Below are 144,179 nucleotides of genomic sequence, written 5' to 3' on the forward strand. Positions count from 1 at the left end.
GGGTGGTATCACTGTACTCAGGAGATGTTGTTGAACACATATTGAGTTTTTTTTTGGCAGTAACACATAACAGGAACTGAGAATCCATGCCTAAATTACAATGTGTGTGAAAAATAACACAAAATAATGACTACCCAAAAGTTTGACAAAGACTGGTGGTTGAATTAGTGCATGGAAAGTGTTAAAATACAAGCATTTGAAATACCCTAGGGTATCTACTTTTCAAAAATATATGGTTTGATGGGGGTAAATTCCATTGACCAGCTTCAGAAATGTCCCAAATAGGATATGGGTGCATGATGACCGATGTGAAAATTCCAAGTTGAAAAACTGGAATGCGCTTCCTAAAATTAAGGCCTTTTAGCCCCCAGAGAACCCGACACACCTATACATGGGTGGTATCACTGTACTCAGGAGATGTTGTTGAACACATATTGAGGTTTTTTTTGGTAGTAACACATAACAGGAACTGAGAATCCATGCCTAAAGTACAATGTGTGTGAAAAATAACACAAAATAATGACTACCCAAAAGTTTGACAAAGACTGGTGGTTGAATTAGTGCATGGAAAGTGTTAAAATACAAGCATTTGAAATACCCTAGGGTGTCTACTTTTCAAAAATATATGGTTTGATGGGGGTAAATTCCATTGACCAGCTTCAGAAATGTCCCAAATAGGACATGGGTGCATGATGACCGATGTGAAAAGTCCAAGTTGAAAAACTGGAATGCGCTCCCTAAAAATAAGAGCTTTTAGCCCCCCGAGAACCCAACATACCTATACATGGGTGGTATCACTGTACCCAGGAGATGCTGCTGAAGACATATGAGGGTGTTATTTGGCAGTAACCCTTAATATTATCAGTAAATGTATTCTTAAATTGCTATTTTGTAAAAAAATCAAATTATTTTTTTTTCCCCCCCAAACTTTGGCATAGATTGGTGGTAAAATGGTTGCATGAAAAAAGTCAAAATACCCCAAGTTTAATACCTTAGGTTGTCTTCTTTTAAAAAATATATACATTTGAAGGGTTATTCAGGGATTCATGACAGATATTGGTGTTACAATGTAACTATCGCCAATTTTGAAAAAACATGGTTTTGAAATAGCAAAGTGCTACTTGTACTTATTGCCCTATAACTTGCAAAAAAAGCAAAGAACATGTAAACATTGGGTATTTATAAACTCAGGACAAAATTTAGAAACTGTTTAGCATTGGTATTTTATGGTGGTTGTAGATGTGTAAGAGATTTTGGGGCTCAAAGTTAGAAAAAGTGCATTTTTTTTCATTTTTTCCTCATATTTTATATTTTTTTTTATAGTAAATTATAAGATATGATGAAAATAATCATATCTTTAGAAAGTCCATTTAATGGCGAGAAAAACAGTATATAATATGTGTGGGTACAGTAAATGAGTAAGAGGAAAATTACAGTTAAATACAAACATCGCAGAAATGCAAAAATAGCCTTGGTCCTAGATGGTCAACAAATTGAAAAGTGGTCTGGTCACTAAGGGGTTAAAGCAGACATAATACAAACGCATTAATTTACAACTAAAATAAACAGAAACTATTGTTTAAAAAAAGGCAATGTAATTCACAAAATGCAATTAGTAGACTCCACTGTCATAAAACTTTTATACTTTATTGGGGTAACCTGATATAAGAAACCGTTTATGTACAATATAGTTGCAGAAACTATCCTATGTTGTGCTTAAAACTAAACATATTAATTCAGAAACAGTGTAGTATGATTAATACAATAAACATACTTAATCCTTTAACATTTCTTTCTATACATTATAAATTAATTTGTTTGACAGTATGCCATAGTTGACGGTCTCTTCATGTCTATGCATATCAATAACACAGGCAAGATTAAGGGTACATTAAACACTTTGAGATGGTAATATAAAATTATACTATATAAAAAAGCTCTGCAATATACTTTCATTCTTTATTTTGTCCCCTTTTCCTGTAATTCCACTCTGAAACTGTGATATTTTCGGTTCTTGGTAGAAATGGAAGTACAGAACATTATATTCCACGCAGCCATTAGATGCACACTCTAGTAACCTACTTATAACTGTCCCTAATTGGCCACAGCAGAGAAGGTAATCTAAGTTACAACATGGCAGCTCCCATTGTTTTATAGACACTAAAACTTTACACTTATTTTGTTAATATTTAAACAGCTAATGAGACTTTAAAAAATAATTCTACATGTTATTCTCAGACTGATCTTTTCTTTAAATGCATCATTCTATTAAGCATTCATTTAGTGTTTAATGTCCCTTTAAGAGAAGCCCTAAGTATGTAGGTGGTAGATGACCAATCTTCTACCAAGAAAGACAGATGGTGTTAGGTCTGATAAACCTTACAAATGTATATACTTTCACAGGATATCAAAATCTACAATATCATAATTTGCTATCAGGAACTTTAGGAACAGAAAACATATACAATATTTATGTCTATATATGGTCTTATAATTCAATTAGTGATTAATATTCGGTACAAAAACAGTAAGCTGCCAAGCCAAGAAATGCTACTATTGTTCCCAGGTGAAAAGGCCGCAAAATGTGTTGATTTCCATAACAAAATTGTGTTATAAAGTTCTAATATAGATAAAAAAATATATATATCAACTTTGACTTTTATGTTTCACTTGCAGAATAAATTCTACATTTTCATTATCTACAGAAATTTTACATGGCAGGGAGAAAAAAAAACCCAAAAGATTAAAAAAATGGGACCATAATAATATCAATGAAGACCAAGAAATCATTTAGCGCGGAGATTACAAGTTGTGCGCTGACTGCATCGTGCGTGCAATGCGTTCTTTCTTTAGGCTTTCTAGAGCGTCTTTAGCCTCACCAGTCCTTATGTTATTAAATAGTATTTAATAACATAAGGACTGGTGAGGCTGAAGACTCTCGAGGGAGCCTAAAGAAAAAACATATCACACGGCGCACATGCGCTGCATCAGCGTCCGACTTGTAATCTAGCCGTATGTATGTTCTATAATAATTGCCATTTTACTCTAGTGACCGTATGGTATCTAGATGGTTATGAAAAAGAAGAGACTTTTAATTAGAAGTTTTTTTTTTTTTTTAATGTTTCTGTGCTCATTCTATTTGTTTTAATGAACTTGAAATTAGCTTTATTAAATATTGACAAATTGTCATCAACTTTTGGAAAACGTAGTATCTTTTATCTTTTTAATCAGTATATAATGGTTTACATCTACTCTTTTACATCTAGAGGTTCATGTGACCCCTTAATTTCAAAGAGGATAACATCCTCTTTCCAATGATGGGTCATATATAGAGACATGGATTTATTTTTGATAATAAAAAGACATAGTTTTAGAGGCCTACCTTATTTATTGTATAAATCCAGTTGTCTGATATGGTAGTATTCGATCATCTCATATGAGAAATTAATTTTCTTGAAAGAAAGATCTTAAATGACCAGCAAATACAGTAGATTTGCATAATCAACAAATAACGAGACAATGCAATAGCACTTAGGGGCCGATTTATTAAAGTGCGGACGGACATGATACAATGTAGTGTATCATGTCCGCCGCACATCGATAAATGCCGACAGCGTATGGGGGTCAATCAGAGCAGGCGGACAAGTTATGGAACAGTGGCATCAAGCTTGATAATTCGGCCCCTTAGTCTGAACTTCAAATGCGTAGTAGATTTTGTTTGAAAAATGTGTTATGTCTATTTCCACTCCCACTGCATCATGTGACAGCCATCAGCCAATCACACATGCATATACGTATATTCTGTGAATTCTTGCACATGCTCAGTAGTAGCTGGTGACTCCAAAAGTGTAAATATAAAAAGACTATACACATTTTGTTAATGGAATTAAATTGGAAAGTTGTTTAAAATTGCACGCTCTATCTGTATAATGAGTTTAATTTTCACTTGAGTGTCCCTTTAAGCACCTTTAGGTGTAATGGGGCTGAGTAATGGGCTTTTCTTACTGTTTACCCCCAGGAATCAGAGCTCCAGATATATTTATTTATATTTAAAAGCAAGGGACATTTTCCCCCATTTGACCCCAATGACTTTCCCATTTATATTTTTTTTTTTTGCTGTAATTTTTACATTTTATCATTTATAGGATGAAAGTGACAACTCTGATAAAAAAAAATCAATAAATACTATACAGTTCCATGAAATAACTCAAAAATAGGAAGATAGGACAAAGAAATTGAGAACCACAAGGAAACATGGGGAATATAATTTTCTGGAACTATCAGAGTTAATTTGATGTGTGCTTCATATATGATGTTTTTACTATTTACATATGAGTTTCTTTATCATCATTTTTGTTTGTGTAAGATTTTTCATTAGAATTATATCCAGGTATAGGTTTCAGTGACTGGTCCTTTTCAAATCCATTTTCAATTTGTTTCTCTATCACAGGTATAATTGCAACATCTTTTTGGAGATCTTCTTTATGATCCTTTAAAAATATTAAAAGTATTAAGATTAGATATTTTTATGGGTTAATCTTAAACTAACAAAGTTGTCCACTACAAAACCAGTTTTCCAAAGAAGGCTACAAAGCATTATTATGCAATTAAACAAGAATCAATTTGTACTTGCTTCTGTAGTGCTGTAGTACTACCACATTAAAACTCACACTCTGTATACAGGTCCATTCATTTTCATCAGAAGCATTTCTCAGAGACCTCCATGGAGTGCTAGTTCTGCTTTGATAGATGGAGATACTCTACTCCCCCATTTGTCTAGCTAATGTTGTTGTCCCTTCATGCCTGCAATACCTAGCCAGGACCCAAACTGCCTAGCCACAACCCATGCATGTAACTCCACCACAGCTCTGCCCAAGGGCCTCCCTAACTTAGTCCCCAGCCTCCTGGCCCATGCATAGGTACTTACAAAGTCTTCATCGTCAACACGGTCATGCTGAACACCACACCAGCACAACTTTTTATACTTGTCTGACCAAAAGCAGAATAGATTGCAGATGGGTCTGACCAAAAGTGGATCAATATTTCTTCCATGTTCACGTCCTTCAAAAACAGATCACAACATTAAATACATTTTATGTTTCCCATAAGCAAAACATATTTTATATAATTGAATACATTTTTATTGCACTTAGTCAAATAAACACTAGATGGCCCGTGTTTTTTTTTGTTTTGTTTTTTTTAACAGTAGAAATGCAAGTCTGAAACAACCACAACAGAAGTCAAGGTAGACATTAGAACTTAAAATGATTGTAGAATACATAGAATAAAGTATACATTTAAAGAACAATTATATAATTTATATGTAAACATGCTAACAGAAGATATTGATAGTAAAAACAAGAAACCCAAAGATAAGTCTGGCTATTTGAATAATAAAATGCAAGACATATCTGGAAAAACAATATTATTTTGACCAACATTCATTATTTAGAAACACTGACATCAAACAACAGATAAAAGCAAACAAATGTTTTCTCCCACCTGTTACAAAACTTATCAGGAGCCCAGCTATGATACATCCAATGCACCCCACTGCGCTGTAATATAGGTATGATATGCCGTACCAGTTATCGACCAGCACTGATCTGCATAAAAAAAAAGAAGTTTTCATTTGCATACAAGAGTAATTAATATTTACAAATTAGCTTGTATTTAAAGGCACAGTAAACATCTTGTAATTAAAACATTTTAATTACTGTCTGCAGTCTTCCAATAAACTAAAATTTCAAAAAAGTCTGAACCTTCCTTAATAGAACAGGTTAACTCCTTGTTTGCTGCAATCATTTTCTAATGGTCAAATTTCATCCAATGCTTTAAATTTTTGTAGGAGCCAATCTAAACTTATGTCCAGAGAAGACTTATCATTGTTTTGCAATTTGTTGTCCTATCTGTCCTGCTGAAGCCAATGAGGGACAGTTACAGTATGTGTTTTTTTTATGTTCCTTTTCTAGATAAATTTTGTCTTGAAGAAGGCTCATATAGGAGCCGAAACGTCGACAATGATCTTCTGCAAATGACATTTTGATATTGTCAGAATAAATATATACATATAAATATATACATAGTCTAAATATAAATCCTGAGAATGCCCTTCTTTATATACATTTATATATATATATATATATATATATATATATATATATATATATACACACATACATATATAAACATATATATAAGTTAATTTGAGCCCTTTGCCGTTAAGTAGATGAAAACATGAAAAAGCATATTTATTCAATATTCATATTTAATAAAGTCTTATACTGTGTATTTACTGTAAATATTTCACATTCCAATGTTCATCAAATAGCAAACTATGTTCAAAGTATTTATAAATAGATATTAGATATATGTAGAAAAATGTATTTATGAATAAATAGAACGTATTCTGCTATGTGAAGAACATTGGAATGTGATATATTCATATATTCATGTCGGGTTAGCGCATTGAGAATAGGTTTGCGCGCGAGTAGGGTGTTAGTTTTTTTCCCAGTTTTCTTGCTCCATTTACTTCTATAGGGGGATATGCTAATGCAATTGAGATATTCGTAGTTCAATTTTTTTTGCGCACATCGAGTTATCGTGTGAGTGTAAACTTTTTACTTTCAACTTGTAACACGAGCACTACCTGACTTCTAGTGAAGTTAGTATGCGAGCGGCAGCAATAAATATTGTTCCACTTGTAATATGGCCCTAAATGATTTAAAAGCATTTATACTTTTATTCCTTACCAAAAAATTGCATAGTTTTGTTGCAGTACCATTTTAAAAGCCATTATGTTCTCTGCTGAAGCCAAATAGGGACAGATATGAATTAGCTACTAAAAACATTATATACAATTCAACATGTGAAGGTTTATGAATTTCACTTTCAATTCTCACATAAATAGAGCTAAATTACAGGAAAAGGGCGCAAAATATATAATAAATGTAAATTGCAAGGGTTTTTATGTTTACACCTAATTACATTTTTTGCGTACCTTTAAGTAAAAAAGTTTAGAAGTGTGATGTGATATTTTATTTATTTCATAAAGATAATAGGAAAATGATGTTGTGACGCCATATATGGATCTTTCAAAATATAATGGAAGTCTTTTTTTCTGCTGCAATTGCTTTGATGATTTAGGTAGGGCATGCAATTTTAAACAACTTTCCAATTTACTTTTATCATCAAATTTGCTTTGTTCTCTTGGTATTTTTTGTTGAAAGCTAAACTTAGGTAGGCTCATATGCTAATTGTCAGCCGCTCTGGAATCAATCCGGGATGTAACCCAACTGCTAGCGTGAATTGAAAAGCACACGCTAGCACACTGAGAAATATCCAGGACGTGACCCACTCAGGAAGCAGATTAGAAGATAACAAAAATGAATATTGTTCCAGAATGCAGGAAAGCCACAAAGGATAAAACGTCCCTTTAAGTAGTAAAAAGAACAAAAAGGAAATGCTCTTACTTGAAGCTTCTGAAACAGGTCCTCTTTAACAGGCTTGTAAAACAAAGGAAAAGTTCTCTTTTGCAGCTTGTAAAAGTAAAAGTTCCTTTTAAGCAGGTGTATAACAAACAGAAAGGTAAAGTTCTCTTTTGCAGCTTGTAAAAGTAAATGTCCCTTTTAAGCAGGTGTATAACAAACAGAAAGGCAAAGTTCTCTTTTGCAGCTTGTAAAAGTAAAATGTCCCTTTAAGCAGGTTTATAACAAACAGAAAGGCAAAGTTCTCTTTTGCAGCTTGTAAAAGTAGAATGTCCCTTTAAGCAGGTTTTGTTTATCAAAGATAAGGTTTAAAGGTAAAGGCAAAAGCAAGGTCAGGCAGGCAGAAGTCGGCATCCAAATATCAGCAAAAGGTATAGGCAAAAGACAAGGTCAGGCAAGCAGAAGTCGGCATCCAAGTATCAGCAAAAGGGTAAAAGCTACAGGCAAGGTCAGGCAGGCAGAAGTCTATGTCCAAATATCAGCAAGTAGGGATTAGGCAAGAGGCTTGGTCAGGCAGGCAGAAAATCGGTACACAAAAGATCAGAAAGATACGGTACTCACAATCCAAAGGTAGCAAACAAACGGGCCCAGATTCAGATCTCCCGCCGTTGTTTAAAGGGCAGGAGCGTAACCGTCATCAGAGGGGTGTGTTGAGAAAGCGTCATGTTGCTAAGCAACATGACGTCAGACACACAGAGCAGTTCCGGGAGCCGCGGCGACACGGCGATGAACGGATGCAAACATGACAGCACCCCCCTCCTCAAGGACCCCTCCGGGGGACAGGACCAGGTCTATCAGGATGAGTCTTGTGGAAGGTCTTGACCAAAACAGGAGCATTTACTTGATGAGCAGGTTCCCAAGAACGTTCCGTGACTGGATAACCCTTCCAATGAATGAGATAATACAATTTCTTGCCCCGCAACTTGGAATCTAGAATATGGCTGATTTCAAACTCAGGATGTCCATGCACCAATAACGGTGGAGGTTTAGAAAAAGGCTTAGAATACCTGTTAACCATCACAGGTTTTAAAAGAGAAACATGGAATACCGGATGGACTTTGAGAGACTTGGGTAAAGCTACCCGATAAGCAGTGGAACACACCTGACCCAGTATTCGGAAAGGACCCACATATCGTGGTCCCAATTTGTTAGAAGGTTGTTTCAAGCGAAGAAATCGAGAGGAAATCCAAACTTTATCACCAGGGCGATATTTGGGAGCCTTCTTCCGTCGAAGATCTGAAAAGAACTTGTAACGTCTAGAAGTTACAGAAAGAATACGATGTATCTTCTGCCAATGTCGAGTTAATCTTCGGGCTGTAAGATCAGAAGCAGGATTCACTGTGGAGGAAGTATGCAAAGGGAATGTCCTAGGCTGATATCCGTAAGCTGCATAAAAAGGAGAAGTCTGAAGGGAGGAATTGTACCGGGCATTATGAGCCAGTTCAGCCAAAGGAAGGTAAGAAGTCCAGTTAGAGTGATAATGATCCACATAATGTCTAAGATATGTTTCAAGACACTGGTTTACTCTTTCAGTCTGACCATTCGATTGTGGGTGGTGAGAAGTAGAGAGAGATATAGTAGTACCAAAATGTTTACAAAGTGACCTCCAAAATCGAGAAACGAATTGTACCCCTCTATCTGACACAATATCTAGAGGAAATCCATGGATTCTTACAATATGTAGAATAAAAAGTTCAGAGAGTCTTTTGGCAGATGGTAATCCTGGCAAGGGTACAAAATGAGCCGTCTTAGTGAACCTGTCGACCACCACCCAGATAGTATTGTTCCCAGTGGACAAGGGAAGATCAGTAATAAAGTCCATGGATACATGAGTCCAAGGCTGGTGAGGTATAGGCAATGGTTGGAGTAATCCTGAAGGAAGTTGGCGTGGAGTTTTGTTCATGGCACATTGTGTGCATACTGAGACGTAATCCTTCACATCTTGAGAGAGTGTAGGCCACCAGACATGTTGTTTGAGGTTTCGAGTGGTAATACTGATGCCAGGATGTCCAGAAAGGGGACTATCATGAGCCCAAAATAAAATCTTGGAACGAAGGCGTTCAGGAACAAAGAGTAAACCATCGGGAGGTTTACAGGACAAAGGAAGATGCTTTTGAGCGGACTGTAATTCTTGTAACCAAGAAGTTGTTAACTGGGCAATGACTTCATGAGGTTGGAGAATGGTACCAGACTCAGGAACTGGGGTATCTTGAAATTGTCTGGAAAGTGCGTCTGCTTTAATATTTTTTGAACCAGGTATGTAAGACAAATTATAGTGAAACCGAGAGAAGAATAATGACCAGCGTGCTTGCCTGGAATTTAATCGTTTGGCTGTTTGGAGATACAGAAGGTTCTTATGATCAGTAAGTATAGTAAATGGCAAAGAAGTACCTTCCAGCCAATGTCTCCATTCATCCAATGCCATTTTGATGGCAAGCAGCTCTTTATTCCCTACGTCATAGTTAAATTCGGAAGGAGTGAATTTTTTAGAGAAAAAAGCAACAGGATGAATCCTTCCAGTCTCTGGTATTCGTTGAGACAGAACAGCTCCAGCAGCAACAGAGGAAGCATCTACCTCCAGAATAAATTGAAACTCAGGATTTGGATGACGAAGGATAGGAGCTGAGGAAAAAGCTTCTTTGAGAGATTCAAAAGCTTCTATAGCCTCAGACGGCCATACTTTACAGTTTTGTCCTTTTCTAGTGAGAGAAGTAAGAGGAGAAGTAATAGTAGCAAAATTCTTGATGAACTTTCTGTAATAATTGGCGAAGCCTAGGAAACGTTGTAAAGCCTTCAAAGAATCAGGTCTAGGCCAATCCAATATGGCAGAAAGTTTAGTAGGGTCCATTTCGAATCCAGATGCCGATATTACATAACCCAGAAAGGGTATGGATTTTTGATGGAAGGAACATTTCTCCAGTTTAGCAAACAGATGGAATTCTCTTAGACGTTGAAGTACTTTCTTGACGTGGTGCACATGATCTTGGAGGTTCTGAGAAAAAATTAAGATGTCGTCCAGGTATATGATAACAAATATATTCAAAAAATCACGAAAGATCTCGTTTACAAAATGCTGGAAAACCGCCGGAGCATTGCATAGCCCGAAGGGCATGACCAAATATTCATAATGCCCAAATCGAGTGTTAAAGGCAGTCTTCCACTCATCTCCTTCGCGTATACGGATCAAGTTGTATGCACCACGTAGGTCGAGTTTGGTGAAAATGGTGGCTCCCTGAAGATAAGTAAAAAGTTCAGGAATAAGGGGCAGAGGATAACTGTTCTTGATGGTAATCTGATTCAATCCACGATAATCAATACAGGGTCTTAATCCGCCATCCTTTTTTCCCACAAAAAAGAAACCAGCCCCTACGGGGGAAGAAGAGGGTCGAATAAATCCTCTAGCCAGATTGTCTTTTATATATTCTTCCAGAGCCATGTTTTCTGGTTTAGAAAGTGGATATGTCTTGCCACGAGGATAGGCAGCCCCAGGAAGGAGATCAATGGGACAATCAAAAGGGCGATGAGGAGGAAGACGTTCAGCTTCTTTTTTGGAGAAAACATCCACAAAGTCATGGTAATGCATAGGTAAGGATTCCGGAGTTTCAACTGTGAGAGCAATAGTGAGTGGTAACTTAGTAATCTTTTGAAGACATTTAGTCTGGCATGTAGATCCCCAGGAAGTGAGTTCACCGAAAGTCCAAGAAAAAATGGGATTGTGAATCTGGAGCCAGGGTAATCCCAAGATAATGGGAAATTGTGGAGTGGGAATGACATCGAAACAAATTGTCTCGGAATGAAGTATTCCTACGGTGAAGAGTAAGGGTTGAGTAGAAAACTGAATGTATCCAGAACCCAAAGGATCTCCACTGACCGTAGAAACTGAAATGGAATACTCCTTCTTTAGTAAGGGTATAGAATGAGTAGAAACAAATGTAGAGTCAATGAACACACCTCCAGCACCAGAATCAATTAGAGCTTGGGTATAGATCTTCTTATGTCCAATTAGAAGAGTTACTGGAACAAAGAGTTTCTTGTATAGGGAATGACCACTATTTTGGCTTAACTCAGTTCCCTGGACTAGAGTTAAGCCCTGGCTTTTACTGGCCTAGTAGGACAATCCCTTAATAAATGCCCTTTAAGGCCACAGTACAGACATAAGCCAAGAGTCCGTCTTCTCAAGCGTTCAGTCTCAGTTAATTTTATACTTCCTACTTCCATGGGTTCAGCCTGATCAGTAGTAGGAGAGGCTGGAGTGACTGGATTAGAAAAACGAGGAGCCAAACGAAAAGGAGTTCGAGTTGAAGTCCTCTGTGTTCTATCCTTTTCTTGTTGGCGTTCACGAAACCTGGCGTCGAGACTGATACAGAGATTTATTAAGGCTTCTAAGGACTCTGGAAGTTCACGATACACCAATTCATCCTTGAGACGCTCAGAAAGTCCTTTACGGAAAGCGGCTCTGAGTGCTCCCTGATTCCAAGTGGTTTCAGAGGCAAGGGTGCGGAACTCAATAGCATATTGAGAGACTGGTTGATTTCCTTGACGTAAATCCAGGAGAGTAGCTTCAGCAGCGGATGACCTTCCAGGTTTATCGAATACGTTTGAGAATGTAGATAAAAATGTATCAACATCCAACAGTATAGGATCATTCTTTTCTAGCAAAGGTGATACCCAAGCCAAGGCTTTTCCTTTCATTAAGGAAATAAGAAATGTGATTCTAGAAGAGGCAGTAGCAAAGAGAGTAGGGCTATTTCGGAAATGAAGACGGCATTGATTCAGAAAGCCTCTACATTCTTCAGGATTCCCATCATATTTATCCGGAAGAGGTATCCTGGGACTTAGTTGTACCTGAGACTGATTGTTAGGAATCGGAGGAGGTAATGCCTCAATCGGATTTGGATTGGGAGGTGCGGTAGCAACCAAATTTTGTAATAGAGCAGTAATTTGATCAAGTTTAGTGTCCAAAGACTGCAAGTGAGTGGCATGAGAACCCAAGAGCTGTCCCTGGTGAGCCACGGCCATAGATAATTCAGTGGGGTCCATTTTAATGGCCCGTTTGTAATGTCAGCCGCTCTGGAATCAATCCGGGATGTAACCCAACTGCTAGCGTGAATTGAAAAGCACACGCTAGCACACTGAGAAATATCCAGGACGTGACCCACTCAGGAAGCAGATTAGAAGATAACAAAAATGAATATTGTTCCAGAATGCAGGAAAGCCACAAAGGATAAAACGTCCCTTTAAGTAGTAAAAAGAACAAAAAGGAAATGCTCTTACTTGAAGCTTCTGAAACAGGTCCTCTTTAACAGGCTTGTAAAACAAAGGAAAAGTTCTCTTTTGCAGCTTGTAAAAGTAAAAGTTCCTTTTAAGCAGGTGTATAACAAACAGAAAGGTAAAGTTCTCTTTTGCAGCTTGTAAAAGTAAATGTCCCTTTTAAGCAGGTGTATAACAAACAGAAAGGCAAAGTTCTCTTTTGCAGCTTGTAAAAGTAAAATGTCCCTTTAAGCAGGTTTATAACAAACAGAAAGGCAAAGTTCTCTTTTGCAGCTTGTAAAAGTAGAATGTCCCTTTAAGCAGGTTTTGTTTATCAAAGATAAGGTTTAAAGGTAAAGGCAAAAGCAAGGTCAGGCAGGCAGAAGTCGGCATCCAAATATCAGCAAAAGGTATAGGCAAAAGACAAGGTCAGGCAAGCAGAAGTCGGCATCCAAGTATCAGCAAAAGGGTAAAAGCTACAGGCAAGGTCAGGCAGGCAGAAGTCTATGTCCAAATATCAGCAAGTAGGGATTAGGCAAGAGGCTTGGTCAGGCAGGCAGAAAATCGGTACACAAAAGATCAGAAAGATACGGTACTCACAATCCAAAGGTAGCAAACAAACGGGCCCAGATTCAGATCTCCCGCCGTTGTTTAAAGGGCAGGAGCGTAACCGTCATCAGAGGGGTGTGTTGAGAAAGCGTCATGTTGCTAAGCAACATGACGTCAGACACACAGAGCAGTTCCGGGAGCCGCGGCGACACGGCGATGAACGGATGCAAACATGACACTAATTCCTAATCCCTTGAAGGCCGCCTCTTATCTCAGTGCATTTTGACAGTTTTTCACAGCTAGTTCACATGTGCCTTATAGCTAACATGGTGCTAATGCCCATGGAGTTATTTATGAGTCAGCACTGATTGGCTAAAATGCAAGTCTGTTAACAGAACTGAAATAAGGGGGCAGAGGCTTAGATACAAGATAATCATAGAGGTAAAAAGTATATTAATATAATTGTGTTGGTTATGCAAATCTGGGCAATGGGTAATAAAGGAATTGCCAATCTTTTTAAACAATAACAATTCTGGAGTAAACTGTCCCTTGAAATTCAGCTCTAGAGCAGCAATGCATCACTAGAACCTAGCTAAACACATCTGTAAGCCAATGACAAGTGGCTTATGTTAGTAGCCACCAGCTAGCTCCCTGTAGTTACAGTGCTGCTCCTCAGCCTATCTGGAAGTTCGTTTCAACAAACAATATCAAGAGAACAAAGTATATTTGATAACAGTTAATACATTAATTCAATAGTCTCTTGAAATTGCATGATCTTTCTGAATCATGAAAGTTTAATTTTGACTTTCATGTCCTATTAAATAAGCTTAAAAAATAATGTATTTTCTCTGCAAGCCGGCGTTAGCCTCAGAAAAGTGAGCGTTGAGCAAAATTTAGCTCCACATCTCACTGTAATACCAGCGCTGGTTAAGTCAGCGGTAAGCTGGCAAAACGTGCTCATGCACGATTTCCCCATAGGAAACAATGGGGCTGAGCGGCCTGAAAAAAAACTAACACCTGCAAAAAAAGCAGCGTTCAGCTCCTAACGCAACCCCATTGTTTCCTATGGGGAAATAAAATTTACGTCTGCACCTAACACCCTAACATGAACCCCGAGTCTAAACACCCATAACCTTACACTTATTAACCCCTAATCTTTACGCCCCCGCTATCGCTGACACCTACATTATATTATTAACCCCTAATCTTCCACTCCGAACACTGCCACCACCTACATTATACTTATGAACCTCTAATCTACTTCCCCCAACATCGCCGACACCTACATCATAGTTATTAACACCTAATCTGCCACCCCCAACATCGCCGCAACTATATTAAATGTATTAACCCCTAATCTTCTGACCCCAACGTCGCCACTACTATAATAAATTTATTAACCCCTAAACCTAAGTCTAACCCTAAGTCTAACCCCCCCTAACTTAAATATAATTTAAATTAAACGAAATAAATTTAACATAATTAAATAAATTAATCCTATTTAAAACTAAATACTTACCGATAAAATAAACCCTAAGCTAGCTACAATATAACTAATAGTTACATTGCAGCTAGCTTAGGGTTTATATTTATTTTACAGGCAACTTTGTATTTATTTTAACTAGGTAGAATAGTTATTAAATAGTTATTAACTATTTAATAACTACCTAGCTAAAATAAGTACAAAATTACCTGTAAAATAAATCCTAACCTAAGTTACAATTACACCTAACACTACACTACAGGGAGTGCAGAATTATTAGGCAAATGAGTATTTTGACCACATCATCCTCTTTATGCATGTTGTCTTACTCCAAGCTGTATAGGCTCGAAAGCCTACTACCAATTAAGCATATTAGGTGATGTGCATCTCTGTAATGAGAAGTGGTGTGGTCTAATGACATCAACACCCTATATCAGGTGTGCATAATTATTAGGCAACTTCCTTGCCTTTGGCAAAATGGGTCAAAAGAAGGACTTGACAGGCTCAGAAAAGTAAAAAATAGTGAGATATCTTGCAGAGGGATGCAGCACTCTTAAAATTGCAAAGCTTCTGAAGCGTGATCATCGAACAATCAAGCGTTTCATTCAAAATAGTCAACAGGGTCGCAAGAAGCGTGTGGAAAAACCAAGGCGCAAAATAACTGCCCATGAACTGAGAAAAGTCAAGCGTGCAGCTGCCAAGATGCCACTTGCCACCAGTTTGGCCATATTTCAGAGCTGCAACATCACTGGAGTGCCCAAAAGCACAAGGTGTGCAATATTCAGAGACATGGCCAAGGTAAGAAAGACTGAAAGACGACCACCACTGAACAAGACACACAAGCTGAAACGTCAAGACTGGGCCAAGAAATATCTCAAGACTGATTTTTCTAAGGTTTTATGGACTGATGAAATGAGAGTGAGTCTTGATGGGCCAGATGGATGGGCCCGTGGCTGGATTAGTAAAGGGCAGAGAGCTCCAGTCCGACTCAGACGCCAGCAAGGTGGAGGTGGAGTACTGGTTTGGGCTGGTATCATCAAAGATGAGCTTGTGGGGCCTTTTCGGGTTGAGGATGGAGTCAAGCTCAACTCCCAGTCCTACTGCCAGTTTCTGGAAGACACCTTCTTCAAGCAGTGGTACAGGAAGAAGTCTGCATCCTTCAAGAAAAACATGATTTTCATGCAGGACAATGCGCCATCACACGCGTCCAAGTACTCCACAGCGTGGCTGGCAAGAAAGGGTATAAAAGAAGAAAATCTAATGACATGGCCTCCTTGTTCACCTGATCTGAACCCCATTGAGAACCTGTGGTCCATCATCAAATGTGAGATTTACAAGGAGGGAAAACAGTACACCTCTCTGAACAGTGTCTGGGAGGCTGTGGTTGCTGCTGCACGCAATGTTGATGGTGAACAGATCAAAACACTGACAGAATCCATGGATGGCAGGCTTTTGAGTGTCCTTGCAAAGAAAGGTGGCTATATTGGTCACTGATTTGTTTTTGTTTTGTTTTTGAATGTCAGAAATGTATATTTGTGAATGTTGAGATGTTATATTGGTTTCACTGGTAAAAATAAATAATTGAAATGGGTATATATTTGTTTTTTGTTAAGTTGCCTAATAATTATGCACAGTAATAGTCACCTGCACACACAGATATCCCCCTAAAATAGCTAAAACTAAAAACAAACTAAAAACTACTTGGGTTCATTGAGAACATGGTTGTTGTTCAATAATAAAATTAATCCTCAAAAATACAACTTCTTAAAAAAAAATACAACTTAATTCTGCACTCCCTGTATCATTAAACTAATTACCTAAACTACCTAAAATTAATAACAATTAAATTAAATAAACTAAATTACGAGAAAAAAAACTAAGTTACAGAAAATAAAAAAAGAATTACAAGAATTTTAAACTAATTACACCTAATCTAATTCCCCTAATAAAATAAAAAAGCCCCCCAAAATAATAAAATTCTCTACCCTATACTAAATTACAAATAGCCCCTAAAAGGGCCTTTTGCGGGGCATTGCCCCAAAGTAATCAGCTCTTTTACCTGTAAAAAAAAATACAATACCCCCCCAACATTAAAACCCACCACCCACACACCCAACCCTACTCTAAAACCCACCCAATCCCCCCTTACAAAAACCTAACACTACCCCCTTGAAGATCACCCTACCTTGAGCCGTCTTCACCCAGCTGGGCACAAGTGGACCTCCAGAGGGGCAGAAGTCTTCATCCGATCCGGGCAGAAGAGGACATCCATACCGGCAGAACTCTTCATCCAGGCGGCATCTTCTATCTTCATCCTTCCGGAGCGGAGCGGGTCCATCTTCAATCCAGCCGGCGCGGAGCATCCTCTTCAAAGGAAGTCCTAATGAAGAATGAAGGTTCCTTTAAATGACGTCATCCAAGATGGTGTCCCTAGAATTCCGATTGGCTGATAGAATCCTATCAGCCAATCGGAATTAAGGTAGGACAAATCCTATTGCCTGATGTAATCAGCCAATTGGATTGAAGTTCAATCCGATTGGCTGATCCAATCAGCCAATAGGATTGACCTTGCATTCTATTGGCTGTTCCAATCAGCATCAGTCAATAGGATTATTTCCTACCTTAATTCCGATTGGCTGATAGGATTCTATCAGCCAATAGGAATTCAAGGGACGCCATCTTGGATGACATCATTTAAAGGAACCTTTATTCTTCGTTAGGACTTTGTTTGAAGAGGATGCTGCGCATCGGCTGGATTGAAGATGGACCCGCTCCCCTCCGGAAGGATGAAGATAGAAGATGCCGCCGGGATGAACACTTCTGCCGTCTGGAGGACCTCTTCTGCCCCGATCGGATGAAGACTTCTGCCGCATGGAGGACCACTTGTGCCTGGCTGGGTGAAGACAGCTCAAGGTAGGGTGATCTTCAGGGGGTTAGTGTTAGGTTTTTTTAAGGGGGGATTGGGTGGGTTTTAGAGTAGGGGTGTGTCGGTGGTGGGTTGTAATGTTGGGGGGGATTGTATTTTTTTTTACAGGTAAAAGAGCTGATTACTTTGGGGCAATGCCCCGCAAAAGGTCCTTTTAAGAGCTATTTGTAATTTAGTATAGCGTAGGGAAATTTTATTATTTTGGGGGGCTTTTTTATTTTATTAGGGGATTAGATTAGGTGTAATTAGTTTTAAAATTTGTATATTTTTTTTCTGTAATTTAGTGTGTTTTTTTCGCGTAATTTAGTTTATTTAATTTAATTGTAATTAATTGTAGGTAGTTTAGGTAATTAATTTAATTATAGAGTAGTGTTAGGTGTAATTGTAACTTAGGTTATGGTTTATTTTACTGGTCAATTTGTCTTTATTTTAGCTAGGTAGTTATTAAATAGTTAATAACTATTTAATAACTATTGTACCTAGCTAAAATAAATACAAAGTTGCCTGTAAAATAAAAATAAATCCTAAAATAGCTACAATGTAACTATTAGTTATATTGTAGCTATATTAGGGTTTATTTTATAGGTATGTATTTAGTTTTAAATAGGAATATTGTAGTTAATGATAGTAATTTTATTTATATTTATTTAAATTATATTTAAGTTAGGGGGGTTAAGGTTAGGGTTAATACATTTAATATAGTAGCAGCGACATTGGGTGCGGCAGATTAGGGGTTAATAAATGTAGGTAGGTGTCGGCGATGTTAGGGACAGCAGATTAGGGGTTAATAAAATGTATCTAGTGTTTGCGAGGCAAGAGTGCGGCGGTTTAGGGGGTAATACATTTATTAAAGTGGCGGCGATGTCCGGTCGGCAGATTAGGGGTTAAAAAATGTATTTTAGTGTTTGCAATGTGGGGGGGCCTCGGTTTAGGGGTTAATAGGTAGTTTATGGGTGTTAGTTTACTTTTTAGCACTTTAGTTAAGAGCTTTATGTTCCAGCGTTACCCCATAAAACTCTTAACTACTGACTTTTAAATGCGTTAGGAGTCTTGACAGGAGAGGGTGTACCACTCACTTCTTCCAAGACTTGTAATACCAGCGTTAGACAAATCCCATTAAAAATATAGGATACGCAATTGACGTAAGGGGATTTGCGGTAGCCTAGAGTTGTGGAAGAAAAGTGAGCGGTACACCTGTACCTGCCAGACTCGTAATACCAGCGGGCGTTAAACAGCAACGTTGGGACCTCTCAACGCTGCTTTTTAAGGCTAACGCAGAACTCGTGATCTAGCCGTAAATAAATGCTAGATAGAATGACGCATTCAAAGAAAAGATTAGTTTGAGAATAACATGTAGATGTATTTTTTTAAGTTTCATTAGTTGTTTAAATAGTGACAAAATAAGTGTAACGTTTTTGTGTCTATAAAACAATGGGAACTGCCATGTTGTAACATAGGTCACCTTCTCTGCTGTGGCCAATTAGGGACAGTTATAATTAGGTCACTAGAGTGTGCAGCCAATGGCTTTGTGGAATATAACAGTGTTCTGCACTTCCATTTCTAACAAGAACTGAAAAGATCACAATTTCAGAATGGAAATACAGGAAAAGGGGACAAAATAAATAATTAAAGTATATTGCAGAGTTTCTTTATATATAAGATTTATCATTTTATATTACCGTCTAAAAGTGTTTAATGTCCCTTTAAAGATGTATAATCAGGGGGGGGAGCCAAGCCGGGAATGGAGAAGGCAGCATAATTGAGCTGCTCAGTGTGGGATACTGACAATGGTGGCTATAAAGGTAGCTAAAACTGATTGAACAGATCTACACTGTCAGCGGACACTAAGGTGATTGACAGGGAAGAAGATGTGAACCGTTTGAAGCTCGGCAAAAAGTTTTCTGAGGCGGAATAGCTGTGAGGCTCTACCGGGTCCTAAATGAGGAGGCGCCATCTTGATAACCCACATGAGGGATAACTGCAACATAGCAGGGAAGAATATAAATGCACTCCAGGTCGTAAGTGTATTCACAGTCTTAAGTTATCTTATTAAGAACCGGATCACAGTTTATATGCAAGGTTAAGGCTGCTTTTTAAAATGAACATATAAAAGGACACTATCTTTGACGCACCATGTGCGATGTTATCCCGATATAGGGGAAAGCTATACCGCAGTATAAAGGGGTATTGAGCTCATTGTTTGAGAACAAGTAACTTATGAGGGACGAAGAAGGGGGAAAATTTCCTCAGAGAGGTCAACATTTAAACAGCCTGGCAAAGAAAAGGAAATATAAACCAAAGATTAGACTCTAGTTGCGCTTGTCCAGGACTGCCTAAGGCTTATCATACACACAACCTCAACTAACACAAATGTTAAAACAAATACATAAGGCAGTCTGAGCTGCGTATCAGATTCACCCCCTGTCATGGACAGGTCTAATTACTAAAGATACAACTCATGACCCCATGTTTGGTGCTAACTTTAAGTAATATAGAAGTCTGAAGCTACATATAGTAACCAATTCAGAAATCAGCCTCGTGTGTAAAGTGTTTGGCGGTTTATTGCTGCAGTATAATAAAAGATTGACGCTCAACATTCTGCTAATAGTAAGCTGGGCTTACCGGAGCAATAAGGGTAACATTTTCTCACATATACCTGAGTGATAAAAGGAATAAACATCATATGAGATAATGGCAGCCAGAAAATTTAACAAACCTTCCACTACAGGGAAAGCAGCAGCAGCTAATTTGTTTTTCAAGTCTTCTAAAGGGGAGAAATTGGTGGAACCCTTGGTTCCAGAGCAGGATGAGGACATAGATGCAGATTCAGACTCCCAGACAGGGGAAGCTGATTTAATCCCAGTCACTCGTGCAGATATTAAAAAGCTGGTTTCCAAGAAAGATATTGATACAAATTTTGAAAAATTATGGAATAAAATGGACTCCTTCCAGTCCACCGCCACCAACAGTTTAACAGAATTGAAACATGAGATGCAGGATCTGGGTGCAAGGGTTGCCATGTTAGAAGATAATGAAAATAACATGGAGGAAAAAGTGTCTGCTATGCACCAGAAAACACAAGATTATCAGCTAGAATTGGATTCCCTCCAAGACAAGATGGAGGATTTAGAGAATCGCTCACGGAGGAGTAATTTGAGGCTGAAGGGTGTCCCAGAGTCCGTATTGCAGCCAGACCTCCAGAGCTACTTAAAGCAACTGTTTAGAGCGGTTACTGGATCTTCAGAGGAAGATAACTTTCAGATAGAGAGGGCTCATAGGGCCCTAAAAGCAAAGCCAAAAGCTGATTATCCGCCCAGAGATGTAATAGTGAAGTTGCTTCGTTTCCCAGAAAAAGAAGCAATTCTTATGGCGGCCAGGAAGAACCCAACCTTCAAATATCAAGGAGTGATAGTGCAGTTCTACCAAGATCTAGGTACACGCACGCTGATGAGGAGGGGTTCACTTAGGCCTCTCACACAACTGCTCAGGAAGCAACAAATTAATTACCGATGGGGGTTCCCTTTCGCCCTACATATTATGCATGAGGGGAAAACCCTTTCGATAAGGGATAGGAAGGATATCCCGGAAATCTGTGATTATCTTGGTTTGGTACCGCCGGACCTTCCACCCACCCAAAGCGACTCGGAAGCAGATCGACAAACACATAAAGAAAACAGCCACAAAAGAGCTAAATGGATTAAAGTTACCAAAAAGAAACCAAAGTGACTTTATGCATAGCTGATGTTGGCGGCACTCCACGATGACATGTTGCCGGTTTTCTCGACCAGACGAGCGGCAGATGAGTATATAAAGTTAACTGTTTTCCATTGTCTTCTTTTTAAGGTTGAGCTGTAATAGCTAAGACTCTGCTAATATATTAAAAGACACTGCTTAATCTGGAACACTGTTCCAATGAACATTATGACGGTTGCCCAGTGACCAGAGCCTTGTTTCACTATAGATTAATTATTAAGAGAGAAAAAGATAAACCTTTATAGTTCATATAGTTTTACTTAAGCTGTTAAGTATTCCTGCACGAAGCTAATTACCTAAAAGTTGGTATCCCGGTTTGGTGTTCTCTCCCTCTGTGTTTGTTCTCTTTTTTCTTCTTTTTTACAGGGGTTAGATGAACAGCAAATATTACAATTGGGCGATAAGCCTAAACAATTGTTATGTTATATCTGAAATGTTCAGTTTTTCTTTTTTTAAGTTGTTGAGTCTGTGTGGTTTTATGGGTTATGGGGATGTACACAGGTTGTTACTGGCCCAGGCAAATGTACTATTAATATAACAAATGACTCCTACACTCACAATCCTCTCACATAATGTGAGGGGCTTAAATACAAATATTAAGCGCAAGACAGCAGTTAACCAATATTTGAAGTTAAAGGCTAAAATTGTTTTCCTCCAGGAAACGCATTTTACTCAAGCATTGATCCCCAAATTCTGGCATAGGCATTATCCAACACATTTTCATACTACCATAGACCAAAAAAAAAGAGGGGTATCAATTTTAATCCATTCATCATTACACTTTATAAAGGAAGAAGTAATAACTGATCCAGAGGGGAGGTTCCTTATAGTGAGAGGGAGGATTCAGGATACGAGGGTCACGCTTTGTAATATATATGCCCCGAATGAACAGCAACACTCATTTTTCAAACAGATTTCGGATCATCTTACACAATGGTCCCAGACTAGAACAATCTTGGCGGGAGATTTTAATATATCACTTTCACCACATGTTAGAGACCCGACAAATAAATCATCAAAGAAACTGCATAGACAAAAGTCAATAGCCAAGTCAATTAGAGATTCACTGGCCTCACATAATTTGGTAGACACTTGGGAGACCCTGTACGGGGAAACGACAGATCACACATTTTACTCGCACGCACACAGGTCATATACCAGACTGGACTATGTAACGGTTAGTCAGATGATGATCCCTAATATTATGGGTGCGTCTATATTTCCCTGTGTTTGGTCAGACCATTCTATGGTACAGGTGGAGTTGAGGGGAATACTTAATTACCAGAGACAGAGATCGTGGACATTTGACCCACATATTTTTAATAATGCTCATACCCTGGATCAAATGAACAAACTACTTGAAGAATATTGGGTGCTTAATAGAGGGTCCACATTAAATCAACTTTCCTCCTGGGCAGCTCATAAACCTTATATGAGAGGATTGTTTATACAAGAAAAGGCTAAGATTAGGAAACTTTCTCATAAGATTATAGATCAACTCCAGGGGGAAATACATATCTTAGAAACTCAGCATAAACAAAACTTATCAGCGGCCACTTTTAAATTATTACAGACCAAAAGAAAGTTATTAGCAAAGATTTTAAATGATTCGGCTATAAGAGCTATTCAACGATTAAAGACCTCTTACTTTGTTTATTCAAACAAACCTGACAAATATTTAGCCAATAAACTAAAGGAGAGAGTGAAAATGCACTCTATTCCGACCATTCAGAATAAAGCAGGAACTAAGACATCAAATCCACAGGAGATCACGGATACCTTTGCCTCCTATTATGAGTCACTATATGATGGTAAAAAGGTTAGTGGAAGTCCCCAGATACAAATTAGGATGTCAGAATTTTTAAAATAAGCCCAAGTTAGGGAACTTTCTACCACAGATAAAGATAGCTTAAATGCGGAGATAACTATCCAGGAAATTCTTAATGTTTTGAAGGACCTTAAAGGGGGTAAAGCAGCAGGCCCTGATGGACTAACAAGTGAATATTATAAGGCTTTTAAGAAGGAACTAATTCCGCACTTAAAGACATTCTGTAATGATATCATGAAAGGAGTGGAGATCCCTACGGATTTACTAAGAGCCAAGATTGTAGTTATTCCTAAGCCGGGGAAAGACCCTACACAATGCAAGAACTTTAGACCGATATCATTAATTAACCAGGATATAAAAATACTAACAAAAATACTGGCTAATAGACTTAAGACGATACTCCCAAGCATTATTCACCCTGATCAGGTGGGGTTCATTCTAGGCAGAGAGGCTCCGGACAATGTCCGAAGAACTATAGACTTGACGGAATGTTTAAAAAGTAGAAAAATGCCTTCTCTGCTCCTATCGCTGGACGCGGAGAAGGAGTTTGACAGAATACACTGGTCATACATGCTAGAGGTTCTAACGAGTTATGGATTTGAGGGTGGCTTCCTACAGGCAATTAAGGCGATATACTCAAAACCTTCAGCGACAATTAGTGCTGTGGGATACCAATCTAGATCTATACCAATATTGAATGGTACCAGGCAGGGATGCCCCCTGTCTCCACTACTGTTCGCTCTTTGTATCGAACCGCTCGCGTCCAGAATTAGGAGTTCGGATAATATTAGGGGAGTTAAGATAGGAACAAAAGAATATAAATTGTCGTTGTTTGCAGACGATATTTTGTTGACATTAACTGAACCTTTAAATTCCATGACTTATTTATACCAGATACTACAAGAATTCTCGGAAATATCGGGCTATAAGGTAAATATAGATAAGTGTGAGGCCTTGCCGATAGCAATCCCATCACACACAAAAAAATTATTAGAGATAAATTTTGATATTTCATGGGTCAAGCAATCCCTTACATACTTGGGTATAAAGTTAGCAGACTCTTGTCATAAGCTGTATCAACTAAATTATATCCCTTTATATCACAAATGTAGACAGGAGTTACAAAACTGGAAGAAAGGTAATTTTTCATGGTATGGCCGTCTGTCATCAATAAAAATGAACATACTCCCTAGAATATTATATTTATTCCGTGCTCTACCAGTTAAGGTCCCTTACCAAGACTTAAAGAAACTACAAGCGGATCTCAACTCCTTCTTGAGGGGAAATAGAGGAGCAAGAATTGCATCACAGATTTTAGCTCAGCATAGACGGTGGGGAGGTGTGGGAGTACCAAATTTAGCAGATTACCATCAAGCAGCAAGGACAGCTCAGACGACACTCTTAAGTAAACAGACAAGTGAAGTAATTTGGACTAAAATAGAGAGAGACCTGGCAGAACAGGAAAATTCAGATGGTATCTTATGGGAATTAGGTAAAGAGGGAAGACCTCATTTAAGTCTATTTCCTTCCATACTGGAGTCACAAAGGTGTTGGAGAATGGCCATGAAATCCCAAACACTCTTGCCTATACACTCATGGGTCAGGCCCATAAAATATCTCCTACCGAAAGAATTACATAGCTACGTAGGTAAATGGACAAACAAAGGGCTATATAGGGTAGCAGATCTAATGGTACAGGGAAATATGGTAACCAATAATCATTTACGAGACATCCTTCAGCCGGACAAACTACATTGGTTTGCGTATCTTCAAATTTCCTCAGCGATAAATTGTTATACTAAAACTCATAAGAGACAGCTTAGCACTAATTTAGAAAGATTGTGCAATTCAGAACTTAGAGAAAAAGGGGGATTTCCAGGTTATACATGGACATTCAATTGGATAAGAATAACTCCAAATCAAACATAACTCAAAGATGGGAGGAGGATATGGGTTTTACACTTTCGAAAGAAGAGTGGAATAGAATATTCCACGATTCTTGCAAGGGTTTGGCAAGTGCAGACTTAAGGGAAAACACTATAAAAACAATTTTTAGATAGTACTTAACCCCAATTAACACGTCTCATTTTTCAACTAACAATAGCAAATTATGCTATAGAGGGTGTGGGGAACGGGGTTCATATAGACATATGTGGTGGGATTGCACAATAATTAGGAATACATGGATTAGGTTAAACGACTTAATAAGCTTTCTATTAGACGAACACATAACACTGACCATGGACCAAGCACTCTTAAACAGAGACCTACCAGGATTTATACCATCAATTAATAAGTTTCTCAAAATTTTGTGTACAATAACTAGAATATGCTTAGCTAAGTACTGGAAAATAGGTAACCCAACTTGGCAAGAGGTCACAGATAAAATTCAGGATACATATTCTTTCTCAGAAGGAGAGTCACGCATGCAGGGTAATGCGGACCAATTTCAGAAAATTTGGTATTACTGGATATTAAGAGGGAACAGCCCAAAGAAATAAATGCTGTTATGAGAAAAGGGATACCCCATGTCTGGAGTTATCAACTTAGAAAGTAGGCCATTTAGGGAAATACAAGGACCTTATCATGATTCTAACCCAAAACCCAATCGACAATACTAATAAGCTACTATAAACAGTAAAACAACTGCACAGACAACTGTTTCTTTCTTCTTTTCTGATTTTTGTTTTTTTAGTAGTTAGACACATGTTAGTAGTTAAGTTTTCTGTTTGTTACGTTGTAATGGTAAGCAAAATAGGTTAAAATCACTTCCAGGAAGCAAAGGAAATTGACTATTATTAATCTCGCAGTCTTAAGACATTAAGGAATTGTATATAGCCGAGGTCTATAAGATAACAGTCAAGAAAGGTTTTACAAGGATGTATGATATCTCCCAAAATTTGGACTTGAACATGGTCACGTAGAACAATCGTGTGAAATTAATGTGTAATATGTATAAGAATTGTAGACCTTTGATGCTAATGTAACTGTTAGATGATGATTACATGTAATTGCTTTTGGATTTGAAATAAAACTTCTTTTAACATAAAGATGTATAATCAGATTGACTGATGCTTGAATAGTTACCGCTCTGGGGCAGCTGTGGTTGATAACACTGTGGGAAGTATTGTTGATAATGGATTCATTGTGGAGTTTGCTAATAAGCACTCATCTGTCCTCAAAAGTAAAGGAAGAGTCTTCTTTACTGGAGCTGGATAAATAAATGCTCCTATTCCAACCCAAAAGGACAACGTGTATCCAGTAAGGAGACCTCCAAGTGCCCCCTAAAAAATGGCAAAATTAGAACAATAAACCCCCAGTCAGGCAAACAGAGAGGAATACAAAATAATAATATACAAAATATAAATGGTATTGAAAGGGACAGTGTAATGCAAACATTATATGCTGCAATTTGTTAGAGCATATTATTTTTACACTGCTCTCCATGGATCTCTATATTCAAATGGGTTAAATACATAGATAACTTTCTACTCAAGAGATGCAGTACTCTGACTCACTGTCTGTTTCATGCTCAGAGTGGGACTTATTTGTGTGTTTAATCCCTTTGTGGGTGTTAAATACAATGAATTTCATGACAAGTAGCAGAAAAAATGACATACTCTAAGGCAGTGGCATATTTAGATTAATTCTGCTGCCCCACCCACCAGGTTTTAGGCCTTTTTTGGCCATAATATTTTTAGGTGAGGGATTTTTTTGTGTGTGACATTTCCAAGATAAATGTTCATGTTCAAGGGCACATATGTGTATACGTGAGTGTACAGAGCTGTGTGTGTGTGTAGTGCAGTGAGTATATAGTGCAGTGAGCATGTGTGTGTGGGTGTAGTGAGTGTGTGTGTGTAGTGTGAGTGTACAGAGCAGTGTGTGTGTATAGTGCAGTGAATATGTCATGCAGTGAGAGCGTGTGTGTGGGTGTAGTGAGTGTGTGTGTGTGTGTAGCGTGAGTGTACAGAGCAGTGTGTGTGTGTGTAGTGCAGTGAGTATGTAGTGTAGTGAGCGTGTGTGTGTGTGTAGTGAGTGTGTGTATGTATAGCGTGACTGTGTACAGAGCAGTGTGTGTGTGTAGTGCAGTGAGTATGTAGTGTAGTGAGCGTGTGTGTGTGTGTAGTGAGTGTGTGTATGTATAGCGTGACTGTGTACAGAGCAGTGTGTGTGTGTAGTGCAGTGAGTATGTAGTGCAGTGAGCGTGTGTGTGTGGGTGTAGTGAGTGTGTGTATGTATAGCGTAACTGTGTACAGAGCAATATGTGTGTGTAGTGCAGTGAGTATGTAGTGCAGTGAGTGTGTGTGGGTGTAGTGAGTGTGTGTGTAGTGAGACTCAAAAAGTGCTGCTACCCAAAATCTGCCTCCCTAGGCAAATGCCTTGTTTGCCTAGGCCAAAATACGCCCCTGCTCTAAGGAATTAAACAGATGCTAGGTAAGCGTAGTCTCCAACCTTTTTGCTTTCTTTAATTCTATAAAGCTCTACAAATAATATTGTAACAATAAACAAGCTTACGTTTTCATGAAAACAATGAAATCACCATGTTTTAAACAACATTTGTATTAAAGGGATATGAAACCCATAACATTTATTTTTGGGATTCCGATAGAACGTACCATTTAAAAAAAAGTTTCCAATTTATTTCTATTATTCAATTTGCTTTATTCACATGATATTGTGTGTTAAAGAGATACTTAGGCAGGGTTCTAGAGCACCACATGGCAGGAAATAGTGCTGCCATCTATTGGCTCTTGCAAATAGAGAGCATTCTTGCAAAACTGCTGCCATATATTGCTCCAGAAATGGGCCGGCTCCTAATCATGCGTCCCTGCTTTTCAGCAAAATATACTAAGAGAATGAAGAAAAATTGAAAATAGAAAGTAAATTAGAAAGTTGTTTAAAATTGCATGATCTATCTGAATTGAGAAAGAAAAAATGTAGGTATCATATACCTTTAATGTTGGAATTCTGACCCTTTTCTAATATAAGAGTAATTTATTCCAATAAAAAACTGCAACATCAGAATGTCAGCTGCATTAAAAAGATATCCAAATTGTTGTTTTAATTGTTGCAAATAACTTTAGTTGTAAAACTTACTGTAGACACCTGCAAGACTTTCATAAATTAATAGTACTCAACTTCAGTTTTTATTGGATCAAGTTCTTTTTTATTATACCACTAGTCCTAAAGCCCGTGTAGACGGGCCAATTTTTTGAGTACCGCGGTTCCAACCCTTGCTCCCTCTCTCTCTCCCCTCTCTTTTGCGCTCCCTCTCTCTCCCCCCCCCCTCTCTTTTGAGCTCACTCCCCCCTATTTTGCGCTCTCTCTCCCCCTCTTTTGCTCTCTCACTCCCCTGTTTTGCTCTCTCTCCCCCCTCTTTTGCTTGCTTTCTCTCTCTCTTCCCCCTCTTTTGCTCTCTCTCTCTCGCCGTCTTTTGCTCTCTCGCTCCCCTATTTTGCTCTCTCTCTCCCCTATTTTGCTCTCTCTCTCCCCTATTTTGCTCTTTCTCCCCTATTTGCTCTCTCTCCCCCTCTTTTACTCTCTCTCCCCCTCTTTTACTCTCTCTCTCCCCCTCTTTTGCTCTCTTTCCCCCCTCTTTTGCTCTCTCTCTCCCCCCTCTTTGGCGCTCTCTCCCCTCTCTTTTGCTCTCTCTCCCCCTTTCTTTTGTGCTCTCTCCCCCCTCTCTTTCGCGCTCTCTCCCCCTCTCTTTTGCGCTCTCTCTTCCCTCTCTTTTGTGCTCTCTCCCCCTCTTTTGCGCTCTCTCTCTCCCTCTTTTGCGCTCTCTCTCTCCCTCTTTTGCGCTCTCTCTCCCCCTTCTCTTTTGCGCTCTCTTTCCCCCTTCTCTTTTGCGCTCTCTTTCCCCCTTCTCTTTTGCGCTCTCTTTCCCCCTTCTCTTTTGCGCTCTCTTTCCCCCTTCTCTTTTGTGCTCTCTCTCCCCCCCCCCCCTTTCTTTTGAGCTCTCCCCCCCTCTTTTGAGCTCTCTCTCCCTCTCTTTTGCTCTCTCTCTCCCCCCTCTCTTTTAAGCTCTCTCTCCCCCTCTCTTTTGAGCTCTCTCTCCCTCTCTTTTGAGCTCTCTCCCTCCCCCTTCTCTTTTGCGCTCTCTCTCTCCCCCTTCTCTTTTGCTCTCTCTCTCTCCCCCTTCTCTTTTGCGCTCTCTCTCTCCCTCCTTTCTTGAGAGCTCTCTCTCTCCCCCTCTTTTGAGCTCTTTCTCTCCCCCCTCTCTTTTGAGCTCTCTCTCTCCCCCCTCTCTTTTGAGCTCTCTCTCTCCCCCCTCTCTTTTGCACTCTCTCTCCCCCCTCTCTTTTGAGCTCTCTCTATCCCTCTCTTTTGAGCTCTCTCTCCCCCTCTTTTGTGCTCTCTCTCCCCACCTCTTTGGCACTCTCTCTCCCCCTCTTTTGTGCTCTCTCTCCTTCTCTTTTGCTCTCTCTCCCCCCCCTCTTTTGCTCTCTCTCTCCCCCCTCTTTTGCTCTCTCTCTCTCTTCCCCCCTCTTTTGCTCGCTTTCTACATTTCCCCATTTCCATCCTCTCTTTTGGTCTCTCCCACCTCTCTCCCGTTGGCCACGGTGATAAAAACATTTATCTCCATTAAAGTCTATTGAAATTGTTTATGTTACCACCAGTTTCCAAACTTTAACACCTCAATGGAAACTAGGCCTAAGTTGCCTTAGGGTTGCCATCCGTCCCTTAAAATACAGACCACTTATAAAGTTACACATGCTGCAGGGTGGAATATGAATAGTGCTGTCCAGAAACACTGCAGCATGTGTAACTCATAAGTGTCCAGGAAAACATGGCTGATGTGGCAACCCTAAATGAACCATCTAGTTCAGACATCCTCAAATTTGGCCCTCCAGAGGTTTTGGAACTACATTTCCCATGATGCTCAGCCAGTTAATATGCTGCCTAAGCATCATGGGAAATGTAGTTCCAAACTTCTGTAGGGCCAAGTTTGAGGATGTTTGATCTAGTTACTCCCCCTGAGCATTTAGCTCTATAAACAGAACACATAGGTCTAGTTTCCACTGATGTAGTAAATTGTGGAAACTAGTGATAAAAACATTTATCTCTATTAAAGGCTATGGAGACTTTTTAAGTTACCACCATTTTCCAAACTTTACTACCTCAATGGAAACTAGGCCCTATTAGGCTAACCCCTAACACATTAACTTTGCTAACATAAAACCTGTCAAGCTGCCCACAGAACAATGCCTCTCTGACTCAGGATAGGTTCTTGTCCATCCAAAGTTAATTACTGGAACTATCACTGATACCCACCATTATATCCATTTAAAGCAGACATCCTCAAACTTGGCACTCCAGAGGTTTTGGAACTACATTTCCCATGATGCTCAGCCAGCTGATATGCTGGCTGAGCATCATGGGAAATGTAGTTCCAAAACCTCTGGAGGCCAAGTTTGAGGATGTCTGATTTAAAGTATGACAATAATTGTGATATTTCCCAGTAAAACAATTTTTTGGAAACAAATATTTTATTTACCTTCCAGTTTGTCCATGGAAACAAAATGCCCAAAGTAAATAAGCCCAGCATGGGACCCCCACACATCCCATGGATACTAAGAGCAGCCTGTGGGGAAAAAAGTATTTGTAAAAAATAAGTTGTTTTAACTGATTAAATACGTTAGCACATGAAATCAGCTGGTTGCTTAATGTATTGATTTTACTGTGATAATTGAATTATCAAGAAATAGAAAAATTAATTAATGTATAGTTACACAATCCTTGGGGTAGATTCCCTAAAAATCCATTAACGGTCATTCTACATAGCACTCTTCACTAAATTATAAAGAAAAGTGAGAATTAAAGTGACATGAAACAGCAAATATTTCTTGCATGATTCAGATAGATACAATTTAACAAATTTCCAGTTTATTTCAATCATCAAATCTGCTTCATTCTTTTAGTTATCCTTTTTTTAAAGGAGCGGCAATGCATTACTGGAAGCAAGCTAAAGACATTGGGGAGATTAAGGCAAATTAAATAACAAAAGTAAATTGGAAAGTTGTTAAAAATGTCATACTCTAAATCATGAAGGTTTAATTTTAACTGTACTGTTCCTTTAAATTGACATGAAAAGAAAACACATTATATTGGGCCAGATTACAAGTAGAGAGATATTTATCGCTCCTGTTCACATACTAACTCTGCTAGAACTAAGCTTTTTGCACGTCAAGTAGCACTCGTTGAAAGTAAAAAGTTTCAGTGTGTGCTAAGCCCATAAAAAGCCGTACTTCGAATTATCATGTTTGCATTAATGTATTTCACCCATAGAAGTGAATGGAGCATAAAAGGTGGAAAAAAATCTAACACCCTACTCTAGCGCAAACCCGATTGCATATTCTCAAGTGCGCTAACCCAACATGAAAATATGAATATTTCACATTCCAATGTTCTTCACATAACAGAATATGTTCTATTTATTCATAAATACATATTTCTATATATATATGATGGTATTTTGGTACAATATATCTATACCTATATATCTATATTATTATAAATAGGTACAGATATATATATATATATATATAGGAATATCTATTTAGAAATACATATAAAATATTTTGCTATATGCAGAACATTGGAATGTGAAATATTTACAGTAAATACATAGTTAAAACCTTTGTTAAATATGAATATTCCATAAATATTATTTTACATGTTTTTTATCTACTTGACGGCAAAGTGCTCCATTGCACTTTTACATACGTCTAAATATGTGTACATATGTATTGATGTATGTAAATACATAGGGCGCCATGTACTAAACGGCGGGCGGACAGCTTCTTAAATCGCGAAGCTGTCCGCCCGCCTCCGCTACACACGGGCAGCGGATCTGTTGATCCGCTTGCCCGTATGTATCATTACACACTCATCGGAGTGTGTAATGCCCGCCCCTTCAATCGCGCGACCAATCACGTGACTGAAGGGGCTGTCAATCACCGAGAGCGAGCGTGCTCTCTGTGATTTTGCTTCGCCACCTAAGAGGTGGCGTAGAGTGTAGGAAGCAGCGGTCTAATGACCGCTGCTTCTTACATTGCGGGAAGCAGGCTCGCATATGCGAACCTGCCCCGCAAAGGCTCCGGAGCAGCTTTCGCTGCTTTGTACATGGATCCCATATACAGTATATATATATATATATATATATATATATATATATATATATATATATATATAAATACATAAATACATCTGAACATGCATATATATATATATATATATATATATGCCTATAAAATGCCTATAAATACACCTCCCACCACACCCACAACTCAATTTTACCATTTTGATGTATTTGCTTCTTCGGAAGTAGTCTTTGGTAGAAAAGTTCTTCAGGCAGCTGTCTCAGTTTGATTCTTCTGCTTATGATTTAAGTTTTTTTCTTGAAATTTATAAGAAAGACTTTTTTGTTTGGATTTAATTTTTCAGTGGAAATAGCTGTTTTTATTTTATCCATCCCTCTCTAGTGACTCTTCTGTGGACTTCCACATCTTGGGTACTTTTATCCTATACATCACTAGCTCATGGACTCTTGCCAATTACATGAAAGAAAACATAATTTATGTAAGAACTTACCTGATAAATTAATTTCTTTCATATTGGCAAGAGTCCATGAGGCCCACCCATTTTTTATTGTGGTTATGATTTTTGTATAAAAGCACAATTATATTTCTAGTTCCTCTTTTTGATGCTTTTTTACTCCTTATTTTATCACCTCACTACTTGGCTATTCGTTAAACTGAGTTGTGGGTGTGGTGGGAGGTGTATTTATAGGCATTTTGTGGTTTGGGGAACTTTGCCCCTCCTGGTAAAGTGCTCCATTGCACTTTTACATAAATATGTGTACATATGTATTTATGTATGTAAATACATATACAGTATATATATATATATATATATATATATATCCTATATAATAAAAGGCCAAGTGTGTTTGTCTGAAGATGTCATGCGCAGTAGATATAGCACGAGGACATACACACCTGGCCTTTGAGTCCCTAGCTGATCTGCGACAGAAGTGGGCATGTCCGGGCGTGAGCGGGGGCGTGAGCGGCGTGAAGGGGGCGTGCCCGGGCGCGGTTGCGCGATAGAGGGGAGAGAGATAGAGAGGGGAGAGAGATAGAGATGGGAGAGAGATTGAGAGATAGAGAGGGGGGAGAGATAGAGAGGGGAGAGAGATAGAGAGAGGGAGAGAGGTGGGAGAGAGAGAGGGGGAGAGAGAGAGGGGGGAGAGAAAGAGGGGGTAGAGAGAGGGGGAGAGAGAGAGAGAGAGGAGGGGAGAGAGAGAGAGGGGTGGAGAGAGAGAGAGAGAGGGGGGGGGGAAGAGAGCGCAAAAGAGAGGGGGGAAGAGAGAGCGCAAAAGAGGGGGTAGAGAGAGAGCGCAAAAGGGAGGGGGAGAAGAGCGCAAAAGAGAGGGGGGAGAGAGAGCACAAAAGAGAGGGGTGGAGAGAGAGCACAAAAGAGAGGGGGGGAAGAGCGCAAAAGAAAGGGGGAGAGAGAGCGCAAAAGAGAGGGGGGGAGAGAGAGCGCAAAAGTGAGGGGGAGAGAGAGCACAAAGAGGTGGGGAGGGAGAGCACAAAAGAGAGGGGTGGAGAGAGAGCACAAAAGAGAGGGGGGAAGAGCGCAAAAGAAAGGGGGAGAGAGAGCGCAAAAGAGAGGGGGGAGAGAGAGCGCAAAAGTGAGGGGGGAGAGAGAGCGCAAAAGAGAGGGGAGAGAGAGAGGGGGGGAGAGAGAGCAAAAGAGATGGGGGAGAGAGAGAGTGCAAAAGAGATGGGGGAGAGAGAGAGCACAAAAGAGAGGGGGAGAGAGAGCACAAAAGAGAGGGGGGAGAGAGAGCACAAAAGAGAGGGGGGAGAGAGAGCGCAAAAGAGAGGGGGGAGAGAGAGTGCAAAAGAGAGGGGGGAGAGAGAGTGCAAAAGAGAGGGGGAGAGAGAGCGTAAAAGAGAGGAGAGAGAGAGAGAGCACAAAAGAGAGGGGGAGAGAGAGAGCGCAAAAGAGAGGGGGAGAGAGAGCGCAAAAGAGAGGGGAAAGGGGGGGAGAGCACAAAAGAGGAGGGGGGGAGAGAGCGCAAAAGAGATGGGGGAGAGAGAAAGTGCAAAAGAGATGGGGGAGAGAGAGAGCGCAAAAGAGAGGGGGAGAGAGAGAGCACAAAAGAGAGGGGGAGAGTGAGTGTGCAAAAGAGAGGGGGTAGAGAGAGTGCAAAAGAGAGGGGGGAGAGAGAGAGTGCAAAAGAGAGGGGGAGAGAGAGAGAGCGCAAAAGAGAGGGGGGAGAGAGAGCTCAAAAGAGAGGGGGAGAGAGAGAGCTTAAAAGAGAGGGGGAGAGTGAGAGGGGGGAGAGAGAGAGTGCAAAAGAGAGGGGAGAGAGAGAGCGCAAAAGAGAGGGGGGAGAGAGAGAGCGCAAAAGAGAGGGGGGAGAGAGAAAGCTCAAAAGAGAGGGGGAGAGAAAGAGCAAAAGAGAGGGCGAGAGAGAGAGAGAGCAAAAGAGAGGGGGAGGGAGAGCGCACAAGGGGTGGGACCGCTGTACTGCAAAAAATGGCCCATGTGAACGGGCTTTATGACTAGTATATATATAAATGCATCTGAACACGCATATATACTGTGTATATATACTGTGTATATATATATATATATATATATAGTATTGCAGATTTAGGAAAAGCACTCCTCCGGATTTACTCAAACAAATACATTTATTGTATAAACGTTTTCGGAGTTGCCTCCGTCCTTAGAAACTGTATCTGAGGATGGAGGCAACTCCGAAAACGTTTATACAATAAATGTATTTGTTTGAGTAAATCCGGAGGAGTGCTTTTCCTAAATCTGCAATACTGTTATTCATTTTGAGGAGCACCACAGTGGTTGGGATTGCTTAAACTGTGCTGGGCTCATCTGCTTTGGCATATATATATATATATATATATATATATATATATATATGTGTGTATATATATATATATATATATATATATATGTGTGTATATATATATATATATATATACACATATACAGTATATATTTACACATGTTTATGTATGTATCTCTATGTCAAAGCCCTTTGCAGCCTGAGACCTCATATCTTTGAGCCCTTATAACTTTTTGCTGAAATTAAAAAAAAATGTTTTAATTAGATTGTGTTATTATGAGTGTAACTGTACTTTTAAAAGTATTTTTGATGTGTTTCGTGACTGTTATTTTTTTTGTGAAACAGTTAACCAGAGCTCTGAGGTCATGTTATCCCGATGCGCATTAAATTCAAGCGATCGTGTTTACTTTCAACTTGTAATACGATCACTGCATCTTACATGCACGAACAGCTGTGATAAACCCAATATCCCTTGCGTGTAAGTGTTAGTGCGCTACTTGTAATGTGGCCCATTGTGTTTTGTCTAAAATTGTGTGATTTCTGTCCATGCCAGAGAGTTCTTGATAATTAGGCACTAAGGGGTCAATTTATCAAGCTCCGTACGGAGTTATGAAGCAGTGGTCTAAAGACCGCTGCTTCATAACCTGTTCGCCTGCTCTGAGGTGGCGGACAGAAATCAACCCGATCAAATACGAAATCTGCAAGGGGCGGCATTGCTCCAGCAGTTCACAAGAATTGCTGGTGCAATGATAAATGCTGATAGCGTATGCTCTCAGCATTTATCGATGTGCAGCAGACATGATAGGCTACGTTGTATCATGTCAGCTCGCACATTAATTAAATGACCCCTAAAAGTGAGGCGGGAAAAAAATGCCTTTTTTTGCAGTGTAAAAAGGCTGATAATGATCAAATCTAACTTTTTCTCAGAGAAATAATATGACAAAAAATTTTAACAGAAAATGTTTGTTTGCAGAATTTTTTTTATCTTTTCTTAAATTTAATTTTAACACATTTTAAACAAAACTGAGACTTCTTATATTTGTTTCAATTTAAATATTTGTTATCCCAAACATTACACGTGAAAACTTGAAATACCTATCATTTCAACATTATGCCAATTATACAGTACATGCATATATGCAAGTCCAAGTGCATTTTATACAAAGATTGTATATTTCTTACCTGTACAACACCACCCATCAATGACGCAGCTACAGCCATTGCTGTACAGAGCACACCAAACACAATGCCTGTAAGATAGAGTGTATGTTTTAACAGTACAAATGTATTAAAGGGACAGGAAACCCACATTTTTTCTTTAATGTTTCAAACATAGCATCCAACTTTACACAGTGTTACAAATAACTTATATTATCTGACTAGGAAATATGCATGCCCAGAGGGCAGTCTATTTTATATAAACCCCCAAGTTAATGTTACAAAAAATAAAAAATGTAAAATTACAAAAAAAAACAAATCAAAGCTATCCCCCACAGGGCGGCGGATTGAAAACCAGGAATGCTGGGCCAGAATAGTGGCGAGCGTACCTGCTAGCAAAAGTAGTCAGATAGTACCGAATTTGCATTCGGAACATCTGTAGTGACGTAAGCATCGATCTGTGTCGGACTGAGACCGGCAGATCGTATGTTATGTCACAGGTTTCCCCTTTTGCCAGACTGTAGGCTTTGATAAATAAGGCGAATCAAGCTCTCCACAATTATGCTGCAGAATTCCAGCATATTTGCGGTTGACGGCTTGATAAACAGACTCCTTAGACTTTTTTATTTGTTTTTAAGACTACGGATTTAATTGGCTTGTAAAAGAGCTGAATGCCCTTATAAAGGCAATGCCCAAACAAATTCCCCTTTAGTGGCAATGGGTAGTTTAGGTTTTTTTATTTTGGGGGGTTTGGTGGGTGGGGGTTTTTACTGTTAGGCTAGACTTAATATTTTTTAAATGTAAAAGAGCTGTTTAACTTAGGACAATGCCCTTGAAAAGGCCCATTTAAGGGCCATTGGTAGTTTAGTTTAGATTAGGGGGGTTTTAATTTTGGGGGGCTTTTTTATTTTCATAGGCCTAGATTTGGAGTTTGGCGGTAGCCGTGAAAACCAGCGTTAGAGGCTCCTAACGCTGGTTTTAGGCTACCGCCGGTATTTGGAGTCAGTCAAAAAAGGGTCTAACGCTCACTTTTCAGCCGCGACTTTTCCATACCGCAGATCCCCTTACGTCATTTGCGTATCCTATCTTTTCAATGGGATCTTTCTAACTCCGGTATTTAGAGTCGTGTCTGAAGTGAGCGTTAGAAATCTAACGACAAAACTCCAGCCGCAGAAAAAAGTCAGGAGTTAAGAGCTTTCTGGGCTAACGCCGGTTCATAAAGCTCTTAACTACTGTGCTCTAAAGTACACTAACACCCATAAACTACCTATGTACCCCTAAACCGAGGTCCCCCCACATCGCCGCCACTCAATTAAATTTTTTTAACGCCTAATCTGCCGACCGCCACCTACGTTATACTTATGTACCCCTAATCTGCTGCCCCTAACACCGCCGACCCCTGTATTATATTTATTAACCCCTAATCTGCCCCCCACAACGTCGCCGCCAGCTACCTACAATAATTAACCCCTAATCTGCCGACCGCAAAGCGCCGCCACCTACATTATAGCTATGTACCCCTAATCTGCTGCCCCTAACACCGCCGACCCCTATATTATATTTATTAACCCCTAATCTGCCGCCCTCAACGTCGCCTCCACCTGCCTACACTTATTAACCCCTAATCTGCCGACCGGACCGCACCGCTATTATAATAAAGTTATTAACCCCTAATCCACCTCACTAACCCTATAATAAATAGTATTAACCCCTAATCTGCCCTCCCTAACATCACCGACACCTAACTTCAAACATTAACCCCTAATCTGCCGACCGGAGCTCACCGTTATTCTAATAAATGTATTAACCCCTAAAGCTAAGTCTAACCCTAACACTAACACCCCCCTAAGTTAAATATAATTTAAATCTAACGAAATTAATTAACTCTTATTAAATAAATTATTCCTATTTAAAGCTAAATACTTACCTGTAAAATAAATCATAATATAGCTACAATATAAATTATAATTATATTATAGCTATTTTAGGATTAATATTTATTTTACAGGTAACTTTGTATTTATTTTAACCAGGTACAATAGCTATTAAATAGTTAAGAACTATTTAATAGCTACCTAGTTAAAATAATTACAAAATTACCTGTAAAATAAATCCTAACCTAAGTTACAATTAAACCTAACACTACACTATCAATAAATTAATTAAATAAAATACCTACAATTACCTACAATTAAACCTAACACTACACTATCAATAAATTAATTAAATACAATACCTACAAATAACTACAATGAAATAAACTAACTAAAGTACAAAAAATAAAAAAGAACTAAGTTACAAAAAATAAAAAAATATTTACAAACATAAGAAAAATATTACAACAATTTTAAACTAATTACACCTACTCTAAGCCCCCTAGTAAAATAACAAAGCCCCCCAAAATAAAAAAATGCCCTACCCTATTCTAAATTACTAAAGTTCAAAGCTCTTTTACCTTACCAGCCCTGAACAGGGCCCTTTGCGGGGCATGCCCCAAGAAGTTCAGCTCTTTTGCCTGTAAAAAAAACCATACAATACCCCCCCCAACATTACAACCCACCACCCACATACCCCTAATCTAACCCAAACCCCCCTTAAATAAACCTAACACTAAGCCCCTGAAGATCTTCCTACCTTATCTTCACCATACCAGGTTCACCGATCGATCCAGAAGAGCTCCTCCGATGTCCTGATCCAAGCCCAAGCGGGGGGCTGAAGAGGTCCATGATCCGGCTGAAGTCATCATCCAAGCGGGAGCTGAAGAGGTCCATGATCCGGCTGAAGTCTTCATCCAAGCGGGAGCTGAAGAGGTCCATGATCCGGATGAAGTCTTCTATCAACGGCATCTTCAATCTTCTTTCTTCGGGAGCCATCATCTTCCATCCGACGCGGAACATCCTCTTCTCCTGACGCCTACTAGCCCAATGACGGTTCCTTTAAATGATGTCATCCAAGATGGCATCCCTCGAATTCCAATTGGCTGATAGGATTCAATCAGCCAATCGGAATTAAGGTAGGAATATTCTGATTGGCTGATGACGTCATTTAAAGGAACCGTCATTCGGCTAGTAGGCGTCGGGAGAAGAGGATGTTCCGCGTCGGATGGAAGATGATGGCTCCTGATGGCTCCCGAAGAAAGAAGATTGAAGATGCCGTTGATAGAAGACTTCATCCGGATCATGGACCTCTTCAGCTCCCGCTTGGATGAAGACTTCAGCCGGATCATGGACCTCTTCAGCCCCCCGCTTGGGCTTGGATCAGGACATCGGAGGAGCTCTTCTGGATCGATCGGTGAACCTGGTATGGTGAAGATAAGGTAGGAAGATCTTCAGGGGCTTAGTGTTAGGTTTATTTAAGGGGGGTTTGGGTAAGATTAGAGGTATGTGGGTGGTGGGTTGTAATGTTGGGGGGGGTATTGTATGGTTTTTTTTACAGGCAAAAGAGCTGAACTTCTTGGGGCATGCCCCGCAAAGGGCCCTGTTCAGGGCTAGTAAGGTAAAAGAGCTTTGAACTTTAGTAATTTAGAATACGGTAGGGCATTTTTTTTATTTTGGGGGTCTTTGTTATTTTATTAGGGGGCTTAGAGTAGGTGTAGTTAGTTTAAAATTGTTGTAATATTTTTCTAATGTTTGTAAATATTTTTTTATTTTTTTGTAACTTAGTTCTTTTTTATTTTTTGTACTTTAGTTAGTTTATTTCATTGTATTTATTTGTAGGAATTGTATTTAATTTATTTATTGATAGTGTAGTGTTAGGTTTAATTGTAGATAAATATAGGTATTTTATTTAATTTATTTATTGATAGTGTAGTGTTAGGTTTAATTGTAGATAATTATAGGTATTTTATTTAATTTATTTATTGATAGTGTAGTGTTAGATTTAATTGTAACTTAGGTTAGGATTTATTTTACAGGTAAATTTGTAATTATTTTAACTATTTTAGCTATTAAATAGTTCTTAACTATTTAATAGCTATTGTACCTGGTTAAAATAAATACAAAGTTACCTGTAAAATAAATATTAATCCTAAAATAGCTATAATATAATTATAATTTATATTGTAGCTATATTAGGATTTATTTTACAGGTAAGTATTTAGCTTTAAATAGGAATAATTTATTTAATAAGAGTTAATTAATTTTGTTAGATTTAAATTATATTTAATTTAGGGGGGTGTTAGTGTTAGGGTTAGACTTAGCTTTAGGGGTTAATACATTTATTAGAATAGCGGCGAGATTAGGTCGGCAGATTAGGGGTTAATAATTGAAGTTAGGTGTCAGCGATGTTAGGGAGGGCAGATTAGGGGTTAATACTATTTATTATAGGGTTAGTGAGGCGGATTAGGGGTTAATAACTTTATAATAATAGCGGTGCGGTCAGGTCGGCAGATTAGGGGTTAATAAGTGTAGGCAGGTGGATGCGACGTTGTGGGGGGCAGATTAGGGGTTAATAAATATAATATAGGGTCGGCGATGTTAGGGGCAGCAGATTAGGGGTACATAGGGATAAAGTAAGTAGCGACGGTTTACGGAGCGGCAGATTAGGAGTTAATAATAATATGCAGGGGTCAGCGATAGCGGGGGCGGCAGATTAGGGGTTAATAAGTGTAAGGCTAGGGGTGTTTAGACTCGGGGTACATGTTAGAGTGCTAGGTGCAGACGTAGGAAGTGTTTCCCCATAGCAAACAATGGGGCTGCGTTAGGAGCTGAACGCGGCTTTTTTGCAGGTGTTAGGTTTTTTTTCAGCTCAAACAGCCCCATTGTTTCCTATGGGGGAATCGTGCACGAGCACGTTTTTGAGGCTGGCCGCGTCCGTAAGCAACTCTGGTATCGAGAGTTGCAGTGGCGTTAAATATGCTCTACGCTCCTTTTTTGGAGCCTAACGCAGCCATTCTGTGGACTCTCAATACCAGAGTTATTTTAAAGGTGTGGCCAGAAAAAAGCCAGCGTTAAATACGCGGGTCCTTATCGACAAAACTCTAAATCTAGCCGATAGGGATTAGGTTTAATTTTTTAATTTTAATTTTTTTTTTTTTTTTTGTAATTTTAGATTATTTTTTGTAATTTAATGTTATTTTTTAATATTTTAATTGTAACTTAGTATTTGGGTTAATTTAGGGGGTGTTAGGTTAGGGGGCTTAGTAATTAAATTATTTATTTGTGTTGGGTGGGTTGGCGGTTTAGGAGTTAATAGGTTAATTAGGTTTATTGCAATGATGGGGTTTGGTAGTTTAGGGGTTAATAGGTTAATTAGGTTTATTGTGATGTGGGGGTTGGCAATTTAGGAGTTAATAGGTTAATTAGGTTTATTGCAATGTGGGGGGTTGGTGGTTTAGGGGTTAATATTTTAATTATGTCATTTGCGTTGTTTTATTTGCGGATTAGAGGTTAATTACTTTATTATCTTGTAATGTAGGGGCTGGCAGTTTAGGTGTTTGTTAATACTTCGTGCGGGAGGTTAGGTTTTTTTTGTTATGCTTCGTGCGGGCAGTTATGTGTTTTTTATTATATCTTGCTTGTGGGTGTCACATGTTTTTTTATTTCATGTGGGCGGTTGCATGTTTTTTTTCTGTTAAGGCTTTGTTTGCCTACGCTGCATCCAGGTGGATTCTTTTGGCTGTGTGCACAGCCAACATTTTTTTGGCTGCCTTGCGCAGCCAACATTCTTTTGAGGATGTGTGCGCAACTGGCGACGGACGCATTACAAACGCAATTATAATATAGATTTGCTTCATTCTCTTGGTATCCTAGCTGAAAATATAGGCTAAGCCAATGATGGGAGGCATATATGTACAGTCACCAATCAGCAGCTAGCTCCAAGTAGTATATTTCTACTGCTTAACCTACCTAGGTATGCTTTAGAACAAAGAATACAAAGATAATAAAGTAAATTTGATAATAGTAGTGATTTGGAAAGTTGTTTAAAATTGGATGTTCTGTCATGAAAGGAAAATGTTGTGTTTCATGTCCATTTTAAGTCCTTAAAGACCTACATTTTTCCAGTTTCTGTGCTTAAAGGGACAGTTTATTTATTGTTTAAAAAGATAGATCTTTAAATGACATGAGCAGTTTTGGCATTTTTTCTCACTATTGGTTTCACCTTAATTATCTGCTCCCTTGTTGAGTTTACTCCTACATATTATATAACATTTTGTAACAGACAAATAGGCTTTTCTAGTGATACCCTGTATGGGTAAATAAAATAACAATAAATAGGAATTTAATACTGATAAATTCAGTATACACTTTATAACCATGTCTACAAAACTATTGAAGCTACAGGAAAACACATCCAAATAGATTCATTTTGTTGCCCTGATTTTAGACATACCCCATATGTCTAGGTTTTCCAAGTAATTTCTAGAAAATATTGGCCAAACACTACAAAGATGGAATTATTGGTTTAATGCTAACATTTTCTATGCTTGAACTGGAAGCTAATTTGGTCACCCAATCTAAAACTGCTACACAAAGTATATATTTGTAGAATTTAGACACCCCAGAGTATTTATCTAGAGGTATTTTGACATATTTGGCACCCTCACTGGACTGATGAGTAGGGTAAAAATGGCCCCTCCCTACCACTGTTCTATTATTTAAGTGACTCCCCAGGACTGCCTATCCATTGCCCCCCCCAGACAGCATAGGTCCAACCTGAGAATTTCCACAAAACCATATCTACACATCTTGACCACGCCCAAAGAACACCAGGGACTCCACCTAAATTAGTGTTTGCCCTCCCCATAACATGGTCTCTGGACCATTTTTTATCAAAAATAAAAACAATTACACCTAATCTAATAGCCCTATAAAAATAAAAAAGCCCCCCCCAAATAAAAATGCCCCCTAGCCTAAAGGGGAATTTGTATGGACATTGCCCTTAAAAGGGCATTTAGCTCTTTTGCATTGCCCTTAAAGGGTATTTTTTTTTTCTAACACTCTCTTCCCATTGATGTCTATGGGGGAAAGCGTGCACAAGCACGTCAAAGCAGCCCTTGGATTTTGTGCGGTATGGAGGTTAACGCAACCATATCACACGCACAAGGAGGATTTTCAGTAATGGCAGCGCTATGGAGAGTGAAATTACGCAAATTTTGTTGAGTTCGTTTCGCACTCTATTTAGCCCAAAAATCGTAATCTAGGTGAATGTGATTAAACATTAATTTTTTTATTTAAAAACTATTTAATATTATGAACTAAATAAAATTGAAGTATATTTACTTACACAGTCCTTTGCTGATCCAGGTACTTTTCTTATCAGAAAGATTCTTAAAAAAGCTTTTCACAAAATCTTCAAATGTTACTGTAGCAAGTGCATTTATACTGGCAGCCACTGTGCTGTAAAATAAACATAGAACCCTCAGTTTTGGTGGCTAATCAAGAAAGTTTATCTAACCTGCTAATATTCATATATTGAGTCAATATTCAGAAGTCAATATTTATAGACATAATAGAGCAACTACTAGCTTACATTTGTGCCAATCAGACAGTTGCCTAAGACAGCTTTATTTCTGAGTGGCAAATATTTGCCTGGCTATGAAATATAATTTTGCAAAGTACTGCTAGATTTAATAAAAACCTTTTGGTGAAACATGATATCTTGCTGCAACATTGCAACTCTTAATCTGTGAAAAAGGAAGAGGGAAAAAAAGAACTGTTTGTTAAATATCAGAATACTGCTGGAAAATAATATATTTGGTTATATATTAGACCTATATTGATTGGTTTTGTGGGTGCATAAAGTTTTTTTTTCCACATGGCCATTGTTTGTGATATATTTTGTTTTTCATATTACTTAGACTTTTTATGTCCTTTAGTATTTGAAAAAATCTGGAGGGCTCCACTGTTAGATACTGTATTGAGTATTGATTAGATTATATACTACTACAAAGTTTTTCCCATCATATATGATAAATAGTTTGGTAACATATCACATCCAGGAATTAATATTATTATTTATTTTTTTAAATTTTAATAATATAAAATTTCACTTCAAATAACTGTTATTTTTCCATGAGGTCAGTTCCATTAGCGCTCTGGTTCAAAATGTATACATGAAGCGGTTTCATTTTGAATAAAATTGAATCATACATATGAATACATACAATAGAAAAAATAATTACCTCAACGTCCCACTGAAAGCACAGGCAACAAATAGTCCGGGGAGACCAGGCATTTTCCTAAAAATGTGCATAACAAAATATGGCATCATCTGAAAACAAAACATGTTTGTATAAAGTGAATAAGGGGCCACTAAACTCGTTTTTTGCAATATACATTCATTATTTATTTTGCTTCTTTTGCAGTAAAATACATCAGGCTATTGTACTTGTGCCACTTTCTAAGGCTTGGGTTATCATTTTGGCTAATGTATCTGTAAAGTTTTGTTTAACCCCTCTCTTACCTCACATTCTCTGTACTCATTTGCATTTTTAGGTGGATTATCAGTTATGCATCAACAATCATGATAGGAAAAGTATTCTTTGCAATATTAGTGAGCATTCAAGGTAGTATAGGTGTTAATATTATTGTGTACATATACATATATTTTATATTTAGCTATTAAAGATTAAAAATGAATAAATGTCTATTTAAATACCTGTTAAATATTTATTTTTTTACTAATTAACTAAGAAGAATTAGTGCAAAACTGCCTTAAGGGAAGAGAAGGAGGCAGGCTACCCCAGTCTCTTTCCTTAACTGCACATGTGCAAACAGAGTTCATGCAATATCTGTGTATCAATTTGTGATTGGTTAGCAAGGGTTCTTTTGTTCTGGGGTACAAGGAAATCAGTGAAAAGAAGAAAAACATAAAATAATATGTTCATTTGACAACATAAAGCTGCATTATTTGTTGCAAAATTCATCTCAGTCTGCATTGTTATGTCCTTTAAAATATTTAACAAAATGTAGTTCTAGAATCATTCAAAAGTGAGGTACCACAACGTGTGAGATGGTCTTGAGAGCTTTATTCTGCTGCCGCTCCTCCTTCTGTTCTAGTTCCATAAAATCTTACAGGGGACCACTTAAACCTTACATTTAGAGCCTCACATTTTACTACAAAAGCCAAGCTCCATTGTTAACGACCTAATACCAATTTGTTATTGCCATGCCCCAATAGAGTTGCCAGATTCAGTTAGATGTTGGGGATATCATTTTAGGGGTGGAGATGTCGGAGAGGGCTGTTCTGCTTAATATAGCGAACAGTCCTTCAGTCATGTGGGTTGTAGAAGATTCTATTATTAGGAAGTTTGATAGGGTAACTGTCACCCAGATCCCTTAAATTGTGTTAGGCAAAGCATAATGGCACATTGTTAGAGGGATCTGGGTCATCCCGAATGTCATGGTCCATGGAATGTCCTAAAAATGTCCTAAAAAATAACTTCAGGGAGTTAGGTAGCAAGCTTAAAGGGAAACAGAACCCATTTTTTTTCTTTGATGATTCAGATAGAGCATGACATTTTAAGCAACTTTCTAATTTATTCCTATTATCAATTTGTCTTCATTCTCTTGCTACCTTTATTTGAAAAGCAGAAATGTAAACATAGGAGCCGGCCAATTTTTTGTTCAGCACCTGGGTATCCACCATTCAGCAAGCACTACCCAAGGTGTTGAACCAAAAATGGGCCGGTTCTTATGATTACATTTCTGCTTTTTCAAATAAAGATAGCAAGAGAACGAGAAAAAAATATAATAGGAGTGAATTAGAAAGCTGCTTAAAATTGCAGTTATAACTTTTTTATGCAATATTTTTTATATAATTTTTATTAGTGTTTAGAGTAGAAGGGGTAGATGTATTAAGCTGTGAATGCTACTTAACTCTTGCATCAAAGAAATTGTTTTAAAGCAACAACGTATAACAAATATATATATTCCCCATAAAAATGCAATACACTTTTTTTTTGCTTGAAAACATGCTACATAAAAGCTTTTTACATTTCAAAAGGCTATTTTTTTATGGGGTTTTTATTTCTAGGAGGTATAACTAAAGTTATTGTTATGCTTCCTTTCATAGGGATGATAACATTATTTTGAGTACATTGTATATGACAGCAAAAAGGTTAATATAAATATACACAGCACTTTAACTGTTTTAAACCATGTTTCACAATGTACCAATATAGTGAAACATTTTGTAGATTTTTCATCATATAAACAGCATAAACAACGGACAATCATGCAAAGTTGCTAAAACCTTAATCCTAAAACGAATTCATTCAACTTAACAACTGAAGAATCCAAAGTATACATTTCTGGACAATTTGCTTTTATAGCGTTGTAATAAATATGTAGAGATACTGAAAATGATATATTTCACCAAAGCATTGCTTTTTTGATGTGTGCTTTAAAAAAAGACTATGGGGTATATTTATTAAAGTGTGAGTGGACATGATACAATGCATACGATGTCGGCATTTATCATCGCACCAGCCGCCTCTGCAAATTTGCGGGCAATCAGCCGCCAGCAGGGGGTGACAATCAACCCGATCATATTCGATCGAGTTGATTTCTGTCCGCCGCCTCAGAGCAGGTGGGCAAGTTATGGATTGGGGGTCTTTAGACCGCTGCTTCATAAAATCTGTTTCCAGCGAGCATGAAGGCTCGCTGAAAACACGGGACATCAAGCTCCATACAGAGCTTGATAAATCGGCCCCAATATATATTTTGAGCAGTAGCAAGCCTACTTAACAGAGGGCCCTGGTGCAAACATTTTTTGGGCCCCTCTCAAAGGTAACTCACTAGTAAGGAATATTAATAATATGCATGCTGCTCTCTATAATTATTTTTAGGATAGACAGACAGATAGACAGATAGATAGACATGCAGATAGGACCTGCTGCGCCAATGGTAGTTCAGCCTCTGATTTTGACATATTGACTTAAAACAATCGCCTAGATTTAGAGTTTTGCGGCCAAAGGGGTGCGTTAGCTACGCATGTTTTTTTTCTAGCGCTGCTTCTAAACAACGTTGGTATTTAGAGTTCTCTGAAGGGCTACGTTAGGCTCCAAAAAGGGAGCGTACAGGAATATTTACCGCCACTTCAACTCTCAATACCAGCGTTGCTTACGGTAGCAGCTAGCTGGAAAAACGTGCTTGTGCACGATATCCCCATAGGAAACAATGGGGCAGTTTGGGCTGAAAAAAAATCTAACACCTGCAAAAAAGCAGCGTTAAGCTCCTAACGCAGCCCCATTGTTTCCTATGGGGAAACACTTTCTAAGTCTGCACCTAACACCCTAACATGTACCCCGAGTCTAAACACCCCTAACCTTACACTTATTAACCCCTAATCTGCCACCCCCACTATCGCTGACCCCTGCTTTATATTATTAACCCATAATCTGCCGCTCCGTACACCGCCGCAACCTATGTACCCCTAATCTGCTGCCCCTAACATCGCCAACCCCTATATTATATTTATTAACCCCTAATCTGCCGCCCCCAACGTCGCCGCTACCTACCTACACTTATTAACCCCTAATCTGCCGACCGGACCTCGCCGTTACTCTAATAAATATATTAACCCCTAAAGCTAAGTCTAACCCTAACCATAACACCCCCCTACATTAAATATAGTTTTAATCTAACAAAATAAATTAAATATTATTAACTAAAGTATTCCTATTTAAAGCTAAATACTTACCTGTAAAATAAACCCTAATATAGCTACAATATAATGAATAATTATATTGTAGCTATTTTAGGATTTATATTTATTGTACAGGCAACTTTGTATTTATTTTAACTAGGTACAATAGCTATTAAATAGTTATTTACTATTTAATAGCTACCTAGTTAAAATAATTACAAAATTACCTGTAAAATAAATCCTAACCTAAGTTACAATTAAACCTAACACTACACTATCAATAAATAAATTAAATCAATTAACTACAAGTACCTACAATTAAATAAACTAAACTAAATTACAAAAAACAAACAAACACTAAATTACAAAAATTAAAAAAAAAATACAAGAATTTTAAGCTAATTACACCTACTCTAAGCCCCCTAATAAAATAACAAAGCCCCCCAAAATGAAAAAATTCCCTACCCTAATCTAAATTAAAATAGTTAACAGCTCTATTACCTTTCCATCCCTTAAAAGGGCTTTTTGCGGGGCATGCCCCAAAGAAATCAGCTCTTTTGCCTGTAAAAAAGACACAATACCACCCCCAACATTACAACCCACCACCCACATACCCCTACTCTAACCCAAACCCCCCTTAAATAAACCTAACACTACCCCCCTGAAGATCTCCCTACCTTAAGTCGTCTTCACCCAACCGGGCCGAACTCTTCATCCGATGGACCAAAAGAAGACATCTGGAGCGGCAGAAGTCTTCATCCTATCCGGGCAGAAGAGGACATCTTGACCGACAGACATCTTCATCCAAGCGGCATCTTCTATCTTCATCAATCCGACGAGGAGCGGCTCCATCTTCAAGACCTCCGGCGCGGAACATCCTTCTTTACCGACGACTACCGACGAATGAAGGTTCCTTTAAGTGACGTCATCCAAGATGCCGTCCCTCAAATTCCGATTGGCTGATAGGATTCTATCAGCCAATCGGAATTAAGGTAGGAAAAATCTGATTGGCTGATTGAATCAGCCAATCAGATTCAAGTTCAATCCGATTGGCTGATCCAATCAGCCAATCAGATTGAGCTTGCATTCTATTGGCTGATCGGAACAGCCAATAAAATGAGAGCTCAATCTGATTGGCTGATTCAATCAGCCAATCATATTTTGCCTACCTTAATTCCGATTGGCTGATAGAATCCTATCAGCCAATCGAAATTCAAGGGACGCCATCTTAGATGACATCACTTAAAGGAACCTTCATTCATCGGGTAGTCGTGGATGTTCCGCGCCGGAGGTCTTGAAGATGGAGACGCTCCTCGTCGGATGGATGAAGATAGAAGATGCCGCTTGGGTGAAGATGTCTGCCGGTCCGGATGCTCTCTTCTGCCCGGATAGAATGAAGACTTCTGCCGCTCTGGATGTCTTCTTTTGGTCCATCGGATGAAGAGTTAGGCCCGGTTGGGTGAAGACGACTCAAGGGAGGGAGATCTTCAGGGGGTAGTGTTAGGTTTATTTAAGGGGGGTTTGGGTTAGAGTAGGGGTATGTGGGTGGTGGGTTGTAATGTTGGGGGGTGATATTGAGTTTTTTTACAGGCAAAAGAGCTGATTTCTTTGGGGCATGCCCCACAAAAAGCCCTTTTAAGGGCTGGTAAGGTAATAGAGCTGTTAACTATTTTAATTTAGATTAGGGTAGGGAATTTTTTTATTTTGGGGGGCTTTGTTATTTTATTAGGGGGCTTAGAGTAGGTGTAATTAGCTTAAAATTCTTGTAATCTTTTTTATTTTTTGTAATTTAGTGTTTTTTTTTTTGTAATTTAGTTTAGTTTATTTAATTGTAGGTACTTGTAGTTAATTGATTTAATTTATTTATTGATAGTGTAGTGTTAGGTTTAAAGGGACAGTAAACCCAACATTTTTCTTTCATGATTCAGGTAGAGAATACAATTTTAAACAACATTCCAATTTACTTCTATTATCTAATTTGCTTCATTCTTTAGATATCCTTTATTAAAGAAATAGCAATGCACATGAGTGAGCCAATCACACGGGGCATCTATGTGCAGCCACCAATTAGCAGCTACTGAGCCTATCTACGTATGCTTTTCAGCAAAGAATATCAAGAGAATAAAGCAAATTAGATAATAGAAGTAAATTAGAAAGTTGTTCAAAATTGCATGATCTTTCTAAATCATGAAAGAAAAAAATTGGGTTTAATGTCCCTTTAATTGTAACTTAGGTTAGGATTTATTTTACAGGTAATTTTGTAATTATTTTAACTAGGTAGCTATTAAATAGTAAATAACTATTTAATAGCTATTGTACCTAGTTAAAATAAATACAAAGGTGCCTGTAAAATAAATATAAATCCTAAAATAGCTACAATATAATTATTCATTATATTGTAGCTATATAAGGGTTTATTTTACATTTAAGTATTTATTTTTAAATAGGAATACTTTAGTTAATAATATTTAATTTACATTTATTAGAGTAGCGGCGAGGTCTGGTCGGCAGATTAGAGGTTAATAAATGTAGGTAGGTGGCAGCAACGTTGGGGGGGGGCAGATTAGGGGTTAATAAATATTATGTAGGTGTCAGCGATGTTAGGGGCAGCAGATTAGGAGTACATAGGGATAATGTAGGTGGCGGCGGTGTGCGTTCGGCAGATTAGGGGTTAATAATATTTATTAGAATGGCGGCGATGTGGAGGACCTCGGTTTAGGGGTACATAGGTAGTTTATGGGTGTTAGTGTACTTTAGAGCACAGTAGTTAAGAGCTTTATAAACCGGCGTTAGCCCAGAAAGCTCTTAACTACTGACTTTTTTCTGCGGATGGAGTCTTGTCGGTAGAGGGTCTACCACTCACTTCAGCCAAGACTCTAAATACCAGCGTTAGGAAGATCCCATTGAAAAGATAGGATACGCAATTGACTTAAGGGGATCTGCGGTATGGAAAAGTCACGGCTTGGAAGTGAGCGTTAGACCCTTTCTTGGCTGACTCTAAATACCAGCGGGCGGTAAAAAGCAGCTTTAGGACCCCTTAACGCTGCTTTTTACGGCTAACGCAGAACTCTAAATCTAGGCGAATGTTTGTTAAACTGATCTACAAATAAAAAATAATTGAATGCGGCTCATCTTTTGAAAAGATTGGATAGTCTTGATGTATTTAGACACACAACTGGTGTTTAACCGTTCAAGGAATTTTTTTAAAATGTCAAGGTCGTACACTAAAGTACTGATAATTACCTGATCAGGAGCTGTTATAAAGCCAGCAGTCCAAGGATCACAGCCTCTGTAGTGTGCGTACATAACTAAGCCAGAAAATACAGCACATACTAAAATAATCCAGAGTCCAACCAAATTGAGATAAAGGGCTCTGAGAAAGAGAGAGATGTTAGCAGTTTGCTCTCACTCAAAATTGCTGCAGTAGAATTAAAGATATATATTATTAAATCATTTATAAGCCTAAATGTCATGTCATATTCCTAGTGATATTAGAATTCATAAAGAGCAAATATAAGGTTTTATTCAATATGCTAAAATAATAATTTAATGATGGTGATTTAATAGTAAATTAGTAAAATGGAAGAGAAAGAACAGAACATATGCTTAAAATACCAAGTGCGCTTAAGGATAGCATCAATAATGTAAAAAATGACCTCTCAGTATCTTGTCTTGCAGATTTCTCCCTTTTTAGACTTTATTAAAAAGACTCATGAACAAATAAGATCTCACTAAAATGCCTTAAAACTATAGCTATATCTATAGAAGACATTAAATAAAAAATAATATCAGTTTTATTTGAGTGAGTTATTCTTTATAAAACTAATGGCATACCTATCTATGTCTTAACTGGTATGCAATGCATCTAATTTTGAAATAAAAACAAGGTTCTCAATCACCACACTGTCCTTATTCCTTGATACAATCAATAACTTGCCAGATGAGCTACACCAGTGTTTCTTAACCTCAAGTACCCCCAACATGCAAGGTTTTCATTATAGCTGAACCAGTGCACAGGTGAACAAATCAGTTGAGAGCAGGTTAGTATCCATGGTGTTACTTATCAGCTGATTAATTTACTTGTGCACTGGTTAAGCTATAATGAAAACCTGGCCTGTTGGGGGTACTTGATGACCACTGTTGAGAACCACTGAGTTAGACTACCTGTTTGGTCCATCTCATTAAAATAAAATTGTACTACTGGTATAACATCTTTACATCTAATATTGGACTTATGTCTATTTAACTGATTCTCAATCTCCCTGAGATGTTGTTATTTAACTAATCTGTGATGACCCCTTTAGCCAACAATCTTCAGATGTCACAAAGAGGGGTGCACTGCAGCCGAACTGTTAGTAAGTTTCTATGCTGAATGTCTGATTGATGCAATGTAGAAACACAATACACATTAAGTGCTTGTGTTGACTGATTATACTTTACTCAGTAACGGTAGAGTTACGTATTTGGACAGCATATTGATTGTATTGACTGTTATATTGTTTTTAATATTGTTTTACAATAAAGTAAAACTTCTTGAGAGCCTTGGGTTTACTGATCATTTGGAAAGCAACTTAGAGCTATTGTAGTCCCAGTTTGTGTGAGTACTACTGCTAGCAGCCATTTGTGAAGTGTATTAAAACAATATCACACTATGGATTTTTGAGATGTTCTCTAAGGAATGCACTGTAGAATGTTCCTACTTATCTTCAATTAATTCGACTCACTTCAATTTAATCAACAATTCTCAGGGGTAAATTTATTAAAGTGCGGACGGACATGATACAATGTAGCGTATCATGTCCGCCGCACATTGATAAATGCCGACAGCGTATCATTGCACCAGCAGTTCTTGTGAACTGCTGGTGCAATGCCACCTCCTGCAGATTTGCAGCCAATCGGCCGCTAGCAGTGGGTGTCAATCAACCTGATCTTATTCGATCAGGTTGATTTCTGTCCGCTGCCTCAGAGCAGGTGGACAGGTTATGGAGCAGCGGTCTTTAGACTGTAGGGGGCGGCATTGCACTAGCAGTTCTGGTGAACTGCTTGTGCAATGTTTAATGCCGACAGCGTATGCTGTCGGCATTCAGCGATGTCTGTCGGACATGATACTCTACTGCCAAAACTTAAAACACCCCACACATGTTCCAGATTCTATAGATCATAATGGGGACCTATAACATCCTTAAGGAAAATGTATTATTGCTTGCATATAATTATGTGTTTAACCCATGCAAAGGTGGTTAAACACATATTTAAGTGAGCTCCATAGCAGCATTGGATGTAAAAAAAAAAAATACTGTGGGGGACTTTAATAATACTTGGGATAAGCAGACTTTTTGTGCCTATGGTTCTTATATGTCATTAAAAATCCATGGCCTAGATAATGAGTTGTGCGTTAGGGTTAAAAAGCAGCGTTAAGAGGTCCTAACGCTACTTTTTAATGCACGCTGGTATTACGAGTCTTGAAGGTACAGGTGTACCGCTCACTTTTTTGGCCAGACTCGGAAATACCGCAAATCCACTTACGTCAATTGCGTATCCTATATTTTCAATGGGACTTGCATAGCGCCGGTATTACGAGTCTAACCAAAAGTGAGCGGTAGACCCTCTCCTGTCCAGCCTGGTACCGCATTTTAAAGTCAGTAGTTAAGAGTTTTACACTACAACGCTGTACCATAAAACTCTTAACTAAAGTGCTAAAAAGTACACTAACACCCATAAACTACCTATTAACCCCTAAACCGAGGCCCCCCACATTGCAAACACTAAAATAAATATTTTAACCCTTATGTGCCGAACCGGACATCGCCACCACTATAATAAATATATTAACTCCTAAACCGCCGCACTCACGCATCGTAAACACTAGTTAAATATTATTAACCCCTAATCTGCCGGCCCTAACATCACCACCACCTACCTAAATTTATTAACCCTTTAATCTGCCGCCCCCAATGTCGCCACCACTATAATAAAGTTATTAACCCATAAACCTAAGTCTAACCCTAACCCTAACCCCCCTAACTTAAATATAATTTAAATAAATCTAAATAAAATTACTACAATTAACTAAATAATTCCTATTTAAAACTAAATACTTACCTATAAAATAAATCCTAAGCTAACTACAATATAACTAATAGTTACATTGTAGCTATCTTAGGGTTTATTTTTATTTTACAGGCAACTTTGTATTTATTTTAACTAGGTACAATAGTTAACTACCTAGTTAAAATAAAGACAAATATACCTGTAAAATAAAACCTAACCTAAGTTACAATTACACCTAACACTACACTGCAATTAAATTAATTACCTAAATGAAATACAATTAATTACAATTAAATAAAATTATCTAAGTACAAAAACCCCCCACTAAATTACAGAAAATAATAAACAAATTACAAGATTTTTAAACTAATTACACCTAATCTAACCCCCCTAATAAAATAAAAAAAGCCCCCCAAAATAAAAAAGCCCTACCCTACACTAAATTACAAATAGCCCTTAAAAGGGCCTTTTGCGGGGCATTGCCCTAAAGTAATCAGCTCTTTTACCTGTAAAAAAAAAATCAATTCCCCCCAACATTAAAACCCACCACCCACACAACCAACCCTACTCTAAAACCCATCCAATCCCCCCTTAAAAAAACCTAACACTAACCCCTTGAAGATCCCCCTACCAGGAGACGTCTTCACCCAACCGGGCAGAAGTGGTCCTCCAGACAGGCAGAAGTCTTCATCCAACCGGGCAGAAGTGGTCCTCCAGACGGGCAGAAGTCTTCATCCAGACGGCATCTTCTATCTTCATCCATCCGGAGCAGGTCCATCTTCAAGACATCCAATGTGAAGCATCCTCTTCATCCGACGCCCAACGACTGAATGAAGGTTCCTTTAAATGATGTAATCCAAGATGGCGTCCCTTCAATTCTGATTGGGTGATAGAATTCTATCAGCCAATCGGAATTAAGGTAGAAAAAATCCTTGAGCTGGCATTCTATTGGCTGTTCCAATCAGCCAATAGAATGCCAGCTCAATCCTATTGGCTGATTGCATCAGCCAATAGGATTTTTTCTACCTTAATTCCAATTGGCTGATAGAATTCTATCAGCCAATTGGAAACGAAGGGGCGCCATCTTGGATGATGTCATTTAAAGGAACCTTCAATCAGTCGTCGGCCGTCGGATGAAGAGGATGCTCCCCGTCGGATGTCTTGAAGATGGACCCGCTCCACGCCGGATGGATGAAGATAGAAGATGCCGTCTGGATGAAGACTTCTTCCCGTCTGGAGGACCACTTCTGCCCGGTTGGATGAAGACTTCTGCCCGTCTGGAGGACCCCTTTTGCCCGGTTGGGTGAAGACATCTCCCGGTAGGGTGATCTTCAAGGGGTTAGTGTTAGGTTTTTTTAAGGGGGGATTGGGTGGGTTTTAGAGTAGGGTTGGTTGTGTGGGTGGTGGGTTTTAATGTTGGGAGGGGGAATTGTAATTTTTTTTACAGGTAAAAGAGCTGATTACTTTGGAGCAATGCCTGGCAAAAGGCCCTTTTAAGGGCTATTTGTAATTTAGTGTAGGGTAGGGCTTTTTTATTTTGGGGGGGCTTTTTTATTTTGTTAGGGGGTTAGATTAGGTGTAATAAGTTTAAAAATCTTGTAATTTGTTTATTATTTTCTGTAATTTAGTGTTTTTTTGTACTTTAGATAATTTTATTTAATTGTAATTAATTGTATTTAATTTAGGTAATTAATTTAATTGTGTTTTAGTGTTAGGTGTAATTGTAAGTTAGGTTAGGTTTTATTTTACAGGTATATTTGTATTTATTTTAACTAGGTAGTTATTAAATAGTTAATAACTATTTAATAACTATTGTACCTAGTTAAAATAAATACAAAGTTGCCTGTAAAATAAAAATAAACCCTAAGATAGCTACAATGTAACTATTAGTTATATTGTAGCTATTTTAGGGTTTATTTTATAGGTAAGTATTTAGTTTTAAATAGGAATTATTTAGTTAATTGTAGTAATTTTATTTAGATTTATTTAAATTATATTTAAGTTAGGGAGGGTTAGGGTTAGACTTAGGTTTATGGATTAATAACTGTATTATAGTGGCGGCGATGTTGGGGGCGGCAGATTAGGGGTTAATAAATGTAGTTAGGTTGCGGCGACATTGGGGGCGACAGATTAGGGGTTAATAAATATAATGTAGGTGTCGGCGATGTTGGGGGCTTCATAAGTATAATGTAGGTGGCGGCGGTGTCCAGAGCAGCAGATTAGGGGTTAATAATATAATTTAGGTGTCAGCGATGTCGGGGGCGGCAGATTAGGGGTTAATAAGTGTAAGATTAGGGGTATTTAGACTCAGGGTTCATGTTAGGGTATTAGGTGTAAACATAAATTGTATTTCCCCATAGGAATCAATGGGGCTGCGTTAGGAGCTTTACACTGCTTTTTTGCAGGTGTTAGGTTTTTTTCTGTCGGCTCTCCCCTATTGATTCCTATGGGGAAATCATACACAAGCACGTTTTACCAGCTCACCGCTAATGTAAGCGCTGGTATTGAGGTGAGATGTGGAGCTAAATTTTGCTCTGCGCTCACTTTTTTGCGGCTAACGCCGGGTTTGTAAAAACCAGTAATACCAGCGTTGTCTGCAAGTGAGCGGTGAGCATAAACTGCTTGTTAGCACCGCACCCCTCCTAACGCAAAACTCGTAATTTAGGCGCATGTTTCTATGCTACCTCCTGGTACTGAATTCATGCACCTAAGCCTACCTAGTAATGCTTTTACAAAAAGGATACAAAAAAAAATGCAGTTTGATTATAAAAGTACTTCAAATGGTCTCTTAAAATTGCATGCTCTTTCAGAATCATGAAGGTTTAAAGGGACATTCTGGTCAAACCTGGAATCCACATTGATGCATTTCAGTTTTGAATAGAAGCATTTTTGTAATATACATGTATTAGCAAACATGCATCTAACAAAAGCTATAGCTGTTTTAAATGTATATTTACGTATGCACCATGCATCAGCATTTTAAACACAGCACTTTCTCAGACAGCCTAAGGTGCTTTTATCATCTGGTAATTACTCAATTCGTTAATTGCTGATATGATACAAACCCCACTGGCACTCTGAATAGCTGTAGTATTTAAAATGCTGATACATTGAGAATATCTAGCTATCCTTCACATGCACATGCAGAGAACAATGTTGACACAAAAACAGTGATAGAAGCATTTTTGATAATAAGTGTATATGGCAAATATGTTTCTATTCAAAGATGTAATTTATCTATGTGCATTTAAATTTTGACCAACACATCCCTTTCATTTTGACTTCCATGTCCCCTGACAATGGGGAAATTTAACAAAGCTGCAGACCTGAAGCTATAAAGATAGAGAACCTGTCCTCTTGCAATTGTCACTTGAGATGCAGCATAGTGTGGTGAAATTAAAGGGACATGAAACCCAAAAATTTTATTTCATGATTCTGATAGAAAATGCAATTTTAAACAACTTTCCAATTTACTTCTATCATTTAATTTGCTTTGTTTTCTTGTTATCCTTTGCTGAAATGTTTATCAAGGAAAGCTCATGAGCAGCAAAGAATCTAGTTTCTAGTTGTTGATTGGTGGATGCATATATATACCGATTGTCATTGGCTCACGCATGTGTTCAGTCAGCAACCAGAAGTTCATTGCTGCTCATTGAACAAAGCATATCAAGAGAACAAAGAAAAATTGTTAATAGGTGTACATTAGAACGTTTCTTAAAATTTCCTGCTCTATCTGAATTATTAAAGAAAAATGTTGGGTTTCATATCCCTTTAAGGATTACACTAGATCTCTTTTTTGCAATCCCGCCCCCTGCTCTCACTCAATCAATCACACAAGAGCAGTGCCTGTCAATTACCTAACCTTCTAATGTTACAGGGACATGAAACCAAACATTTTTCTTTCATGATTTAGGTAGAACATACAATTTTAAAAAAACTTTCCAGTTTACTTCTATAATCAAATTTCCTTCAGTCTCTTGGTATTATTTGTTGAAGGAGCAGCAATGCACTACTGGTTTCTAACTGAACATATGGGTGAGACAATGAAAATCATTATATATATATATATATATATATATATGCAGCCACCAATCAGCATCTAGAACCTAGGTTCTTTGCTGCTCCTGTGCTTTCCTAGATAAACTTTTCAGCAAAGAATAACAAGAGAAGGAAGCAAATTAAATAATACAAGTCAATTAGAAAAAAATTTAAAATTGTATGCTCTGTCTAAATCACGAATGTCTAATTATGACTTTACTGTCCCTTTATATGTGTGGCTGTCGTCTTGTTCATACAAGTCTGCTTGGCAAAGTCTGAAAAGTTATGAAAGCAGCTTAGTATATTTATACTCTTACATCACCAACAACCTGAGACAAGCAGTCCTGAAGAGTTTACAGGTAACAATTTAATTCCTATAAATTACAATACTATAAATCACACTGCCTCTTGAAATATTTCCCTGGAACCATGTGCATTGAGACATATAGAAGGTTCCTTTGTGCTATCTGGAATTTTCTCAAGAAAAATTAAAAGGAGATAGTAAGAGATTAGTAATTTTTAATTTGATATATAAACAGGCACACAATAGAAACAAACTAATAAGGTTGCATGACCATGAGTTTGTTTAACCTATATAACAATTGAAAAACTCTATTTATGACAGGTATGTGATGAAAATATCAGAACTGATTACTTTATTGCTTTGCATGTAGTTTCAGAGCATAGATACTGTGGCCATATACACATTTAATTTGTATAACTAGTATCCACGTTTCCAGGAAGTCCATGACTGACTCAACCCAAGTACCATAATGTTCTTTATCAATGTACACCTTTGAAAAGTAAATAAGGTATAATGATTACCTTTTAATTAAACTCGGATTAATTTTAGATTAATGAATGAGGGAAAATATGTTAAAAGTAAGAAGGGTCTCCCCTAATATGGGCTAGATTACAAGTGGCGTGCGTGCAATATTGAAATATTACTCATGAAATAACTAACACTCATATTACAAGTTGAAAGTAAATGTTCTTTGCATTTTTAAATAGATATTCCTATATATACAGTATATCTATATAGCTAAATATATATATATATATATATATATATAAATTTATATATATACACATACATATATATATATATATATATATATATATATATATATATATATATATATATATATATATATATAGGTATTGATATATATTTTATAAAAATTCAATCAGATTTGGGTCGGAGCGTAGCTGTGCAGGAACATGGCCGCATCCTAAGAAAGCTCTGTGGCATGTCTTAAGTCTTTGGCTCGTTTTGGATGTGTTGGAGAGGGAGAGACTTCTGACTTTCAGCTACACTGTTGAGAGTGTCTTGAGGGATCACTACCCGCTAATAATTATACCTACCTTGTCAGAATTTGGAGATCCATAACAGGATCAGGAACCAATGGTCTTCTGAGGAGCGGCGACGCACCTGAAATACTGAGATAAGTGCTACTGCTTTTCTACAACCCACATACTACCGACTCAAGTTGAGATATCCTGCTTGACTGGCCTTCCTGTTTTTCCGGACCTAGCCACCACACTTTGGAAGGTACCCTCCACCGGACATATCGGGCCAGTCCTGTTGCGCCACTGATATCGGGCCAGCTTGTGTGTCGCTACTGGTATCGTGGCCTACACTAAAAATAATTAGAGTGAGTACCCGCTCCTTTCCAATCAGCATATAAAATCTTTTGTTGGGCTATTTTTTGGGGGCTGGCCCTACTGGAGACACTGAAAAGCAGATACTTAGATTGAATACAGAACATGGGATATATTGCCCAAATTATAGTACTGGCATACTGGGAAACACCGGTGTGGGTCCCCTAGGGCTAAGGTGATATTTGGTGACATCCTGACCCCAAGTAAATAATAAGTAAGATAGGTCAACGCTTTGCTGTAGGTGTTGTCCTCAAACCTTCACAACTCTCTGATGGTATCTAGAAGAAATGCTAAACTAGATAAAATGCTGGCTGCCACACCATCCTATACTATGAACTCCACAAGAGAATCCTTACCCTTATATCTCTTGCAATTATTTGAGTATATCATACCAACCCTCAAGCTTTCTGAAACATCTATGGAAAGGGCCCACAGGGTGTTGAAACCCATGTCGACCCCTCCCAACCCACCAAGCGACATCATTATAAAATTCACCACATTTTTTGGATAAAGAGGCAATTTGGAAGCAAATTTGACTACAACGTGAAATTAAATTCCAAACTTACAGTATCTAGATTTTTCAGGACATCTGTCCCACGACTATTGAGAAACGTAGATAAATCAGTTTTATTACACAAACCCTGCAAGAAAGAAAGGTGAAATACTGCTGGGGGTTTCCCTTCAGTCTTATAGTCCAGAAAGAAGGCAGGACACACATATATAAGGAACCAGATGACCTGGTCTCTTTTTCTAAGGGACTTAATATTACCTTTTCACAACCAAATCCATCTACATTGCAAGCTTCTCTCTTCCTGCTCCTCTTCCTCAGAGATCACAATAGTCTACTGTTCATCATAAGAAGAAAAAGACAGAAGACTCTGTGGCTAATACATGAACTCTCATTTAATTCTAGAACTAATCCCTTCTTCTGTTTATATCTAGAGGGGACAATCTCCCAGACCTCAATACATGGTCTGATAAGTATACTCTGTTAACATTGTACTGCAATTAGTTTAACATCTCAGACTTGTGCCGTATGTCTCTCCCAGCGGACACAGCTAAAATCTGGTTTGATGTTATTGTTTGATATGTTCTTGCTTGTTTTTACCCAGTTAACTTATGTTATGTTACACATTAATTATATCAGTGACTAGTTGGATTTCTATAGATATGGTATCCTACTGATAAGTTTTAGATCTCTAACATATGTCTAGATATATATGTAGCATCAAATATATATCAATGTTTTACTTTTATCACAAGCTTGTGTCACTAGCTCCACATTTGCAAACATAGATGATAAGTTGTTATTTCTATCAGTCAATGTGATGATGCATGTTGAAGACCAGTTAGCTATTGACATATTACACACTGTTACTCTCAATCCATAGTTACTCCTCCCTAAATGTTAAGAATATATTGTGAGTTTAGGTGTTTATTATAAGGAATTGCCGCACTTTTTACTATGCATACCCCTAGATAAATCCAGCTGGGGGTCTCTCTCTCCTGCTCATATATATGTTAGGAGAGCCGGAGAAGCATTTAGAGACATGCTACCCCACTTTTGAAACCATGTCAATTCTTGACTTATACTTAATTTGTTTGTTGTTTTTGACCCTTTTGTTTTTAGGTATTACCCCTGTCCCGTTCTGCACTCCTATACTTACTTCCACTGAATACATTTATTTATGGTACCCACATATACTGTAATGACCGCTTTACCCACCCATCAAACTGATTATGGCTAGCCTCCAGACTCGCCCTCCAACAACCAATGACTTGCACCTATACTCTGTTAATGCTAAAGGTCTAAATATCCCTAATAAAAGATCATTGGACTAAAGAGATTTCCGCAGCCACAAAGCTGACATAGTGTTTCTTCAAGAGACACATTTTAGAAAAGAAAGGGAACCCTCCACCTTTGCCCGCCTATATGGCACATGCTATTGGGCTTCCCACAACAAACACAAAAAACAAGGAGTAGGCATCCTAATTAAAAGAGGTATCCCCTTTTTAGAACTGCAAACTATTAAAGATAAAGAAGGTAGATACATTATCCTAATAGGCTTATTGTATAATAGACCTGTAACTCTTGTATCCTTATACGCCCCTAACTCTGACCAACACTCCTTTATTAAAAAAATCTCTAACTATATCCGAGAAATATTGACCCAATATATTCTAAACTACTTTCAATCCATATATTCCTCTGAGGCCTTCTCTGCTAGGGCCTTGGAAGCCCATATAGTACTTTTACCAAAACCAAATAAATCCCCAGACCTCCCCGCAAACTATCGCCCCATTTCGTTATTAAATATGGACATAAAAAATTTTGCAAAAAATATTGTCCCACAGACTTAATAAAGTCCTCCCCGATATCATTCATTTGGATCAGGTTGGCTTCATTCCGGGGCAGGAAGCTGAAGACAACATGGTCAGGGCCTTACACCTAATTCATTATGTAAAACGTAATGACATACCTTCTGTATTACTATCAACGGATGCAGAAAAGGCCTTTGACCGTGTTGCCTGGGACTTTTTAAGAGCCACCTTGATACACATGGGCCTAGGCCCCCAAATAATAACAAGAATCTTCTCCCTATATTCCCAGCCCAATGTGCAAATCTTAGTAAATGGATCTGTTCCCACACCCTTCCCCATATCCAATGGGACCCGTCAAGGATATCCACTGTCCCCCCTTCTATTTACCTGCATTATAGAAACATTAGCTGCAAGCATTAGACAAAACTCGCAAAATATATAGGTATTGATATATATTTTATAAAAATTCAATCAGATTTGGGTCGGAGCGTAGCTGTGCAGGAACATGGCCGCATCCTAAGAAAGCTCTGTGGCATGTCTTAAGTCTTTGGCTCGTTTTGGATGTGTTGGAGAGGGAGAGACTTCTGACTTTCAGCTACACTGTTGAGAGTGTCTTGAGGGATCACTACCCGCTAATAATTATACCTACCTTGTCAGAATTTGGAGATCCATAACAGGATCAGGAACCAATGGTCTTCTGAGGAGCGGCGACGCACCTGAAATACTGAGATAAGTGCTACTGCTTTTCTACAACCCACATACTACCGACTCAAGTTGAGATATCCTGCTTGACTGGCCTTCCTGTTTTTCCGGACCTAGCCACCACACTTTGGAAGGTACCCTCCACCGGACATATCGGGCCAGTCCTGTTGCGCCACTGATATCGGGCCAGCTTGTGTGTCGCTACTGGTATCGTGGCCTACACTAAAAATAATTAGAGTGAGTACCGCTCCTTTCCAATCAGCATATAAAATCTTTTGTTGGGCTATTTTTTGGGGGCTGGCCCTACTGGAGACACTGAAAAGCAGATACTTAGATTGAATACAGAACATGGGATATATTGCCCAAATTATAGTACTGGCATACTGGGAAACACCGGTGTGGGTCCCCTAGGGCTAAGGTGATATTTGGTGACATCCTGACCCCAAGTAAATAATAAGTAAGATAGGTCAACGCTTTGCTGTAGGTGTTGTCCTCAAACCTTCACAACTCTCTGATGGTATCTAGAAGAAATGCTAAACTAGATAAAATGCTGGCTGCCACACCATCCTATACTATGAACTCCACAAGAGAATCCTTACCCTTATATCTCTTGCAATTATTTGAGTATATCATACCAACCCTCAAGCTTTCTGAAACATCTATGGAAAGGGCCCACAGGGTGTTGAAACCCATGTCGACCCCTCCCAACCCACCAAGCGACATCATTATAAAATTCACCACATTTTTTGGATAAAGAGGCAATTTGGAAGCAAATTTGACTACAACGTGAAATTAAATTCCAAACTTACAGTATCTAGATTTTTCAGGACATCTGTCCCACGACTATTGAGAAACGTAGATAAATCAGTTTTATTACACAAACCCTGCAAGAAAGAAAGGTGAAATACTGCTGGGGGTTTCCCTTCAGTCTTATAGTCCAGAAAGAAGGCAGGACACACATATATAAGGAACCAGATGACCTGGTCTCTTTTTCTAAGGGACTTAATATTACCTTTTCACAACCAAATCCATCTACATTGCAAGCTTCTCTCTTCTGCTCCTCTTCCTCAGAGATCACAATAGTCTACTGTTCATCATAAGAAGAAAAAGACAGAAGACTCTGTGGCTAATACATGAACTCTCATTTAATTCTAGAACTAATCCCTTCTTCTGTTTATATCTAGAGGGGACAATCTCCCAGACCTCAATACATGGTCTGATAAGTATACTCTGTTAACATTGTACTGCAATTAGGTTTAACATCTCAGACTTGTGCCGTATGTCTCTCCCAGCGGACACAGCTAAAATCTGGTTTGATGTTATTGTTTGATATGTTCTTGCTTGTTTTTACCCAGTTAACTTATGTTATGTTACACATTAATTATATCAGTGACTAGTTGGATTTCTATAGATATGGTATCCTACTGATAAGTTTTAGATCTCTAACATATGTCTAGATATATATGTAGCATCAAATATATATCAATGTTTTACTTTTATCACAAGCTTGTGTCACTAGCTCCACATTTGCAAACATAGATGATAAGTTGTTATTTCTATCAGTCAATGTGATGATGCATGTTGAAGACCAGTTAGCTATTGACATATTACACACTGTTACTCTCAATCCATAGTTACTCCTCCCTAAATGTTAAGAATATATTGTGAGTTTAGGTGTTTATTATAAGGAATTGCCGCACTTTTACTATGCATACCCCTAGATAAATCCAGCTGGGGGTCTCTCTCTCCTGCTCATATATATGTTAGGAGAGCCGGAGAAGCATTTAGAGACATGCTACCCCACTTTTGAAACCATGTCAATTCTTGACTTATACTTAATTTGTTTGTTGTTTTTGACCCTTTTGTTTTTAGGTATTACCCCTGTCCCGTTCTGCACTCCTATACTTACTTCCACTGAATACATTTATTTATGGTACCCACATATACTGTAATGACCGCTTTACCCACCCATCAAACTGATTATGGCTAGCCTCCAGACTCGCCCTCCAACAACCAATGACTTGCACCTATACTCTGTTAATGCTAAAGGTCTAAATATCCCTAATAAAAGATCATTGGACTAAAGAGATTTCCGCAGCCACAAAGCTGACATAGTGTTTCTTCAAGAGACACATTTTAGAAAAGAAAGGGAACCTCCACCTTTGCCCGCCTATATGGCACATGCTATTGGGCTTCCCACAACAAACACAAAAAACAAGGAGTAGGCATCCTAATTAAAAGAGGTATCCCCTTTTTAGAACTGCAAACTATTAAAGATAAAGAAGGTAGATACATTATCCTAATAGGCTTATTGTATAATAGACCTGTAACTCTTGTATCCTTATACGCCCCTAACTCTGACCAACACTCCTTTATTAAAAAAATCTCTAACTATATCCGAGAAATATTGACCCAATATATTCTAAACTACTTTCAATCCATATATTCCTCTGAGGCCTTCTCTGCTAGGGCCTTGGAAGCCCATATAGTACTTTTACCAAAACCAAATAAATCCCCAGACCTCCCCGCAAACTATCGCCCCATTTCGTTATTAAATATGGACATAAAAAATTTTGCAAAAAATATTGTCCCACAGACTTAATAAAGTCCTCCCCGATATCATTCATTTGGATCAGGTTGGCTTCATTCCGGGGCAGGAAGCTGAAGACAACATGGTCAGGGCCTTACACCTAATTCATTATGTAAAACGTAATGACATACCTTCTGTATTACTATCAACGGATGCAGAAAAGGCCTTTGACCGTGTTGCCTGGGACTTTTTAAGAGCCACCTTGATACACATGGGCCTAGGCCCCCAAATAATAACAAGAATCTTCTCCCTATATTCCCAGCCCAATGTGCAAATCTTAGTAAATGGATCTGTTCCCACACCCTTCCCCATATCCAATGGGACCCGTCAAGGATATCCACTGTCCCCCCTTCTATTTACCTGCATTATAGAAACATTAGCTGCAAGCATTAGACAAAACTCGCAAATATATGGCATTAATATTGGTCCCCAGCAATACGTCGTCTCCCTCTTTGCAGATGACATGCTTTTCTCCCTCACAAATCCTGGGGAATCAATCCCACATTTAGTAGCTGAATTTGATGCGTTCCACACACTATCCAATTTTTCCATTAATACAGCCAAGTCAGAAATCCTAAACATAAATTTGAGCGATTCCTCTCTAGCTGCCATCAAAAAAATCACCTCATTCTCATGGTGCTCCCATGCCTTAAACTACCTAGGTGTTAAACTCTCCCCGACACTTGATAAATTATTCAATTTGAACTACATACCAATAAAACACACAATTATTAATGATCTTTCATCTTGGCACTCTAAAAGATTATCTTGGTTAGGACGTATAGACGTTATTAAGATGAATGTATTTCCTAGAATACTTTATTATCTTCAAACATTACCTATCCCCCTCCCTAGGAACTACCTACCCTCAATACAAAAGGTATTTAGTGACTTTATATGGAACAAAAAAATGCAGAGAATTAATCAACACATAATGCAGTCCCCCAAAACACAGGGAGGGTTGGGGGTTCCAAACCTTACACTGAATAGACAGGCAATATTTCTACAGAGGATTGTAGACTGGAATTTACACTTTCATTATAAATGTTGGGTCCCATTGGAACACTTAATAATGGGGAAACCTCACCTTGGACGTTTATGTTTGGGCAATCCCACTAGACTCAAAACTTTAACATGGGATAACCCTTTGACCCAGGAGACATTTCAAGTCTGGACAAAGACCATTAACACCTCACTTTTCATTTCCTTTATTCCATTCCCATTGACATCTATAATAGAAAATAGTGAATTTACGTTACGTCCTTTTTCAAACTCCTCACTAACAAATGCTGTTAACAAAGACTTTATAGTAAGGTCAATGATTACTAATGAATCCTTGCGCACACAATCTGACTTAATAGACGAAGGCCATGGGTGTTTCGTTAACTGGCTCACGTACAGACAGGCAAGGATCTTTATACTCTGTTTACTCCGTTGACGAAATTCGAATCATAATGCATCCTGCCCCCTCCTCCTAAACATACCTTGTCCACAATATACAAACTGCTGGTCCAGAACCCACCTTGATATATCCCCCATATCTAGAAAGGTGGGAAACCGACCTTTGAACCATTATCCTCCGTCAAACGAGTGTCTCTATGCTCCAGGCCATGATGAAGTGCTCAATCTCTTCCTCCATTTTGGAGATTAACTTCAAACTATTGCATAGATGATACCTTACCCACAAAAAATTGCACAGCTTATTCCGCTCACAAAAAAAACAATGTTGGAGATGCGGGCATGTAAATAGTGGTGCCGCACATATGTGGTGGTGGTGTAACACCATTCAAAATCTTTGGAGAAAGGTGATTTCTGAGATGGAATCTATATTGGGAACTGTGTTCCAACTGAATCCCCTGATATGGTTATTAAACAAGCTCCCTAACATTAAATACAAACCTTATCTTAAATTATTCAAAATCATGTCCAACGGGGTGAAGGTATTGATAGCCAAAAACTGGAGACATGGGGACGCTCCATCACTGAACATGTGGGTTAAGAAAGTATCAGACTGATGACTTCCGGTGGGCGGGCTCCGGGATAGGCAGCAGAGCTCCGTACCACCTTGCTCTAAGTTGCCCAATAAACTGCCTTTTGTAGCTCATCTACGGCTAATTTTGCCTCTCATCTACCCAGCTGCCTCCCTGGAGCCCCACGAAAAAATCCTAGGCAGGTATCGCTGCCCGGAGCGGAGGGGTTACTTGACGGAAATCCCCTTCTGCACTTTTTCACAGGAGTGATCCTAGCTCCCCCACCGAAGACCCCTATCTTAACACCCTGGAGTGAAAAGACACAATCCCCAGACGCCAACCTGCCGATGTACTTGTGGGGGTCAGTCCGGCTCACACTCTCTGCTCCGGGTGATTTCTTCCCGCACGGATCTGCTGTGAGGGGCTGCGTGGCAGGTGCGGCTGATGCCATCTTGGGCCCACGTGGCTTGATATCCTCTGGAGCCGGCATAGTGAGGAGTGGAAGGTGAGGCCGAATATTGCAGGGAAAGGCCACTACAATACCCGACGCCTGATACCCCAGACTCTGGACCCCTGCTCCATTGGACTTCTGGGCGCCTGGACACATGGTCGTTGCTGCTGTCTGGCAGTGGGCGACCGGAGAGTCATTGAATCAGTCCCACTTGCCTGGAAGGCCTTTTGACACCGGAGAGGGCCATAGTAGGCTCCCTCCATTCGGCGCTGAAACCCACAGACACACCGGGGAGGTGCCCCATTCTCACAGACAACCGACGCTACATCGGGTAAGAACATTACACCTGCACCCTCATATGAGCCTCCTCTGCCCATATACAGGGAGTGCAGAATTATTAGGCAAGTTGTATTTTTTAGGATAATTTTATTATTGAACAACAACCATGTTCTCAATGAACCCAAAAAACTCATTAATATCAAAGCTGAATAGTTTTGGAAGTAGTTTTTTAGTTTGTTTTTAGTTATGGCTATTTTAGGGGGATATCTGTGTATGCAGGTCACTATTACTGTGCATAATTATTAGGCAACTTAACAAAAAACAAATATATACCCATTTCAATTATTTATTTTTACCAGTGAACCAATATAACATCTCAACATTCACAAATATACATTTCTGACATTCAAAAACAAAACAAAAAACAAATCAGTGACCAATATAGCCACCTTTCTTTGCAAGGACACTCAAAGCCTGCCATCCATGGATTCTGTCAGTGTTTTTGATCTGTTCACCATCAACATTGCATGCAGCAGCAACCACAGCCTCCCAGACACTGTTCAGAGAGGTGTACTGTTTTCCCCTCCTTGTAAATCTCACATTTGATGATGGGACCACAGGTTTCTCAATGGGGTTCAGATCAGGTGAACAAGGAGGCCATGTCATTAGATTTTCTTCTTTTATACCCTTTCTTGCCAGCCACGCTGTGGGAGTACTTGGACGCGTGTGATGGAGCATTGTCCTGCATGAAAATCATGTTTTTCTTGAAGGATGCAGACTTCTTCTCCTGTACCACTGCTTGAAGAAGGTGTCTTCCAGAAACTGGCAGTAGGACTGGGAGTTGAGCTTGACTCCATCCTCAACCCGAAAAGGCCCCACAAAGCTCATCTTTGATGATACCAGCCCAAACCAGTACTCCACCTCCACCTTGCTGGCGTCTGAAGTCGGACTGAGCTCTCTGCCCTTTACCAATCCAGCCACGGGCCCATCCATCTGGCCCATCAAGACTCACTCTCATTTCATCAGTCCATAAAACCTTAGAAAAATCAGTCTTGACATATTTCTTGGCCCAGTCTTGACGTTTCAGCTTGTGTGTCTTGTTCAGTGGTGGTTGTCTTTCAGCCTTTCTTACCTTGGCCATGTCTTCTGAGTATTGCAAACCTTGTTGCTTTTGGGCACTCCAGTGATGTTGCAGCTCTGAAATATGGGCCAAACTGGTGGCAAGTGGCATCTTGGCAGCTGCACGCTTGACTTTTCTCAGTTCATGGGCAGTTATTTTGCGCCTTGGGTTTTTCCACACGCTTCTTGCGACCCTGTTGAACTATTTGAATGAAACGATTGATTGTTCGATGATCACGCTTCAGAAGCTTTGCAATTTTAAGAGTGCTGCATCCCTCTGCAAGATATCTCACTATTTTTGACTTTTCTGAGCCTGTCAAGTCCTTCTTTTTGACCCATTTTGCCAAGGAAAGGAAGTTGCCTAATAATTATGCACACCTGATATAGGGTGTTGATGTCATTAGACCACACCCCTTCTCATTACAGAGATGCACATCACCTAATATGCTTAATTGGTAGTAGGCCTTTCGAGCCTATACAGCTTGGAGTAAGACAAAATGCATAAAGAGGATGATGTGGTCAAATATACTCATTTGCCTAATAATTCTGCACTCCCTGTATATAACCGGCCACCACTCCTAGCTGTGCTTTTAAACACATCACAGAGAAACTTGCTTGGTCTGTCCGGTACCAATACACTCCCTCCACGGGCCCTGGGCACCTGGACTGGGTCTCTCTTTGTCACTCACTGAGATAACTACTCCTGCAGCTGCCTATCCTTTTGTGGGGTAGAAATTAGCTGGACATTCTTGCTGGACTTGCACCAGAACTTAACATAATACCTTACAGCAAGACCTGGTGAAATAAGTATTAAGACGTAACTTTCTCTGGTGACTGTTCGCCTCCTGACTGCCTCTGCATTGCGGAGAGAAAGAAGCGGTCACTTTGCTTGTGCAGGGCCCCTGGAGAGGGGAGCTGAATCACGCCGTGCCTATGCACCTAGTTATCCAAGGGACAGAGACTGTACAGACCCCTATCTGGAGGACAATTTTCTCTTTACCATATTGCATAAAGTTGCATTGTATTGCATTGTATATCATTGCTGTTAGTTTTTGCCTCTAACCACGCTTCTTTCCCCTGTAAAACAGCTTGGTTTTGCTCCCTAGCTCACACAGGAGATTGCAGACTGGGGTGAGGAGCGCAAGAATTACCTGGTCCCTTCTGCTGACAGGTTTTTGATAATATTCCCTCTGTTGCATACTATTTTGCTCATTGATGGTTGATGTATTCTGTTCTATAATTGCCTTATCTTGTCTTGGTATCTTTATTAGTGGCATCTGCCATTATATTTTGTAACAGCAACGTAACACCTGCTTTTTAATACCTTAATTCTCCCCTTGACAGTTCATAGGTATATGGATAAATATCTAACCAACACCCCAATGGCGAGTCGTAGTAAAGCCAATGACCGACGCCATAGAGTTGCTAGTGATCAAACCACACAGGGTCACAGTTCTGAAGCCCCACTGGAGAGGGAGCAGGTGGAAACCCACCCTATTGTAAAACAAATCACCCTACTTTTCATGCCTAAAATTGGACAACCTACAAAGGGGTTGTAGACACCCTTGCGGGTGAACTCAAAACAGTTCTCAACCAGGATGGGGGAGACGGAGGGTAGAATATCTGATCTGGAAGACTCTAATATCCAATACAATCGAGTAAAATAGCACACTTAGAGAAACAAAACACTTCCCTCCAGATGAAAATAGATGATCTAGAAAATAGATAGAGGCGCAATAAACATGCGTCTCCTTGGTCTCCCAGAATCCGTTAAACAACAGGAACTGATTCACTTTATAGAAAAACACTTTGCCATCACTGCCTGAATGTATCTATTAAAGACCTTATTGGAGGGGTGGAAAGGGCGCACAGAGTAGGACCAGATAGACCTAGTCAGAATTTGGAGCAACCTCGCCCCATAATGATAAAATTCTTGCATTTTCAAACCAAAACTGCCATCTTAAGAGCCTACAGAAAAGTGGGCGAGCTGATGTTTGAAAACTCAAGGCTACTACTGTTCCAAGGACTCTCTGCGGACCTAATGAAACGCAGCAGAGAATTCTCGCCCCTTTGCTCACAGCTTCATAGGGAGGGTAAACAGACCTACCTTTTGTACCCCCGCTAGGCTCAAACTGGTCACCCCCAGGGGTTCCAGATTCTTCGAGACCCCAGCTGCTGCCCAGGAATTCTTAGACAACTATGAACCCTTTGCGCGCAGGCCCCACACACAGCCCTCAGAGACACCTGAGAGGGGAGGAGGGATGACTGGGAAGTTTAGATATAGCTAATAAATGTTTAGTTAAGGCTAATTGTACCAGACTTAAATTGACATAATGGTTGATTGGGCTTGGATACTGACTTTGTCCCAAATTACTCACGTTACTACTGGGGACCCCCGTTGGGGAAGGGCGGGTGTTCGGCCCACTCCCAGACACAGGGTCCACACCCGGGACAGCCTTGAGGGGCTGTTCCGGATGTGATCTCACAAGATCTTCTGTTACAAATGTTTTGAGTTCTTGATTGAGGCAGCTTCTCTATGCTGCTTCATATTATTGGTGCACATGATGAAAAGAATAACTGTCATAACATGTCAAGTTTTACTGATCTTATTATAAATGCTGTATTAGATTTCTTTACAGCACCACTGTTTGCAATGTCTGTTCAATGGGGCCTGGCTGGGTCTCGGCATGGTGAAAGGTGCTGAACCGGGAGCCTCTACACACACCGCAAAGGTTTGAAACAAATTTTTTTTTTCTCCTCTCTCTCATCCCCACAGTCCTCTTCCTTTTCTCCTTCCACCCACTCCCCCTATGTTTGTCTGCGATGCCACATATACCCTTACCGCCCTTAGCCATGAAAATGCCCTTAAACTCACATCATACCCACTAGATAAGATTTAATTTATATTCCCTGGAATATAGGGGGAATCCACTCCCCCATTTAAGAGGAAGTCGATCTTAACCCACCTTAGGAAAAAACGGGCAGAGATTGTATTCTTACAGGAGACTCATCTCTCAGACTTAGAGCATAGCAAATTGCAGACTGGCTGGGTGGGAAGAGTTGAGTTTGTCTCATATAAATCAGCTAGTAGAGGATTAGCTATACTTTTCGATAAACAATTGGAATATGAGATTGTGGATGTGCTTAAAGACCCTGAAGATAGATACCTGGTAGTGCAGATTAACATCTTAGACAACACCTACACCTTATGTAACATCTATGCCCCGAACCAAAGAGACAGAAAGTTCTGGGATTCCATCACAACCCTACTCACGCCCTATCTGGGTACCCACATCATTTTAGGTGGAGATTTCAATCTAGCTCCCATCCCCCATTGTGTGATGTCCTGATTTATGCAGGAACTTTTGCAGTGTTATTGAATTAAGGGTTTGTTGCTCTTTTAATGAATAAAACAGGCAGTATGATTTGAACTACCTGTTAGATCACTGGTGAGACTTTTACTGGTAGAAAACTTCGTAGATGCCAAATAGAGGCAAGGAATATTTAGGTAGTAAACATTTGTTGCAATATAAGTAAGGAACATAAAGCAAACAGTTCAGAATAAATGATAAAAGAAAAATGTAATTTGATACACTTTGAAAGCGTCAGTAATTGATTCCTGTTGTAGCACTGTTCAGATATGGCTTCACGCACTCACACACTCATTCATAAAATATATACATCACAGACAGACTATGGTAATAACCGGAAGATTCAGCAAGGTAATGTGGATGGTTTCCAGAAAGTGACAACGTAAGAACAATCCTTTGTAAATGGATTAAATATTACCTTCAGTTTGAAGAGAGCGGTTTTACCTCTGTGACCGGTATACAGCTTCAGTGAGAGTGCGGCTTCCAGACGCTGCAAGTAGATCCGGTGCTCCTTGATTCAGTTTGTTTGTTAAATTAGAATTCCGGAAGAATGAGTAAATACTTTGTAAGTAAAATGTACAACAAAAGATTCTAGCTTACTACTCCTGTTTATAGAGAGAAAGAAATCAAAGCAAGTTAGGAATTTTCAAAGTAGAATCACAGCAATAGGGATGCGGTCAAATAAGCTGAAAAGGGAAAACAATTTTCAGGCAAGGAATGATGGTTCAGGTGTGCCTGATATAGGGTGGAGGAAAGGGTAGGCGGGATATACCTTAAAGGTATATCACACACTCCCCCACTAAGGGTCCCCCAATTGACGAGAGGGATGGCTTCAAAGGATATCTGCGATGAAAAGATCTAATTAAACGGGGAGCAGAAATGTCAGTGCTACGATGCCAAGAATTGTCCTCAGGACCAAAACCTTTCCATTTTAATAAGTACTCTAAGTGATGATCTTGATCCTAGAATCTAGAATATGTTCCACCTCAAATTCATCGTGGTCATCTATTTGTAACGCAGTTGGAGTCTGAAGACTGGATGGTACGATAGATAGTATAAGGTTTAATCAGAGATACATGTATAGTGGGATGAATTCGCTATAAGCTGCAGGAAGAGTTAAACATACTGTCATAGGGTTCAAAATTTTATTGATTACAAAAGGTCCAACTGTATTGATTTGCCAATTTTCTTAGAGGGTACATGGAGTTTTAGATTCTTTACAGATAGTAATACTTTGTCACACCACTTTATAGACTGGACTGGGTCTGTGACGTTTATCTAATAAGCTTTCTGGTAATTCTTTGCGTCAGATAAATGTTTTTTGACTAGGGCTAATCTTGCTTCTAGTTGTAAAGGAATAGTCTTTAGTGGCTGGAGAATTTTACATCAGTTTTAGATAGAGTCAAATTGTTGGATGATAGCCATAGGTTGCATAGAACGGTGTCATTTTTGTTGAAGATGATACTGAATTGTTGTAAGAGAATTCCGCCATTGATAAATAATCCATCCAATCATCTTGCAAATGGGAAATGTAACAACGAAGATATTGTTCCAATGTTTGGTTTAGTTTCTCAGTCATCCCATTGGTTTGAGGATGGAAAGCTGTTGAGTATCTTGGTGTAATTTTTAATAATTTGCATAATGATCTCCAAAAGGATGAGGTGAAATTGTGTACCTCTATCTGTTATAATATCAGTGGGTAGTCCATGAAGTTTTACTATGTGATTAAGAAAAACATTAGCTGTAATAAAAGCGGAAGGTAACCTTTTTAGAGGTATAAAATGTCCCAACTTTGTCAGATGATCTATTACAACTAATATAGTGTTAAAGTTCCTTGATTTTGGTAGCTCTACGATAAAGTCCATCGAGATCATGGACCAGGGTTTATCCGGAACTGGCAATGGGCGTCAACAATCCGATAGGCCCTTTATGATCTATTTTATCTTCTAGCACAAATGTCACAGGAATTGACATAATCTTGAATGGTTTGATTCACTGTGGGGCCACCAAAAGTTTCTTCTTGTTTTTTCAATGGTTTTTTGTATTCCGGTATGACCGGATAAAGGTTCATCATGAGTGTGTTTCAATATTTGTTTCCTTAATGAACTGGGTATATACAATTGATTTTTATGATTTATCAAACCAGTATTTAAGTTTTTGTGACAGGATTTAGGTGTAATGGTTTCTTTTTCTTGTGCCCTTTTAATCTCCTCCTCTAGAGGTGTTAGGGCTCCAATAAATTTTTCGATTGGTACTATTGGAAGTCATGGTCTCTTGAGGTGTCATTTCCTGTACTCTGGATAACGCATCAGCCTTGGTATTCAGACTTCCTGGTCGGTAAGTGATCAAGAAATTGAACCTATCTAAGAATAGAGACCATCTTACTTGTCTGAAAGATAGAGTTTTACTTTTCTTCAAATATTCCAGATTCTATGATCTGTGAAGATTTTAAATGGTTTTTTGTGTACCTTCCAGTAAGTGTCTCCATTGTTCGAGGGATACTTTCGATAGCAAGGAGTTCTTTATCTCCTATACTATAATTATTTTTCTGCTGGTGTGAATCTTCTTGAATAATAAGCTACAGGAAATAATTCTGATTTGTTATCTACTTGTTGAGATAGAACTGCTCCTATACCTGAACTTGATGCATCTACCTCTAATACATATTGCAGCTCAGGATCTGGCATGTGTAAAATGGGGGGCTTGGAAATTGCCCTTTTAAGTATTCAAAAGCTGATTGGCCTGTTCGGTCCATTTATATCTTTGTTTCTTACTAGTCAACTGTGTTAAGGGCTTTACTATATCAGAAAAGTTTTTATAAATCTTCGATAGTAATTGGCAAGCCAATAAAACGTTGTAGTGCACGAACTGATTTTGGTGTAGGCATTCTAATACAGATGAAACTTTATCTGGATCCATTTGGATCCTATTAGGAGTTATTATGTATCCCAGGAATTTAATTTTGTTAACATGAAATAAACACTTTTCATGTTTGGCATATAACTTGTGTTCCTTCAATCGCATTAAGACCCAACGTACATGTCTTTCGTGTTCTTCTTCTGTTTTGGAATAAATCAGAATGTCATCTAAATACACTATGACACAAATATCCATTAAATCTCGGAAGATTTACATTAATAAAGTGTTGGAAAGTGGCTGGAGCATTGCTCAATCCAAAAGGCATTACATTGTATTGGTATAACCCATATCGAGTCCGAAAAGCGGTCTTCCATTCGTCACCTTTCTTCATTCTGATAAGGTTGTATGCCCCTTTTAAATCTAATTTAAGTAAATATTTGTGCTCCTTTTAACCGTTCTATTATCTCTGGTATTAGTGGTAATGGATACCTGTTTTTTATGGTTATAGAGTTTAAAGCCCTGTAGTCAATTATAGGCCTTAGAGTGCCATCTTTGTTTTTTACCAAAAACATGCCTGCAGCAGCAGGGGATGTGGAGTGAGATATAAATCCCTCTTCTCAGGTTGTCATCCCAAATAGGACCTTAAGTATACTAACTCATCTTGTGATAGAGGATAGATCTTCCCATGCGGTATTGGTGACCCTGGAATGATATCTATAGGGCAATCGAAGCTTCTGTGGGGTGGTAAATTTTCTGCTTCTTTCAAATTGAAGACCTCTGCCAAATCCTGATATATCCCTGGTATCCTATCTCAGATGATGAAAGAATGCATATGAGGATAACAGGTGTTTATGCAATATGTTGAGTCTAGTTTAAGTTTTGAATGTTCCCAATCTATTTTAGGATTATGTTTGTGCAGCCAACTATATCCTAAAATAATAGTATGTAGTGATATGGGGATCACATCAAATGTAATATATTCTGTGTGCCCTTGTTTATCTTTGTGAGCAAAGGTATTGTTTGGTGTGTAATGGGTCCCTTATTTATTAAAAGTACCATCAATTGATTTTACAAACACGGGGTTCTGCTTGCAAACCAGAGGAATTTTATTATTTACAATATATACAGAATCAATATAGTTCCAGATGCACCTGAGTCAATCAATGCCTTGGAGTGTATATTTTTCCTGATCCCACTGCAAAGAGAGAGGTAAAGTCAATTGCATTGTATCTGAGATATTGATATATGTTTTGATAACCTGTTTTCTTACCCTTCTTTTGTCTTTGTAATGAAGGACAGCTTGAGACGTTATGTTCTTTTTGTCCACAGTATAACATAAGTTTTCTAATCTTCTTCTCATTTTTTCCTCATTACTTAGTGGCCCCTTGATAGTGCCTATCTCCATAGGGGTTACACTACCTTGATGTTTCTCAGATGTTGTAGTGTAAGTATTCTGTCGCCTGGGTATTGTTGTCTGAAGTAAATCTCTCTGCTCGCCGTTCCCTGAGTCTTCTATCTATGGATGTGCTTAATTTTATAAGTCCTGGAAGAGTATCAGGCATTTCCTGGCGAGACAGTTCATCCTTAAGGTTTTCAGATAGGCCCAGCCTAAACTGATTTTTAAGGCTAACTTGGTTCCATAGTGAGTCTGTTGCCCACATTTGAAATTCAGTTGTGTACTCCTACCACCGTGCGCTTACCCTGTTTGAGTGCGCGTAGCTTAGATTCTGCAGTGATTTGTGTATCTGTGTCTTCATATAAATTAGACATAGCTTGAAAGAAATCCTGTAGTGATCCAAAATTGGGTCATTATTTTCATAAAACCTGTTAGCCCAGGTCCTAGGCTCTCCTTGTAAAATGAAATAGTGGTGCAAACCCTGATGCGGTCTGAATAATATGTGCGGGGTCTCATGGTAAAAAGAAGTTTACAAGCAGTCTTGAAATCTCTGAATTCATGTCTTTTGCCAGTGAAAGGTTGAGGGTAGTGAATATGGGGTTCAGGTACTTCAGTACTTTTATGAGACATATATTCTTTAACAATAGCTTTTAATGCGGGTATTATCTGCTTGTACTTCTGTTAAACCTTGTGCAGATAATCTAATTTTCTTTGTATGTTAGAGAACTCAGTTTTAATTTCATTTGCATCCATGATATTAAGGTTTTGTTTACCAGTAACAAACCCTTAGAACACTGTGGCCTGAAAATTATGTGATGTCCTGATTTATGCAGGAACTTTTGCAGTGTTATTGAATTAAGGGTTTGTTGCTCTTTTAATGAATAAAACAGGCAGTATGATTTGAAACTACCTGTTAGATCACTGGTGAGACTTTTACTGGTAGAAAACTTCGTAGATGCCAAATAGAGGCAAGGAATATTTAGGTAGAATACATTTGTTGCAATATAAGTAAGGAACATAAAGCAAACAGTTCAGAATAAATGATAAAAGAAAAATGTAATTTGATACACTTTGAAAGCGTCAGTAATTGATTCCTGTTGTAGCACTGTTCAGATATGGCTTCACGCACTCACACACTCATTCATAAAATATATACATCACAGACAGACTATGGTAATAAACCGGAAGATTCAGCAAGGTAATGTGGATGGGTTTCCAGAAAGTGACAACGTAAAGAAACAATCCTTTGTAAATGGATTAAATATTACCTTCAGTTTGAAGAGAGCGGTTTTACCTCTGTGACCGGTGTATACAGCTTCAGTGAGAGTGCGGCTTCCAGACGCCTTGCAAGTAGATCCGGTGCTCCTTGATTCAGTTTGTTTGTTAAATTAGAATTCCGGAAGAATGAGTAAATACTTTGTAAGTAAAATGTACAACAAAAAGATTCTAGCTTACTACTCCCTGTTTATAGAGAGAAAGAAATCAAAGCAAGTTAGGAATTTTCAAAGTAGAATCACAGCAATAGGGATGCGGTCAAATAAGCTGAAAAGGGAAAACAATTTTCAGGCAAGGAATGATTGGTTCAGGTGTGCCTGAATATAGGGTGGAGGAAAGGTAGGCGGGATATACCTTAAAGGTATATCACACATTGCGATAGACTTAGAGACCCTAACAGATGCGCAGCGAGGAGCCTACCCAAAGTTTCAGATAAATTTGAGAGAGAAATCTTTGAGGGGTGCCCTGGATGTCTCAGACATCTGGCGACAACTCAACCCCCGATGGCAAGAGACTATACATGCGTCTCCAGGGCAACGCCCTCCATGTCACGCATTGACCTCTTTATGATTTCAAACTCGGTGATCTAGGTCATAGATACAAAGAACAGTGAAAGTCATTGTCTCGGATCACGCCCCACCTATAGCACTTTTCCTTGATACTGCACCCAAGGTGCCCAACAGACGTACCCTGCGTTTCCCAAATATCTGGTAACGTCCCAAGAATTTCAGTCCTAACCTAGTCCACTGTTGGGATGACTATAGGTCAAACAATGCCCAATCACCTAAATACACCAGAACTCTTTTGGAGCACGGCTAAAGACGTTCTTTCGGGCAACATCATTGCATTTATGGCCCGCAGAAAAAGGCAATGCACAGAGAAGGTTACGGGATTGAGAGATAGTTTGGCAGAGGCCTATCGTGCATATTGCACTACCCCCTCTCACAACACTTACCGCGCTTACACCGGCATCAAACTGGAGTATGACTCACTCCTCGCGCACCAGGCCTCCCCAGGCCACTCATACGGACCCAAGGGTAAATATTACCGGTATGGGGACAATCGGGAAACTTTTGGGCCCACACTCTGGTGAACTAAACACCTCCTCAAGCATATCGCTGGCGATTAAGTTCGGGGGGACAGAATCCTGAAGGGATTCGGGGGCTATTGCCTAGAGGGACTTTTTGCCTCCTACTACTCCTCTCTGTACGCAAGGAACTCCCTACGGGGAACGAGGCGAGGGATTGCATTTTGGAAGACCATCACTCTCCCAAAACTCTCAGAGGAGCAATTAGCCATGCTGAATGCCCCCTATAACAACAGAGAGAGGTAGAAAGAACCATCGATGAGCATAGTCACTTGGGTAAGGCTGCGCCTGGTCCCAGATGGCCTATATGATTGAATTCTATCGGCCTACTCAAACCGCAAGTGGCCCCTTCCCTTGTGGGAATCTGTCACAGCCACTCCGAAGGGGGAGGAAGCCCCGACTCCCCGGAATTTCTATCGGCCTCTATCACATTAATCCATAAAGCGGGTAAGGATTGTTTGCTACCTGAGTCTTATAGGCTGATTTCTTTATTGAATTCGGACTATAAGATCTTACCAAGTTATTTGCTGAGAGGCCTGAAATTTATTCTGTCCAGTATCATTCACGAAGACCCGGGCTTCATGTATGCGCGCTCATCAAACGGTTAACTGTGCGAAGGGTCTTACAGATTGTCAACACTTCTGGGACGGTGCCCGTGGTCACAGGGAAGACAGACTGGAGCTTTCTGCTGTCCTTGAATGCGAAAAAGGCCCTTCGACCGAGTGGAGTGGGGTCATCTGTTCCCCACCATGGCTCAAGCCAACTTCACCGGTCCCTTCCTTACCCTTATCAAAAACCTCTATCAGGCACCAATGCAAATGTGCTAGTGAACAATATATTTTCTCCCAGCCTTCAGCTGCACAGGGGTACTAGGCAGGGGTGCCCTCTGTCACCCCTCCTTTTCAATTTAGCTTTGAGCATTAGCCATCAAGCTTCTGTCAGGCCTTTCCAAGGTATCGATGTTGCGGGTGTCCCGCAGCACCTGGCTCTGTACGCGGATGACATGCTCCTCTTCGTGCAGGACCCCCAAGCGCATCTACCTAATATTCTGCAGATTCTTGCTGAATTTGGCCTGTTCTCCGGCTATAAAGTCAATGTGCAAAAATCGGAGATTCTCTGGATGAACAACGCAGGGGGCTTGGATGCAGGGTACCCCTTCTCAGTAGCCAACCAGGATATTACATACCTGGGTATTAGGATCTCAGCTAACCCCAACAGACTATATGCTAACAATTTGACCCCTATTTGCGTGAAACTGCAGGCTCAGATGAACAGCTGGAGATCTCTTCCACTTTCATTATCGGGAAGGGTGGCCCTACTCAAGATGGTGGTACTCCCCAGATTGCTCTATCCTTTGCTCATGCTTCCCTTACTTTTGAACTAATCCGATATCAAACTCTTAAAATTCGGCCAGCGAGAGCTTTTATCTGGCAGGGGAAAAAATCAAGGATCTCAAGAGACAAGACTTAGCTATGCCCTTTCTCCACGGAGGTTTGGCGCTCCCAGACTTTCGGCTATACAATTGGGCCGCGCTGACCCGACCTGGTGGTGATTGGCAGGTTGGCACTGGACACTTTTGTCGTATAAATCTAGAGCAGGGCAGGGGTGCTAGGTAATGTCTCTTTGGCTTATCTTCCACACGTGCCAGACGCAAGATCCCTGAGGCCCCTGGGTCTTAGCATGCTATACAAAGATACCTTGAAGGCCTGGTTAATGGCACATAAGTACATGTGAAAACTTGTCATGCCTCTCCCTAATTACCTATTAGGAGAAACCCAGACTTTCTCCGGCAGGCTCTGAGACCCCTGCCTTTTCGCATTTGGAAAACGCGGGGGGCTGTCCTCACTTAAACACCATGCTAGACCCGCTAACAAAAACAATCAAAACATTTGGGGCTTTGCAGAGAGATTACAATATACCAAGAGCTCATTTCTATGCCTACTTACAGGTTCGTAATTATGTGGGGGTGCTGATCAGGGACGGTACAGATTTTTGGGAGGGTTCTCCCTTCCGCCTTTCTCATACACTATATGCCCTGGGTAGGTTCTCGCTCATCGGAAATTTACCATACACTCCTACACCATCTTTCCACATCTCATCAGTCCTTCGATTCAGGCAGGTTGGGTTAGAGAGGGTTTGAGAGAGGTCTCTTGGATAGAAGTGAGAAACAGCTTGGAAAAAAACAGGAAAGCGACTTTTGTCAGCTTCGTACAGAGAATCTCAAATACGTTTCTTGCACAGGGCCTATCTCACCCCCAAGGGCGCTGGCAAAATGGGTTCTATCCTGCCCAAACAGGTGTACCAAATGTGCCTCAGCTAATCCCGGGCTCTTCCATTATATATGGGACTGCCCCCCAATTAGGCAATACTGGGGTAAGATACAATTCTGGTTGAGAAAGCGGTTGCAGATACAAATTGAATACTCCCTGAGACTATAATATTTCTGTTGTGGGATGAGAGACTCCGACAACAGGACTCGATATTAAGCCTAATTATTTTAGTGGCTAGGAAAACACTACTACAACACTGGATAGCAGACAAAGGACCCCTTTTAGAGGTTTCAAAAATCTGCTAAAATCACAAATTTTCATAGAACAGATGGATGTGAGACCCGATGTTCAGAATAGATTAGGTGTGTTCCTACGTAAATGGCGCAGACTTATACTCACTTTTGAGCTGGAGGTTCAGAGGCTAATTCTCAGACCGTTTAGGGACTCAGTTGCTTCATGGAGGAGACACTTAGGGGAGACTGGGACCACTTACTCAACTAACAAATTAATGGTGGATATTATGTCAAACTCCGTAATCTCCCTGTATACTTACCTCCCTCCCCACCCTCCTCCCCTATTGTTGCCACTACAATATCTTTCTTTCCCCTTTCTTTTTTTTTTTTTTATCTCCAGCCAGGCCTCAACACCTGCAACAGGCCTGCCCAGACAGGTCCGATACAGCTACCTCTGACAGAGGTTTTACCATTTGCACTTGTTAGTTAGGGTTATTTTGTTTAGTTAGGTTTACGGTTTTGTGTTTTGAAAAGAAAAAGGAAAAAGAAGAGTTTGGGATTAGGATTTATGTACAACTGCCATTCCCATTTTCTGACATATACTGAAATACAACTTTCAACTGTTATCTGTATTGTAAATAATGTGTCAAGCATGGAACTTATTTTCTGCTCACCTGACATTGTAGTGAACAACCATTCCCTGTTGTAATCTGACAATATCATGGAATCTTGTTTTATTTGTGCATTTTGTCCTCCCTAATAAAAATGATATTTTAAAAGAAAGTATCAGACTTGGTTGAGTTAGAAGAATATTATTCTTTATTATTTATTATTTATTATATATTTATTATCTTAAAATGATAAAATGGAGATTTATGTTGAGATTTCTCATATGTGGGACGGTTATGTGCAAACTACCAAAGACAGAGACACACTCCCTGGTGGCCTCGGTTCAACACAGGTATAGGATTCAGTATAGTGATCAAATAAGATATAGATCTTAGAAGGAGATGCAGACGGGACGAGACCCTACTTTAGGCCTTTTCTTTAATTCCCTTTGTCATCCCCCCTTTTCTTTTTCTTTTTGTATTTTGTTTTCAAAGCCTTTATGGCTAATCTGTTTGTTATAAGGAGCACTTTTATATCTCCTCAGAACCTTATCTGACATTGTTTCTGACCTTTAAGAAGGTCTGTAGAAAATTGAGTTTTTTACACATTGTATGACACAACTGTGTCTCCCTATTTTTGTACTGCTTCATTTTACCTTCAATAAAGTTGTTTTAAAAAAAAAATCAGATTAATAACTCACGTCAGCTAGAGCGTACTTGTTTAAACATGGTCAGGTTAGCACGCGAGCATAGGTGTTCTATTGAAGTCTATGGGGAGAAGTTAATGTGGCTGCGATATCTCAAAGTCCAGCGGTTAGCGCCCATAAAGTTTCGCACACCGCGATAATATTTTACTTTCAACTTGTAATATGCTTGCTATCCTGTGTGCATTATTTTCAGCTGTGTTAGTGCTCAAGCACGCTAATTACTGCTTTACTTGTAATCTAGTCCAATGTATTTTAATATGCAAATTTAATAGTGCATTTTCATTGTAATGCATAGTTTGAGGAGTTTCAGATCATTGCAAAATATTTTCCATATGTGTGTAACCCCTACAAGATAGACAGAAAAGACAGACAGACAGACATACCTGGCTTCATACAGGTAAATGGATTGGATAACTCTTGGTGTAATTGAAATGCCCACTAAGATGAATATTTGTATGCTGTTAAGGGTTCTCTTGGCTAAAATCTAAGATTTATGTTCCTAAATATAAATATGAAAAATGGTCACATGGCTGTAAACAGTAATTGCATGTTCTGTTACTTATTTTCACCCTTTAAAAATCTGTGTATATATTTATAATGGAACCTTAGAGTACCATCTCTATTTTTTACAGGGGATTATGTTAATAACTTACAGTTTTGCATGTTTCTCTGATTTGCAAGATATACATCTCTGCACTGTTGACTGGTTAACTCCATAGATTCCCAACCATGTAAATGTTCCACCAACAGCAATGGTCCAAAATGTATGTCTCCTCAAAGGATCAGTGTCAAAACTGGCAAAAATAGCATATGGTAAAATGGTTTTGTGTACATTAATAAAGTTATTCAGTGTCTTATGTTACTCCATAATAAAATGTAAATGTGTAGTTGTAACAGACATATCTACACTAATGAGTGCATTTTAACATCTGATTTAGTCTGTTTTCAGTGTTAAGAGGGAAATTACCTTGTTTCAATACTTTAATACAAAAACAATTAATTAACTTCGTATTCTCAGAATTTCCAGTACTGGATAGTGCCCCAGAATATATTTGATTGAAGGTGTCCACAAAACTTATCTGATACTGAGCACTTTATGCTCTCTATATTGCATGCACTGAAGCTTTTCAAGATGTTATTTTTATGCAAAAAAGGTTTTACAGCTAAATCATAGCACTGCTGTGTATTTATGTAAGTAAATATATTAGTTTGATAATTTAATAAAAATTAATTGCTAAAAAAAAAACTATTTACTCTGCAATATCAAGGCTGTGATCCATTTTGTGAGACGTCCAGACTTCGGTAGGTCCTCCAGCTTGAATTGTTCCTTCAATTAGAACAGATAAAAATCCAACCACCATAACAATCATCTGAAATGCATCAGTCCACACAACGGCTTTCAAACCTCCCTAGAAAAAAAAAGAAAGAAAATGGGTGAAGTGAAGGAATCTGAGAGCAACCAAAGAAGTGAGCAGGTGGAGCCTCCAGGGACAGGACCATAAGGAATCAAAATGGGAGGAGTTTATTTAAACTTTTGGGGGGGAGGGGAAGGCAGTCTAAATTCTTCCTTTCCACCCACCCACTCATGCCCAATTAAATAAATCGTGAAGTAATGTGGTTGACATGTTTCTTTTTTCTTTACAGATAGCCAAGTTAAGCTTGGAGGCCACTAAGGAGCACATCATGGGCAGACTAGTTGGTCCTATTACAGCAAGTCTTCACTTAAGAAGTTGAAAGCTATTCAACAGGTCAGCTGGCATGCCTAATGGGTGAAGCTGGATACTGTTGTAAAGAATAGCAGATCCTTTGAGTGGTAATTGGTGGGTGAACTTGTACTCTCCAACTGCATCTGGGGTGGTCCATGAGCACCACAGTTTGGTTGTTGGGAGAGCGAGGTCTGGGATCAGACAATGGTTGCCACAATATAAACTGGTGATTAGTTTGGAGAACTCATCACCTTGATTACATTTATTTAAATTCAATTAATAAAGTGACCTATAATTTCCATCAACAAGTGTGGGCTCATATCTTTCTTGAGAATATGAAGTTTTAAAGGGGTTAAATGGTGAAGGCATTAAGGGTGTGTAATATATACACAACAGAAAATGTGGGGATATAGCACTTATACCTATCCAGTGAACAAAAACAACATAATATACCAATTATGTGCTTCTGTAGAGTAAATTAATAGAAGATACATGATAGAATCTTGCAGACCAGCATATTGACTTTGATATATAATTATCCTCTTAACCCTGAAATATATTTACACATTTCACCTGTTTTGCTTTGTGTCTTAAAAGTATGATCAAATGGCTCATTATATGTTAAATGGTTATATTCACTATTTCAAAACATTCTCATTCTTATATATTTGATCTTTTCATTAATATCTCTCAATTATTGTTTCTACAGTCTATACATAATAAGACATTAAAGGGATAGTCTAGTCAAAATTAAACTTTCAGGATTCAGATAGAGCATGCAATTTTAAGCAACATTCTAATTTACTCCTATTATCAATTTTTCTTCATTCTCTTGGTATTTTTATTTGAAAAACAGGAATGTAAGCTTAGGAGTCAGCCCATTTTGAATTATTATAGGAGTAAATTAGAAAGTTGCTTAAAATTGCATGATCTATCTTAATCATGAAAGTTTAATTTTGACTAGACTATTCTTTTAAAGTTGTTTGCTATAAAGTTGATTTTTAAGCCATGCTTTGTTTTAATAACCCTCATGTGAATAGTTTTTATGTTCTTTAGCAGCTACATTCACTACATTCATAAGATGCCTTATTATTCAGAAATGGGCAATAGCATCAAATAATTTAAAGTCCAACAGATCTATAGGGTCATCAATCTAGCATGTGAACAAAATTCCTACCTGTCCACATTTCCGCAAGACAAGGACAAGCAGCATCAGATGCCCACTTTATCAGCCCTGCCTCCTGCTCTCACGCACCCAATTGCATGACAGCAGGCCTGTCAATCAGCACAAATGAGCAAGATCAGATTGATTTAGCTGTGCCACCTCTGAAGACTTATGACTGCTGCCCCTTATACTGCAGATAGCAGGCTCCCATTAGTGAACTTGCACCACAAGGGTTTCAATCCTACTTTTTAATATATGGCCTCTGAAGTTTAAATTGAATGACCCTTAAATTCACTCAAATGCCAATGACTCAAATTATATTTATTCACTTTAAGTTTCTACAACAATTAATGTAATTAATACCTACCAGTGTACAATAGAAGGTGCAAACTATTCCCGTAGCAAATACAGATCCCCAAAGATTGAATCCTGTCACTGAAAAGAACAATAATAAAACACAATTTATTAAAATACACTTAAGCATTAAAACATTGGATATTGTTGTTTAAATTAATATTATGATTAAAGATTAAATGTTTTTTAAGTTATTTTTGAAAGAATTAATAAATAGCAAACAAGTGTAATAATAAAGAGTGAAATTCTTTATTATTACATGGGAATGTGCAGTAGGGATACAGCTTAAGGAACAATTAAATACAATGGAATTGCATATTCAGCAGATGCATAATGAAAAGTCAATACAATAGCACTGATCTAAAGGTCTCCATTCTGGTGAGATTATATAAGATGTCTCGTCAGGGCTGCGAGTTCCCTCACAGAATTTTAAAAAGAAACATTTTAGCTTCAGAGTTGTTTATCTCACTGTGCAGGGTTCTGGCTATGAAGGGTAGATGCATACATTACAATATAATGCTATTAAAAAAAGCCCTCAAAGATTGTGTGTGCTTTATTTCCATGCTGGCGAGTTTATGATGATTGGGCCCTTAGGGGGTGATTTAATAAGCAGCGGATTGTGCTTAATCCGCCCAAAGTTCCTAACAATCCGGAAACTTAAGTTAAGAATCAGAGGCCATAAGACCGCTGCTCCTTAACTTGTCCGCCACCTTTTAGGTGGCAGACTGCAATCATCCCGATCACATACGATCAGAATGATTGACACCCCCTGCTAGCATGTCGATTGGCCGCACATTTTTGTGAAATGCTTGTGCAATGTAAAATGCCTAAATAAAAAGAAAGAAGCGCTCAACCTGGGAACGAACAATAGCATAATAGCTTGTTCTATGGCTAGTTACCACTCAAGAAGCAGCCTCTTTTTGCTCAACATGTGCCTTTCACAGAGAATAACTTTCCTGAAGCATATCAGTCTGATCCTGACTTCACAGTACAGTCCAGCCTCGAAATACCAGGCAATCCCTCTCTGAACAAGAGAAACAGCAAAACCCCAGATGTACGTTTCGGCCTATAGTGGGCCTCGTCAGTGAGGTGCAGCCATATCCCTCTAGGCACACTGAGCAACGGGTCCACGTCTGGATTCCCACATCACACTTAGGGAGACTTCCCAAAGTGTCATAATTTGCATAAATAAAAAGAGAGAAGCGCTCAACCTGGGAACGAACAATAGCATAATAGCTTGTTCAATGGCTAGTTACCACTCAAGAAGCAGCCTATTTTTTTCTCAACATGTGCCTTTCACAGAGAAGAACTTTCCTGAAGCATATCAGTCTGATCCTGACTTCACAGTACAGTGAATACCAGGCCATCCCTCTCTGAACGAGAGAGACAGCAAAACCCCAGACGTACGTTTTGGCCTATTGTGGGCCTCGTCAGTGAGGTGCAGCCATATCCCTCTAGGCACACTTAGCAACGGGTCCACATCTGGATTCCCGCATCACACTTAGGGAGACTTACCAAAGTGTCATACTTTGCATAAATAAAAAGAGAGAAGTGCTCAACCTGGGAACGAACAATAGCATAATAGCTTGTTCTATGGCTAGTAACCACTCAAGAAGCAGCCTCTTTTTGCTCAACATGTGCCTTTCGCAGAGAAGAACTTTCCTGAAGGATATCAGTCTGATCCTGACTTCACACTACAGTCCAGTTCCGAAATACTAGGCCATCCCTCTATGAACGAGAGAAACAGCAAATCCCCAGACGTACGTTTCGGCCTATAGGTAACTAGCCATAGAACAAGCTATTATGCTATTGTTCGTTCCCAGGTTGAGCGCTTCTCTCTTTTTATTTATGCAATATAAAATGCAGTGTATGTAATGTAGAGTGGACATTATTTATTATATCGAATCATGTCCGCCCGGGGTTTAATAAATTGACCCCTTAGTCTGAACTTCAAATAAGTAGTATATTTTTTTTTTCTCAAAAATTTATAAATTAATTATTTCCTTTATTCAAATAAATATATAATGGAACTCAGGGCAAAATAAAAAGGACAAGATAATAAGCCATGGAAGCCCATATTATTTCAGCAGAGCTTTTAAATAGAAGAACTTATTGACATTTCAGTTGAATCTATTACAGCACATATAGTCATTGTCAATTATTTATTTACTAAAGAGGTATTTTCATGGAAAATATATAGTATGTCATATAATAAGACATTGAGGAGGGCAGCTAATTTCTATTTTCATATGCCATTGGTAAATAATTAACAAATGGAGAGTCCTTGAGGATGTTGAAGTTTTAGTTGTATATTGAACTTGTATTATTTTTGTCTGCAGGAAATGGTTTTATATTTCATAAGGCGAGTTACTAGATAACAATAATACTGTGGTAAATTCTTGTGTATGTGACTTGCAATATGATATTTTATTATTGCTCTTCAAAATTCCACAAAGATTACAATAACATTAACAAAGAGATTTAAAAACCATTTATATGCACATCAAAAAGCAGTAAGTAACATATTCAAAAAACTTACTGGAATTTTAAACTGTTTATTTTGATACTGAATATATCAGAAGGCTATCAAAATATCAGTTGCTCAGTGACTAATAAAGGTAACTCCTACAGCCTTCACAAACATGAAAACAAGATGTAGTTTCATTTCAGGAGCCCCAAGCAACAAAAAACTTATAGATTTTAAAATATCCTTTTTTTTAAAGACAACAAAGAAAAAATATATATTTTAAAGCCCCCTTATTTAATATGTAATTTTGAACCAGAACAAAAAGAAGCAATGATTATCAAAAAATCACTATAGCAAAATATGCAAAATAACCTATGAACTAATACCACCAACATAAAACAATCTCAATGTATAACATTTCAGAGAATATTTCTAAAATTTGGGTTTGGACACGATACATTGATGATGTACTCCTGATCATGAAGAGAACAATGTCTAGGTTTCATTACTAACATCACTGATATGAGGAATTCTTAATAGTTAATACCTACAACTATTTAGGAACTAATTTAATGCATTTCATTTCAAAAGCGGAATCTGATTAAATGCTTTTAATAGGTTCTGTAGATGTTTTTTGTGTCAACATTTAAACAGGAAGCTTATAATAGTTCCACCTTAATAACAAAAAACAAAAATGAATTTGGTTAAACTGGAAAGCTGTTCAGATCTTTTAATAGAATACAATTAATAGAATATAATAATATCACCATCTATACAATATTTATTTTTATGGGGGAAAAAATGTGTTGTATCATTAATGTTTTATGGAGTTTAATATCATCTTACCTTGGTTTAGAGCTAATGCAGGAGCATAAACCACCACTCCGGTATACAGAATCTTTAGGAAATAATTGGAATGAAAATGTAACATGATGTATAAAATAAAACTAACAAATTATAATAAACTGATTTGCTGATATGAAAAACTGGGTATATTCAATTACATACATTTTTAAAATGGAGGAAGTAATAAACAGAAATTAAACCTTACTTATACAATGAAGCATGGAACAAAAAGTGAATGCAAATTAACTGATTTATTCCATAAAAATAATTTATTTGTCGCCTATCCCTGACAGATTAAACACTCCAGATATTTAGCTGCAATAAATACTCCTTAAATAGATTTAACACAAGTGAAAGACAAAACATAAACACTATCTGCTTGATAAAACTAATAATTTTATAGTTGCAAAAGTAATAAATTGCACAGGTGTCCATTCTAGGCTAATTTGTTAGAGGCACGCCAATTATTTGTGTTTTTTAAACAATACAGTAAAGCTTTTAATAGTTTGTTTTAATAGTTGTTTAATATTTTATTAATAAAGTATAATTCAGGGTTAGAAAAATACAAGTCGATTATAAACACTGTTTTGTTATTTTGGGAAACATATTAATGTTAACATAAGCTATCAACAAATATATATACATATTCCATCCCTTGACCCATAGTGGGTAGGAGAAAGATAGAGATAAACTCTAAACTGAATTATATGATAATTATAATTATTTTATATACAAGCATATTTTAATTATTTTTGGAACAATTTTTATACATTATACTCAATTTCTTTTATACAAAATTAGACCATTTTTTCCTGTAAAAATGGAGGTGGGTACCTGATATTTAGATTTCAGAATAACCTTTCTAAGCAACTAAGGCTTTTTTTTATAAATACATATATAGAGGTCACTCTCCTTATGTAATACAACTTTTTTCAGTTAAAATAAGTTGCAATAAAACAGCTTGGTTACAGTAGTTGTCCTACATGGGGGGCAGTAGCGAGGAAAGCACTGCAGTATTTTTCTTTGCACCCTTTTTGAGCTGGTTGGCCTAAGGAGTAACATGAACATTGCTCCTCCTTGCTTTGTTTCTAGTCACACCCCTAGCCCGGTTAGCTCCATCTAAGAACGATCATGATTTCCTCATATGTCTCCCTGACTTACTTCCCAACTTCATGCAAGTTGTGGCCTAGATCCTATTGCTGTTGTACACTGTGTAAACTGTTGGTAGCTTACAACATATCCGTAGACTTTATTGGTGATACTTATTGTAACCACAAGTTTACATAGTTTACAACTGCTAAGAAAAATTGGTCTCTAAAAAATAATTTCTGCAATTGGTAGTGCCTGGTTCACAGTTTTAGGGGTCTATTTATGAAGCAGCGGATGCTACTTCCTACCCTCTCCGCTACAGTTCCGAATGAAGCGGAAGTTAAGAAGCAGCGGTCCTAAGACCGCTGCTCCTTAAGTCGTCCGCCAGCTCTGAGGTGGCGGACAGCAATCAGCCCGATCAAATATGATCGGGTTGATTGACACCCCCTGCTAGCACACAAATCTACAGGGAGCGGTATTGCACCAGCAGTTCACCAGAACTGCTGGTGCAATGATAAATGCCGACAGCGTATGCTGCCGGCATTTATCGATGTGCAGAGGACATGATTTGTTATAGCGGACCATGTCTGTCCGAACCTACATAAATAGACCCCTTAGAGTCTTAACAGCTCATAATGAGAAATGTTTTAGAGTAGCCCCAGACTACTGACATAGTAAGGAACTACTCACTTATTAGTACATACTTTAATCAGGGCAATTTTGGCTAAACATTGTTAGCGCAGGAGCAATTATAGATAACTATGACATCATTAGTCATAAGGATGGATTTTCTGAAGGGCAAACTTGTCTTTGTGCATTAACACTTAGCTGAGTCCATTTTTTGTACCAGTTACATTCCTAGTAAAAGTTGCCGTCATATTCAATAATGATTGTTATCACTCTCAGTTGTCACATTAACTCATGGTTGTTTTACATCAGTAATAAAATGTTCTAGTTGATATTACATAATTAATTTGTTGCAGTTTATGTGGGTATAGTTTTTTGTCAAAAAAATTAAAAATTAAATCCTAATCATAGTATTTCCTTTTAAAAGACCTCACGTTTTACGAGTAAAGCTCATACTTTCACAGCAGCATATTAAGTAAAATTTTAGCCTACACAATTTTAGACAAAATACAATATAAAAATAAATGTTGGCTTCTTTTGAGTGTTAGTAAAGTCAAAATGAATCTTCCATAGTTCAAATAGAGCAAGCAAGTTTAAACAACGTTCCAATGTACTCCCATTATTAAATTTGGTTTGTTCTTTTGATATAGTTTGTTTTAAAGCATACCTGGGTAGGCTCAGGATTAGTAATGCACTACTGGCAGCTAGCTGGTGACTGGTGACTATACCTATATGCCCCTTTGTCATTGGCTCAACAGATGTTTTCATCTAACTCCTACTTGTGCATTACTGCTCCTAGGTTTATGCTTTAACAGAGAATGCTAAGAGAACAAGCAAATTTGATAACAAAGGTTGATTGGGAAATTGTTTAAAATTGTATGGTCTGTCAGAATCATTGAAGTTACATTTTTACTTTACTCTCCTTTTAAGGAAATTTGTGACATATATCTGAACAAAACCTGACAAATTTAGTGATGGTTAGGCCCACAATGGATAAATCACATAAAAAAATAACTGCAGTGTTTTTTAAATAAATGTCTGTATAAATTATAAGACAGGTCATTTAAAAGCTCATATAATAGGGCAGTGTATGCTGCTAAAATAGATTATATCATGCACTTATTGTATCATAGAGAGTAATCTGTGACTAGTTGCTTAGAAATAAAACACAAAACATTGTGTGTGCTGTTATAATTTACCATCTGACCATTTCATGTAATAAATATAGTTTAATTATTCTCAGACTCAATATGTATAAACATCTTATCATAATATAAAATGAGCTAATATTATGTTGAATAATCAAACAAGGAGTCTTTCTAAGATTGAAATGTAATACATGTGGTATGGTAACAGTATAACTGTTTTATCTTTTTAAACATGCTGACTTTTTTTTGTTTGCAAAACATTTAATGTAAATATTGTTTACTTTTAACCCTTTCCTGACAAAGTTCTGATGTAAATATATGGAAATCAATCGATTGCTCATACGATTGCGTGATTTCAATCATGGGATTGGGTCAGGGGGTGTGCCTATGATGCTAGACACGCCCTCTAGGCCGGAATCCAATTCAGGAAGTGCCTTTGGCTTCAATATAGCCAAACGGCTAGGACGTTCCATTCTGTACTAAAGGTGTAAAAGCCCAGCGCAGTTAGTAAGGCATGGAACATCCTAACGGTGGGAAAGTGTTAATTTGAAACTAACACAGCAGTATTAGCTGTGTACTTTTTACTAATGCTCATTGGCTGATAGAGATGCCTATAATACCTCTCAAGAAGGAACTACCTAAGTATCAGCCAATGAGCTTTTGCAGGAAGTACACCACTAATACTCCTGTATTTAAATTTAAACAGCTTTTAACTAACATTTTACAGGCATAAGAAAAATGTCAAACATTTTTCAAAACAGGGGTTCAAGTTAAAAACGTAGCTTTTCTCTTTTCTAGTTCTGAGAAATATAACACACTCATGGGGGGACGATTTATCATTGTCTGTCCGACATGATACGCTGTAGCGTATCATGCCCGACAGACATCTCTGAATGCATACGCTGTCGGCATTTAACATTGGTGAACTGCTTGTGCACTGCCGCCCCCTTCAGATTCGCAGCCAATCGGCCTCTAGCAGGGGGTGTTAATCAGCCCGATCGTATAGGATCAGGCGGATTAAAGACCGCAGCCTCAGAGACAGCAGACCAGTTATGGAGCAGCATTGTTAAGACCGCTGCTTCATAACTGCTATTTCCGGCAAGCCTCCATTTGGAGCTGGATAATTCGGCCCCATGGTTCTGCTCTTCAAGTTGACATTTTTTACTTCCCCTGCTTTTAATACATGTACACTTAAATAAGTCATACTATTAAAGGCATAGAAAGGTCAACAATGAAATATGCATGTGTGTATTTTAATTTCAAATATAAGCATTGTTTGCAATATACTTTCACTAACAAAAATGCTTCTAGTAAACTGTTTTTCTTGTTTCTTTTGCAGCAGTATTTGAACATCATGCTTGCTCAGAGAGCTGGCAGTGCTATGTATTGCTTCTGAAGACTTAAAGGGATAGTGTACACCAATTTTCATATAACTGGATGTAACAGACACTACTATAAAGAAGGGATATGCTCAGATACTGATCTAAAAATCCAGTATAAAACCTTTTTAAAAACTTAATTAGAAGCTCCCAGTTTAGCACTGTTAATGAGTTTAGGCTGGGACACCCAGTGAAAGGGGCTGGGAAAACAAGAAGAATAGTCACTTCCTCCCCTTCCCTGCATATGAAAGGACAGATAACATAAACAGGAGCCAGCAGGAGTCTGTAAACGCGTGTATACATCTGACACTGCGGGGCTTGGTTAGGAGTCTGAAAATCAGCACAATGTTAAAAAATACTCCCATATTGGTTATATAAATGGATCATCTACAAAGCATTTATGCAAAGAAAAATCTAGTGTACCATGTCCCTTTAATTTGTGTCATACAAGCTAATTCTGACCCTCTGAGAAGATGTGTGTTTGAATACTGATGCACGGGTCCTCATAGGATACGTGCGTATGCCACAGAAAAACAGTAATAACTTTTAGTAGAAGCATTTTTGCTAATGGACATATATTGCAAAGAATGCTTCCATTTCACATTGAAATTCAGCCATGCACATTCTCATTTTTGACCTTTCTATACCTTTAATCAATATATCCCATCTTCTACTTCCCAGGACCTTTACTTGTCCACATAATGAGATTTGATATAGAAGTTTCTTACCGTTTGAATTATGTACATCAGTGTTGCTACATAGCGGACAGATCTGCTAAATCGTAGCTGTAAATACTGGTGGGAAAAAAAGAGGGAAAAAGAAGAACGTAGTGAGAGATAATATGTTAAATTCATAGATAAAATACAATTTATATTGATTTAATCAACTGATTACAAGATTTATTCAAACCACTGATTCTCCAGGAAGGCAAGATTTTGTGGCTTACTGACCATAACAAAAAAAGCAAAAAAATAGTTATTATTTCATCCAATGTAAAGTTTTGTTAAACAATAGAATAGCACAGCAGGTAAAGCTAGTTGAATAAGTAAAAAAGAGATGGGACAGTCAACTTTAAAATGTTTATTGTTTTATAATACAGTACATTGCAGTACAGCGGTCCAACCCCTTGCGCTCTCTCCCTCCCCCTCTCTTTTGCTCTCTCTCTCTCCCCCTCTCTTTTGCTCTCTCTCTCCCCCTCTCTTTTGAGCTCTCTCTCTCCCCCCTCTCTTTTGAGCTCTCTCTCTCCCCCTCTCTTTTGATCTCTCTCTCCCCCCTCTCTTTTGCGCTCTCTCTCCCCCTTCTCTTTTGCTCTCTCTCTCCGCCTCTATTTTGAGCTCTCTCCCCCTCTCTTTTGAGCTCTCTCTCTCCCCCCTCTCTTTTGACCTCTCTTTCTCCCTCCTCTCTTTTGCGCTCTCTCTCTCTCCCCCCTCTTTTTTGCGCTCTCTCTCCCCCCCTCTCTTTTGCACTCTCTATCTCTCTCCCCTCTCTACTATCAAGGCGACTGCGCCCGGCCATGCCCCTTCACACCCGGCCACGCCCCCTGCAGGCCCTTCACGCTGGCGATGCCCCCGCTCGTGCCCGGACACGCCCACTTCTGCCGGAGATCAGTTAGGGGCTCAAAGGCCAGGTGTGTTTGTCCTCATGCTGTCTCTACTGCGCATGACAGCTTCTGACAAACACACTTGGCCTTTTATATTATAGGATAATCCCTTTATTACCCATTCCCCAGTTTTACATAACCAACACGGTTATATTAATATAATTTTTACCTCTGTGATTACCTTGTATCTAAGCCTCAGCAGATTGCCTACTTATCTCAGTTCTTTTGACAGACTTGCATTTTAGCTAATTAGTGCTGACTCATAAATAACGCCATGGGAGTGAGAACAATGTTATCTAATATTGCACACATGAACTAGCACTATCTAGCTTTTGGAAAACTGTCAAAATGTACCGAGATAAGAGATGGCCTTTAAGCATATGAGCTTACCTAGGTTTAACTTTCATTAAAAAATACCAAGAGCACAAAGCAAATTTGATGATAAAAGTAAATAGGAAAGCTGTTTAAAAATCTGAATCATGAAAGTTTAATTTTGACTAGGCTGTTCCTTTGAAATAAAAAGGTAAATAAAAGTAAGGTTATATAACTTTATAAATCCATAGTTAGGTTACATCTTAAATAGTTTACAGTTGTCAAAAATGTGCATTATAATGATATATATCCAGAAGGGTTTAATCTAGAAACAAAATGAGGGCTACTAGAATAGTATATGTTCTAGAAATTAAGACAGAGGAGCCGATTTAACAATGTCTGTCCGACATGATACGCTGTAGCGTATTATATCCGACAGACATTGCTGAATGCGGACAGCATACGCTGTCGGCATTCAGCATTGCACAAGCAGTTCTAGGGAACTGCTTGTGCAATGCCGTTACCTGCAGATTTGCAGTCAATCGAGCGATAGCAGGAGGTGTCAATCAACCCGAATGTATTTGATCGGGTTCATTGTTGTACGCCGCTCAGAGGCGACGGATCCAGCTAAGGAGAAGCAGTCTTAAGACCGCTGCTTCTTAACTCCTGTTTCCTGCGAGCCTGAAGGCTCGTGCAGAAACAGGGCAAGTTTGCTCCATTCGTGGCATAGTAAATCGGCCCTTTAGGATAAGACTTAGGGGCCGATTTATTAAAGGGACATTAAACACTTTGAGATAGTAATATAAAATGATAAATCATATATATAAGAAAATGTTTGCAATATACTTTCAATATTTATTTTGTCCCCTTTCCCTGTATTTCCATTCAAAATTTGTGAGCTTTTCAGTTCCTTTTAGAAATGGAAGTGCTGAACACTGTTATATTCCACACAGCTATTGGCTACATTCTCTAGTGACCTATTTATAACTGTCCCTAATTGGCCACAGCAGAGATGGTAAGTTACAACATGGCAGCTCCCATTGTTTAATAGACACAAAGGGGTAGATTTATCATAGTGCGAGCTGACATGATACAATGCAGCGTATCATGTCTGCCGCACATCGATAAATGCCAACAGCATATGCTATTGGCATTTATCATTACACAAGCAGTTCTTGTGAACTGCTTGTGCAATGCCGCCCCCTGCAGATTCGCAGTCAATCGGCCGCTAGCAGAAGCTGTCAATCAACCCGATCCAATCTCTGCCCCAACCCCGCACAATCTCCACCTCAATCCCGCCCCCACAGTTTTTACAATAAAAAAATATGGTAGAAAAATAATTTAAGGTAATGCACATTTTAAATATAAAAAAACCTAAATCCACTAAAGTGGAGCACTATAACATTGTATATATTGCAATATACCATTTGTACTATTTGAACAACTGTTTATGTATATAATGAAGAATTATGCTGACAATTAGGAACAGTTGAGTTGAACTGGGCCTTATTTTTATGTGTTTTCTTATGATAACAAGAACATTACAGAGATGCCAGGGCCGCCCTAGCAAGTGCTGGTCCCTAGGCAGAATGACAGAGCGGACCTCTACCCAGAACAAAAAAATACTTAAAAGAAATGGGGCAATGCACTGTACCACACAAACACAGTGCACAGATATAATACACACACATAGATACTTATATACACATACATCCACACACTCAGACACATACACAGGTACACAGATATAAACACACAGCCCCCGCACACACACACATAGCCCACACATACATGCCCCCCCCACTCACACACAGCCCACAAACACAGCTCACACACACAGCCCACACACACACACACACACAGCCCACACACACACACAGCCCCAACACACACACACACACAGCCCACACACACACACAGCCCACACACACACAGCCCAAACACACACACACACAGCCCACCCCCACAGCCCACCCACCCCCACACACAGATAGCCCCCCACACACACAGATAGACCCCCCAACACACACACAGAGATAGCCCCCACACACACAAACACACACAGATAGCCCACACACACACACACAGAGATAGCCCCCCCACACACACACATAGCCCTCCACACACACAAACATAGCCCATACACACACATAGCCGACAAACACACACACAAGTAGCCCCCCACACACACAAATAGCCCACACACACACACATAGCCCCCACACACACATAGCCCACACACACACACATAGCCCCCCACACACACAAACATAGCCCACACACACACATAGGCCACACACACTCATAGGCGACACACACACACACAGGTAGCCCCCCCACGCACACACATAGCCCACACACACACACATAGCCCACACACACACATAGCCCACACACACATAGCCCACACACACACACATAGCCCACACACACACACCAAGCCCCCCCACACACACACATAGCCCACACACACATAGCCCATGAACACACACACACAGCCCACACATAGCACACACACATAGCCCACACACACATAGCCCCCCACACACATAGCCCCCCACACACACACATAGCCCACACACACACAGCCCCCCCCCCACACACACATAGCACTGACACACACACACACACAAAGCCCCCCCACACACACACATAGCCCACAAACACACATACCCCTCCCCCCACACACACACAGAGATAGCCCACACACACACACACACATATTGCCCCACACACACACATACCCCTCCCCCCCACACACACACAGAGATAGCCCGCACACACAGATAGCCCACACACGACGCACACACACAGATAGCCCACACACACACAGACCCACATACACACACACAGCTCCCCCCCACACACACACACAACCCCCCCACACACACAGCCCCCCACACACACACAGAGACAGCCCCCCACACACACACACAGACTGCCCAAACACACACACAGAAAGCCCACACACACACAGACAGCCCTCACACACAGACAGCCCACACACACACAGACAGCCCACAAACACACAGACAGCACACACACAAACAGCCCACACACACAGACAGCCCCCCCACACAGACAGTGACAGCACACACACAGAAACACACAGACAGCACACACACACACAAGACAGCACACATACACATACACACACACACACATATATACATACACACACATACTTATTTACTAATATATTTTGTTTTTCACTTTTAAGTTTATGCATTTCTAGGATATAGGAGGAATTAGTCTTGAATAGTGAATGCCTGTGATGCAAAGGCTAAGCTATGAAAAATGTGCAATTACCTAAAAAGTTTAACTAATACCTGATACAGTCAGTTATTAGACGATAATTATCACACTGATACAGGCAGTTATTAGGTGTGATAATGATCTCACTTATACAGGCAGTTATTGAGGGGGGGGGGTAATTATCTCACTGATACAGCCAGGCAGTTATTAGGGGGGATGATCTCACTGATATAGGCAGTTATTAGCTGGGATAATGATCTCACTGATACAGGCAGTTATTAAGGGGGGGGGGGGATAATGATCTCACTGATACAGGCAGACAGGCAGTAATTAGGAGGGATAATGATCTAATTAAAGTACATATTATTACATGTTGTCTCTATCCCAACTTGTTTTATGTCCCTTTAATATAGGTGAAGTTGTCAACAGCAAAAGTAGCTATTCCAATTAACAAAACAAAAATAAAGGAGGTATTTGCAAACATTTCAATACACTACATCAGTTAAAATTAGTCATTGGGAACACTTTCCCTTTAACCAATAATAGAAATGATTTAAAATCATAAATGAGTATTCCAAATAACATATTTAAGTTGTGTACAAATTAGTTTTTGAGCTTTAATTATAACTTTTTATTAGACAAATGATGCGATGGGTTTTCTGATTTGTTGCAATATTATTGTTGGATTATGTCAGTACCCTGCCTGTAAAAGCCACATGATAATCCAGAAGATTGTAATGTTATTAATTTGAGAATACCTACAAAAAATGCCATGGTAAATACTCTGCTTAGCACTTCTAATGAAATAGAAAGAATCCCAGTAATAACTCAATATATGAGGACAATTTAAATTCCGTGGAGTCAGCAGTGGTGTACAACCTATATAGAAAATCATTGCATTATGGTGTTGTTTATTGATCATATGAAACAAAGGCCCTAGATAACAATAGCTGTACTACATGATAAAGGAATATTTTTAGTATTTTTGCTCCAAGAAGCCTTTGACTTCATTGTTTCTGTTTTGTTCAATTTTCAGTATTAATTGCTATTCAGTATAGTTTTATAAAAAAAATATTTTTGTCATTTTATTATTTATATTCATTTTGTTATTATTTTATTATTTTATTATTATCTTATTTTCTTTTTTATTCTATTTATGTTTTAGTCCTTGTCTTGTATTTTCTCCGTGTTGTTAGTTTTTTCTTTCCCATTTTCTTTATTTTATGATTTTTCGTTTTTAACGATATTTCGTTGGTTATTGTTTTAAACCCCCTTTTTAACTTTGTCTTCCTTTATTTTCTTTCCGGTTCTTAATTCCGGTATTTTTTCTTACCTTTTTCTTCTTTTTAATTGTCAGTTTGTGTATCTTTGCTACGCAACACTCTCCTGTTGCGTCCGCCATTTTCTTTCCTCTTCCTTCTCTAGTCACGCCTCCATCTTTGTGACGTTTCTTTCCCGCCCCTCTGAACTGTCAATCTTATTGTTTTAAGTAGTGCTCGCAGACTTCTCCTCAGATTTCATCCGGAGCGGTTGGCTACATATTTGTTACAGTTTTTTCTCTTCAGTTTACAAATAATTGTACATTTATTATTACATTTGTAGTGGTTTCCCTTATTTTTGTATTAGTTTAATTTTTAGTTTGCAACTAATATTAGTTTAATATTTAGTGCTCATTTATTTTTTGGAGTTTGAAATAACTTATTTTTTCAATATATCTGATGATAATAAGTCCCAGTATTCAGAAAAATCTGTAAGGGATTTAATTAACAGCTCTTTAGAGCCATTTAAACAGCAGATGCTACAGATTCAATCTGCAATTAATGCTGTAAATGAAATTAGGGATGCAATTCCCAAAAAAGCCTCAGCTAAAACTAAACATTTATCTAAACATTTAAAATAAAAAAATTATGGTAAATCTCATAATAAATTTAAAAAGAATTAATTTACGTCAGCTTCGCTCTGACATTTCAAAGCTTGCTTGTCAATGCAATATTGATTCATCAGATTCTGATAGTGACACTAATATTGTTTTTAAAAAGAGAATTAATAGAAAAAGAAAATATACTATTCAATCAGATTGTTCTGATAATTTAGATGCATCAGATATGCAGGTTAAAAAATACCATTTTGACTCTGAGGAACTTTCTAAAGCTTCCTTTTCTCAAGATTCCCTTGATAATTTTAATTTCCTTTCTTCTTCATCTGAAGAATCCCCTAAACCCAAAAAATCCAAACGTCATTTTAAAGCTAAAAAATGTAAACTTATTGATAATTTTGGGGATCCTTATACGGACCCTAATGAGTTGGAACATCCTAGATCCTCCTTATGGAGGCCTTCCAAAAGAGTTTCCAAGTTTTTGGATTATTATATACGTAGTCCCCTCTCATATAAAGCTAAAAGTACTTTAAATGCAGAAGGCCCTCATCCTGAATTGCCTCACAATACCCATTTAACCCCTAATATTGATTCTAATTTACTGAAATTCTTGGGTAATAAAAATGCAAACCTAAGGAGAGGTCCTGACAGATTTTTAAAATCAAGCTTCTTGATTCTTTAGGTCCTGTCACAAAACTGTTTGAGCTTTCTGAAGAGGCTATTGCTAATTACTCCATATTAGATCCATATGTATCCAGGGAATGGATTCAGAGATTAAGCAACAAAAATCCCAAAAAGGGAACTGGAGGGGCGCGCTGTTAGTAAATACTGGGGATGGAAGATAAGGTCAGGGTAAATTTACCACAGTCTGTTTCCATTTGGAACTGAATGAATCTCCACCTTGTGTAGCGTAATCAGTAAATGGACGGTAATGGGGAGGCCGCTCCACTTGTACTCAGTGTGTAGGTAGATCTAAACAGATAGTGAAAAGGAGAGAGGGACCCTCATAGTGTAATACGTTTCCAAATGAGAAATAGACTGTAGGATTAATAAGGCTTACCGGACAATGTTGCACCGTGCTCTGACTGGTGCCCACAGGTAGACTAACACTCAGCAGTGGTTGGTACACTGAAAAAGGATAATCTCTGATCCGACAGTCAGCTGTTCCAGGGAGTTCCCAATGTCTGCTGTGGATTCAGTGAGATCAGCTCTATAGAAACCAGCTGTAGATTGGTATAAGTCGGTGTACACCCAACAGTCTTGGAATGAAAATAGGACGACAACTTCCCAGATAATAAAGTTAAAAGCAACACTTTATTCTGTTCTTGCAATGCGTTTCTCGACCATTAATACCGGTCGTTTCTTCAGGCAATATAAAGTGGATATAAAAGTGTCTTCATTAACATCATTAAATACACTTGTGATTGTAAAAATGAAAGTTGTCACTATTAAAACGAACCAATTATATCAATCATTAGATCTGAGATTATACAACATTTCTAACCACATATATCTCAGGTGTCAGAAGTGTCTTTTGTTGTTTCTAAAGGTGGGTACAACCCTATATGTATTTGATGTAAAAATAAAAAAACATAAAAGTAATGATTGAAATGACTGTTTCCTAAAAAACGCAACATTGTTTGCTTAAAACGTGTAAAACCATGATTGTATCTACAGATAGCATAATATTCGAGAGGTTCAAACCGTAAACATATCAATATGATCCCTATTTTTTTATAAAATATTGTAGTAACTATATAAAGTGCAAAGAGACCATAATATCAAACACTTAATATGAATCGTGTCTGAAAAGATAATTTTTTCAAACAGTCTTTAACAAGAAGACAGTGAGAATGTATGCTGTGTCTGTGATATCCTTAAAATTACGTAATGATGTGATATATGATAGAACACAATATTATCAGTTAGTGTAGGTTATATATAATCAAGCTTAAGACACAGTGATATTTAACCGATGTGCTATCTGTGATAGTATTGGGCAAGGGCTAGCGTGTGTGAAATCGCATTAAAAGTGAAGTGCGCATGTGATCCAGAACATTATGTAGCAATGTTTAAACTGCATATAAAAAATGTTGAAAAGAAGCATTGGATTGTGCAATGTTATTAAGTTGATCGCTGCAAAAGTGCTAACTTGGTCAGTGTATTAACTGACTAAAGACAAGAAAAAAAATGCTATATGACTAATAAACTATCTATGGAGGTATTTTGCAAGACCCGGCGTGTGTGAAATGGTGTGGAAGTAAACTAAAACATTTGTTCTGAAATGTTATATAGTGATGTTTAGATTATTTGGAAAAGTGTTCAGAAATCCCACTGTATTGTATAAAAATACTGATGAATCAGTATAATAATATTATATTAATCAGTGTATGTGATATGACTTAAAAATCAAGAAATAATTGGCCAATATACTACATGTAAGAGTATTTGACCAAAAATAGCATATATAGAATTACATTTAGGTATACTGTGTGTCTAATGAGAAGTGTTTAAAAATGAGAGAAAATGATAATGATGACATAAATTTAATGTAATCATAAATGTAAGATAAATTAAACCTAAATCCACTAATATAATATGAATAAAACTAACTATCTGAAAAATAGGGAGAACACTCTGTGTGCACAAAGCTGATATAGTATCAGAAAATGAAAAAATTGTATATGAAAATATGGATGCTAAGGTGTTATGTATTTGTATATGAGATTGCATTTCCCAATGTAATCAGTAGTGTATCAATGCATGAAGGTATTAATATAATTAATTTTCACCTATCTATAAGTGTTAGTTTCCTGAAATGGTGTTGTAAATAATAAATGATAAAAAGCGAATGGTATATAAATAATAATAAAATGTGTCTGATATGTTCATCAATTAAAGGCTGCTAGATCCAAATTTGCATTTACACCAGATGGATATAATGTTTTTAATTTATAAATCCAATATGTTTCTCGTTGTCTTAGTTTCTTTAACCTATCATAATCAGAGGATTTTGGTACAAAATCAATGGGATGATATTTGAAAATGTACGGATTGCCGTTGTGTTTTTGTAGACAGTGATTGGGAATACTATGTTTGATTTTAGTTCTTTTGCAATTTTTACAATTTCGATGATGTTCTCCCCATCTGGTTTTTACTTTTCTTGAGGTGCGACCTACATATTGTAGGCCGCAAATGCATTCTATTAGATAAATCACAAAATGTGAGTCACAGTTGAAGAAACATAGAATGGGAAAAGATTCCCCAGTGGCTGTAGATTTGAAAGTCTTTAGACTAGATTTAATACATTTACACAAATTTCATCCAGTTTTGCCGCATCTATAGACTCCCTGTAGTCCAAAAATCCCTTTCTTTATTTTATTGGATTCTTTAGTGTTTTGTTTAACGTTTGACTTTTTTACTGGGAGCTAGTTTATTTCTCAAAGTGGGTGTTCTTCTATAGACTATTTTGGGTTTATCCTTAGCAATATTCTTAAGTATGGGATCTCTTTGAATTATGTGCCAATGTTTGTTTATGATTTGTTGAATTTTATGAAAATTATTGTTATATTGGGTTATAAACATAATATCCCCCTGATTAGTTTCAGACTCCAAATTGATGCTCTGTTTTTTGTTTGTAAAATATAATTTCTATCAAAATTCCTAGTTTTGGCTAGGGCTTTGTCCAGTAGGCTGGGGGGATAACTTTTCTCTAAAAATCTGCCATATAAAATTTGGCTCTGTTCAAGAAAAACATTTCATTCTGTACAATTTTTCCTTATCTTTCTGAATTGACTGTAAGGGACATTATGTATCCAGCTTTTATGATGGTTGCTATTATATTCTAAAAAACTATTACTGTCCACAGCCTTAAAAAAAGTCTTGCATATTATTGTGTTATTTATACCCCAACTCAGTACCAGATCTAAAAATTCTATGGAATGTGTTTGTATATTAGCAGTAAAGCTTAGACCCATATTATTTTGGTTGAGGTAAGTGATGAAAACATCTGCTGAAATTCTGTCCCCATCCCAAATAAATATTAAATCATCAATGTATCGGCCATAGAAAACCAGGTTCGCCCCAAAGTTCGAATGATGTATATATCTTTCTTCAAACAGACCCATAAAGAGATTAGCGAAACTGGGGGCGAACCTAGTTCCCATGGCCGTACCTTTGATTTGTAAATAAAAGCGGTCTTGGTAAATAAAATAATTATGCTGCAAAATGTAATATATACTTTCTAAAATGAATGTTGAATGGATTCATAGATTAGTCTATATTCTAGGTGATGCTAATACATCTCTTTCTACCCAAAGAAGGATATTAATTTTGAGATGTATAGACCCCAAAATTACAGACTTTGCTTCTACCGAAATGGGTCCAAAAGCAGATGGACTTTTATTTGGAGATGCTGGACTTCAGCAACTTAGTTCTTATGTCAATACTTTTAACAGTCTTAATAAAATTAAAACTAATACTAGAAAAATCTTTTATCAGTCACAACCTTTAAAGGTTTTCTCCAGGGCTGGAAAAGGAAGAGACCGCTTTTCCAGCCGGTATTCAATTATGTCCAGGTCTCATTTCCAAAACATTGCCCCCTCTCATGCAAGTTTTTTTCCCATCAAGACCCAGAATGTCCATCAACAGAGCATTCAGGAACTTTAGGAATCCCAGGAGATCCTTCCAAGGTAAGTTCTCCCACCCTTATTTCCAGAATTTTTTCTTATCAAAAATTAGGGGCAGGCTTATGTATTTTATAACAGAATGGCAAAAAATAACATCAGATCCATGGGTTTTGCAGACTGTATCCGGCCTTCCATTAGATTTCGTTCAAATTCCTTTTCAAAATTATTATCCTATTCCAATAAAATTTTCTCTCTAAGATCAAGCTCTGTTAGACACAGAGATTTCAGATCTCCCTAGAAAAGAATGCTATAGAAATTGCTCCTTCTTAAAAGGACTCTTTCATAAGCAACATGTTCCTTGTAAAAATGAAAGAAGGCTCTTTCTGTCCGGTCATAAATTTAAGAGATTTTAATCAATTCTTTTAAGAGATTGTCTTTACAACAAATATTGGCTTTTAAGACTAGATCTTAAGGATGCATATCTTTCAGTTCCCATTCATTCAAATTTCAGGAAATACCTAAGATTCCTTTGGAGAAGCAGTTTATGGCAATTTTCTTGTCTGCCTTTTGGCCTTTCTTCAGCACCTTGGGCCTTTACAAAAATTCTAAAACCAGTCACAGCTTGGTTGAGGAAACGAGTAATTTGTCATATTAATTTACTTAGATGATATTCTTATTCACCAATACCCTCTTATCTAAAGGATCAATTATCTCTTACAATAGAATTTCTCCAGAATTTAGGTTTCATCATCAATTTAAAAAAATCAGTTTTGGTTCCTTCTCAGAACTTGATTTTCCTTGGTTTCAATATAGACACTATTTCAACTTCTCTCAGTCTTCCAATGGAGAAGATCAAAAGAATCAAGAAAGAGATTATTTATCTTCTCAAGAAAGATTTGTTTTCTATCCGTCTACTTGCCAGAGTCATAGGACTTCTTTCTTCCTCCATTCAGGCAATTTTCCCAGCTCCCTTCATTAAAGAGCACTTCAAAGGTTAAAAATCTATTACCTTCAAAAAGGATTCTCTTATCACAAAATATCCTTATCCAAGGAAGATTCAGAAGAATTGAATTGGTGGCTCTTAAATATAGAAGTACGGAATGGGAGAGCTATTTTCAGAAATTATCCGGATTTAGTTATAGAATCAAATGCAAGCAAATCAGGCTGGGGTGCAAGATGTGGTTCTCTAATAACGGGAGGAAAATGGTCTCCATCGGAGAAGCATCTTGACATCAATTGTTTAGAACTTCTTGCAGGAGCCTTTGCAGTTCAGAGTTTTGTCAAACACAATTTTCCTGTAACTTCTTCGAATGGACAATGTCTCTGCTGTAAGGTATATCAACCGTTTAGGAGGAACTGCCTCGAAAATTTTATCAGATTTAACAAAAAGTTTATTCACGATTGTTTATCTCAGAATATATCTATTCAAGCAGAATATATTCCGGGTATGAACAATCAGATGGCAGATTAGGGATCCAGATACCTTACAGACTTCAGCGATTGGAAATTGAATTCCTCAATTTTTCAGAAAATTCAATCTCTAAGAGGTCCATTTTCAATAGATCTCTTTGCCTCTTGTCTGAATCATCAGATTTTCCCTTACTCCAGTTGGAGACCAGATCCTCAAGCTCTAGCAACAGATGCTTTTCTTCAACAGTGGGCGATTTCGGGAGCATATGCCTTTCATCCATTTTCAATGATTCTTCGGACTCTGCTTTTTGTCAAACGTCAAAGAATTTCTCTTCTATTAATAACTCCTTTTTAAGGAGCGCCTATATAGCATCAAGGCAAAGGTAAATATTATCAAGGATAAGGTAAATATTAGCAAGGAAAAGGTAAATATTTAATAAAACATTGGATAAAACAGTGACTCGTTAGATAAAATATATATAACAATGTATCATATAGTTAAAACATCATAGATCCATGTAAAAACATACAAAAAGTAATGATATAGCACAGGTGCTTTACAATGGTTGGTAGAGATATGTGTAGCACTGACTAGTGACACCGTATAAAATGAAATATTGACAAATAAATATATATATATATGGAAAAGTCCAAAGTCATATGTGAAAGTTCATCAAAATGGGTACTCCTGTGAAATTGAGTTAAACACATGAATAACAATAAAAAACAGTAAAAATGTGCTAAAAAAGGGAAAAATAAAAAAACTCCAAAAGTAAAAATGTGGAAATCCAAAAAGGGTTGGTGAAAAAAAGAAGAATAGTGATCCTGATTTGGGAAATGATTCTTCAATTAAATCCTCAGTGATAACAATTTAAAACCAATTGAATGGTGTTTAGAATCCGGATTATAGTCTTGAGAAAGGCCCTTGTAAGGTTCCGAAACGCGTTGACACCTTATGGTGAGCTTCATTTCAGTTATATTATGTTTATCTAAAACTTTATTGCACTATGTTATTGTTTTTTCACTTTTAGGTTATCAAGAATTACTCTTTTAAGGATCCTTGGTTAAAATTTGGATTCTAAACACCATTCAATTGGTTTTAACTTGTTATCACTGAGGATTTAATTGAAGAATCATTTCCCAAATCAGGATCACTATTCTTCTTTTTTCACCAACCCTTTTTCCACATTTTTACTTTTGGAGTTTTTTTATTTTTCCCCTTTTTAGCACATTTTTACTGTTTTTTATTGTTATTCACGTGTTTAACTCAATTTCACAGGAGTACCCATTTTGATGAACTTTCATATATGACTTTGGACTTTTCCATATATATATATTTATTTGTCAATATTTCATGCTACACATATCTACCAACCATTGTAACGCACCTGTGCTATATCATTACTTTTTGTATGTTTTTACATGGATCTATGATGTTTTAACTATATGATACATTGTTATATATATTTTATCTAACGAGTCACTGTTTTATCCAATGTTTTATTAAATATTTACCTTTTCCTTGTTAATATTTACCTTATCCTTGATAATATTTACCTTTGCCTTGATACTATATAGGCGCTCCTTAGCATTTCTTCCTGCAACTATCTCTCTCAGGGCCAGCTGGGGACCCCACTTTGCTTTTAGGAGCCATAGGTTGTTTTTCATCCTAGCGCTGGTAGATACACATCATCTCTTAATAACTCCTTTTTGGCAAACTCAAGTTTGGTATCCTCTTCTTCTGGAATTATCATTTCTTTATCCAATCTTTCTACCATCAATGTCAGATCTTCTAACAGATCCTTCAGGTCAATTCCACCCTCTAGTACTTCAAGACAAATTACATCTAGTTGCTTGAATGATTTCAGGGGATCATGGTCTGGCGACGGATTATCGGAAGAAGCTAGACTCCTCCTTCAAGATTCTTGGGCCCCTGGACCCAAAAAATGTTATTTATCCTCCTGGCTTAAATGGTCTAGCTGGTGAAATTTTAGGCACCTGGATCCTATTTCAGCTCCTTTGAATGAGGTTATCAATTTTTTATCTTCTCTATTTCAGTCTGGCTTGGCTTACAGGTCCATTAATGTAGTCAGATCAACTATTTCTGCTGGACATTAATTACTTGGTGATATTCCTATTGGTCATCATCCTACCATATGTAGACTTTTACAATCTATTCATCTTAAACATCCTCCATCTTCTAGATATTCTTTCTTTTGGGATGTAGATTTAGTTATCTCGCTCTTTAATTCTTGACCTGATAATCAAAATCTAACTCTTAAGCAGCTTTCTGTTAAGTTAACTACTCTTTTAGGTCTTTTATCTTGTAAAAGAGTTTCCGATGTTAAAGCTATTGATTTTAATTCCAAATCTTTTTCTCCTCAGGGAGTAATTTTTTCTACTTCTCGTAGACCTAAGACCTTATCATCTTCCATTTTTTATCCTTATTTTTCTGAACATCCTAAGCTTTGTGTAGTTCTTTATCTCAAAGAATATGAACAAAGAACCTCACTTTTCAGATCATCTTCTCATAATTAACTTCTTATTTTGTATGCTTCTCCACATTTACCTGTTTGTTCCCCTACCATAAGTAGATGGGTTTAATTGGTTATGACCAAAGCTGGAGTTTATAGCATTTTTTCTTCACATTCTATTAGAGGAGCTTCTGCTTCTAAAGCATTCTCTAAATCAACTTCTCTCCAAGATATAGTTTTTAGACAATTTCTTTTTAATTTAGTTTTTTGCTTTAAACTAGCAAAATATGAGTCTCTGTTCTTGCAATAAAATTCCAATTATCCTAGCTTTGTGAAGGAATAATCTAGATTTCATTAAAGAGACAGAGACGAGTATTTTCCCTCCACATGTTGTGATATAATGTTTCCCTCCCTGTATTTAAATGTATTCTATATAAATTATTAATTTTTTCATGTTTTATTCTTGTAGTGCAAAATTCTTCTTCAGGATTTCAAGGAACCTTCGGAATCCAGTAGAGGTGTACTTCAATCAAATTCTTTCGGATTTAAGTCAACCTCAAGCAAGTTTTCGTCTTCTTCAAGTTTTAAGAAGTGTATTTTTCTTCAATCAAGAATGGCTTTTTACAGTTCTTCTATTTTTCATTATCCTTATTTTTCTGGGACTTTTGTTATATTTTTCTCTGAATATCTTTGGATTGTTCTGCATCAAAGATCAAAGAGGAGGAGTTTAAAGTTACTGGTCATTTTATGGATTCTTGGACTTTTGTCATTGGTCATTATTTTCTATAACATCTCAAGCCTTGTTTTCATTGGTTTCTATGTTATATTCATTATTGTCTTTTTTTATTATGTAAATGTTACTGTTCGTTACAATGCTGTCTGCAGTAAAGTGAAAAGATATATAGCAAAATACTTGTCTCTGTCACTTTAATAAAATCTAGATTATTCCTTCACAAAGCTAAGATAATCGGAATTGTATCCTGATTGGGACTATTCTGGTCACAATTCAACGGACCATATAGTGAGCAATTTTGCACTTACAGAGCAGGAGATAGATGCATACGGTCTATCTACACTGACAAGGTTGGATTGTGTGATTGTTTCATGAATTTGTATTAAACATGATAACACTATGAGGAGATTCTTTGTGCGCTTATTCCCACAAATTTGACACATTTTCATTGGAACTCCAGCCTTGGTACCGAAATACTATCCAATAAGTTGCCGTGCCTCCCAGAGTATATACAGTCTGCTATACAATATGATCTGCAGATTCTCTTTGTGATATATATTATTATCCCTGCATTGCATTGTATATTGTGTGTGTTAGTGTGCACTGTTTTCTTCTGTGTGTTTCACACTGATTTTTTTTAGTGCATTTTAATTCGTTAGTGATAGTTTAAAATGTATATTTGAATAAGATTGACTAATGTCATAAATCATGTGATTATGCATATTCCAATCAAAAGTGGTTGAAAAATTCACTAGTGTGTGGATTGTTTAGGAGTTTGCGTCATAATTGGTGTGAAAAGTGTTGCGTCAAAATGGGTGCGAAGTGGAGAGTGGAACTTGTATTACATGGCTTAAACATGGTGATTTTTCCCAAAAAATGAAAATGAAGTTAGTTATATTATGTTGTGTATTTATTTCATTTTTATCTCTATATCTATTAGTGTGACAAGTTTGGGGCAAAACTTTTCTACAAATTTGTAGAAATAATATTGTCCCCTTGCTTTGTAATGAGAGAAACATTTGTAGCATAAGCCATAAGTAGTAATGTATTTTTCATTTGTATCCCTATATCTACTAGTACACCAAATGTGGAGCAATAATATTGTTTGATTTACAAATGGTATACAATTTTAATAGAGCATCTAATTTACTTTTATTATGTAATATACTTCATTCTCTTGCAGCATCGAACATAAGCTTTCTGTGTTTTCAGACTCCCATTGAGTTCTGCGACCTCAAGGGTGGTGGATGGAAAACTAGGTACGCTGTGTCGGAGTAGACGCGAACGTACCTGTTAAATGTTTGATAAATTGGGAAAAGTGTCAAATAGAGTCGAATGTGAATTTGAAACATCTGTAATGACGCAAGCATCGATCTGCGTCGGATTGAGATTGCGGGATCGTATTTTATGTCACAAATTTAAACATTTGCCGATCTTGATGCTTTGTTAACTACGGCGAATCAATCTCGCATCATATTCGACGCGGAAATCAATCGTATTAGCTGTTGACTCCTTGATAAATCGAGGCCTTACACTCCTCAAAAAAAAGTGAAATGATTCAAAAAGAGCACATAAATACCTACCCCCTGAAGGTATAGTAAGCAATCAAATATCCGAACAGTTCAGCACACCTGTATATCGATGCACCCTGCAAGGGAGACTGCAATCACATGTACCATATAAATTCACAAAGGCAGCAGCACTAATATTCAATCCCTTTACATTTTTGCAAAATGTTGTGGTGATGTTTTGGTGCCAATAAAAGGAATTGAATATTAGTGATGCTGCCTTTGTGGATTTATGTAGTAAGCAAGTTCATATAGAAAATACTACTTTTCAAACTACAAATGTGCACCCATAAGTGCCAAAAGTGCTTAGCAGATTAATAGAAGTAAAGGGTTTGCAACCGTCATGTGCATCATATCTTACCATAGAAACCTACAGTAAACATGAAGGGAACCTGTCTGGCAATGCTGTAAATGATAGTGCAATTCTGTTTATATTGATACAATGGGGTAGATTTACTAAATGTCGATAGGACATGATTCACTATTGCGAATCATGCCTGCTCGACATCCATAAATGCCTACAGCATACGCTGTCAATAACTGCTTGTGTGCACCATGCAGGTACATATATCGCTATAGGTACTGTGCATGTCAGTAACTACTTGTGTGTGCACCATGCAGGTAAATATCTTGTTGTGGGTAGTGTGCATGTCAGTAACTGCCTGTGTGTACATCATGCAGGTAAATATCTTGTTGTGGGTAGTGTGCATGTCAGTAACTGCTTGTGTGTACATCATGCAGGTAAATATCTTGTTGTGGGTAGTGTGCATGCCAGTAACTGCCTGTGTGTACATCATGCAGGTAAATATCTTGTTGTGGGTAGTGTGCATGTCAGTAACTGCTTGTGTGTACATCATGCAGGTAAATATCTTGTTGTGGGTAGTGTGCATGTCAGTAACTGCCTGTGTGTACACCATGCAGGTAAATATCTTGTTGTGGGTAGTGTGCATGTCAGTAACTGCTTGTGTGTACATCATGCAGGTAAATATCTTGTTGTGGGTAGTGTGCATGTCAGTAACTGCCTGTGTGTACATCATGCAGGTAAATATCTTGTTGTGGGTACTGTGCATGTCAGTAACTGCCTGTGTGTACATCATGCAGGTAAATATCTTGTTGTGGGTACTGTGCATGTCAGTAACTGCCTGTGTGTACCATGCAGGTAAATATCTTGTTGTGGGTACTGTGCATGTTAGTAACTACTTGTGTGTGCACCATGCAGGTAAATATCTTGCTGTGGGTAGTGTGCATGTCAGTAACTGCTTGTGTGCACCATGCAGGTACATATATCGCTATAGGTACTGTGCATGTCAGTAACTACTTGTGTGTGCACCATGCAGGTAAATATCTTGTTGTGGGTACTGTGCATGTCAGTAACTGCTTGTGTGTGCACCATGCAGGTAAATATCTTGTTGTGGGTAGTGTGCATGTCAGTAACTGCTTGTGTGTACATCATGCAGGTAAATATCTTGTTGTGGGTAGTGTGCATGTCAGTAACTACTTGTGTGTGCACCATGCAGGTAAATATCTTGTTGTGGGTAGTGTGCATGTCAGTAACTGCCTGTGTGTACATCATGCAGGTAAATATCTTGTTGTGGGTAGTGTGCATGTCAGTAACTGCTTGTGTGTACATCATGCAGGTAAATATCTTGTTGTGGGTAGTGTGCATGTCAGTAACTGCCTGTGTGTACATCATGCAGGTAAATATCTTGTTGTGGGTAGTGTGCATGTCAGTAACTGCTTGTGTGTACATCATGCAGGTAAATATCTTGTTGTGGGTAGTGTGCATGTCAGTAACTGCTTGTGTGTACATCATGCAGGTAAATATCTTGTTGTGGGTAGTGTGCATGTCAGTAACTGCCTGTGTGTACATCATGCAGGTAAATATCTTGTTGTGGGTAGTGTGCATGTCAGTAACTGCCTGTGTGTACATCATGCAGGTAAATATCTTGTTGTGGGTAGTGTGCATGTCAGTAACTGCTTGTGTGTACATCATGCAGGTAAATATCTTGTTGTGGGTAGTGTGCATGTCAGTAACTGCCTGTGTGTACATCATGCAGGTAAATATCTTGTTGTGGGTACTGTGCATGTCAGTAACTGCCTGTGTGTACCATGCAGGTAAATATCTTGTTGTGGGTACTGTGCATGTTAGTAACTACTTGTGTGTGCACCATGCAGGTAAATATCTTGCTGTGGGTAGTGTGCATGTCAGTAACTGCTTGTGTGCACCATGCAGGTACATATATCGCTATAGGTACTGTGCATGTCAGTAACTACTTGTGTGTGCACCATGCAGGTAAATATCTTGTTGTGGGTACTGTGCATGTCAGTAACTGCTTGTGTGTGCACCATACAGGTAAATATCTTGTTGTGGGTAGTGTGCATGTCAGTAACTGCTTGTGTGTACATCATGCAGGTAAATATCTTGTTGTGGGTAGTGTGCATGTCAGTAACTGCCTGTGTGTACATCATGCAGGTAAATATCTTGTTGTGGGTAGTGTGCATGTCAGTAACTGCTTGTGTGTACATCATGCAGGTAAATATCTTGTTGTGGGTAGTGTGCATGTCAGTAACTGCCTGTGTGTACATCATGCAGGTAAATATCTTGTTGTGGGTACTGTGCATGTCAGTAACTGCCTGTGTGTACCATGCAGGTAAATATCTTGTTGTGGGTACTGTGCATATCAGTAACTGCTTGTGTGTACCATGCAGGTAAATATCTTGTTGTGGGTACTGTGCATGTCAGTAACTCTGTCTCTGTACCATGCAGGTAAATATCTTGTTGTGGGTACTGTGCATGTCAGTAACTGTCTGTGTGTACATCATGCAGGTAAATATCTTGTTGTGGGTAGTGTGCATGTCAGTAACTGCTTGTGTGTACCATGCAGGTAAATATCTTGTTGTGGGTACTGTGCATGTCAGTAACTGCTTGTGTGTACCATGCAGGTAAATATCTTGTTGTGGGTACTGTGCATGTCAGTAACTGCCTGTGTGTACATCATGCAGGTAAATATCTTGTTGTGGGTACTGTGTATGTCAGTAACTGCTTGTGTGTACATCATGCAGGTAAATATCTTGTTGTGGGTAGTGTGCATGCCAGTAACTGCTTGTGTACATCATGCAGGTAAATATCTTGTTGTGGGTAGTGTGCATGTCAGTAACTGCTTGTGTGTACCATGCAGGTAAATATCTTGTTGTGGGTAGTGTGCATGTCAGTAACTGCTTGTGTGTATCATGCAGGTAAATATCTTGTTGTGGGTAGTGTGCATGTCAGTAACTGCTTGTGTGTACCATGCAGGTAAATATCTTGTTGTGGGTAGTGTGCATGTCAGTAACTGCTTGTGTACATCATGCAGGTAAATATCTTGTTGTGGGTAGTGTGCATGTCAGTAACTGCTTGTGTACATCATGCAGGTAAATATCTTGTTGTGGGTACTGTGCATATCAGTAACTGCTTGTGTGTACATCATGCAGGTAAATATCTTGTTGTGGGTAGTGTGCTGTCAGTAACTGCTTGTGTGTACATCATGCAGGTAAATATCTTGTTGTGGGTACTGTGCATGTCAGTAACTGCCTGTGTACATCATGCAGGTAAATATCTTGTTGTGGGTAGTGTGCATGTCAGTAACTGCTTGTGTGTACATCATGCAGGTAAATATCTTGTTGTGGGTAGTGTGCATGTCAGTAACTGCTTGTGTGGACATCATGCAGGTAAATATCTTGTTGTGGGTAGTGTGCATGTCAGTAACTGCTTGTGTGTACATCATGCAGGTAAATATCATGTTGTGGGTAGTGTGCATGTCAGTAACTGCTTGTGTGTACATCATGCAGGTAAATATCTTGTTGTGGGTACTGTGCATGTCAGTAACTGCTTGTGTACATCATGCAGGTTAATATCTTGCTGTGGGTAGTGTGCATGTCAGTAACTGCCTGTGTGTACCATGCAGGTAAATATCTTGTTGTGGGTACTGTGCATGTCAGTAACTGCTTGTGTGTACCATGCAGGTAAATATCTTGTTGTGGGTAGTGTGCATGTCAGTAACTGCTTGTGTACATCATGCAGGTAAATATCTTGTTGTGGGTAGTGTGCATGTCAGTAACTGCTTGTGTACATCATGCAGGTAAATATCTTGTTGTGGGTACTGTGCATATCAGTAACTGCTTGTGTGTACATCATGCAGGTAAATATCTTGTTGTGGGTAGTGTGCTGTCAGTAACTGCTTGTGTGTACATCATGCAGGTAAATATCTTGTTGTGGGTACTGTGCATATCAGTAACTGCTTGTGTGTACATCATGCAGGTAAATATCTTGTTGTGGGTAGTGTGCTGTCAGTAACTGCTTGTGTGTACATCATGCAGGTAAATATCTTGTTGTGGGTACTGTGCATGTCAGTAACTGCCTGTGTACATCATGCAGGTAAATATCTTGTTGTGGGTACTGTGCATGTCAGTAACTGCTTGTGTGTACATCATGCAGGTAAATATCTTGTTGTGGGTAGTGTGCATGTCAGTAACTGCTTGTGTGGACATCATGCAGGTAAATATCTTGTTGTGGGTAGTGTGCATGTCAGTAAGTGCTTGTGTGTACATCATGCAGGTAAATATCATGTTGTGGGTAGTGTGCATGTCAGTAACTGCTTGTGTGTACATCATGCAGGTAAATATCTTGTTGTGGGTACTGTGCATGTCAGTAACTGCTTGTGTACATCATGCAGGTTAATATCTTGCTGTGGGTAGTGTGCATGTCAGTAACTGCCTGTGTGTACCATGCAGGTAAATATCTTGTTGTGGGTACTGTGCATGTCAGTAACTGCCTGTGTGTACCATGCAGGTAAATATCTTGTTGTGGGTACTGTGCATGTCAGTAACTGCCTGTGTGTACATCATGCAGGTAAATATCTTGTTGTGGGTACTGTGCATGTCAGTAACTGCTTGTGTGTACATCATGCAGGTAAATCTCTTGTTGTGGGTACTGTGCATGTCAGTAACTGCCTGTGTGTACATCATGCAGGTAAATATCTTGTTGTGGGTACTGTGCATGTCAGTAACTGCTTGTGTGTACATCATGCAGGTAAATATCTTGTTGTGGGTAGTGTGTATGTCAGTAACTGCTTGTGTGTACCATGCAGGTAAATATCTTGTGGGTACTGTGCATGTCAGTAACTGCCTGTGTGTACATCATGCAGGTAAATATCTTGTTGTGGGTACTGTGCATGTCAGTAACTGCCTGTGTGTACATCATGCAGGTAAATATCTTGTTGTGGGTACTGTGCATGTCAGTAACTGCTTGTGTGTACATCATGCAGGTAAATATCTTGTTGTGGGTAGTGTGTATGTCAGTAACTGCTTGTGTGTACATCATGCAGGTAAATATCTTGTTGTGGGTACTGTGCATGTCAGTAACTGCCTGTGTGTACCAAGAAGGTAAATATCTTGTTGTGGGTACTGTGCATGTCAGTAACTGCGTGTGTGTACATCATGCAGGTAAATATCTTGTTGTGGGTACTGTGTATGTCAGTAACTGCTTGTGTGTACATCATGCAGGTAAATATCTTGTTGTGGGTACTGTGCATGTCAGTAACTGCCTGTGTGTACCATGCAGGTAAATATCTTGTTGTGGGTACTGTGCATGTCAGTAACTGCTTGTGTGTATCATGCAGGTAAATATCTTGTTGTGGGTACTGTGCATGTCAGTAAATGCTTGTGTGTACCATGCAGGTAAATATCTTGTTGTGGGTACTGTGCATGTCAGTAACTCTGTCTCTGTACCATGCAGGTAGATAGCTGCTTATTTTAATTGTACATTTTAGTACCTCCTGGAGTCTACCGTGAACATAACTCTGTGTATAATACAGGGGAGCAACTGCTTGTGTGTAATGCGCTGGTCAGTAACTACTTGAGTGTAGCATGTTGGTATTTGCTTGTGTACTCAGCTGATTAGTATCTACTTATGAGTGCTGAATGTCAATCTATTTCATATCGGATTACGTGTAATGTATTGATTAGTTTAATGTTGTGTTAATTAGAATTTGTTTTTAATCATTGTTTTGACCAGTGTCTGATTTTACATTCCGCATTGCTCAATGTTTACTTTTGGGATCTCTTTATGGTATATTCCAATACATCAAGTTTAGTAAATTATGTATCTTCAAAATGTTCCCTAGACCTTAAAGGGACATGAAACCCAAAAATTGTATTTCATGACTCAGATAGAAAATCGAATTTAAAAAAAAGTTTACAATTTACTTTTATTATTAAATTTGCTTCATTCTCTTGAAGAGATATCTAAATAGGTAGTGTGCACATGTCTGGAGCTCTAGTGTGCCATCTAGTGTTTTTGCCAATGTATAATATTGTTGCAAAACGGCTGCCATATCGTATTGCAGACACTTGCGCACTCCTGAACTCACCTTCCTGCCTTTCAACAAAGGAAAACAAGAAAATATTTTTTTTATAATTGAGGGAAATTGGAAAGTTTTTTAAAATGGTATGCTCTATCTGAATCATGAAAGAAAATGTTGGGGTTTTATGTCCCTTTTATATTGAATTTTGCTGAAAATGTAACTTAATATATCTAATATACCCATCGGCTGGCATTTGCTTTTGAGATTTCTGTCAATATTTCCTTTGTACACTGGAAAGTTGTTTAAAATGTTATGCTCTACCCAAATCATGTAAGAAAAATCTGGGATTTCATGCCCCTTTCAGAAATTAGTTGCAATTTTCTTTTATAAATAAAAATTAAATTTTATCCACGTGAGATTAACAGTAAATATCTACCAAAGATTCATGCAACTTACCTCATATGTACTAGTAATCCCAGACCTATAAAACACTGGAATAAAGAGCTCAGCAGATACAGTGATGACCACCGTATAGGAAATGATAAAAAACAGATAGAATGCGCCGAAACGAACAACTTCTGAAGGGGTTCCCAAAACTGTCACGGCTGACATGAAACTAGCAGTCAAAGACAGAGCCACAGGTCCACACGTCATCTGCCGTCCGCCAACCAAAAATTCTTTGGAAGTTTTTTTTTTCCTCTCTTTAATTGCAAAGAAGACTCCTATCCCAGCAGAAACCACAAGTAACGCAGCAAAAACAACATAGTCCCATACTACAAAGTTATTAATTTCTGGAGCTTGAAACTGTGACATAGCTTATTTGTTGGTAGCAAACCACAATAGTACTTGAGAGCTGGTTACAAAGTAGTGGGATTTGTGGACTATAAATGACATTAATTAAAGAAAATCAGTAATAGATCTAAAGATAAATGGACTGGTCAATTTAAAAAGACCTAACAGTATCAATGGGGAATACAAGAGGACATTGGCAGGGAATCAGGGAATGGATTGACTCTAAGGAAAGTCTCAGGTGATACTGAAAAGTAATCACTAGCCAATGGGATTGCTTCAAAACTGATAACCACCACTTTTGGCATATTTCTTATTTTAGTTAAACATTACTCCAGCTGATTAATATACTTGATGTCTCATCTTAAAGTAAGCATGCTTAAATGTTATTAGGTGCTATAAACAGATAAACTATTAAAGAGGTAGGAAAGTTAATTGGCCTATGGACTTAACTAAATGAGCTAATCTCTGTCTTTCACTTGAACACGGGATAATTAACAGCAAAACATCTTTGTTGCTTACAGATAATAATAGAATAGTTTGTCTTATTTATGGCTTAGCTTTGCTTAAAAATTCACATATCTTTATACTACACAGACAACACCTATAGCTTTTTTTACTCCTTCTTATCAAGATGACATTATGCATAGTTTGCCATTGTAAATAAAAAGGGACAAAAGTCAACATGCATAAACGTATAATTATAGGTACCTGGAATTAGGTTTGCCGGTTGTTCTACAAACTACTGGAGGATCAGCAAGTGATTGGAAGAAGAGATAGGAGGTTATGATCAAACCTTAATGATGAACAAAAAGTCCCTCTGATATATACTCACATTAGACCTACAGCTCTGTAGTTTACCTATATGCCAAAATCAAGTATCAGATGAGACTCCATCTTTTAAGTGACCAGTATTTTTACAAATATTGGAAAGCCACCGGAAATACTGAACACTCGACAACCCTACATGGACGGGTGATATTTTTAATTGTGTATTTAAAAAACCATTATGTATAACATTAGTTTTATGAAAACTTGTCTATTTTAGGGTTGGCCAAAATGGAGGCCTAGTCTTTGCATACCCCAACATAAAGTAAAACTAACAATGTGTTTGTGAATGTTTTTGTGGCCATAGGAAAAAGCAGAAAGGTGAATGTATAGTTTTAAGATTAAACACTTCAGCCAGGGGGGACCAATTTACCATGGTCTGAATGGGGTCAAATACCCCTGTTTCCGCGCGAGCCTTTAGGCTCGCCGGAAAAAGGAGTTAAGAAGCAATTTGGCCGCAAATCTGCAGGGGGCAGCATTGCACAAGCAGTTCACCAAAGTCAAAGTACAAAAGGACTATTCAAGTGTTTACTTACTATTTTTCGAATAGAAACTATGAGGTCTCCTGAAATTTACACATACAATAGCCCATTCACACCTCTTAAAGTCGCAGTAAAGCTCTGTTCATGTAACCACTTTGTTTACTCGTCAAGGAAACTACTCATTTATTTGTGTGACATTCACCTAGTGTTATCACAAGACATCACCAACACTCAATATCCATATGAATGCCATATGTATGTTGGCAGGATAGACATACTTCATTCTGTAGCCTCTTCAGGGCACCAACACCCACAAATAGCATAATTTTTTATTTCATTGTTCATATTTGATTGTATTTTTCAATAGCACATGTGTAATTGTCCCTATACTGGTGTTATTAAAATAATGTTTTTACAGGAGATCACTTAATCGCAGTTAACTCATCGTTAACTATTGCAATCCGTTTACATCTACACCACTGCTAACCCATATAATACATCTTTTAGTTTATTAGTATGGCCAGACTGTGCATGGTTTTTCTATCACTACATGGGCATTTGACAAATTTCCCAAGGATTGTTTCAAATTATATTTATTTCTCTTGTTTGTTAAAGGCACTGACCAGCGTAACTATAAGTCACAGGGGAAGGTTTCTGTCGCCATTTCTCAGCCAAGGCTGTATAAGGGCAATAAAGTCTGTGGCAAATGCTGTTTTTTATATTTTTGTTTGTTTGGTTTGTTATACCTCCCATGCAAAGGAGCTTTTTGCTTGACAATTAATGCACATGATATCGTTTCCAGGGGTGCAAATAGAGTGTGTATAAAAGGACTGTACAAGCCCATATCTATGAATGATCACAAGATAAGATTGATATTCTTTTGAGATTTTGTCCAGTATTAATCACACTTCTCCAGAAGTTTGTACTTCGTACTTAGGTGTTATCCAGTCATACACCAGTGTTTTGGTTAATACTTAGAGAGTGGGAGAAATTAAATTAAATATGGATAGCGACCAACCACAATTTTTTTCTCTAATGCCGGTAAAAGCAAGGAATGCAAATCCTATGGACTGTGAGATGTAATCTTCTCTAAAGATAAAAGAGTTCTATCATTTAGTAATCTTTTTGATACAATGGAATGTCTTCTTATAAAAGAGACTAAAGTTCAATAGGATTTATGGACCTTTGACCGTTATATAAAAACTAGCATGATACCGAGAGGACCAAGGATTTTTAAATTCCCCACTTTTATAGTGGATACCAGTGACAAAGAATTCATAGAGGCCTGGAATTAATTTCTCTCTGAATGTTCCTCACAACTTATGCTCATGTTAATAGATTACAAAAACAAACAGCTCATAGAAATTAGAAAAGATATAGATGACACTCGGTTAGAAATGAACAAGAGAAAGAATGATCCTATAAAATTATCTTTGTCCAGGAAGGCCAAAACAACCTAGACAATTTAACTAATAAATGGAGACCCTACATTACAGAAATTAATGAGCCCATTGAAAGGTTAAGTGAGTCAATTTCGCAAGTAGCAAAAATAACAATATCAGAAACTTGGAGAGAGGCACACTTGAAACTATTATACAGAACGTATTACACCCCTAAGAAAGGAGCAGAATGGGGCAATACACAGTTTAATAAATGTCCAAAATGTAGTAAATACGCAGCTGACTTGATACATATGATTTGGGAATGTCCCTTAATTAGACAATTCTGGCTTAAAATCAAGAATTGGTTGGATAAGATCTTAAAGAGACCCAGTAACATTGAGTTAGAACAAGTGCTGTTTCTTCCAAGATCTAAAGAATTAGGGAGAGACTGGAAACTTATATATATCTCGGTACTAGCGGTGAGGAGTATAATTTTTAAAAACTGGAAAGATAGTAAAAAACCTAGTTTTGTAGAATGGAAGAACTTCTTGATAAAACAGGCAGTTATTGAACAATATGATGTACAGAATATCGATGAGAATGCAAATATAGAATACATGAATAAATGGGGGAAATTGATACATTCATTGTCTGTTACTCTGCAGAAACAGTTCTTGTATCCTTATAGGAATTTAGCTGAAGTTGAAGCTTAGATAGAGGGCAGGTGGGAATGGCAAACAAATATAATCTTTTTTTTATTTTTTTTTGTGTTTGTTTGTTTGTTGTGGTTTTTGTTTTGTTCTATTTTGTTTTGTTTAGATGTGGTTTTTTAGGTTTAACCGTTGACATAGCTTGTCAACGGCATGGGATTAGGTGGAATTGAAAATCCAAAAATTATAAGATCAGAATACAGGATGATTTATATTTTTTATAGTATTGATTGAAGGGCGGTAAAAAGAACATAATGAAATATGCTTAGTTTATGAAGGGCCCTATGTTATTTATGTTTGAAAGGTACAAAACACCCTGCGAGGTGGAATTATGACCCAAATGAGAGGTCAGTAATTGTTTATTTGTCTTTTCTTTACTGTATATAAAAGGTAAAACATCCTGCGAGATGAAAGAGAAGAACGATTGAGCGGCATTGTATTTATATTTTTTGGATCATAAATAAAAATATTAAAAAAAAAAGAAAGAATGATCCTGATTTTGCCAGGTTTGATTTGCTATTAAGAGATACTCTAGCGAATAATAAGAAATTGGTTATGGAAAAAAAACATACAAAGTATTTAAGAGACAAGTGAAAGCAAAACAGTATATATCTGGAATAGAAAAAAAATGTACATACAACAGACACAAAAGTAATGACAAGAATAAAAATAAATACCATAAGAAAGGTCAGGCAGGCAAGACAGGGGGTAAGTCAGTGTCTTTTTTAAGGGAGCTAGGGAGAATACTCCTCAGACGAAAAGTCATCAGGGAATGAAGACATGGGAGCTACACACACAGGCATTCTGAAAAATACTACAGTGAACACTACAGCTGAGCTTTCACAAGTAGTTAGACAAAAAGATAACAAAAATTAACATAAAAAACAAGGGGGTACTAAGTACACTTCTAGGGCTACCATACAGTTGACAGCTGTAACAGACTTAGATCAGGTTTTTCTGCTGGATACGGGACTAATGTCAGTTCCTATGGAGAGTCAGAAACCACAGGAGAGGTACCAGTTGAGAGGGTCGAGGAGACAAAGCAAGTACAAGTAGGAAATGTAATAAACCTATGAAATAAAGAATTAACTGAAGAACAATTCAGATTCCTAAGTTATGGTCTTTCATTTGCCCCACCACAGATTTCAATGTCTTCCAGACCATAGTGGACGTGAATCATCTGAGAAGGAATATAACCTTAAGAAAACATTTCCATGGTCAGGAAGGCATTGAACAACAACAAAAAGATGGTACAGAAACAATAGATTTGGACTGCACTGTACTGACCTTCCAAGAAGTGTGTGATACTGTTTCCTTACAGGAATTAAAATTTGATAATCCTGATAAGGAGGGAATCAAGAACGCGAGTATTTCTCTCAAACCAACATCTAGATTTTATCCCATACACAGTAGAGGAGGTATAATATAAACATTCTTTAATCGAATAGAGAAAGATCTTATTGACTTAAAGTCTGTGGAATTCTCTACAAAACACAACTTAAGTAGGAAAGAGAAGGCAGCCCTAAAACAATTACAGGAAGACCCTAACATTGTAATAAAGAATGTGGATAAAGGAGGCACAATTGTTATTCTGAATAAATCTACCTATATAGAAGAAGCTCAGAGACAACTTTCCAGCAATGACAATTACACTGTATTATCTAGGGACCCTACAAACAACTTTAGACAAGAGTTGTGTCAAATTCTGGATGATGGCATGGACCAGGGGTTTCTTGATGCTAAAACAGCTGAATATCTTAATGTGGAGAATCCGAGAATGACCCCTTTTCTATCATTTACCAAAAGTTCACAAAACTCTAACCCAAATACAGTGAGCAGAATAGGCTCATTACTTGAACACTTATCTCAATGGTTGGATACTATATTCCAACCCCTTGTAGTCTCTTTACCCTCATATATTAAGGACACTAAACACGTTCTTAATCTAATGGAGAAACTTGAGTGGAGGGATACAAATTTCTGGGTGAAAGTTGATGCTGTCTCCCTCTACTCATCCATTCCTCATGAGGAGGGCCTTAAAGCAATTGCCTTTATTCTCAGATATCTTACTGAGTATTCAGGAACGTTTCAAAAGTATATACTTAGAATTACCAAATTTTTGTTAACACACAATTTTTTTGAGTTCCAGGGGGTGTTCTGTCTCCAGAGATGTGGAACAGCAATGGGGGCAAAATTTTCCCCATCGTACACCAAACTATTTTTAGGTTGGTGGGAATTCTTCCACATCTTTGGAGATAGAAACCCATTCACCAGAAATATTTACTCATACGGGAGGTACATTGATGACCTCCTGTTCATATGGGATGGTCCACAGTCTGGAATCGAGGATTTTGTGGACTATTTAAACTCTAATACAATTGGTCTAAGATTTACATTTGAATATCATACTACAGAGATCAATTACTTAGATCTTACTTTGTTAGGATCTACAGAAGGTATCATTTAAACAAGAGTTTATAGAAAACATATCATCAGTAATTTGTTGCTTCATGGCAAGATTTGTCATCGAGATCACACTGCAAATGTTGTGGCAAAAGGAGAATTCATCCACTTAAGGAGAAATTGCTCGCAACATAATGACTATTGCCGTGATGCAAAAGAATTGGAAAATAGACTTAAAGAAAGGGGTTATTCTGAAAAATAATTGCCAAAGCAAGGAATCAAGCAGACAGTCATCACAGAGTATCTTTGCTAGCTAAGAAACCACAATCAAATAAAACCTTCAAAGTTGTTAACTTTATAACTAGTTACAGCACAGTTTCCACAGATTGCTGCCATAATTCGAAAACATTTTCCGATCCTGGCAGCGAATGACAAATTCACTGATTTGGTAAAGGCAGGGGTCATATGCACTACTGTCATATGCACTACTAGTAAACATTCAACATTAGGCTCTATGCTCTCCCCTACGGCTCTCAAAAATGAGCAGTCAATAACTAGCACATGGATGAGCACTAGAGGCATGTATGGCTGTGGTCACAAAAAGTGCCGGCCATGTGAATTCCTAGAAAAAACTAAGACTTTTACATCCCATATAACATGTGGGGTCCAATACATTGGACTCACTTCGAGAGATATAAAATCTAGGATTCGAGAACATATTTCAACCATCATCCGAGGTAGATCCACTACCCCTTTGGTACGCCACTTTGTGGAAAAACATGATGGGAAAATTTGCACACTCAAAAGGTGCACAATTAAACATGTTAAACTACCCAACGGCTAGATTTAGAGTTTTGTCGGTAAGGACCCGCGTAGCTAACGCTGGCTTTTTTCTGGCCGCACCATAAAAATAACTCTGGTATTGAGAGTCCACATAAAGGCTGCGTTAGGCTCCAAAAAAGGAGCGTAGAGCATATTTAACGCAGCTTCAACTCTCGATACCAGAGTTGCTTACGGACGCAGCCAGCCTCAAAAACGTGCTCATGCACTTCCTACGTCTGCACCTAACACCCTAACATGTACACCGAGTCTAAACACCCCTAACCTTACACTTATTAACCCCTAATCTGCCGCCCCCGCTATCGCTGACCCCTGCATATTATTTTTAACCCCTAATCTGCCGCTCCGTAAACCGCCGCTACTTACATTATCCCTATGTACCCCTAATCTGCTGCCCCTAACACCGCCGACCCCTGTATTATATTTATTAACCCCTAACCTGCCTCCCACAATGTCGCTGCCAGCTACCTACAATAATTAACCCCTTATCTGCCGACCGCAAAGCGCCACCACCTACATTATAGCTATGTACCCCTAATCTGCTGCCCCTAACACCGCCGACCCCTATATTATATTTATTAACCCCTAATCTGCCCCCCTCAACGTCGCCTCCACCTGCCTACACTTATTAACCCCTAATCTGCCGACTGGACCGCACCGCTATTATAATAAAGTTATTAACCCCTAATCCGCCTCACTAACCCTATAATAAATAGTATTAACCCCTAATCTGCCCTCCCTAACATCGCCGACACCTAACTTCAATTATTAACCCCTAATCTGCCGACTGGAGCTCACCGCTATTCTAATAAATGTATTCACCCCTAAAGCTAAGTCTAACACTAACACCCCCCTAAATTAAATATAATTTTAATCTAACGAAATTAATTAACTCTTATTAAATAAATTATTCCTATTTAAAGCTAAATACTTACCTGTAAAATAAATCCTAATATAGCTACAATATAAATTATAATTATATTATAGCTATTTTAGGATTTATATTTATTTTACAGGTAACTTTGTATTTATTTTAACCAGGTACAATTGCTATTAAATAGTTAAGAACTATTTAATAGCTACCTAGTTAAAATAATTACAAAATTACCTGTAAAATAAATCCTAACCTAAGTTACAATTAAACCTAACACTACACTATCAATAAATAAATTAAATACAATTCCTACAAATAACTACAATGAAATAAACTAACTAAAGTACAAAAAATAAAAAAGAACTAAGTTACAAAAAATAAAAAAATATTTACAAACATAAGAAAAATATTACAACAATTTTAAACTAATTTCACCTACTCTAAGCCCCGTAATAAAATAACAAAGCCCCCCAAAATAAAAAAATGCCCTACCCTATTCTAAATTACTAAAGTTCAAAGCTCTTTTACCTTACCAGCCCTGAACAGGGCCCTTTGCGGGGCATGCCCCAAGAAGTTCAGCTCTTTTGCCTGTAAAAAAAAACATACAATACCCCCCCCCAACATTACAACCCACCACCCACATACCCCTAATCTAACCCAAACCCCCCTTAAATAAACCTAACACTAAGCCCCTGAAGATCTTCCTACCTTATCTTCACCATACCAGGTTCACCGATCGATCCAGAAGAGCTCCTCCGATGTCCTGATCCAAGCCCAAGCGGGGGGCTGAAGAGGTCCATGATCCGGCTGAAGTCTTCATCCAAGCAGGAGCTGAAGAGGTCCTCCATCCGGTAGAAGTCTTCATCCAAGCAGGGCAGAAGAGGTCTTCCATCCGATTGAAGTCTTCATCCAAGAGGCATCTTCTATCGTCATCCATCCGGAGCGGAGCGGCAGCATCCTGAAGACCTCCGCCGCGGAACATCCATCCTGGCCGACGACTGAACGACGAATGACGGTTCCTTTAAATGATGTCATCCAAGATGGCGTCCCTTCCGATTGGCTGATAGAATCCTATCAGCCAATCGGAATTCGAGGGACGCCATCTTGGATGACGTCATTTAAAGGAACCGTCATTCGTCATGCCCCGCAAAGGGCCCTGTTCAGGGCTGGTAAGGTAAAAGAGCTTTGAACTTTAGTAATTTAGAATAGGGTAGGTTATTTTGGGGGTTTTTGTTATTTTATTAGGGCGCTTAGAGTAGGTGTAATTAGTTTAAAATTGTTGTAATATTTTTCTTATGTTTGTAAATATTTTTTTATTTTTTGTAACTTAGTTCTTTTTTATTTTTTGTACTTTAGTTAGTTTATTTCATTGTAGTTATTTGTAGGAATTGTGTTTAATTTATTTATTGATAGTGTAGTGTTAGGTTTAATTGTAACTTAGGTTAGGATTTATTTTACAGGTAATTTTGTAATTATTTTAACTAGGTAGCTATTAAATAGATCTTAACTATTTAATAGCTATTGTACCTGGTTAAAATAAATACAAAGTTACCTGTAAAATAAATATAAATCCTAAAATAGCTATAATATAATTATAATTTATATTGTAGCTATATTAGGATTTATTTTACAGGTAAGTATTTAGCTTTAAATAGGAATAATTTATTTAATAAGAGTTAATTAATTTCGTTAGATTAAAATTATATTTAACTTAGGGGGGTGTTAGTGTTAGGGTTAGACTTAGCTTTAGGGGTTAATACATTTATTGGAATAGCGGTGAGCTCCAGTCGGCAGATTAGGGGTTAATAATTGAAGTTAGGTGTCGGCGATGTTAGGGAGGGCAGATTAGGGGTTAATACTATTTATTATAGGGTTAGTGAGGCGGATTAGGGGTTAATAACTTTATTATAATAGCGGTGCGGTCTGGTCGGCAGATTAGGGGTTAATAAGTGTAGGCGACGTTGAGGGGGGCAGATTAGGGGTTAATAAATATAATATAGGGGTCGGCGGTGTTAGGGGCAGCAGATTAGGGGTACATAGCTATAATGTAGGTGGCGGCACTTTGCGGTCGGCAGATTAGGGGTTAATTATTGTAGGTAGCTGGCGGCGACGTTGTGGGGGGCAGGTTAGGGGTAAATAAATATAATACAGGGGTCGGCGGTGTTAGGGGCAGCAGATTAGGGGTACATAAGTATAACGTAGGTGGTGGTCGGCAGATTAGGGGTTAAAAAAATGTAATCGAGTGGCGGCGATGTGGGGGGACCTCGGTTTAGGGGTACATAGGTAGTTTATGGGTGTTAGTGTACTTTAGAGCACAGTAGTTAAGAGCTTTATGAACCGGCGTTAGCCCAGAAAGCTCTGAACTCCTGACTTTTTTCTGCGGCTGGAGTTTTGTCGTTAGATTTCTAACGCTCACTTCAGCCACGACTCAAAATACCGGAGTTAGAAAGATCCCATTGAAAAGATAGGATACGCAATTGACGGAAGGGGATCTGCGGTATGGAAAAGTCGCGGCTGAAAAGTGAGCGTTAGACCCTTTTTTGAGTGACTCCAAATACCGGAGGTAGCCTAAAACCAGCGTTAGGAGCCTCTAACGCTGGTTTTCACGGCTACCGCCAAACTCCAAATCTAGGCCCAAGAGAGGTGGAAATATTGACAAACTACTGGCCAAAAGAGAGATCCTCTGGATGTTTAAATTGTGCACTAGACATCCAGAAGGTCTCAACTCCAGATATTAATCAACTATTGGGAGTAAGAAACCTCTAGCTTATTTTGTCTCTGTTTTCTCTTAAATCATATAAACACAAAAGTGATACAATCACACCATACATAATAATAATTAGACATCTTAATTAAAACTAGAGATTAATATCAAGCTCTTTCCATGCTAGTCTTATACTATTATATAGTTTAATACGAAGATATGTATACAATAAATAATCCGTTTCAACTAGGGAAAGCGCTCAGACTGTAGCTGTGTCTGTTCACACTCACGTGACACTCTTCACGCTCTTCACGTAGTGAACACACACTAGACGTCCGATGACGTATCCTGTTTCACTCACAATGCTCCGGTGCAAGGGAAGCTGGGCGCTCCATCAACGCTCAAAGGAAAATACAATAAGCAAAATCTTCCAGCGCACCCGGCAGCAGTGAGACTTAGTCACAAAAAACACCAAGCAATTGAAATAAATGAATACCTGTTTATTGGGAAACTGAGGATGTAATACAAGGAAACGCGTCTGACCAGTTTATATATATTTTTCTACCTTGCTGCCTGTCTTTTGCTGTTTTGCTATCCTACCTGTGGGACAACATTGTGCATCATTGTATATGTGAAGGACTTTCCCAATAAACAGGTATTCATTTATTTCAATTGCTTGGTGTTTTTTGTGACTAAGTCTCACTGCTGCCGGGTGCGCTGGAAGATTTTGCTTATTACAATAAATAATCACATACGAACAAGGTAGCAGAATAGAACCTAATCAGGATCTTATATCCAAATAACTTTCTAAATATGAACACAAAACATAACTTTGAAAAAACAAACTTAGTTTCTGTCAAAGAGGGAGTATATAACTGTGTAAGGTTTTTAGTTATTTTAACTGCATATACTCATTGCACATTAAATGTGCTTATCCAGTTTTTACTCCAATTTCTGAAAATGGATCTAAGTAATAAACCAGATTGTTATAGACATTTTGTAAATGGCTTAAATTGTATTATAACATATCAACAAATGTTCTTTACTTGAATAGTCTCTTGTGGTCAGCTATATATTTAGCGAGTGTTTATTGTACTAGATGTTTCACTGTAAAGATAAGCTAAATGTTTATATAATTTGTTTATGTTTTGTTTATTTTTATTTTTCAATTATTTTTATTTATATCTGTTTAGAATCTGTGTTATATACACCAAAAATGATCATTCTGTTCTATATATAACTGCAGTTATTTGAGTCAATTGATCAGGTGTCCTCCATTCCTCTAACAAGGCATTTGAGGGAGGTCTAGCGTAATCTGTCAACCAATGAGAATTTTAAAACAACACACTGGTGGCACTCAAAAAATGGCAACAGTGCCTTTATTACAGAGCAACGTTTCGGGGCTCCTGCCCCTTTATCAAGCTAACATATATGAAGAAAAAACACACATTTATGTACATAGGAGACCAATCACGAACTCAGAGGGAGGGGTCACACACCTGTTAAGGTCTCACCTGACCTAACAAATAAGTGAGAAATTCTCACATAGTCAAAATTTTAACCCCTTCAGAACCTCATGTGAAAAAGATTAGAGACACGAATACCAAGAGAACAAAGCAAAATTGGTGATAAAAGTAAATTGGGAAGTTGTTTAAAATTACATGCCCTATTTAAAACATGAAAGTTTTTTTTGGACTTGACTGTCCCTTTAATACTGAAAATGGGGGGATGGGTGCTAAAAAGCATTTCCCCCCCAGTTTTCTTTATAACGACTTCTAAAACAAAATAGTGTAAAAATACCTCATATACTTGGGTTCACAAATATTGTATTGCAAATAAAGGCCAAATACTACAAGGGCAGAATTATTGGTTTAAAGGGACAGTCAACACCAGAAATGTTGTTGTTTAAAAAGATAGATAATTCCTTTATTACCCATTCCCTAGGTTTGCATAACCAACACAGTTATAATAATACACTTTTTATCTCTGTGATTACCTTGTATTTAAGCTTCTGCAAACTGCCACCTTATTTAAGTTCTTTTGACAGACTTGCATTTTAGTCAATCAGTGCTCACTCCTAGGTAAATTCAAGTGCGTGAGCTCAATATTATCTATATGAAACACATGAAACACATGAACTAATGCCCTCTAGTGGTGAAAAATTGTTAAAATTAGAGACGGCCTTTAAGCAAACAAAGCAAATTGGTGATAAAAGTAAATTAGAAAGTTGTTTAAAATCATATGCCCTATTTGAATCATGAAAGTTTTTTTGGACTTGACTGTCCCTTTAATGCTAACATTTGATTTGCTTGGACTGTAAGAGGTCACACAATAACAAAAAACAGTAACAGTTAAATTTGACTGTTAAAGGGACATGGTACCCAAGTGTTGAAGAACTTGAAAGTGATGCATCATAGCTGTAAAAAGCTGACTAGAAAATATCTGATCACCTTAACATCTCTATGTAAAAAATATAAAAATATTTCACCTCAAAAGTTGCCAAGTATTCACAACCAACTGTAAGGAAACTTTTAAGCAGCCAATCAGTATGCTAGTCCCAGGATTTGCAAGGGAGTGTGCATCCGGCATGTGCAGGCACAGTCAAGTTATTTTCCTATTCAGCTTAAGAAAGCATACCATGAAATCTCACAAGATTTAAGTGAAATATCATGAGATCACAGCACAAGGAAAGCATGAGCTGAGCACTGCTGATGCTGATTGGCTTTTGCACAGCAGCTGAAATATAACTGTTCACAGAGCACTTACTCTTGTGAGCTGAAGAAATGTTGAGGTAAAATATCTTCCCTTTTTACATAGAAATGTTCAGGTAATTTTTTAATGTCAGCTTTTTACAGTTACGCTGCATCACTTTAAAGCACTGGTTTTCAAACCTGTCCTCAGGCCTCCCTAACAGGCCACATTTTGAGGTCATCTGAACTGGAGCACAGGTGAAACAATCAGCTGATTAGTAAATGGTTATTTTACCTGCTTACAAATGGATAACATTCTTGCAAAACTACTGCCATATAGTGCTCCAGACACATTCATGCTCCTGAGCTTTTTCAACAAATAATACCAAGAGAAAATGTGATAATGGAAGTAAATATAAAGTTGTGCATGCTCTATCTGAATCGTGAAAGAACATTTACGCGTTTCATGACCCTTTATATATGTGTTAACTTGTGCATATGCTCAGGAAGAGCCGGTGCCTTAAAAAGACTGTGCACATTTTGTTAATAGAAGTAAATTGGATTATTTTTTTTAAATCTCTGAATAATAAAAGTTTAATTTTAACTTTAGTTTCCCTTTAATGTATCCCTTAATTATGATTTTCAATACTATTTTAAAGTGTTTATTTGTTGAGCACTGTAATGTATGTGTCTTTTCTTTACATAAAGAAAGAGTATGACCTAAGGGGCATATGTATCAAGTTCCGCTGCTCCATAACCCTGTCCGCCTGCTCTGAGCAGGCGGACAGACATCGCTGGAAATCAACCCAATCGAGTATGATCGGGTTGATTGACACCTCCCTGCTGGCGGCCTATTGGCTGCGAGTCTGCAGGGGGTGGCGTTGCAACAGCAGCTCTTGTGAGCTGCTGGTGCAATGCTGAATACGGCGAGCGTATTGCTCGCCGTATTTAGCGATGTCTGTCGGACCTGATCCGCACTATCGGATCAGGTCCGACAGACATTGATGGAAAAGGGGGATATGGGATAGCGCTAAAAAAAGCTTAAGAGAGGAAATTGGTTAATTGTGTTTACACCCACAAATGTTATTAATTTTAAACTAGGGTACTGAGACCAAATAATAGTAAATATTGTGGATGAAATTAAAATGTGTACAGGTTAATTCAGTATAGACAACTACCATTAAAGTATCTCTATTTCAACTACTTATCAACAAAACGGGCACTATGACACATGGGATTTTTATTAGTGAGTAGCCAAAAGGGCGAGTAACAGAGTAATTCCTCTCAGAGAACAATCTTATATAACAGACATTGATAACTAGAGGCCTAAGGCTCCGATTCTAAAAAACATCACCAGTCAAGAAGGGGTTTCCCACACCAGCACTCGCAGGGACACCCTCTTTTTTTATAGAATTCCGTAAGGGCTGCCCCTGCGAGTGGCGAGCTGTCTCCCATACAAATAATGAGAGCTCTCTGCTAGGTAAAAGTTCACAATGCAGGGTAAAGTACAAAGGGGGAATCCAGCCTGTTTTAAAACATGAATGTTACACTACATATGCATAGGTTTTCCTTCTAGAAAAAAATTGTATTTTAAGTATATTGATGAAAATTCTCCACTTTTTAACTTGGGAGAAAAAATGAGAACTGTAATGTGAAAATGTTTATTTATGGGATTTAAGAGAACATTTCATATATGCACATGGAACGCCCATGTTCAGCCCATTTTACAAAAAAACAATTACCCTTTGTATTTTGTATGTTGTATGTTGTACATTAAAGTACAAATGTCTTGTTTTTTTTGCACATCCAGTGCACTTTAATTACCATTTACGCTGTGCATAGTTAATATGATTTATTCCTGTGTAATTTACATACAAATTTTACATTTTTTTATAAAATATGATTCTTGATGAACAAATTTGTTACAATATTTGATGTACCGTATTTTTGTGTGAATGGTTCAATTATTTGTTTTGTATGATATTAAAATTACGATTTTCATTGTGAATTTTTGTAATGCTTGCACGAAAATACAATATACACCCCTTAGCAAGACACCCTGATTTCAGGGTTAAAAGTGGCTTTATATAATTCCACCAGAGAAATAGAAGGACCGGAAGGTACTCTTATATTATCTCACCAGCCCAGGGATCTTTTTAGAATTGGGGCCATAGTGAGACACGTGAAATACATTTTAGCACTATAGGATGTTTTTAGATAATCTCAAGTGGACAGTTTTAGAGCACTGGACCATCGAGAGACAGCTGAGCACTACACCTACCAACCGTCACAGATCTTCCAGGATTGTCACAGGTTGGAAGGTGATAGCAGTGTCTCTTTCGCAGCTTACCTAATAAGGACAAATGTCCCCTGTTTCCAGGGAGTGCCTGGCTCTGCCCATTAAATGCCCAGACATTCCCCAACCCCACCCACTGCACACAAGATCCCACTCCTGCTGTACCTCCATCCACTGTACACAGGTAGACCACTACCACAAGGCTCCCTCTCCTACCTGGGAGGTATGGTGTACCAACAATTGCCCTAAATGGTAACTCACAAACCATCATGCCTCACTTGCTACAAATGGTAGTGGCGATTGGGTAGTGGCAGCCTGAAATAGCAACCTCCTATGCATTCTATAGGAGCTGATACAGTATCCTGTAGCTGTCATAACAATGCTGAATGCTGTCAGTCTAAATTTCCCCCAAGTTGTACCTTTAGGAGATGGAGAAAACTTTATCTATGACTCCTAATGCAAAAACAGATTACATTTTAAATAAGGCTTCAAATCCCAATCAAGTTCAAGATTGTGGGATTAAAATTAAAATTGGTATAATTATAATTGTAATTCTGTTATGAGTCTGTATAAAAATCAAATGAGCTACAAGTAATATATTCATGCAAATTATACAAATATGTCACAAACACAAAGGCAGCAGATTTTTATATGATTAAATTAGAAATAAAACCTAAATGTGAGAAAGAGAGAGCTGAAAAGAATTGCATAGCCAAAGGTAGATTGAATATGTTTTACAAAATAATTAATTAAGGCTCCATTTATTAAGCTTTAAAGCTCTCTACGTTCTCTGCCTCCTCAGAGCTGGTGGATTTAAAATGTCTTGAACTGATCCAGGATAATTCACAAGCTATGCTATTGTGTGATTGGTTGTGCTAGAGCAAGGGGCGGGCAGCACAAAGAAATGATTGTGCAATAATGTCTGCAAATGACACCTCATTTGCTCCAAGCTTAAAAGGGACACTAAACCCAATTTCTTTAATGATTCAGATAGAGCATGCAATTTTAAGCAATTTTCTAATTTACTCCTAATTTTTCTTTGGTCTCTTGCTATTTTTTTTTAAAAAGCAGAATGGAAAGTTTAAGAGCCGGACCATTTTTGGTTGAGAACCTGGGTTATGCTTCCTTTTTGGTTTGCTAAATGAAGCCACTAATAAGCAAGTGCTGTCCACTGGGTTCTGAACCTAAAATGGGCTGGCACCTAAGCTTTGAATTCCTGCTTTTTAAATAAAGATAGCAAGAGAACAAAGACAAATTCATAGTAGGAGTAAATTAAAAAGTTGCTTAAAATTGCATGCTCTCTCCGAATCATTGAAGAAAAATTTGGGGTTTAGTATCCCTTTAAGCTAACAGTTTAAAGGGACAGAAAGCATCTCATAATGACATTTCTGTTTTCTTGCTCTAGAATAACATAGCCAAGTCTAGACAATTTTTAAACAAATAACTTCTTTTTTTTCTGTAATTACTCTTCAATAGTCAAGCTCTATTTGCGTGACTTGAAAAAGGCAATATAGACTTGATTTTGCAGACACAAAGACTAACCACAGTCATTATGCTAGTGTAGAGCATATTGTTAATTAAAAACTCAATTTTCAGAGCGAAAATACATGAAAAGGAGGGAAAAGAAATAATGTAAATAAACTATACAGAAACTTTACTATGGATAACTAAAACTTTTATATTAAAATCTCAGTGTTTATTGTACCTTTAAGTCAGGTAAATATCATCATGCAGAGTGCGCTCAAGATGTGATTTTTTTTCTTTTTTTTTTATAGATTTAAATTAATAATATAAGTGATAGGGGAATGGTACACTAGAAATATTTATAGCATACTCATGTAACTTCAGTATCAAAGATGCACTTTTTCAGGGTGATCTTTTCTTACAGTATACAAAAATGTAATTGTAAGAACATATTTTTGCCTCTATATATATATATATATATATATATATATATATATATATATATATATATATATATATATATATATATACACACACATACGTATACACACACATAATATTACTAGGGATTGACAAATATTTAACTTCAAATTAATAAAATTTTTGTTATGTGTGACAAACATACAAATAATTTTGGTTAAATGTTGCATATGATTTAACAAAATAAAATAAAAAGCTTCAAATTAAATATTCAAATGTACATTCTCAGAGACTCATGCTGAACTCAAAGATAGGGGTAGATTTACCAAGCAGCGGATGCTGCTATCTACCCCTGTACTTTTTGGCTTGCCAGAATTGTAAGTTAAGAAACTCCTTAACTCGTTCGCCACCTCTGATGTGACGGTCAGCAATCAACCCGATCGGATACGGTCAGGTTGATTGACACCCCCTGTAGCGGATTGGCCGCGAATGTGCAGGAGCGGCATTGCACAAGCATTTCACTAGAAATGCTTGTGCAATCATAAATCCCGACAGCGTACGCTGTCTTCATTTATTGATGTCTGCCCGCACATTGGTAAATCTACCCCATAGTCCCAGAGAATCAATATTTGAGTATCTCAGTTTATTACTTCAAATATAAATATTTTTTTGATTCTGTTTACTTTCAAAATAGGGAAATACAATAATGATTCAAATATCTAAATATATTTAAAATGTTATTTTTGCAGATGTGCATTCATTTTTATTCTATTTACATTGCTGCTACTCTTATCTTTGTCACACTAGAAATACATCATTATATAATATGTAAAATATTGCTTTTCACCCACTCATACCCTAACTCAAATGTCACTCTTGCTTAATATTTCTTCCTACAATTATTTGGTTAATATTTAAAAATCTAAATACTCAAAATTTCAATAGCTTTGATTTTGTTACATCTTTTTTTTATTTTTAAATATATTCTAAGTTGTCCTATATCAAAGCAAATAGAAAAATACATATAAATATAAAATAATTATATGTATATGTAATAATATATAAATATAATTTAATTATTACTAACCTAATCATTATCTTTAAAGGGACATGAAACCCAAAAGTTCTCTTTCACGATTCAGATAGGACATACAATGTTAAACAATTTTCCAATTTACTTATATTACCTAATTGTCTTCATTCTCTTGGTATGCTTTGTTGAAGAAGCAGCAATGCATTACTGTGAACATTGTGTGAGCCAATAACATAATGCATACATCTGCAGCAAACAATAAGCAGCTCCTGAGCCTGCCTCGGTATCCTTTTCAGCAAAGGATACCAAGAGAACAAAACAAATTAGATAATAGAAGTAAACTGGAAAGTTGCTTAAAATCACATGTATCAGACTCATAAAAAAGTGGGTTTCATGACCATTTACGTTGTGCAGCTTCTATCAATACCTTTTTAATAATATTTGTTTGTTTTTATAATTTACACATCATCTTATTTCTTTCAGCCAAACCTTCTCACGTGCCCTTCCCATTTTTTCTTTTCAGGTTTTATTATTAATTTATGTATGTATTTATATATATAAGAATCCAAAGAGAGCACTCGCTGTGATTCAAGATGTGTTTAATCCATAAGGTACTATATATATATAAAATCACTCCTATTTTCAAACATACTTTTAAAAAATTTTTTACCTTTGCTGTTTCAGCCCTTTGCAACCCCTTTAAATCCATTTCAGTTTGCCATACTGTGAAATTGACTTACCTCATACGTACTGGTGATTCCAGATCTGTAAAACACTGGCACAAAGAGTTCTGCTGAAAAAACTACAACTATTGTATAGGCAATAAAAAAAATTGAGAATGATGCGCCAAATCTATACACCTCAGAAGGAGCTCCTAAAATAGTCACTGCTGACATGAAACTAGCAGTGAGAGACAAGGCAACAGGTCCGCACGTCAGTTGTCTTCCACCAACCAAGAAGTCAGCTGAAGTGGTTTTCTTTCGTTCTTTGATATAAAAAAATATGCCAATCCCTGATGATATTAGAAAAAGACATGCAAATACTAAATAGTCCCATGTTCCAAATGTATTACTATTAGGGTTAACAAAAGTGGACATTCTGATAGTGGGTTGTTAAAACAAAATGTACTTCTAATGCTGGTACAAACACATTTGGATTAAATAATCATTACTCTTTCATCTTTCTAAAGTTTACTGAATCCCATGCCACCTTTTAAAGGCTCTGGTTTGGGTAGTTAACCATTAAAATGCATTCTGTAACTCAGCACTTCTAAACCGTCAAATATCTTCTGGGAACCAAAGTAAACATCAGACCAGTTAATAACACTTTATTTCAAAATAGTTTACAAAAAGAAAACAAAAGCACATTTATTTTAAAAATCTATTAGTACTTTTCATAACTTTAAAATCATTTTTTTTTCTTTAAAGATTCCATTTTGCACTGCACAGCTGGAAGCTTTTACTAATCAACTAATCATCAACAAACATAATGAATGTATTTAGATATTGTGTTATATATATATATGTGTGTGTGTTTGTGTATATGTGTGTGTGTGTATATATATATATATATATATATTGCATATTGACCTATTGAGTAACTATACAAGCTGTGTTTGTTGTATTCCTTCATGTTTCAGTGGAAACTGTCATGCTAATTCAATGATTGCAGCACATACTATTTATAGGCACCCTGTAGTAATTTCAGATCAGGACAAATGTAAAATAAATTACATATTTTTTGTTACTTTCGGCATTTGAATCAACAATGTATAGGACTAATAGCTATGTGACAAGTTGAAATAAGGTTGTCATAATAGGGCTTATCCTCCAAACTATACCTATTCCTCAGTACAACAAAAGCGGACTGTAGCGCTTCACGCAGCAATTATAACATATAAGAAGAGATGATAATTTTGATAATTTTTTACATATAATCAAAAATGTTAGCTGACATAAAATATTGTTCACCAGATAAATCACATAATCTATTTAAGAACCAAAAACTTTATCTAAGGTATATCAGAACTGACAATATTGTAAAACTCTATTAAAATGTATTGAAAGGAGAAGAAAAATATGTATAAAATATATATGTATCAAAAAAGTCAACTCTAAAAGTTAATAACAAAAAGACTCCACTTTAAAGGGACACTGAACCCAAATTTTTCTTCTTTCATGATTCAGATAGAGCATGAAATTTTAAGCAACTTTCTAATTTACTCCTATTATCAATTCTTCTTCGTTCTCTTGCTATCTTTATTTTAAAAGCAGGAATGTAAACCTTAGCAGCCAGCCCATTTTAGGTTAAGCACCATGGATAGTGCTTGCTTATTGGAGGCTTACATTTACCCACCAATAAGCAAGCATAACTTAGGTTCTGAACCAAAACTGGGCTGGCTCCTATGCATAACTGAAAAAAGAGAGAACACAGAGGCGCCAAACATGGCCTAGTACAGCCAGAAACCAAAATCTGCAATCCACACAAGTAACAATTGGATACTCACAAAGGGGACGCACCCATTGGTGCTATTGGGGCAGACTGGAGCCTCTCAGTGGTCCAGCTCACTGATGCACATCAGGAGTCAATCGGAGTCCTTGGTGATAATTGTTGTCAGATTCCTAAGTGGACACAAAATGTGCATACCATAGCCCAGTAACGTTTAAACAGGTAAATGGTGAACTGAGCAATCTTACTTACAAGATCAAGAGCACCTGCAGGTGCATTCACAGCAAACTGGAACCAAACAGTCGCCCAGTAGACTGATAACTCAAGGTGAAAACAGAATAACTCTCAGATGCCAGCAAGTAAATTAACAGCATTCAAGTGGTAACAAAACCTCCATTTAGAAAAGCAAGTGTATAACTTAAAAATCTTTATTTAAAATGCGATGCGTTTCTCAGCTATAACAAGCTGTTTCATCAGGCTAAATATAAATATAAAACACATTCAGAATACACTTGCTTTATCACTTGATTTTTTTTTTTTAAATAAAGATTTTTAAGTTATACACTTGCTTTTCTAAATGGAGGGTTTTTTTACCACTTGAATGCTGTTAATTTACTTGCTGGCACCTGAGAGTTATTCTGTTTTCACCTGGAGTTATCAGTCTACTGGGCGACTGTTTGGTTCCAGTTTGCTGTGAATGCACCTGCAGGTGCTCTTGATCTTGTAAGTAAGATTGCTCAGTTCACCATTTACCTGTTTAAACGTTACTGGGCTATGGTATGCACATTTTGTGTCCACTTAGGAATCTGACAACAATTATCACCAAGGACTCCGATTGACTCCTGATGTGCATCAGTGAGCTGGACCATTGAGAGGCTCCAGTCTGCCCCAATAGCACCAATGGGTGCGTCCCCTTTGTGAATATCCAATTGTTACTTGTGTGGATTGCAAATTTTGGTTTCTGGCTGTACTAGGCCATGTTTGGCGCCTCTGTGTTCTCTCTTTTTTCAGTTATCCATCTACCAGGAAGACCATCCTAAGACCGAGAGCTGCCTACTGTGTTTGGACTTATTACTGATTGGGACTTTATTACCATCATCTATTTTGGACTGATTTTGGTACACTTTTATGTTTCTCTTTTATGGTACTATTCTAGTTCTACATTTGTGTTGTATGATTATATGATATTTTATGTTATATGCTATAGGAGGCACCCCCTAAGGGTGTGATTACATACTGGAGTGTATTACACCCTCACTTTTTCTGGCTCCTATGCATCACATTCCTGCTTTTTAAATAAAGATAGCAAGAGAACGAATAAAAATTGATAATAGGAGTAAATTAGAAAGTTGCTTAAAATTGCATGCTTTATCTGAATCATGAAAGAAAAAATGTGGGTTTAGTGTCCCTTTAAGAGACAGATATTATATTTTATCCTGGTTATTGTCATGGAAATAGCCATTTTTTTTAATATGTCACAAAAGTGTCAACTTTTCAGTTTTTTACTATAAAATACTCTCACACACCCAGATTCAGTTATACATTGTCCCATGTGTGTTAGTCAGAATAGCAAAATGGAAAACTATGGGTACAATATTTGCAATGCTAACCTTTTTATGGGTAAATGGAAATATTTGATACCCCAGCATCAACTTGGAGTGACTCTTGTACTTTTATGTATAAAATGTACATAAACGACATCATTATACAACCCCAATTCCGAAAAAGTTCACACAATATGGAAAATGCAAAAAAACAAACAAGAGTCATTTAAAAAATAAATTCACCCTGTACTATATAGAAAACACATTATTTGATGTTTCAGTATGTCAATTTAATGTATTTTTTAAAACATACACTAATTTCAAATCTGATGACTGCAACACAATCCAAAATATTTGGGAGAGTCAACTTTTTACCACTGTGTAACATCATCTTTTCTTTTAATAACACTGAAGACACCAGTTGGTTAAATTTCACAAGCCGCATTTTCCCCATTCATCCATTATACATCTTCAGCTGTGCAACTGTATTGTGCTTCATAATGCACCACACATTCTCAATCAGACACAGGTCAGGACTGCAGGCAGGCCATGCTAGTACGCGCACTCTCTGCTTCCTGCACTCTCTGCTTCCTGCACTCGCACTTTTAATCCAGGAAGAATGTGGTTTGGCATTGTCCTGCTAGAAAATGCAAATACGTCCCTGGAAAAGAAGAAATCTTGATGGCAACATATGTTTGCACTGACACCCCCCATATAATGACAGACACTGGCTTTTGGACCTGATGCTGATAACAGCTTGGATGGTACTTTTTCCTCTATGACCCGGAGAACACACCAGCTGATTTTTCCAAAAACTATTTGAAATGTTGACTCATCTGACCACAAAAAAATATTCTACTGTGCTACTGTCCATCTCAGATGAGACCGAGCCCAGAAAAGTTGGTGGCACTTCTGGACAGTGCTGATGTATGGCTTATGCTTTGCATAGTAAAGCCCTAACTTACATCTGTAGATGTAGAGGCGAAAGGTGTTGACTGACAAAGGTCTACCAAAGTATTCCCGAGCCCATGTCATGATATCGATTACAGACTCATGATGGTATTTGAGACAGTGACTGATGAGGGATCGGAGATCACGCGCATTCAGGAGTGGTTTTTGTCCTTGTCTTTTACGCACAGAGATGTAACCGGATTCCATGAATCTTTTAATTATATTGTGCACTGTAGATGGTGAAATGCCCAAAATCTTACTGATTTGTTTTTCAGGAATGTTGTTCTCAAAGTGCTGGATTATTCGCTGATGCATCTGTTGGCAGATTAGCGAGCCTCAATCCATCCTTCATCTTAAAGGACTAGGCCTTTTTTTTTTACACGATTGCCTCACCTGTTTAATCACATTTGTATTTCACCTTGCCACATCGCTATTAGTCCTAAATTGCCCCTGTCCCAACTTTTTTTGAATGTGTTGCAGTCATCAGATTTGAAATGATTAGAAATTAGTGTATATTTTAAAAAATACATTACATTCACAAAGTAAAACATCAGATATTGTGTTAATAATGTGTTCTCAATATAGTACAGGGTGAATTGAATTTTCAAATGACTAGTTTTGATTGTTTTTTTGTATTTTTCATACTGTCCCAACTTTTTCAGAATTGGGGTTGTACTATGGGAAGGTAATGAACAAGAACTTTGAATGTTCATTTCACATATGAATAAAAATCAATATTCAATACAGTTTACATCAGAAATTGGTAAACAGCAAAATTACTTTTCAGGATTTGGACATTGAAGTTGTAAATAATACATTTGTAATGAGTACAAACTTTAAGAAAGTGGGCACTAAACCATTATATACACTTGAACAGTTGCCACCTAAAATTATGGATTTAAACTATCCCGCAATGTACATTTTTAATGGTTAGTAGGAATGTGTGGATCTATTTGATACACAAAATCAATTGTTAGGGCAAAATTGCTTGGAGAAAGGTTATGATGTGGCACTAGTAAAAATGAATTTTGAAGAAATATCACTTATTGAGATATAAAGATAGGCCCACTAAAGTGTCTGTTACTGAGACAGTAAATGTACCATTAATAAATTATTTCAATACTAGTCCTAAAGCCCGTTCACACGGGCCATTTTTTGCAGTACATCGGTCCCACCCCTTGCTTTCTCTTCCTCCCCCTCTATTTTGCTCTCTCTCTCCCCTTCTCTTATGCTCTCTCTCCCCCTCTCTTTTGCGCTGTCTCGCTCCACCTCTCTTTTGCTCTCTCTCCCCCCTCTCTTTTGCTCCCTCTCTCCCCCCTCTCTTTTTCTCTTTCTCCCCTCTCTTTTGCTCTTTCCCCTATCTTTTGCTCCCTCTCCCCCTCTCTTTTGCTCTCTCTCTCCCCCTCTCTTTTGCACTCTCTCCCCCTCTCTTTTGTGCTCTCTCTCTCCCCTCTCTTTTGCGCTCTCTCTCCCCCTGTCTTTTGGGCTCTCTCTCTCCCCCCTCTCTCTTGTGCTCTCTCCCCCTCTCTTTTGTGCTTTCTTGCTCCACCTCTCTTTGCTCTCTCTCCCCCCTCTATTTTGCTCTCTCTCCCCCCTCTCTTTTGCTCTCTCTCACCCCTCTCTTTTGCGCTCTCTCCCCCCTCTTTTTTGCGCTCTCTCTCCCCTCTCTTTTGCGCTCTCTCTCCCCTCTCTTTTGCTTTTTCCCCTCTCTTTTGCTCCCTCTCCCCCCTCTCTTTTGCTCCCTCTCCCCCCTCTCTTTTGCTCTCTCTCACCCCTCTCTTTTGCGCTCTCTCCCCCCTCTTTTTTGCGCTCTCTCTCCCCTCTCTTTTGCGCTCTCTCTCCCCCTCTATTTTGCGCTCTCTCTCTCTCCCCCCTCTCTTTTGCTCTCTCTCTCCCCCCTCTCTTTTGCGCTCTTTCTCTCTCCCCTCTCTCTCTTGTGCTCTCTCCCCCTCTCTTTTGTGCTCTCTCGCTCCACCTCTCTTTTACGCTCTCTTGCTCCACCTCTCTTTTGCTCTCTCTACCCCTCTATTTTGCTCTTTCTACCCCCTCTCTTTTGCTCACTCTCTCCCCCCTCTCTTTTGCTCTCTCTCTCCCCCTCTCTTTTGCTCTTTCCCCCCTCTTTTGCACTCTCTCTCTCTCCCCTTTCTCTTTTGCGCTCTCTCCCCCCTCTCTTTTGCGCTCTCTCTCTCCCCCTGTCTTCTGCGCTCTGTCTCTCCCCTCTCTTTTGCGCTCTCTCTCTCCCTCTCTCTTTTGCGTTTTCTCTCTTCCCCTCTCTTCTGCGCTCTCTCTCCCCCCCTCTATTTTGTGCTCTCTCCCCTCTCTTTTGCGCTCTCTCTCCACCTCTCTTTTGCTCTCTCTCTCACCTTCTCTTTTGCGTGATCTCTCTCTCCCCCTCTCTTTTGCACTCTCTCCCTCCCTCTCTTTTTCTTCTCTCCCCTCTCTTTTGCTC

At 38.1% G+C, this 144,179-nt stretch overlaps 1 protein-coding gene across 2 annotated transcripts; it reads right to left on the bottom strand.

Moving 5' to 3' along the window:
- Positions 1–2,909: 2,909 nt before the first annotated feature.
- SLC5A12 (solute carrier family 5 member 12) lies at positions 2,910–118,685 on the bottom strand. Of its 2 annotated transcripts, none has more exons than XM_053688904.1 (15): positions 118,329–118,685; positions 94,404–94,469; positions 89,433–89,484; positions 86,133–86,200; positions 84,149–84,303; positions 83,548–83,688; positions 51,148–51,277; positions 44,438–44,526; positions 43,540–43,652; positions 36,340–36,407; positions 30,775–30,861; positions 26,364–26,560; positions 5,503–5,606; positions 4,928–5,061; positions 2,910–4,490 (listed from the first exon to the last, which is right to left on the bottom strand). In XM_053688904.1, exons 1-15 carry the CDS (start codon positions 118,683–118,685, stop codon positions 4,326–4,328), a joined length of 1,926 nt encoding a protein of 641 aa, XP_053544879.1. In that variant the 3' UTR covers positions 2,910–4,325. The 2 variants fall into 2 exon arrangements, with proteins under 2 accessions (XP_053544879.1, XP_053544880.1); XM_053688905.1 differs by having other exon boundaries at positions 2,910–4,477; positions 4,924–5,061.
- Positions 118,686–144,179: the final 25,494 nt, after the last annotated feature.

The sequence above is a fragment of the Bombina bombina genome, chromosome 7 (genome assembly GCF_027579735.1).
Source record: "Bombina bombina isolate aBomBom1 chromosome 7, aBomBom1.pri, whole genome shotgun sequence".
Lineage (NCBI taxonomy): Eukaryota > Metazoa > Chordata > Amphibia > Anura > Bombinatoridae > Bombina > Bombina bombina.

Bases quoted from the DNA above. Each gene is read 5' to 3' on its own strand.
- SLC5A12 (XM_053688904.1), bottom strand. From the start codon at position 118,685: ATGTCACAGTTTCAAGCTCCAGAAATTAATAACTTTGTAGTATGGGAC. The intron at 86,201-89,432 runs GTAAGATGATAT...TGTTCTTTTCAG, and splicing joins TGCATTAGCTCTAAACCAAG to TGACAGGATTCAATCTTTGG. The intron at 44,527-51,147 runs GTAATTATCAGT...TTTTGTTTTCAG, and splicing joins TTATAACAGCTCCTGATCAG to ATGATGCCATATTTTGTTAT.